General features: G+C 31.9%; 2 protein-coding genes and 1 long non-coding RNA gene across 8 annotated transcripts; all 3 read left to right on the forward strand.

Moving 5' to 3' along the window:
• The first annotated feature begins 26,932 nt into the window (after positions 1 to 26,932).
• On the forward strand, positions 26,933 to 90,353 carry LOC139527010 (VWFA and cache domain-containing protein 1-like). 6 transcript variants are annotated; one of them, XM_071322268.1, is made up of 25 exons: positions 26,933 to 27,068; positions 33,135 to 33,186; positions 41,579 to 41,706; positions 42,373 to 42,435; positions 43,580 to 43,744; positions 44,965 to 45,173; positions 48,382 to 48,550; positions 49,707 to 49,923; positions 51,441 to 51,566; positions 52,526 to 52,599; positions 54,208 to 54,349; positions 55,116 to 55,395; positions 56,836 to 56,947; positions 57,383 to 57,563; positions 62,942 to 63,075; positions 66,825 to 66,991; positions 73,229 to 73,339; positions 74,230 to 74,328; positions 75,994 to 76,096; positions 76,768 to 76,863; positions 81,891 to 82,031; positions 83,771 to 83,874; positions 85,008 to 85,127; positions 86,730 to 86,863; positions 88,780 to 90,353. In XM_071322268.1, exons 3-25 carry the CDS (start codon positions 41,584 to 41,586, stop codon positions 89,043 to 89,045), a joined length of 3,336 nt encoding a protein of 1,111 aa, XP_071178369.1. In that variant the 5' UTR covers positions 26,933 to 27,068; positions 33,135 to 33,186; positions 41,579 to 41,583; the 3' UTR covers positions 89,046 to 90,353. The 6 variants fall into 6 exon arrangements, with proteins under 6 accessions (XP_071178369.1, XP_071178352.1, XP_071178393.1 ...); XM_071322251.1 differs by having other exon boundaries at positions 41,582 to 41,706; XM_071322292.1 differs by lacking the exon at positions 88,780 to 90,353 and adding an exon at positions 87,084 to 87,152 and having other exon boundaries at positions 41,582 to 41,706.
• A 9,683-nt stretch (positions 90,354 to 100,036) lies between these two features.
• LOC139519778 (VWFA and cache domain-containing protein 1-like) lies at positions 100,037 to 137,303 on the forward strand. Its single transcript, XM_071312403.1, has 19 exons — positions 100,037 to 100,225; positions 102,190 to 102,252; positions 102,841 to 103,005; positions 114,838 to 115,046; positions 115,924 to 116,089; positions 116,841 to 117,069; positions 117,553 to 117,678; positions 121,688 to 121,761; positions 123,781 to 123,925; positions 125,324 to 125,603; positions 127,366 to 127,477; positions 128,005 to 128,185; positions 128,717 to 128,850; positions 129,879 to 130,045; positions 130,566 to 130,676; positions 133,773 to 133,871; positions 135,802 to 135,904; positions 136,236 to 136,331; positions 137,298 to 137,303. The coding sequence occupies exons 1-19, from the start codon at positions 100,085 to 100,087 to the stop codon at positions 137,301 to 137,303; spliced, it is 2,607 nt and encodes an 868-aa protein (XP_071168504.1). The 5' UTR covers positions 100,037 to 100,084.
• Positions 137,304 to 137,395: 92 nt separating this feature from the next.
• Positions 137,396 to 140,494, forward strand: LOC139527200 (uncharacterized). The gene is made up of 3 exons (XR_011665295.1): positions 137,396 to 137,531; positions 139,317 to 139,420; positions 140,375 to 140,494. It is a non-coding gene; the product is annotated as an uncharacterized lncRNA (long non-coding RNA).
• The last annotated feature ends 3,685 nt before the right edge of the window (positions 140,495 to 144,179 follow it).

Genomic DNA, 144,179 nt, shown 5'->3' on the forward strand with positions numbered 1-144,179 from the left:
TCTTTTTACTACTTATATTTTCAATGCTAAGTAAACCGTGATGTTTTAGTTTGAGTATTTTTGTAAATTTGTTACGAAATAACATGAGGAACTTATTTTGAAAACAAAATATCATTAGCATAACAAATAACAAAGGAAACGAATCAAAGTAAACTTCCTTTTAAAAATATTATTAAACAGACATCATAAATGTAATATTTCATGATTTATGATACATGCTTTTAAGTTACTGAAATTGATTTAGTAACTCATAGGAATTAATTGTTGTATCAATAGTCCAAATATCAAATTTGGAAAGTTATGGCAAAGATGACCTTATAGTGTCTTTTGTTTTGTCATATAGCAGTTCCAGCGTTTTGGATTTTCATTTTTTAGGTTTTAAGCATTTTTGATGAAGGCAGATGAATTTAATTAACTGTTATTTGTTTTTAAAGACATAATGTCTATTCAACTGCTGTAGAACTGCTAGTCAAAAAAGTACTGGCTATTTCAGTACTGAAATGATTAATAACAAGCTCTTCTTGAATTCTCTATTGTTTAATTAAAAAGTTTTCTAAGGTTCAAAATCCCTAAGCCAAAGTTGACCATAGAGGAATTTGGTTTTTGTTTTGTTCAGTAACTTAAAAATCTTTGGCTTTTTTTGTTGTAGTTATATCGCCCTTGATGAAGGCTGATTCACAAAAGTGCTTTACATGAGGATTGCTGAAATACATAGAGATAGAAATGAGAAAGCACTGTGTTTCGATGCATATTTTGTAAAAACTTATGTTGCAATCTAACTTAAATCATTCATTCAAGTGCCTAACATTTTTGTGAAGACTATTGCTTTACCACTTTTTCAATTCCCTAAAATAAGAATTTAAAAAGTTTTCCATTGCCTTTATTTTACCCGAGTTTTACATACGATCTACTTTTCTGTACCCATTATCAAAAACCTTGTAGTTATCTGTGACAGTAGATAATTATATTTGTACTTCCTCTGGTTGATATTTGTTGCATTGTCAATCATGCAATATGTGCATTTTCTGTAAAGAATAAAGCTTAAGACAAAAAAGAAAAACTAAATATTTCAAAATAATAGAATGCAATTATGCACGTACAACGCAAATACAAATAATGTATGCATAATTATCATGTTTAACTACTTAGTCTCTACGTCTTAAATGCAAAATACAATTTTTTGAAACAAAAACGTTTATTTGTCCTTTGTCCAAGGCCTTGAAGTTATTTCTTTTTATTCCTTTAGCACCAAATACGTTTACTCCTTATTTATGTATGTGTGTTATGAACTTAATTTTGAATAAAACTTTAAATAAAATCAGTTTAGGTGACCTTTGAAAATGTCAATCCTCTTTTGGATTTGTTTAATTTTATTTCTTGCACTGATTTTTACTTTTCTTTAGCATTCACTACATTCTCTGTTTACATTACAGGAAAAAGCTCCAAATGTGTAACAACATAAGTTCTAAAATTTTGCAGACGCGGATTTAGGGGGGGGGGGCCCAGGGGGCCCGGGCCCCCCCTTTTTGGGAAAAAATTTGGTTGCTTATATAGGGAATCACTGAAGCGTGACTGGAGCGGGCCCCCTCTTAGGTCAGTCAGTGGGCCCCCACTTATGAAAATTTCTGGATCCGCCACTTTTTTTGTTTTGCACTTCATAGAACCATATGTTTTTGTTGATCACTTCTTTAGAAGCTGTACAAGTAAATTTATAGCTATCACTAAGCCATTAATTATATAAAAGCGTGCAAAAAACTCGTAAAACACGAAGCTAGACTGAGAACGGGTGCACTTTCCTTGACCTTTTTCTAATTTACATGATCAAATATCAATTATGGATATCATACTTATACAATATGTTGTAAATTTGAATTGAATACACACGCATTAATAGCTTGGTCAATAATTAAATGATGTTTGGATGTTGCTGTTTACCTTAATAGATATGCAAGTTATTATGAGCATACTGCAGTAAATCTGAAGCACCAAACACCTGTTTCTCAATTTGACAGACTAACATTACTAGTACAATGTCGTTGTTTTGTAGACGTCCTATTTTCTGCCACAAACAAGACGATCAGTCATTCTGTTGACATATTCGATCACATTTGAAGGGTGAGAGTTTTTGTCTAGTTCAATGATCTATATGTTATGATTCTATTTTAAATTTGTATCAAAAATAACCAACTTATGATACTATAATTATATACATTTTGTAAAGTTATCGGCACATAGGAAGCCCAGTTTAAAAAACAACATTGGTGTTGTTAGACATATGATTCAATAATAAACTAGTTTCATTGATACTTAAGGCATCCATTGTATTGAATTGTAGATAGTTCTCTGACAGTTCGGACCAAGCAGATGATCATGTACAGAATGAGAGTAGCAATTGAAATTATTTTTAGTACATTTTTCAAGAACATTGTTAAATCGGAAGTTATCTTAATAGCAAGTTGTCTACGTAATAAAAGACAACTGTTCATGAATATTTTCCCCTTTGAAGGTGAATATTTTAAATTTTATTACAATTTATGACAGTCATGCATGTCCTTGGTGCAAAAAATTATGAAGACATATTTTTAAATGTAAAATTGCTCATTTATTTCATACGTTGTTTTCTGTCATCGCTATGCTTATTTCAATGCATTTAAAATTGAAAATAGAATGAAGTTACTAAACTCACAAAATAAGAATGACCAAACGAAAGTAGAAAAAAATCGTTAGCTCACAGAACACATTACGATCTGAAACCAAAAGGCTTAGCATTTCTTATATTATGGATACACTGAAGCACACATTATGTTGAAACATATACTAGTAAGCAGAAATTTCTATCCAGTAATAGGTACTAGTAGATTCGATTATGTCATAAGCACGAAAATAGTAACATATATTTTATCAAGAATGACCTGTGTTCAGATATTTTATAACGGCAAATGAAACATAACATCATTTGTAAATGTTTTCCAGAAAAATTTCAATTTTATTTTTGGACTGTTTTAGTTTTCTTTTTGAGTAATAACTCTCAATAAAAAGATCAACAATAGAAACGGATGGTATCAGCCGGGGAATAAATAATAGACCGTAGTTTAGTGCTGCACACATGTTGTTACATTATAACTGAATGTTAAATACTTTAAAATTGAACAGACTAAACCTATGACCAAACGAAAGTAGAAAAAAATCGTTAGCTCACAGAACACATTACGATCTGAAACCAAAAGGCTTAGCATTTCTTATATTATGGATACACTGAAGCACACATTATGTTGAAACATATACTAGTAAGCAGAAATTTCTATCCAGTAATAGGTACTAGTAGATTCGATTATGTCATAAGCACGAAAATAGTAACAGATATTTTATCAAGAATGACCTGTGTTCAGATATTTTATAACGGCAAATGAAACATAACATTATTTGTAAATGTTTTCCAGAAAAATTTCAATTTTATTCTTGGACTGTTTATGTTTTCTTTTTGAGTAATAACTCTCAATAAAAAGATCAACAATAGAAACGGATCGTATCAGCCGGGGAATAAATAATAGACCGTAGTTTAGTGCTGCACACATGTTGTTACAAAATAATTGAACAGACTAAACCGACTATCTCTCACATTTTTATATGTTGACTAAGATGTGTAGCTAATCAAACTGTTTCTGGTCGAATATTATGCTATTTACCAAGTCACCAAACTTTGATTTATCCAATAAAAGGATGGTATCTGAATGATGAAAGCTGAAGTTTAATGCTTACTATAACTCCGTTCAAATCTTCTTATTCAGACTAATAGTTACAAAGTTCTCATTGCTTGTAATTACCGAGTATGTACTAACATGAGCATCACGACCAGTGTCACATGCGGATAAGGATATGCTTACCCTTTCGGAGCACCAGGGATCATCACCATTTTTGGTTGGGTTCGTGTTAAGTTTTTATTTTTCAATGTTGTGTTTGGTGTACTATTGGTTGTCTGTTATTCTGTTTCTTATTTAAGCCATGGCATTGTCAGTCTATTTTCGATTTATGAGTTTGAATGTCCCTTTGGTATCTTTTACCCCTCTTTTTTTTAAAAGGTAAAAGATCAAAACCAGATATTCAAACTCACAAGTCGAAAGCAACTAACAGTGCCATGGCAACCGGAAACAGGGAGAAACAATAACATTATAAAAATGGCTACATAGAGAATTAAAGATTAATCAACACGGACCACACCAAATACCGCAGTTGATTTTACATGTTCTAGAGGTCTAGCAGATCTTGCGCCACAAATGGTACTCGTTGCGTTGCTCGTGTCAATCATGACAATACTGACACAAAATATACTTCAATATAAATCGGTATATCGATACATTATATTACATACATGTGTTATACATACCCTTTGTACCATTGTAAATTTAGTATACGTAAAATAGAATTAAAGCGGTGACTAAGCAAAAAAACTTTTTGGATTGTACATGTTGTTTATGAATATTTGAAGACAATAAACCCAATGAATAGGTCCGGTAAGGTCCGATTTTGGCCACAAATTTCAGGTTCATCTGATGAAATATTTTGAACACTTTAAACATTTAAATGTGTACTTTAGTCGATTCGGTTAGTTCATGTGGAAGATTTGAACTGATTTAGTGATTAAATTCTACTTTCAAATGAATAGCTAAAAGTTTACATTTTAACAATTTTGTAAAACTGCTCTATTTCGGGGCCAAACAAGGGCCTACTCCTTTATTTGCCACTAAATCCTTATTTTCTTTCAAATACTATAACATATTTAACAGTTTTCTTTAAACAACCGGTCCTTTTGGTATATGTACAAAATGGCAAGTCACTTTTATCCTGTAGCTTAACTGTTTTAATATTAAAACATATGAAAATTTTGCAATAAAGAGGCCGACAGAAATGGTCGTTGATCTTAAACATTAGGAAGTTCACGTACACGGTGTTTGTCTTAAACTGCAGGCGTTAATTTATTATATTTTAATTGCTATTTTGTCGCCATAAGAATGCAATAAATGTTAAGGGTAATGTATTATCTGTTTATGTATGCATTTCTGGTATATATTATCATACAAGTGCAGCCATGACCTGATAACCTGAAGCAGGCATGATTACAATGCAATTGCATTTGTCCTGATAGATGACACGTCGAAGGTACCTACAGAACTTCATATAAACGGGAAATTCATAACCTCTGAAATCAGAACTAGAGACATTTGCTTTTATTTTTTTTATAGAAAAATCACAACTTAGATACAACAAGACTTTATTTCATTTCAAAGTGCACCTTTGTGAGAAAATGTTCAGAAGTAACTTTTGCGAATTGTCTTCCTAAACGGCGAAGGAATATTCTGCGTATTTCTTTTTTAAACACACTTCTGAAATTCATACCTTGTGTGTGTATGTTTGTTGTTTAGGCAAAAGTTGACAGATCATGAAATAACATATTAAGTTGAGAAAGAAAAAAAATGACATTAAATACTACTCTGAAGATATATTGTTTTATTACAATTTAGTGGACAGGTAACAACAACAAACTATTTCTGTAATTTCTTTAAAAGCATTGCAAGATGTAAAGGGACAATTGGATGCAACGACAAGAGCTCCATGGAATAAACAAAATCAAGATTGTTAGTTTGTTGGACCACTAAACACATGTTGAGAAGGAAAATGCAATGAACAGAAAAATATTCATCAACTCAAGTGCATTATATCATAATGAAACCGGTTATTTATTTTGAAACTAGCGTTAACACATCTTAGTCCTTGTTTCTATGATGAGTTTATGTTTTACCATTTGGTCCATGCCACTTCTGTTAGAGATTTCATCCCAGAGGGTAATACCAGTAGTTAGTACTTATTTTTGTTATCATATATTAACCGATTATAAAAAAATGATTTTTTCGAAAAACAATGAATTTTCTACCACCTAAAATAGATAACCTGTAATTGGCAAAACCTTTCAAATTTTTGGGTCACAAATGCTCTTTTACTTCGTACTTTATTAGACATTTTAACTTTGTTGATTCGTGTTTCACTGATGAGTATTTTGCAAAAGAAACGCGAGTCAAGCAAACAGAAATTTTGATTCTGGTATTTATGATGTCTTACAAGCAATGATCGATACCACTGCTAATAGAGATTTCTCCCCGAGGGCATCACAAGCACAGTTGGCATCACTTCTGTGTTCACATGAATTGTCATTGATATGGTCATAATAATAAATAAACTGTATACAAAACTTTGAATTTTTCGAAATTGTAAGAATTTTCTATGTCAAGGAAAGAAACCAGAGGGACATTCAAACTCTGAAATCAAAAATAAGCTGACAACGTCATGCCTAGAAAAGAAAAATGACAAATAGACAATAAGTACACAAAACACAACAATGAAAACAAACTAAGGCTAAGCATAACGGACTCCATAAAAACTCGGGGTGCTCTCATGTGCTCTGGAAGGGTAAGCAGATTATGTTCCACACGTTGCACCCGTCGTTTTGCTCATGTAAGTAGACATTTATTTTTACTCGACAAAACATTTTTTCTGTCAAAGAAACAGCTTCACACGCTTTCCACTTGTGAAATTATAGGAGAAATAGATGTGTGACCTTGGTATTATTTTTTTCTTCAAATGACTAATATGAACTTATTTATTTTCAAGTATATACATGTATTATATTGTATATTTAAGTAATATATCTACTTGTTACTGTCTGGGAGATTTTTTTTATCAGTCTTAATATAACTGTCGTACTAATGTGATTCAAAGTACATTGACTCTATCGTCTGTCCTAGCAAATTTAATTAGCACATTGAGAGAGTGGCTGGGGTGAAGTTCTAAATTGCAAATACTATTTATACTCTCTATCCCTTATGTCATATTTCTGAGATCTTATTACTATAATTTTTGTCTTGATTAACAAATTTAAATGTTGATATCCTTGTAAACCTAAATGATTACGTATCGTATTAATAGGTCAAGTCTGATCAATCTACAGAAATCATTGTAAGGTACTCTTTACTGTCTCGCAGGAGTATAAGCTGACCTAAATATTAAAACAAGGGAGATAAAATATGACTGATTATGTGACAGATGTCTACAAGAGTTTTTCTGACGTCCTATGAACTTACTTTATTTTTCCCTGACCAACTTTGAGGTTTTGTGCTCACGTTGATTTCTGAATCAAAGTTTTAAATTTGCAAATTGGTGTATCAAGCTCATCAATTATATAAAATATCACTACAATGTAAAAGTCTTAATTCGAATTATATTTTGAATAACTGCACCACAGAGTACAAAGCAAAAGTATTTCGCGTAAAATGGGGAATATGATTAAATCTCATTTATGAACATTTAAAAAAATCATAAAGACCAGATAGCATAAATATGTAATTCACGTTATATTATTTATATGATGACGTAAAACACGTCTCCAAAGATGTTGTTTTGTTAATTGAGGACACAAGATCATTTATAATTTGCATAGGTAGCATAATGAACGTCATTCAATTAAAACGTATCAGTGTTAACTAATTAAATTATTCTAAATGTTATAAAATAAAACTGATTACATCAATCACAATCATTTTAACGCTGTTATGGTCATATTTGAGAAGCGCTGTCATTATAGGTGTTTATCTTAGTTTGTCTTTGTTTTTCGTGTCTATCGCAAAAAAGGAAATGACACGCTTAAAAAATATACAAAACACATCAACAGTTTATGATCTATATTACTTAAGTACTCTTTCACATGTAAAGCGCCAAAAAAACAAAACTTTCCGAACTCCAAGAAAAATTCAAAACGGAAAGTATTTGATCAAATTGTAAAATGAACTGGTAATAATGCACTGTGCTAATAATACAAAAAAAAACATCCAGTATGCAAAGGTTCTAAAGCCTGACCTTGATATAGTATAAATGTAGTTCAGCGTTTCTGTTATTCCTGTTTTCCTCTTATAGTTGGTGTGTTTCCTTCGGTTTTAGTTTTGAAATGGGATTTGTTTTTGCCTAATCGAGTTATGACTTTTGAACAGCGGTATACTACTTTAATTATTACCTGATCTGTTACTATATAATTATACCTTAACAACAATCGCACAATAACTTTGACCCCTTACAAATCACAAAATTCGTTATTTATTCAAAACGAGATCTACGTTTCAGTGTTGTATTTTCGAACTACTTTCATATATATCTTTTTGTTAGTCCTCATAATATTGATACATTTCCATATTTTCCCGATGTGAGACTCACGAAAATTAAAGTAAATTACATACATACACATACACCCTCGGCCTTGCGCGTTACTAATGATGGTAAATACTAAATGCGCTTCGGACGTATGAGATTTATATCGTATTGTTTTTGTTTATAAATGCTCTTTGACAAATACCAGATAAATCGCCTTATTCGCTCTGATGCCATTTCTTTGCCATGATTTGTAGAAATTCATACAAACTCAATTCCAAAGCATTCGCATACATTATATAATACAAAGTTGCTCTATGAGCGCATTACACATCTTATCGCTTAGTCAATGAATAAATGTCCATACCAACTCAAAGTCATAACAGAAATTTATAAAAAAAAAAACCAACAAATTTTTATGAAAACTGCTCAAACATTTTTCTTTTTTTCCCTTGAAAACTAGAAAACTCCCACTTTTTTATAAATAAAAATCCATGTCTAATAAAAAGTAAAATCCAAAAAAAATGTAAAAAATGTCAAGGACAATTGGTGAAGGTGCTTATGAGTTATTGTCAAACATTTTGACGACCGATGAATGGACACTCGGTATACCAGAAAACGTCTCGTAAAGGGAAGTATTAAAAATCAATTGGTCCCAAGTCTCATATGCAATAAAGGCTGCATTGATATATATATACAATATATGTGACTGTATATTACATTAATTTGTAGGATCCTTTACTATAGATAATTTAGCTGATCTGTAACAATAACATCTTCATGCCTTATATTTCATGTACTGTAGTACGCCACTAGATTAAAACTGACGAGAAAAGGTAACACACGGCCAGCGAAAGCTCTTTTTTTTGAGAGCCCAGGTGGTCGTGTGGTCTAGCGGGACGGCTGCATTGCATGCGATTTGGTGTCACGATATCACAGTAGCATGGGTTCGAATCCCGGCGAAGGAAGAACCAAAAATTTGCGAAAGCAAATTTACAGATCTAACATTGTTGGGTTGATGTTTAGACGAGTTGCATATACATTATGTACACAGCCATGTATCACCATCATTGATGGCGATCCGATGGATACATCTGTTGTAGAGTTGTCACTGACTCAGACGTACTTATAAATATAATTATTTTCTGTGACTGTATATTACATTAATTTGTAGGATCCTTTACTACAAATTAATGTAATATACAGCCCAGTAGCCAGTACTTCGGTACTGGCATGAAAATACGGATTTATTGTGTTATTAAAATTTGCTGTTACAAAATATTAGAAATTATTATAAATTAAGGAATGTATCTCCCTCATGCAAAGCTCTGATTCCTTTCACGGATTTGGTTATATTTTTTTTTAGATCTTTTGGATTATAGCTCTTCATCTTTTATATATACTTTGGATTGCAAATATTTTGGCCACGAGCATCACTGAAGAGATATGTATTGTCGAAATGCGCATCTGGTGCAAGAAAAATTGGTACCGTTAATTTTATTACTTCCACTGGGTCGATGCCTCTGCTGGTGGACTATTAGTCCCCGAGGGTATCACCAGCCCAGTAGCCAGAACTTCGGTACTGGCATTAAAATACGGATTTATTGTGTTATTAAAATTTGCTGTTACAAAATATTAGAAATTATTATAAATTAAGGAATGTATCTCCCTCATGCAAAGCTCTGATTCCTTTCACGGATTTGGCTATACTTTTTAGATCTTTTGGATTATAGCTCTTCATCTTTTATATATACTTTGGATTGCAAATATTTTGGCCACGAGCATCACTGAAGAGACATGTATTGTCGAAATGCGCATCTGGTGCAAGAAAAATTGGTACCGTTAATTTTATTACTATAGATAATTTGGCTGATCTGTAACAATAACATCTTCATGCCTTATATATCATGAACTGTAGTACGCTTCTAGATTAAAACTGACGAGGAAAGGTAACACACGGCCAGCGAAAGCTTTTTTTTTGAGAGCCCAGGTGGTCGTGTGGTCTAGCGGGACGGCTGCAGTGCAGGCGATTTGGTGTCACGATATCACAGTAGCATGGGTTCGAATCCCGACGAGGGAAGAACCAAAAATTTGCGAAAACAAATTTACAGATCTAACATTGTTGGGTTGATGTTTAGACGAGTTGTATATATATATATATATATAACATCTCAATGCCTTATATATCATGTACTGTAGTACGCCGCTAGATTAAAACTGACAAGGAAAGGTAACACACGGCCGCTGAAAGCTTTACTTTTGTAGAGCCCAGGTGGTCGTGTGGTCTAGCGGGACGGGCGATTTGGTGTCACGATATCACAGTAGCATGGGTTCGAATCCCGGCGAGGGAAGAACAAAAAATTTGCGAAAGCAAATTTACAGATCTAACATTGTTGGGTTGATGTTTAGACGAGTTGTATATATATATATATAGAGTGGGGTGCTCATTTTCGCCACATCTTTCCATGTTTTCTACAGTTTATGTTCAGGTCTAAATGTTTTTGAAGTATACTGATATTTCTATATGAAGATTACTTCAAATGCAAAATATACTTAAGCTTGAAAACCGGTTTGTTTTAAGAAAATCATCTGAAAAGTTAGATTAAGGGGTGTTTGGAATTTCCGGATGTTTTGTCAATGGGGGACACATATTCGCCGTTTTTACACATCTATTTAAAACCAAATAACCGCAGCTTTTAACAATTTTTATCAAATCAATTGCATTATAGATGAATAGCAGACATTTCAAAGGTATAAGGAATTCAAAATTAGGGCATTCAGTCAAATATTTACTTAGAAATACTTCTTTGAAATCGTGTTTTTTATTCAGGAAATTGTCCGAAAATCGTTGTCCGTTTTTCGGTCATTTTCGGTAGGAGCCGCAATTTTGTCTCAGTTTAAAAAAATATTATATTTGTTATAAAAATATAAAAGAGGGACGAAAGATACCAAAGGGACAGTCAAACTCATAAATCTAAAACAAACTGACAACGCCATGGCTAAAAATGAAAAAGACAAACAGAAAAACAATAGTACACATGACACAACATAGAAAACTAAAGAATAAACAACACGAACCCCACCAAAAACTAGGGGTGATCTCAGGTGCTCCGGAAGGGTAAGCAGATCCTGCTCCACATGCGGCACCCGTCGTGTTGCTTATGTGATTACAAATCCGGTAAATAGTCTTAATTCGGTAGGTCAAATTCATGAAAGGGAAGGGGATTGTAGTTACGACGTGAGGAACATATCCGATATCATTTGTGAAATGGTTATTCCATAACGGTCAACCAACTCGTGATGGCGTCCGTAAAATTTACGAAGGGATGATTTCAACTTCACCATTTGGAACTCTTGATTTAATAGCTTCCTTGTGAGCAGTAACCCTCTATCAAGAAAATCATGATAGGAAATGAAAGCACGGGAATATCGTATCAATTGAGAGATATATACCCCGTATGCAGGTGCTGTTTTATAATTTACGGGTACATTTCTTCCATTTCAGCCATCCTTTGTAGTTTTTACACCTCAAAATCCTTAAACGGCGAAATTGTGTCCCCGGCGAAAATGAGCACCCCACTCTATATATATATATATATATATATATATATATATATTTATGTAGAAACTGGTATATGTCTGAAATTATGATGAGAAAAAAAAAGCAAAAGCAAGAAATAGCGATTTGATTTTTCTCTTTTGAAGTATCTTTTCAGCATTGCTCTCTATGTTACCGTGTAAACATTTTACTTATCTTCATAATTTACTGTTGGTGTATTCAGATACGCGTTAACCAATGGACACAAAGGTTCAGAGAACATCACATTAGTTGATATTGACGTTGATTATACTACCATCGGGAGTTTCGTCAGACTTATTGATAATTTTAATTGTCAGATGTAAGTGCACAAAAAAATCCAACATAACATTGTGTTTATTGAATAATCATATAGAAATTACAAAGACTCTGCTGTAAATCGCAGCCGACTTTGGACATATATAATAATAGCTATGTGCAACATGGAATAAAACAAATTATATTTATGTTTATTTGTCAATGTTTTTTTGGTAAGATGTATATGTATCCTGATTCCCCAAAAAAGGACAGTTTATTATACTATTAACCGGATTTGTTATAAAAAAGGAACACGACGGGTGCCACATGTGGAGCAGGATCTGCTTACCCTTCCAGAGCACCTCAGATCACTCCTAGCTATTGGTGGGGTTCGTGTTGCTTATTCTTTGGTTTTCTATGTTGTGTCATGTTTTCTATTGTTTGTCTGTTTGTCTTCTTTCATTTATAGCCAGGCGTTGTCAGTTTATTTTCGATTTAAATGAGTTTGACTGTCCCTCTGGTATCTTTCGTCCCTCTTTTATTCATTTTAACATTTTGCATACTCGGATTTATGGAACCCTCGATGTAATGATCCAATTGAAGTAATCCAGAATAAATGTTCTTAGACACGAGTGAAAATTTAACATTTTGATTTATACTGTTACATGTAATGCACTAACCCCAATTTTTTTAAAAAGAATATGCCCTACTTTTTAACAATACATGGAACATAAAATATAACTATTTTAGTAATATAAACATGAGAAAATACGAAAAGTTTATGTTTACTTGTCATTTTGAAATTAAACATTTGATGGATTTGAGTTACCGATTAAACATGTAATACTGACAGCCAGAATTAGGTATGCTCATCCATATTTTACCTCACTTACGTCATACATCTATCATATGCAATGTGTGTTTTGAAAATTATAGTTTTGAACTAGTTATTTAATTCATTTTTGTTTAATTCACTCTTGTTTAAATTTTTGATTATTTATCATCTTGATATTTTTTTGTTAGTTGTATTTTTAACCAGTGTATATCACGTAATTTACTGAAGTAGTTGCTACTTGTGAGGCTAGATGTCAACAGACAACCCTCAACCTGTTTAAGTTACTAGTGGACAGATCAGAATAGTCAAGCATACAGTCTGTTCGTTTATTTTGACTTAGGCTACTTTGTGAACAGCTGATCGGATGATGGGGAAAAATAAAAAAATAAAAAAAATAAACAGATAATGAATCGTGTTACTTGTAAAGATTTGATTACACTGATTATCATTTGTTGGACTGTTTTGATTTTCTTTGACTAATTCGATGTCAGTGAACTCAATAAATACCACATACACATAAATTACAATATATCTAAAGTCAATATTAGAAAAATAGATACTTATTTACAAACGAATATACATTTTGAACGAAAACGGTCATTTTGATCAAATCTCGATCTGATAATTCTGAATATTTTTTTGGATATTAAGAACACTGCTTTCAAGACATTTGCAATGCATCATTACTGCATTATTGTTGGTGTTGATTCAGTAATGATCGCTATGCTTGGACTCAACCTTCGCAATTGTTTAAAAAGAAAGTGGGGTTTACGTCTATCAAAAAGTGAATGGGCATACACGTTAATTTTTAAGATCGAGCCGGTAGAGTTGGAAAGTGGATTAAATAGTTATAAAAGGTATCAGGATTATAATTTAGTACGCCAGACGCGCGTTTCGTCTACATAAGACTCATCAGTGACGCTCATATCAAAATATTTATAAAGCCAAACAAGTACAAAGTTGAAGAGCATTGAGGATCCAAAATTCCAAAAAGTTGTGCCAAATACGACTAAGGTAATCTTTGCCTGGGATAAGAAAATCCTTAGTTTTTCGAAAAATTCAAAGTTTTGTAAACAGGAAATTTATAAAAATGACCACATTGTTGATATTCAGTCAGCACCGAAGTGTTGACTACTGGGCTGGTGATACCCTCGGGGACGAAACGTCCACCAGCAGTGGCATCGACCCAGTGGTGTAAATAGTTATCAAAGGTACCAGGATTATAATTTAGTACGCCAGACGCGCGTTTCGTCTACATAAGACTCATCAGTGACGCTCATATCAAAATATTTATAAAGCCAAACAAGTACAAAGTTGAAGAGCATTGAGGATCCAATATTCCAAAAAATTGTGCCAAATACGACTAAGGTAATCTATGCCTGGGATAAGAAAATCCTTAGTTTTTCGAAAAATTCAAAGTTTTGTAAACAGGAAATTTATAAAAATGACCACATTGTTGATATTCATGTCAGCACCGAAGTGTTGACTACTGGGCTGGTGATACCCTCGGGGACGAAACGTCCACCAGCAGTGGCATCGACCCAGTGGTGTTAATAGTTATCAAAGGTACCAGGATTATAATTTAGTACGCCAGACGCGCGTTTCGTCTACATAAGACTCATCAGTGACGCTCATATCAAAATATTTATAAAGCCAAACAAGTACAAAGTTGAAGAGCATTGAAGATCCAAAATTCAAAAAAGTTGTGCCAAATACGGCTAAGGTAATCTATGCCTGGGATAAGAAAATCCTTAGTTTTTCAAAAAATTCAAAGTTTTGTAAACAGGAAATTTATAAATATGACCACATTGTTGATATTCATGTCAGCACCGAAGTGTTGACTACTGGGCTGGTGATACCCTCGGGGACGAAACGTCCACCAGCAGTGGCATTAAACCTAGTTTTACAGCTATCCACAGTGATGATATTATTGATATCTGCTTGATATGATACATAGAAAAACTAAAACTTAAGGAACACTCAAATCAGGAATAATCAAGGAACAGAATTTCCTTCTATTTAATAGTACTAGAGACATCTTTCAGTGATTCTGTGCTTTTGAAATAAACCATCCCTGATATTAATATCTTCAACTTATATTGTTTCTTGAATTATTAACATATGAGTTTAAATTTTATTAAACTGTTAAATGCATATTACTGTTCTCACCTGCCGCAAAGGAAAGTGACGGGATGTATACAAAAAAACCTGATCAGATTCCTGATCTATATCTGATTTTCGGTAGGACTTATAAAAGCGCATTAACAAAAGAATTTTCCCCCGCTTTTAGTGTGTAACCCAGATTTGTTTTCTCTCAATCGATGACTATAAACTATTATTACATTTATTGAGGAAGGTTATGTGTGCAAGCGGAACACATACATGTTTTGTATGTTATGTAGGGATATAGCCAACCTTGGACATTTATAATGAAAACTTTGTGAAACATGAAATAACACCAAGTATATTCATATTTATTTGTCAATGCATTTTTTGTAAGATGTAACCAGGTTCAGCAAAAAAAAAATGTTCTTCATGTAAACATTTGGCATATTTATGGGACCCTCGATGTGACGCCTTAATTAAATTTTTCACGAAATTCGCAATCATCGAATACATTTTGAGGTAAATGAGTGAAATCCTTACTTGAATCACTTGATATTGGTTGAAAATAGAATAGGTTAAACCCTAACCTATTTTTCCTTTAAAACCACATGAAATATTTTATTGTAAACATGAGGAAATACGAAAAGTTAATGTTAACGTGTCATTAAGAAAATAAACATTTGTCGAATTTGAGTTACTAACTGTATATGTCATTTTGATAGCCAGAATTAATTATGCTCGTCCACATTTCACCTCTTATTTACGTCAAATATTTATTGCATGCAATATGTGCTCAATTCATTATTTTAAACCAGTATTTTACTTCAATTTCATTATAACTTTTAGGTTAATTCTCAATTATTTACCATCTTGATAGTTTTTTGTTTGCTTGTTTTTAAAAAGTCTTTAAAACGTATTTACAGAATGATGTGGTTTGTGACTTTGTAAGCCTAGATAGATAGATAGATAGATAATTTTATTAACCAATCATGGTGCCCAAAATTTGATCTAATTACAAACAAGCGCAGAATAGAATGATTTAAGTATATTTAAACTATAAAAAAAAACATGAATACACATTCACACTAAGTAACCTCATTATAAACCATAGTATTGAAAAAACATAAAGTTATGTTGGGTGCCACTGTGACCTGGATAAATTACATATTTTTTTTATAGTCCTATGTCTATGGGAGACTGTGTCACTGATGATTCTAATGTAGACGAAACGCGCGTCTGGCGTATTAAATTATAATCCTGGTACCTTTGAAAACTATCTTAATGGTTCTGACGTGACGAAAAGGAGAAATTTTCTATACTTTGTAATTTGTGAATATGATTGTGTGCATTTTGTCAACATTATTAGATAAGCTATATATGAAAGTAATTCCAATCCTGTATATCATCCAATCAGAAGCCGTACATCATTTTATTCTGAGTACCATCTCAGAGGTAAAATACTTGCCGGCAAAACGTTAACATGCATATAATTGAGCTCTTGTAACCTACATGAGTATATATTGTCTAATCATCTTATTCATCTTCTTACCTGACTATTCTTCTAATACATTATGTCCCAGCCTGTGAAAAACTCAAAAAATTCGAAAAATTCAAAGTTTTGTAAACAGGAAATTTATAAAAATGAACACATTGTTGATATTCATATCAGCACCGAAGTGTTGACTACTGGGCTGGTGATACCCTCGGGGACGAAACGTCCACCAGCAGTGGCATCGACCCAGTGGTGTAAATAGTTATCAAAGGTACCAGGATTATAATTTAGTACGCCAGACGCGCGTTTCGTCTACATAAGACTCATCAGTGACGCTCATATCAAAATATTTATAAAGCCAAACAAGTACAAAGTTGAAGAGCATTGAGGATCCAATATTCCAAAAAGTTGTGCCAAATACGACTAAGGTAATCTATGCCTGGGATAAGAAAATCCTTAGTTTTTCGAAAAATTCAAAGTTTTGTAAACAGGAAATTTATAAAAATGACCACATTGTTGATATTCATGTCAGCACCGAAGTGTTGACTACTGGGCTGGTGATACCCTCGGGGACGAAACGTCCACCAGCAGTGGCATCGACCCAGTCGTGTTAATAGTTATCAAAGGTACCAGGATTATAATTTAGTACGCCAGACGCGTGTTTCGTCTACATAAGACTCATCAGTGACGCTCATATCAAAATATTTATAAAGCCAAACAAGTACAAAGTTGAAGAGCATTGAGGATCCAAAATTCAAAAAAGTTGTGCCAAATACGGCTAAGGTAATCTATGCCTGGGATAAGAAAATCCTTAGTTTTTCAAAAAATTCAAAGTTTTGTAAACAGGAAATTTATAAATATGACCACATTGTTGATATTCATGTCAGCACCGAAGTGTTGACTACTGGGCTGGTGATACCCTCGGGGACGAAACGTCCACCAGCAGTGGCATCGACCCAGTGGTGTAAATAGTTATCAAAGGTACCAGGATTATAATTTAGTACGCCAGACGCGCGTTTCGTCTACATAAGACTCATCAGTGACGCTCATATCAAAATATTTATAAAGCAAAACAAGTACAAAGTTGAAGAGCAATGAGGATTCAAAATTCAAAAATGTTGTGCCAAATACGGCTAAGGTAATCTATGCCTGGGATAACAAAATCCTTAGTTTTTCGAAAAATTCAAAGTTTTGTAAACAGGAAATTTATAAAAATGAACACATTGTTGATATTCATATCAGCACCGATGTGTTGACTACTGGGCTGGTGATACCCTCGGGGACGAAACGTCCACCAGCAGTGGCATTAAACCTAGTTTTACAGCTATCCACAGTGATGATATTATTGATATCTGCTTGATATGATACATAGAACAACTAAAACTTAAGGAACACTCAAATCAGGAATAATCAAGGAACAGAATTTCCTTCTATTTAATAGTACTAGAGACATCTTTCAGTGATTCTGTGCTTTTGAAAAAAAAAAAAAAACATTTACTAATTTTTTTCACCGGTATAAGGAAATAATTCGTAAATATAACTCAACATGCAGACATCTTATACGTTCATGTATTTCACATCCAAAATTTTATGGAAATATTCTTTATAAAGCACAAAAATGTCAGTATTCTCCTCAGAAACTAACAAAACCTTTAAATAGACTTATTAAAAGGGGATATAGTTACGATACTGTTGTCAGGTCATTAAAGATTGCATATTTTGGCTTTAACATTGATTCACTGATAGGGTCTTTGCATCGGAACTAAACACATTTATTTCTAAAAAAAACAGTTGTTGGCATGACACGGGTTATGTTCTTCTCATATATTTTATGATAGTATGATACTAAACCCCTAACGGGAGGGATTGTACCTGATATTCATATGATGAAGACATAATCTTTCAATCAGTTTAATTGAGGTCTGGAGCTGGCATGTCAGTTAACTGCTAGTAGTCTGTTGTTATTTATGTATTATTGTCATTTTATTTATTTTCTTTTGTTACATCTTTTGACATCAGACTCGGACTTCTCTTGAACTGAATTTTAATGTGCGTATTGTTATTCTTTTACTTTTCTACATTGGCTAGAGGTATAGGGGGAGGGTTGAGATCTCATAAACATGTTTAACCCCGCCGCAATTTTGCGCCTGTCCCAAGTCAGGAGCCTCTGGCCTTTGTTAGTCTTGTATGATTTTAAATTTTAGTTTCTTGTGTATAATTCGGAGTTTAGTATGACGTCCATTGTCACTGTACTATTATGCATATTTTAGGGGCCAGCTGAAGGACACCTACGGGTGCGGGAATTCTCGCTACATTGAAGACCCATTGGTTGCCTTCGGCTGTTGTTTGCTCTATGGTCGGGTGCTTGTCGCTTTTACATATTCACCATTTCCTTTCTCAATTTCATCCCTGATATTAATATCTTCAACTTATATTGTTTCTTGAATTATTAACATATGAGTTTAAATTTTATCAAACTGTTAAATGCATATTACTGTTCTCATCTGCCGCAAAGGAAAGTGACGGGATGTATACAAAAAAACCTGATCAGATTCCTGATCTATATCTAATTTTCGGTAGGACTTATAAAAGCGTATTAACAAAAGAATTTTCCCCCGCTTTTAGTGTGTAACCCAGATTTGTTTTCTCTCAATCGATGACTATAAACTATTATTACATTTATTGAGGAAGGTTATGTGTGCAAGCGGAACACATACATGTTTTGTATGTTATGTAGGGATATAGCCGACCTTGGACATTTATAATGAAAACTTTGTGAAACATGAAATAACACCAAGTATATTCATATTTATTTGTCAATGCTTTTTTTGTAAGATGTAACCAGGTTCAGCAAAAAAAAATGTTCTTCATGTAAACATTTGGCATATTTATGGGACCCTCGATGTGACGCCTTAATTAAATTTTTCATGAAATTCGCAATCATCGAATACATTTTGAGGTAAATGAGTGAAATCCTTACTTGAATCACTTGATATTGGTTGAAAATAGAATATGTTAAACCCTAACCTATTTTTCCTTTAAAACCACATGAAATATTTTATTGTAAACATGAGGAAATACGAAAAGTTTATGTTAACGTGTCATTAAGAAAATAAACATTTGTCGAATTTGAGTTACTAATTGTATATGTCATTTTGATAGCCAGAATTAATTATGCTCGTCCACATTTCACCTCTTATTTACGTCAAATATTTATTGCATGCAATATGTGCTCAATTCATTATTTTAAACCAGTATTTTACTTCAATTTCATTATAACTTTTAGGTTAATTCTCAATTATTTACCATCTTGATAGTTTTTTGTTTGCTTGTTTTTAAAAAGTCTTTAAAACGTATTTACAGAATGATGTGGTTTGTGACTTTGTGAGCCTAGATAGATAGATAGATAGATAATTTTATTAACCAATCATGGTGCCCAAAATTTGATCTAATTACAAACAAGCGAATAGAATGATTTAAGTACATTTAAACTATAAAAAAAAACATGAATACACATTCACACTAAGTAACCTCATTATAAACCATAGTATTGAAAATACATAAAGTTATTTTGGGTGCCACTGTGACCTGGATAAATTACATATTTTTTTATAGTCCTAGGTCTATGGGAGACTGTGTCACTGATGATTCTAATGTAGACGAAACGCGCGTCTGGCGTACTAAATTATAATCCTGGTACCTTTGAAAACTATCTTAATGGTTCTGACGTGACGAAAAGAAGAAATTTTCTATACTTTGTAATTTGTGAATATGATTGTGTGCATTTTGTCAACATTATTAGATAAGCTATATATTAAAGTAATTCCAATCCTGTATATCATCCAATCAGAAGCCGTACATCATTTTATTCTGAGTACCATCTCAGAGGTAAAATACTTGCCGGCAAAACGTTAACATGCATATAATTGAGCTCTTGTAACCTACATGAGTATATATTGTCTAATCATCTTATTCATCTTCTTACCTGACTATTCTTCTAATACATTATGTCCCAGCCTGTGATAAGAGCGACAACTCCGAGTAAATTTCGTGGATCGAGCCGGTTACATTTTCCAAGTTGTTGAAATTATTGGTTTTGATGTTAATCCAAACAAACTTCAAACCTTAGGGAATATTTTTACATGATAAGTAGGTTTCCAAAACAAAATTTAGAAAATGAGAAAATAGAGGGGCCACAGCAGTTTATTATCGTACATTGCCCTTTCTTTTCGTAATTTATTCAGAGTTTACAAAATCACAACGTGTACGATAAGAACATTAAAGAGTGTAAATATAAATCTGCTCATCTTATTTGTCGAATTTTTTAACATAACAAGCTAAGAAGATAATACGCATAAATTCTAATATGAACAAGAGCGGGTCCGTAAAAATTTATACAGGAATTTATTTAAGTACAAAGGGGAATTTGAAGAGTGATCAAGGACATGTTATCTTTAAACAATACTCGAGGGATATGTTTTTCATTCACAGTTCCTGTTTTCTTGACACCATGAGTAATTAAAGTAAAACAACAAAAACACCAAACTCAAAGAATAATTCAAAACGAAAAGCCCCTAATCAAATGACAAAATCAACACAATAAACAAATGGAAAACAACTATCATATGTCTGACATAGTACAGGCATTTCCTTATTTAGAAAATGAAAAATCAAACCTGGTTTTATAGATAGCTAAAACACTCACTATACCAGTTTGCAGAATACAACGTCCTTTTTTAATATATGGATCTATATGGTAGTAATTAAATATGCTTATATCAACATAGAAACCAAAATTTCACGCATAATAGTCTTTTGATTTAATCATGTTAATCAAATAGGAAAAAGCTGTATTTGAAAAAGTGCAATTTATATATAAAAAAAAAACATTGAGAGAAGTTGTGCTTTTTGGGGGGAAGGTGTGTGGCTGGAGGTCTAAATTGTAAATACTATAAGGAATCTATCCTTTTCTGTCATATTGAGGTTTTTTTTCCAAAAGACTAGTGCCTTATGAATCAAATTTAAAAAATACCTGTACAGAACAAAACATTGGTTTCTTTCCCCCTTACTTATATTCCCTATAAAAAAATGTTCGTTGTTAGAATTAAGTACAAAGAACTTCTGAAGGATTTGCCTTCAACTGCAATTATATTGTATGCTGGCGAAACAAAACTATCCATAGCCGCTGCATGTTTATGCACCTGTCCTGATTGATTCAGGGGCCTGTCGTTCAGCAGTTATAGTTTGTTGATATGGGTCATTGGTATTTTCCCGTTTGGATATATAAATTAGATAGTTGGTTTTCCTGTTCGAATTGTGTACACTAATAATTTTAGGGTCCCTTATAGCTTGCTGTTTGGTCTTGATCAAAGCCCTGTGTAAAAGGCCGTACTTTGACCTGTGTTTGATATTTTCAGGTTGGGAACAATCCTCCCTCAGACAAGGGGTCATTTTACTGTTGTAGAAAAGGAAATAGAAATACCAAGGATTTGTATAGTGCTACTATACAAAACCTTTGAAAACTTTGAATTTTTTACTCAAAAAGAGGAGAAATACATCAAACTTTAAACAACTTTTCTAAAAGAGGGGTCCACTTATTTTGAATAATATTAAACTGTTAAAGTAGATGTGTTAACATGGTTTAAGTCCAGGAATATTACAAAATTCTTGGACATGTTTTGACCATTTAATACAAGTTAGATATATAGTTCTTTGGGAAAATATGTGCCCTTTTGAACTAAAAGTAAAGTGTTTTTTACAAAGAAATATATTCTAACTTATATTGACCCCTCATAAAAGGGATATTTATAACATTAAGGAGTTGTTCCCAACCTGATTATGACTTAGATGGAAAATTGTCTCATTGTCAGTCACACATTCATAGACCAGATTTAATTATATAGTTATTTCTTGGTAAACAGGGAAAAATTACTTCATAAATTAAAGAAATGTTAAAGTACAAGTGATAAATCAAGTTTTAATATCGTCAAAACCTGCTATTTTATGTTTACAAAAAAAAATATAATCGCTCGCCTTTACTTTTCAAGCTTCGCCTCAAAAATAAAATTTGCAAATTAAATATTTTTTTATTAAAATTTTCAAATCGCTTGCTCGCCCCAATTTTAGGAGTTCAAAATTCCGTAGAACAAGAAATCAAATTGGTGTGGCCTAAAAAGAACCTGACAAAATCAGACGCTATCAAGAATTTTTTTGTCATATACTGACAGCTTTTTAAAGTTCCGCTGTATTACTAAATTTGCGCTAGTTACCCAAAACAATCTTAATAGATTAATGTGACAATAAGAAAGATCCACCAGTCAAAACTGGGCAAACATACATCACAGACATATAATTAATACAAATAGATCAAACAACGCAAATAAAAGGGTGTTGTAGTCAGTCCCTCAGTATGTCCGAAAATGAATTTTAAATATTTCTTGAGAATAAGGGGGACTTTATTATATATATTAAACCGTAACATATGGAAAAAAAACCTTTATGATTAACTTCATTAAACTGATACTGGTAAGTATTTTGAGATATGATATTGGCTTCATCTTTAGTTTCTTCTGCGAAATTCATCGCTTGACTCTAAATGTTGTATTTCTTATACCCGTCCATATTGACAACTGCATACATGTACAAGGAGCATGATGTATATTTTTGTAATAAGAATGCACGAAACGGTCAACATTGACTTGCCGATCAGCACATGGATTTAATGGGAATATGCAAAACAGCAACTTTGACATTTGTAAATTCTACTCACTTGTCAAAGTTTGAACAGAGATAGCAAAAATAAGGTTACTATTGGAGTTTCATGTAAAAAAATTCTTTCAAATCATGGTTTGATATTGTCAATAAATATGCTATCCGTTCTTTTTCATTTAATTATCAATTATAACAAACATAGAGTAAATAATTTTGCGTAAGTTAATTATACACCTCAGGCTACGGCGTGCCTGGATCAGGGTTGCTTATCCAGACACACCTATCCCTCGGTGAACTAACTATTACTGATAACATTTTTGGTGAACTGAAAACATATGATTTGATTTATTGATAACTTTCTACTTCACATTCAGCACTCTTTGACTATTTCGTGGCGGAAAGTCCCACAGACCTTCGATATGGAAACTGACAAATCCAGTCAATTAAGATTGGAGTCGAACTTGCCACATATGGGACTCAACTCACATTCTCACTGTTGACAGGCTAGTGATACAATAGCTTGGCTAGTTATACCACTCAACCGAGGCCCCTTTATATGCTATATATGGGATATGAATATTTATTTTTTCAAGATTTTCACAATTACTTATAATGAAATGAAGACTTGTGACATGTCCCTTTTATTCCAAACTTAAGGCATCTTTACGATTTTTTGCAATGCAATGTACTCTATTTATTGTATAGAAGATGGTGAACTGAAACATTTTCCAGATACTAGGCGTGGCATAACTCCCTAAGGGTAAAACCTCAGTTGCACATACAAGGTATTGACATGGCAAGCAAGGATATATATGGCTTAGAGTAGGACAAAAAAGACCAATTATATAACCTTACAGTTCAAATGTCAAGTTCAGAGGTACTTTTTCATTGTTCTGAGGTGCAGTAGAAAGATAACAGTGAATACAAAATTAAAGAGAATTAAAAACAAAAATTTCCAAATATGTTTGCAAAGACAAAAGGGTTTAAAAGTACAGTTATTATCTTTATTAATATAAGATCAAAACCAATGCAATTTTGGCGATTATTTCAACTAAAACTTTATCGATTTAAACAGCGTCACCTTTATATCAAATTTTGCCTTAGATGAAAAGTTTGTAATCAACACTATTCAGCACAAAATGGATCTTTTGTTGTCATCTTAAAACATAAGAATCAATCTCTTAATAATTTTAAACTTAGATATATTAAGTGACGGAAATATTAAGTGACGGAAGGCAAAATGTTTAAATGTTCCAACGAAATAAAGATATTTAGAATATTCACAAATATTCCAAAGTTTCAGCACTTGAGGGATTAGAAAAGAAGTATACGCTGTTCTCTCTCAATTTTACATATAGATTTTAAGTGTTTACTAATAGTATCAGTTTAAGTGAAATACCTGATGTAAACCAAAGATAAATACTATAGTTTCTAAGAGAGTTTTTGCTGTTGCAGTTTGCCATTAATCTAATGGATGTAATTTTTTGATATTTTCAAAGGAAAACCTAAGTTTCACCATTATCTACCTAGTGTTAAATTTTTCATACACGCATATTTTACTGTAAAAAGTAAATTCACAATTATACTGAACTCAGAGGAAAATTCAGAAAGGAAAGTCCCTAATCAAATGGCAAAATCAAAAGTTCAAACACATCAAACGCATAGATAACGACTGTCATATTCCTGACTTGGTATAATGTAATGTTTTCTTTAAGTGTGTATTAATATTCTAGAACCAGACATATGCCTTAGAAAATATGATGTTTTTGTAATGTTTATTAATCCCTAAACGGGTAAACCAATTGTATCTTAAAAGAACTGGTTGGAGTTCAATGATATCAGTTTGTAAGGTAACCTAACAGCATATGAACATGATGAATGTATGCCGAAAATAAGGTTGTGAAATACTGTGAAGAAAAAGTTTAGTATTGCTTGAATTGCAACCTTTAGAAATTATAACATTGCCTGTCAGTTATATCCACTCTGTACCTTGTGACCTTGTGAAGCTGAACAAATTGACATGAAACACTCCTGTTTTAACAATTCATGAAAGTCATATAAAAGGAGTTGATTTTCATTTGTAAGGCTGTGTTGAATTTTCAAGACACTCAAATGATGAATATTTGCATACGACCATGATGAGAACCTACGATATTTTGCCACGGCTAGTGGAGTTTTCATTCCCCGATGGTATCACCCTTTCGGTAGACTGTACTTTTGTGTGAACAGGAGCTATCATTGATATAGTCATAAATTCTATTTAGTAGCTGTTTACAAAATTTTGAATTTTTGAAATACTAAGTAAGCTCATAGATACCAGGATTAAATTTTGTATTTAAGCCGAAAACGCGGCTTTTCTACCCTAGGAATAGATTACGTTAGCTGTATTTTGCAATACTTTAAAAAAAATTGTTTCCAATGCTTTCAACTTCGTGCTTTATTTTTCTTTTACTTCTTTCGATTCGTGCGTCACTGAGGGGTCTTTTGAAGAAAAAACACGCGTCTGGCAAAAATACAAAATTTCAATCCTGGTATCTATGATATAAGTTTATTTTATCAATTGATAATTATTTAACGAATTTAAACATATTAAGCATATCCTTAACTATAAAATTACACTAAACGACAGTAGCTTTATTAATTGGTAGCGAAAGTGGCACAAACCTGCCTTCGGTGTCTTTTCTTAGTCTAGTGTGTCATATTTCTGTTATTAGTTTACATGTACTAGTTTATCAGTTGACACATGAAGTTTCTTAGTCTTCTCAATATAGGTCTAGAACCATTAACCGTTGCACTCTAAATTAAGAATATAAAATTGGTTTTGCTTCAAAGACATTTTTGTTCCGAAATCAAGGACACCATACAGCGATTACTTCATGTCCACTTACGTATAGATATCTTGTAACGAAATCCAGAATATTCGGTAACTGCTCCCCGATCTTCAGACTCAAATTATATACCAAGTTCCTTGCAAGGCCGATTTGCATTTACTAGGTAAAAAGCTTCATTAAAGGTTTTGTAACGTATTGAAAGTAAAATGATTGTTTGTATAACATTTATATTATATACATGTTTTTACACATAGTAACAAAGCGTGATAATATGAATTCACTCATGTAAAATATCCTCTGGTTTCTGAAAGATGTTCATATATATGAAAAATGAATTCGTATTCTGATAGTATATATTACTTTAAGATGCTCATCAACGTGAAATTCTTAAACAGATGTACATTTTTTACATCGGCATAATATTAACAAATGGGAACTTTGTAGAGAACAGGACAAGAACCATTCAAGTCATTTAGTATAACATATGAAGACTTAAGTGTATGCAGAAGTATAGAAACGAGGTAAAACATAGACAGAAAATACCATAAGCAGAACAAAACGACGAAAAAACAAACAACTATATATTATAAATTGTAAAGTGTTCATATAAATATATAACTATAAGCAAATGTATCCTACTCATTTTTTTTATGAAAAAATAAAGTTCGATTGAAATCAAGTTGTGTATATCCGTAATTCTTATTATTCAAATTACGTTCGTGATTTTTTTAAGACAGTTGAATATGTCGATCTAAAAGGAAAGCATCTTCAATGAAAGCAGACATCTTTATTGTTTGTCATAGAAATTTATTTTTTTCCTTTCCAGATTGAATTTAAATACATTCTTGTAATACTAGTCATTTTCTTACTAACCGGAAAAAATATCATATAACTATACTTGAATGGTGCAAAACATATTAAAATATAGATTTCTTAAAAATGTCCGTAATTTGCGTGTTATCTCGCTCCGATGAACATGAAAACATAGAAAGAAATGAACCAAATTAAGATTTGGAATCATTTTTGGATGAGTTTTGGTATGTGAACATTATAAAGCAGTCACAAAGGGTTAGTATTTACTCAATTTGTTTTCTTGTTTTGTTTAATTGTCATGAAATGCATTCCATTATTGACAAAATAAAAATCTATTATTGAGTTCAATTTAACTTTCATTAATAGTAATAAACGTTTTCATGCTAATTTAATCAATCATTTAACGTGTAATGAAATGATAATGATCCTTTACAGTGTATGTACTAGTTTTGTAACTTTTATATATATATATTATAATACATTTTGTTTGGCCCAGCAAAAATGTAGTCAGGGCTTTAGAGTTTACCCTTGTTCGTCATTCCGTCATTCTGTCATTCCGTCATTCCGTCTTTCCGTCTTTCTGTCATTCCGTCATTCCGTCATTCCGTCTTTCTGTAATTCCGTCATTCCGTCATTCCTCAACAAACCATTATACGGATTTTTTCTGAAAGCCTTCAGATATTGGGCTGAATTTTGGTATGTGAGTTAGCCATGATGAGTTACAGATCAAGTTTAAGTTTCGTTCTGCTCCGCTAATTTTTGCCGATATGACAGGCTTTGGACTTTGAAAAATTGTTGAAAATCACAGTTATACGGAATTTTTTTTCTAAACGCCTTCAGAAGTTTGGCTGACATCTAGTTACTTGAAGAGTATTACTCTATTTTCATTATCGATTCTTGCAGTTTACCTGACAAAATGTTGTGTGTGTCTCTCTGTGTGTACGTATGTGTGTGTAATATTATTCTTGTAATTCTAGTTATTGAATATTCCAAATATCAAACGTTTGTTAGTAAATAAATATCTTTAATGTCAGTAAACATACAACATATTGAAAGCTCAGTCGTTATCAATATGAAGAAGTTGGGTATCCGTTCCAATGAGACAACTATCCACCAGAGACAACATGATTTGACTGTAAAGAGTGATAGAGTAAAGTACGGCTAACAACATTTGGTAAGTATTAAAAGACCCCAACATAAATGTAATAGTTTGATAACAAATTTATTCATAGTATGACAAAAGATATACAAATATGACAGACAACAGACAACGATAACCACTGAATTGCAGACTCCTGAATAAGGACAGGAATATACAGTTTTTGCGAGCGCTTAACTCCCTAGTCACAGCTTTATGAAAGTACTTCATATGAACAAATGTAAAACAGAGTTGAACAAGAGCCGTCAGATCGGAACAAAAAGTACTACATATTTATTGAGGATAAGAGATAAAGTACACAAAGAACCGATCCAAAAATAAAATACTTCTTTCATTTAACAATTGGTCAATATTTAACCTGATAATCGATATAATATCAGTACACACACTTCCTTAGTTAAGTGTAGTTTAGTTTAGTTGAACATTGAAAAAATTAATACTAAAATTTGAACTTTCATTCATTTTCGTAAAACTGTTTTCATTATCCCATATTTCGCTTAAAGTAAAACACAAATATTTCATTTGGGAATGTTCCCCCAGAGGTACACTGTCTTTCTTTTAAATTATACACTCTACCACAAGATAAGTTCTATAAGAATCAGCTTTTAGGTACATGTATCATTTTCATAGAAAGTAAAAGCGTTTCGTGAAAGTTAACATCTTATCTAATGTGTAAGCTGCATTTTGTAAAATTTTAAATTTATTCAAATTAATGCAAAGATTCATATTACGAAAGAAGAGCTCTCAAATAATCATATATATAATATAGAATGCTCTTGTCTTCATTAGCATAAACCAAGTATTAATTTTGTTGTAAAATTGACTGATTTATTGGTCGTAATGATTTCAAGATATACAGCGTAGTTCTTGGTTTTTATGAGGTTTATATTACCCAACTTCCTTGTTATGATAGAAATTGCAAACACAATTTCTTCTTATTTAACGCTGCTTACAGGAAACAGAAATTTATAAAAAAAAAAAAAAGAGTCAAGTAAATGACGTTAATTTCGGTCAAGCACATTGTTCAACCTTTAAATAAATGTCCTGTATTTCCATTTTACGCATTTTAATATAATTGGTATACGTTTATGAGAGACCAATCGCACAGCACTGAAGCAAAACTATATCAAGCCGTCAGAAGCTTATATATCGATATATGTACTGTAGAGCATATTTTATACCAATGTTCCAATCAGTACATGAAGACTAGCATTTGACGGTATCCAAACAACAATTTATCATTCCGTTATCCTACAAAATCCAAAAATTGAACCAATGGCATGTATGGTATATCCTTAATGAACAATTTTAAATGACTACTCCTGCACTGCGACAACAACTTGATGATGAAAATACCAATGTTACATTTAAAAGTAAACATAAAGTCTTCTATTATAGGTTGCACTTTGTAAATACAGCTGTTTTTCAAACCACGCCTCTTTTGGGGAGATTTAGAATATTCATAGAAAATTAATTTTGTTTACATAATGGTTCCCAGTTATGCTCTCTGTGTTCCATCTCATAGAGACATAACTTGGGGATGTAACCAGTTAACATATATGTGCATATTGTTTACATTGAAATATGTGGTAACCCTTCATTCGAGGTAGGGGTAGTTAAGAAAATTAGTGGTAGTTTAAACTCTGAAATGTTCAGGGCAATTAAACGTTGAAAATATGCCGCAAAGCCCTATATTAGACCTTTGAAAAAAATTGTAGTGCATATGAACTTTCAATTCTAGGATAAGATTATTTTCAAAACTTCATAGTAAAAGTGGTACAGTTTTAGCCGTACAAGGAGTACCTATGGGAAATTGCATTGTCAATATTTAGAGAAATGCAATCTATAGGCAAGAGTATATACAATATGCCAATTTAATTTTAAAATACTTTATAAATGTGTTGTATCCGACGCGCTTTCCTTGATTCATCAAACCCTAAATCATCTTAATTGTTAGCTTTAAGATAAGATAACTGTTTAAAAGGAGACTGCACAATACTACTTTAGGTAATATTGTTCTAGTAATATATTCCCACAATACACACTATATATGAGTTAAAAAATAAGCATCCGTTTGACCAAGTTATTGAAATTTTATTACTGCTGTAAAAGTGCTTTTTAAAGTTAGGTAAATATTTCCTTTATTTAAACCAAATCCAATATAAACTGAAGTAAAGTTTAAGTCGCTGTAGTTGGAATGTTCACCTTTCTTATTATTCAGCATGTTGAATATCAACTTTCAAGAGAGATGTATTTAAAATGGTAAGATGATACCATTGAGGTAATCGAAACTAAAATGTTTTTTTTTGTATATCAGGTACGCTATATTTAAATAGTATCTCTTTTACAAACATTAATACTCATAATTAACATCCAAAAATAGAATACTTAGAAAAATCTTCAGAAGAATAAAGAGTTGACCCAGTTACAAATAAACTCATCATAGACAACAGGATTTAATTTTGTATTTACACCAGACGCGCGTTTCGTTTACCAACGACTCATCAGTGACGCTCGAATCCAAAAAAAAAAAAAAAAAAAAAGCCAAATCAAGTACGATGTAGTAGTACCAAAAGGCTCGAAAATAATATATAATCAAAGAAACAATTTGTTTAAAAGGCATAACGATGCCGACCTGAATGGTTATTGCCTGTCATAATTATGTTTTGTTTATTTGCGTCAGGCCGACAAATCTTGCACAAATTTTCCGAATTATCAGTTTTAATGCCTTTAACTTTATATTGGATTTGATTTTTACACTGTTAACACGGACGAGTCTTGCGTAGACGAAACCCGCATCTTTCATTCCTTATTGTCAGCCTGTAGGAGCTTTCAGATACTCAAAGATCGGTACTTTATCTATTTAGTTATTTTTAACTATTTTTGCTACGTACATGTGCCAATCTATTCGAGTTGAGTCATCTCCAACTAATTTTTATAATTCAATTTGTTCATCTGTTGTTTTACTTATCCTGGTAAGAGAGGGAATTGAAAACTTATAAACATGTTTATCCCTGACACTTCCATTATGTGTCTTTTCTTAAGTCAGGCGTCTATTATTATGTGATTCATATTTGTTTCCCGTTAATAGATTAATTATATGGATCACTTCGTTGATTTTCGTTGAATGTTTCCCTTTTATTCATTTGATACCTTTTTAAACTAATTACTGTGCATACATTATTAATTGTAGGAAATTAATGTTGGTTGATTTCCAAGAAAATAATTGATCATATATCTAAGTTTTCAACGAAAAACAAAATTCAGAAGGGCATTGACTGTATAATTATATTAATCCAAGAAATAAAATATCCACGAAGATATGCTTTCGTTCACGAAAATTGTTGCCAAGAAAATAAATGCAACCTAAGTAATCGGTATGAGTTTTTGTCTGCATATCGTGAATAAAATCTTTAGAAAAAAGATATTACCACCAAATATAGTGCAATGCAATATTTATCTTATCTTGAGAGTTAAATTTTCGCAGCCTCGAGAAATTTTAAACTGTCTCCAGTGGATAATCGACATAATCAGGTATCACACTTAATGCTGTGGTAGAATTTATATATATCACAACGCATTAACTATATTATATATGAAAAAGAGTAGTAAATAGTATCATCTCCCATTGACTTGTATTTATGAGCGTTATACATACATGTCAAGGAAATTGTTTGAATTTGATTTTTAAAACCAATTCCTAGCACTGTAAAGAAACTAAAATAGGAACATCAGTCGCATGTTCAGTTCAACCGTTTTTTCAATACGGAATGTTTCTGTTTTTGTGTAAAGGATGCTGTCTTCAATTTGTAGCAAGAATATGTTCTTATAATGCAGTGACTCGAATATGTAAACTAATTGGGTTCAAGCCGTTAACTTGTCTGTAGTTGTGTCTTTTGTCAGATATTCATCTTTTAACATACACAAAATTTGATGTCGATGAGCGATTTATGATTTCTTTTATTTAAATAAATGTTTCAATCCTTTAGACTCGGAACGATTAAACACATAATGTCAACGCACTTATTGTTAAAGAACATAAAACTATGTTAACTCACGATTATTTGGCTGTGTTGTTAGTATTTCTTCCTTACTTCTCCTTTATTTTATTTAGATATGTCGAACTGAATTTACTGAAAATTATACGTTGATTATTGGTTCATTATCTGTTTTTTTTCATAAACAGGAAAAAGTAAAATAACCAAAATGCCGAACTCAAAAAATTCAAAACGGAAATTTCGTAATCAAATGTCAAAATCAAAAGCTCAAACACATCTTACGAATGGATAACAACTATCATATTCCTTACTTGGTACAGGCATTTTCTTATGTAGAATATGGTAGATTAAGATGAATAAACTATACGTGATTTAAATACAGATATAAACTATATAAACCATTCCCTTTTCACGAATGTGACCTACCGAATTATACTATTTACAGGATTTGTAATAGAATAAGCAATACCTGGGGTACCACGTGTGGTGCAGGATTTCCTGACCCTTCCGGAGCACATGCGATCCTCCCCAAATTTTGGTAGGGTTTTTGTTGCTTAGTCTTAATTTTTCTAAGTTGTGTCTTGTGTACTGTTATTTGTTTGTTTGGGTTTTTTTTTTAATTTTAGGAATGGAGTTGTCAATTTATTTTCAATCTATGAGTTTGACTGTCCCTCTGGTATGTTTCGTCCCTCTTCTATATGGACATCTTAACATTTAATCACAACCAATACGTCTAGCCTTCAAGATTGTACAGTTAAAGTCGACAAACGCAAATAAAGGGTTATTCAAGTAATTTAATAGAGTACCGTTTGTGCACCTTGCTTGCAGTCAACCTAGTAATGATCAGTGCCTTTTCATAAAGTAATGCATACTATTGTTTTTTTTAATGTCAAATAACATCATCTGCTGAACAGTCTGAACATTTACTGAACAGATCTGTAATCACTGCAAGCAAATTTTGTGAGCAGATCTTAATTTGCCATAGTGGATAAGTCTGAGAATAAAATGAAAGACTAAAAATGACTTTATAAGTTAAAGTTCAGGCTTTTATTTAAAGCTGTTCAGATCAAATATTCGTTTCATCACTATTGTTTAACAATCTCAACAAATTGAGAAAACAAAGGTACCTGTACCTATTTAAACTGATATTTTCGTTTGTTTCAGAAGTACACAGCTATTTGATATATAATCTTCTCAAGAATTTCAAAAAAAGGAGGTAAAATATCTTACTTTGATATGTCAAACATTTGCTCTATTTTTAACTTCAGTTCCTTGAAAACAATTGAAAAAGAGAGAGACTTTGTTAAGAGGGCAATAAAAAGCCAAGAGTAGGAAAAAGATAGGTATCTGGATGATTCGTTCCAACTCTGATTCGTACCAACAAATTCGTCCCAAGTTGCTTGGTCAGTTCGTTCCAACTTTTCCAAAAACTGGTCATTTCGTTCCAACTTATTCAAGAACAGTATTAAACAATATTAACCATTTAAATAAAACTGACTCTGAATTAGTACATGAAATTGATGTAGAACCCATAAACTGAAAATGGTCAGAAATAAGAAGGTTTTTTGTTCGAGTCGGATATTTTTCACCAAGCCCTTCAGCGCTATCAATTTAAATTACTTAGTAAAAATTTAACACTAGGTATTTAGGTTCATCATAACAAATTTGCAAATATGACCGTATTTTCACCTAAAAAACTACTGTGTACAAACTTACCTGTGCGGTTTGGGAAGTTTTAAAGGTTTTTAGATATATATATTAGTTAAGTTTATTTTGCATATCTGAAAGATAAAATTGTTTTTGGTGAAAATCTGTATTCAAAATATATTTTTTTGTCCTCTGCTTGAACCTGGGAACAGTATATCTAATTTATATGTTCCTGCTTGAACAGATATTTTTTTCATCAATTTGGGAATTGAACTTTTTATTCAAAAGAAAAATACAATACCCCCTCCTGCCTTTTGAAGTTTAATGATCTATCCCTAAACATTTTCCAAAACTAAAATTGGGTTACACCAACTCTCTTAAAACCGGATTTGAATTCCGGTGCTCAGAAACGGTGAAGTAGAAGTTAAGACTTAAACATGAGATTAAGTTTATAAGGATCTTTTCGCAGATTGTAGCATTTCCCCCTCGTCATCAAAAGGCATATACATGTATGAGCGGTGAAGATTAAAAATCTTTAAAATCTATAAGAAGTTACTATCATGCAGGGTAATATCACTAAACTACAAACTATCGTAGTGATAAGAAGACATAGAGAGGCGAACGGCACCAACATATTAAATGTTGTAGATCAATTGATCAAAAACAGAACTGCTGAAACTATGAAACTGTTTCACACCTGGATAATTTTAGGAACTAGTGTTATAGATACTAGCAGTAGCTTTCATTCAAGGTGTTTATTGACTTATTGGTAAAATATTCTAGAGCTTGCATTTCCTTTCATGATTCCATTTTTGATCAAAGTATTGTATTCTAAATAATAACGTTGAAGTTAATATTTTACGGACGCCATCGCCATTGTTGATCGTTACGGAAATCACTTCACATATGACCAAATAAATGTTCCAGTTATAGTAGTCATATCATAGAATAAGATTTAATTCATAATGTGAACTAAACATAAACCATAAGTTGGACGCAACGAGTTGGGCAATATCTGAAAACCCTTCCAAAGCATCTACGATCATCTCCAGTGTTATGTTAGGTTTTTGTTGCTCAGTCTTTATTATTCTTATGAAGAGTTAACTTGATCGTAATTTTGTCTTTTGTTTTGCAATATCGTTGTCAGTTTCTCTCGTCTTATAAGTTTTCATTTCCCCTTTCGTAACTTCTGCCTCTCTTAACAGATAAAACATCATTATAGTCGAATACATTCCCATGCAATGTTTACTGTAGACTTTCTTTAAAATTTATGCTTTGAGTATTAAGTTTTGTTGTTAGTGACGTCATATAAACACGACGTACATTTACTGGTTTCAAAAGTGTTCTCTGTGTAGTTTATTCACTGGGACCTTCAAATTTCTTCTAAGAGAAATATATCACTGATTAATTTACCTGAGTAAAAAGTTTATCTGATGGAAATAACATGTTTAACATTTGAACAAATGAATTGCCAAAATTTGAGATAGACAGGTAACTATCGGGTGAATTTGTGGTAGGGTATAACTGGGTTCGCAATAAACATTATACAGATTTTATTTTATTAACGTAATTTGTTGACGTAATAAGAGTTTCCCACCTAAAAGGAGCTTTTATCCAACATTTCTCTATTTTATTCGCAAACTTCTTTGTACAAAAGGTTAATCTTTTGAAACGAAAATACTTTTACAGATTTCAACAAAAGGTAAGGTTTAATTAGCACTTTAGTCTAAAAGGATGAAAATAAACTTAAAGAAAAAAAATATGTGGATGATGCATCGTATTTCTAATATTTCCTGATTATTCACAGAAAATACAAAAGATATTCAATCGTAAATCTGTCGGTGCCTAAAATATACAGGGAAATAGTTCATAAGAATCACGGTTCGTGGTACGCGATTTTTACATTTTATTTACAAATTCTTCAAAGAAATTGAAATATTTAAAAAAAATTGTTTTATTAACTTTTCAACTAAACGATGAAAACTGTGTTTTAATATTTCAACGACTGTTGCTAATAAAAGCAGAACATGTTTTGTTTAATTGAAATTATTTCCAAATTTGCCAGTTAGGGGAGATAACTAAGATATTGTATCTGTTATGTAGGATTTTGTTATGAATTACTTTTTTCTTTAGTAGTATCAAAACGAGTCAGATAATTTTTGAAAATACAGTATAAGAGATATCTTCTCATATTTAACTTAAAAAAAATTATAAATCATTTTCTTTTTAAAGGTTGGATAAAAAATGTCTCATGTCATGTTTTACTTTCTATGAGAACTATTTTATTTTTGGAGACAATGTGTTGATAACGACTAAATAGTTATCAAAAGTACCAGGATTATAATTTTATACGCCAGTGCAATCAACTGCTTGTTTCGAGCTTTGTTGACATGGAATTTCTAAATCACAGGGGAAGTCTATACATGATGATTGATATAGTAGAATTATCTCTATCTCTCTCTTAGAATCAATAGAACAGCCATACACATGACATTTTATATGATTACAACGCTATCGGAGGCGAAACATTTCAATCTTAAACAAGATAGTTAGTTCTTGCATGAATTAAATCTCCTCTTTCGTTGCATATTTTTGTCTCATTTTTTTTAATTATGTTTACACACAAACTTATATTAAAAGGATTATGTAGACTGTTTTGCTAAGCTCGATAAGTTCTTTTGAATATATTCATCATGTGTAATAAACAAAGGATTATCAATAGGAAAGACATCTTCAAAGTAACTACAGTTATTATTGAAAATGTCCATTGAGTTGTCACAATTAATCATTATTTCATCAGTTCAGATAATGATTGGCAAATAGATTGGCAAATAGATGTTCGGATCCTAAACAATAAACAAATATATTATTCCTAGGTTCGTCCAATGAGAGACAAATAGAAAGGATTTGCCTTAGAATGATAATGTATACCACATTTATGTTTTAAACCACATTTTATAGTGTTATGTGATACCAAATTATTGCATGAATACATATTATGTATCATTCATTACATATACATGGACATACGCATCTAACATAATTGCTTCGATTTTCAATTTTAAGTTAAGATTACGTTGAATTGATAAAAAAAAGTATTTCTAATGATGGATTCATCTAGCACGTCAACATTTACCTAATTATAAAAAGGCATATCTAGAAAGTCGCTATAAACGTACGACATTTATTAAGTGTTGTTTTCACCTTTTACAGCCTTATGGCCTTATGTTGATACCACTGCTGGTAAACTGTCAATTTCTAAGGGTATCATCATATCAGCAGTAAGTCCTTATCCCTGTATTGATTTAGAAATTAAACCTTTCAACACCATAAAGCAAAAGTTACCTTTAATGGATTGACTGTAGTAAGCACATAAAATAGTCAACGTTTTTGAATCTTATAGTATATTTAAATTATCAAATTTCTAATATGATATCCATTGATTTTGTTTTTGGTAAACAATTTCCGTTTTAGATTCAAAAATAATAAAAGGGTCACTGTTTTTGGTTTTACAGTATACATTATTGAATGTAATGTTCTAAATAAATTAACAACCAAAGTCGAAATCCTCATAATTTCATCACGTTGTTAGCCGTAAAACGTCATTTGTTTACGATGTTATGCCCGCTATATAACAGATTGGTATACCAAAACCGAAGTCGGTTACTGAATAACTATTTCATGTCATTTAAACCGCAATTTATGTATCAACAACGTACAGTGTTTTTTTAATAAAATTCGTAGCAAATTAAGAAAGTTTTTCGCCGATTTTATCTGCTTTATACACAAACATTTACCTATTTGGAACATTTGTATTCAGTAATAATTCATAAGATAGAAGAGATAATGCATTTTTGGCAAATACGTAAGACACATGTATAAAAACCATAATACTGAATCAGAAATATGTCTCTTTTCGGTTTAATGAACATCCGAACAATCTGTTTTGGTAGGTTTTTATTTTTATATTCGAATTCCCGATGGTGATAACATATTTTTTTCTAACATATGAAAGGATCAATTAAAGTTCATGTCAACACAAGTGCTAGACATTTTAACCTTCTGAGATAAAAACTCAACCAGTTGTGGTTGTAAAAATTCATTAAAGGTACAATTTTTTTTGGTACACCAGAAGTGAGTTGAGTAAAATTATGATTCGTTTATTTGGCTATTAAATGTTATCAATTACGAGACAGGAAATAGTACTCTGTGAATTAAATAGTAGGTGTATCCATAATATTTGTACAAACGAACGGTTACTTTTTCTTTAAATGAGTAAAAAAGATTGAATTCAATAATTATATTTAAAACGTTCAGTAAATGTTTTGCTCAAACATTGAGTCGATGACATTTGGAAGCCTGACTCTTGAATTTGCAAATCGTTATATCTCCTTGAGACAAAGGAATGAGTGTTTAACCAAAAAGAAACCTCAACATATACACCACGTTTAGTTGAACTCGTTTCTAATTTACCATTTATAACGTATGTTTTGCGTCATACAGTTCTGCTTCATTTGCATGTGTTCACGGGTGTCATTCGGTTTAACGAGAGAAATGATCGTGAAAGAATATCTAACAGCGGTCAAGTATTGAGAGACGATCGTGAAAGCTCTGGTAACGGATCGTGAAAGACATTTAATGGAAATTCTGGTTTAGAATCTTTGAAAAAATCGCTTAATTTTCAAAACGCAGAACAAATCCGAACAAAAAAATATGTCTGTCAAAATGGTTAAACTTCCTCAACATAACTGTGAAAAAAGAAAAAGAAGATATGCAGTACTTTATGAAAAAACACAAAAGGCGCAATGCATGTCTATGAAATTAATAAATAATAATACGCTTTTTGTACCTATAATGGTCATAATTCAGTTTATCATAATCTATTTGAAATTTCATCTTTGGTGTATCTGATAGTACAGTAAAATTAAAGTATGTTCTTCCCTTATAAAAGCATTAATTTGTATATGAAAACCTTGTCTTTGTTGAATATCCATCAAACTTATTCGTGTAAGATCAGGCAACGCATTATTTTGATCGTGAAAGATAATGTGTGATCAGACTTAATACTAGTAATCAGAAATTAGTATTTCTTTTACCATTTGATAAACCTGCAACTGGTTTAAGCCAGTAACTTTTTTGATAAGGATGAACATTATAGGTTGCACTTTGTAAATACAGCTGTTTCTCAAACCACGCCTCTTTTGGGGAGATCTAGAATATTCAGAGAAAATTAATTTTGTATACATACTGGTTCCCAGTTATGCTCTCTGTGTTCTATCTCATAGAGACATAACTTGTTACCAGTAAATATACATGTGTATATTGTTTACATTAAAATATGTGGTAACCCTTCATTCGAGGTAAGGGTAGTTAAGAAAATTTGTGTTAGTATAAACTCTGTAATGTTCAGAACATATAAACGTTGAAAATATGCCGCACAGCACTTTATTTTGACCTTTGAAAAAATTGTAGTACATATGAACTTTCAATTCTAGGATAAGATTTTTTTCAAAACTTCTTAGTAAAAGTGGTACAGTTTAAAAGGAGTTCCTATGGGAAACTGCATTGTCAATATTTTCAGAAATGCAACCTATAGTTATTATTTTTTTCTATTCCACAATTTACCTCGAAAGTTAAAAAAACGTGTCTAAATAAGTGTGAAAGATTCAGCTCTGAGAATCGGTCAAGTGCAATTCAGGCAGACCGACACTATTTAGCCAATAATATGGATATGCAACGTTTAAACCAAAATGATATCCATCAAACAAAAAATTACAGCAAAACTGCATCTTTCATGAATAATTTGAGATTGAACGATAACCAACATTTTGTGAAATAGTACTTTCTTAAGTTTTTCATATACAACGCAGATGTGGATTGATTTAACTATATACTGCAGAATATAGAATACCAGAGCGCAAATGCTGTAATGTCTGGTCTGCTTTACTTATGATAGTATCGTCTATAATATCAAGGGTTTTACTAGAAGTGTCAAATGCGCTTAAGATTGTCAATGGTTCGTAGAAAGAGTTCAGGGTCAGATGAACCATGCCATACAGATCTGTACAATTATCCCGTACACCAAATAAATGTGTTCCTTACAGTGCCTTAGAAACTGACAAATGTAAAAGTTATGCTTGGCCAATTAATTCGGAACATAAGGTGAAAAGTATATGAACCCTGACCGACAGCCAGACATATACATCTTACTATCATTCAATATATCAAATACAACTGACGTCACCATGGTCATATATGAAACATGCAGACAGACATGTACACCATACACGAAATACCTTGGCGGTATAGCATACAGGTATATATCCAAAAGGCTAAACAACATAAAACAAACATTGCCGAATGATGCATGATAATGAGTTCCATGATATTTGAAACCTTGCAGAAGTCGAAAATGTACACCTTACAATCATAACAACAGACAGTTATCCTAAAACTATACGAATCCGCGATACGGACTTCGACCACAAAAAAATGAATCTTCATCCATAAAATGAGGCAAACTCGGGGTCAGGTGAATCCTGTCTGACGGTCATGTAAATAGTTATCAAAGGTACCAGGATTATAATTTAGTACGCCAGACGCGCGTTTCGTCTACATAAGACTCATCAGTGACGCTCATATCAAAATATTTATAAAGCCAAACAATTACAAAGTTGAAGAGCATTGAGGATCCAAAATTCCAAAAAGTTGTGCCAAATACAGCTAAGGAAATCTATGCCTGGAATATATATATATATATAGGATCCAATATACAAAATATGAGTATTCTATAACTCGTGATAAGTGAGTACTTCACATGACAATAAAAAGCTTCATCCTATAATCATCCAACTATTTTACATTTCATTTTCTGAAAATATTAATACTTTGACATGCTTTAACCTATTGAAGATGTTGACCTATCTAGCTTTTTCTCAATACCAATAACAAATATTAATTATGATATAATTGAAGGATAATTTGAACGTCTTCGTAGCATCAGATCTTACACGATCCTCTTCACGATCTTCAAAAATGCGGTACGTCATCTTTCACGATCCGAAAAATCAATTTTTGTGTAAATAGTTCTTTATTTACCAAGTTTCCGATTATGTTTATACAAAAAAATATGAGAACCATTTGATTAATTCAAATAGAATGCCCTTATTCTGATAAAAGTAGTTTTTCTAGTCGAATTTGTGAAAAAAATCTTGTTTGTTTACATTTTTTATGTCATTAAAATGTCGAGAAACAATCTGAATTTTGTTGTTTTGTAATAATTATGTACTTTTAAAGCTGGATATTCTCACATACTGATCATAATATTGAACCATTTTGACAGGCAGTTTTATTTCGTCGTTAATTTTTCTGTGTAATTAATAAAATTAGAATATTTATTCACCTTTCATATGTCTTCTCGATTAAATGTCTTTCACGATCCGTTACCAGAGCTTTCACGATCGTCTTTCAATACTCATTTCTCTCGTTAAACCGAATGACACCCGTGGTGTTAATCACACGGAGCTTTCGTATGTCGAAACATGTTTTTAGTGTTACCCAGATCTAGCTATAGATTATATGAAAATTACATGATATTTTTCTGTATATAATAAAAACAAATCGTCCTAAATATTTGACCTTTGTGTAAATATTCCTTTATATCAACCAATTGAAAAGTAAAGTCACTAATCATCATAATCATGGATGTTTTTTTAAACATTGAGATTAATAAAGGAGAAGTTTTGACCATGCATTTGTAGTATTCAGATAAGGTTAAAATTACGTGCAATCAAGCTGATTTACTCATATTTGCTTCATGATTGCACAACAAGTTTTTAAACTAAGACGAGTTTTTGCACAAGCAACGCTAACTTTTCTTCCATCTTTTATTAATTTCTCACACAGCAAAACACATAGAACATTTTTATTAAGTGATTTGATATTTTCATTTCAATACAAAGTAGAGATGGACACTTTTCTCATACTGATGATGTTTTTTGGATCAAAGTCTAGTGTGGCAGTAGATGGAGATTTATTAGCATACCAGTTGAAAATTATCAAAGAAATAATTGGTGTTAATGCTTTGCAGGTAAAACATATAATAACACAGAAGACCGCCAAAATATATCTAGTGGCTGTCTGTTTAAAAAAAAATAGTAGTGTGTAATGTTTAGAATGGTGAATACATGACTGAATTAGAAGGAAAGTGTGTTATATCTAAATATATGAAAATAATATTGAGGCAGTGGGGCGAAAATAACAGATTTTATATACATTGTCAAAAACAATAAATACAAAATTCTAAAGACGCTAGTATAGCGTTTATATATCTCAATCAATACTTTTAACTCACGTGTAATATCAGACTAACAACTTCATTACCTTTTAAAAATGCCCCAACAACAGATATATAAAAAAGAATTGACAGAAATCTACACTGCGTAAGTTTTGGTCACCATAACGAATTGATTGGCCCATATGATGAGTTTTGTGTCACAGATAACGAATTGATTGTCCAATATGATGAGCTTTTGTCACAGATAACGGAGTGATTGGCCAATATGATGATTTTTGTGTCTCCAATCACATAGATGTTGTTTTCCCATGTATACGGTAATTCGATTCGCATAGCAGTTGATAGAATAGAGAATTGAAAAACATTAATGTGTCAAAGATACAAAAATATTATCAAACCCAATGCAACCTATGAAACTTCAACCCATTGAGAAAATTAATGATTGTTTTTTTCTATTAGAAGCAATTTGATCAGTTTCCTTATGTACCAAAAACAGACACAGGAAATGAAATATTGAAAAGAGTAAGTACAATGGTGAAATGGTACAATTCAAGTGTAAAAATAAAAATGAAAAACTATGGTTTAATATTTATTTCTAAATTAAAAACAATTTAAATAGGAAACGACTTTTTCTAGTAACAGAAAACAAGATGCTAGCATTTTTAGGGTGAGCATGCTTAAACTAGAATGTCAAGAAGAACCAAAATCTTAGGTCTCGTTTACAGTTTGGAAGCACTTTTCAGATATATAGCTCCTACACGTGTATTGTTATTAACGAAATGCTACCCAAAAGGCCAAGAAATGAAAAATATGACACAATTCAATTGAGAAATCTAACGTCATAACTTATAACAAAACAGTTAACGAAAAACAAATATGACAGACAAGAATCAACGACAACCAATGACCTACAGGCTACAGAACAGTGGTGTATGACGGAACAATGAACTGGCAAAATAACAAGTGGAATAACTTGAAATTTATATCAATTTAGAGCATTAATATGGTATTTACTATTTACATATCGCCATCTTTGGTTGTATAAAAACTGCATACAACTGGTTAAGCTCTTTGCTTAAATCTGTATTTTGACACGGATTGGCAATTAATGATAAAGACTGTTTACTAGTATTTGAATGAATAAGATTGTGTGATCATTGCATCATCTAGACTGCGTGGTAAATAAAGGCAACATTAGTATACCGCTGTTAATAAGAAATTATCGATTAGCGAAATAAAATATGGGTTACAACCTAAATCGAGGGTACGACATCAACTATAAGAGAATCACATAAACACTGAACTGCAACGTAAACAAACGTCAACATACATAAAAACGGAATATTTATTAACACCTGCCATATTCTTGACATGGAATGGTGGATTAAACCTGGTTTTATGACTATCAAACTTTCGTCAATAACGTAGTATAAAGTGCGCGTCTGAAATTGAATGAAATCTACATTTTTAAAAATATAAGAAAATTCTCTGAGAGGAAAAAATCTACAGATGATCTATCTAAATAGAACGCTGTTGGGTTTTTTTTTGCCTGATTAATTATGGACAACCTTCGACACTTCGTGTATCTACTCCTATGAAAAGGTTATGTATAAAACTGAAAATTGATTATATACTGAAAATACATTAACTTATATAACTGTTTCAGATTCAATCCAATCTTGATACTACACTAGAAAACCTAGACAGAGTGTTGAACAATGTGAAGAATAAACTTGTGGCAGTTAACAAGGACTCTGATACAACTGATCTTCCAAATTGCTGTGATTTATCAGACAATGGTCTTACTTACGCGCTTAAATTTCAGACAAAGGTCAGATCACTTTAATGGTTTTTTTTATAAAAAGATATTGGAAGATACTTTATCCGATAATTCGTATTTTAATTTGTTTTGCTTATCGAAATACGTACATAAAGTTATTGCATACATATTACCACAACATGTTTTGCTTAAAAACAGATATTGGATAACTTGTTTTGAAATTTCCATATCGCAATAGGAACTTTAAGTTTATGTACAAAAATGCAGAACATTCATTAAAAAAAAAATTATGGTGTATAAAAAAGTTATTATACCATTAAGAATAAATTGTAAGGCTCAAGGGTGCTTGAAGCTATTTATGCCAACAAAATACATCCTAATAAACTGAAGAATTCATGTTTTAGACAAATCGTTGGCCCCTTTGCACTTTCCTAGGTCAGTTTACTTTTCAAGGCTATTCGAATAATGTATAGTCAACGTTTATCGAAACACTCGTTTACTTGAATCTGGTATTCTTCTGTCAACCAGAACTAGTCTTATTCATAACTATGGATTAGTTAGATATAATGGAATGTGGTACCATTTGAAATGAGACTATAATCCACCAAAGGACAAGGATGTAACTCAGTAAATTTTAAGTCTATCAATTGTTGAATGATTTAAATTCTTAATCAAGAGTATGTCATACAAAGATTTGATTGCTGTAGAATTGGAACTGTTTTCTGAAAGATGTCCATAAATGTTGAAAATGTTGAGAGAAAACAATGAAATCCACTTGTGTATAATTTTATGCGTCCAAAGCACTATTCTAGATTGACCTTTTTTTTTTTTTTTTTAAAATCAGGAACGTTCAAAGCTAAATATTTGAAGAGCTTAAAGACCAAGGTCGATTTGAAGTGAGATCCTATGAAATGTCAAAATTATATACAATTTTAGAAAAGTTTGTTATAAATCATGTCAATACCAAAGTACTGTAAACTAAGCTGATGATTTCCTCGGAACTAAAATAGGAAGTTGGTTTAAGTATTTCATCCTCCGTATTCATTATCGAATACAATTTTACCAAATGGTCTAGATTTGAACAGAAAAAGCTGAAGTATAGGTAATTTCACAGTCTGCCTTTATATGTCTACGTTTTAATATTTTGCCTTTTTTAAAGATTTTTGAATTACATAAACACCATTAAACTACGATGTTATGCAAATACAAGTATAATATGTATATACAATTATTGCAAATCCTTAATGATTTGACATTTTCGATGTTTTCAGGTCGATTTTAAACAAGCATGTATAACTACTTCCTCGATAAAAACTGATAACTTAAAATATCCGACCGATGATATCAGTGATATAATGAAGAAGGATTACCAAGACAATAGAAATGTTTTGTGGCAGCATTACAGTACTACAGAAGGTGTATTTGTCTTATATCCTGCTACCAAGTGCAAAGACTGTCAGCATTTCGATCCAAGATTTACGTAGGATTAAATTTCTTTAGATTGCTTACAAAAATGTTTTCAATCTTTATGATCGTTCAGAAGTAAATAAACCAGCGGTCTTTAGATAAGGACAAAATAGTTGGTAATACCGGCAAAAAAAAAATATTACAACTTACATTTGTGAAGTAATAAGTGTAAAATCAAAAACATAACAATAAACATGGGAATGTAGGGAATATATCATATGTATGATTAGTTAAAATAGCTATTACATGTTGTAAAATTGAGATAGCTATGATCACCTTATCTTTAAAGGCGACCGCATGATTATCTAATTCAAAATTTCAGCCATTCTTACTAATAAATATATTAAACACCCCTATCTGTGATTATGTTTGATGCTTTTCTTTGTATCGATCTGATGAGTAAAGCCTTTTTGACTGATTTTCATAATTTGTTCTTATTTTGTGCTGCTACAACACCATCAAAAGTTGGAGAAGGGTAGTTCGCTGACAAACATGTTTAAAATCTCGTCTGTAGCGCAGTGGTTGTTGTTGGTTTATGTCTGTCATTTTCGTTTTTATTAAACTGTTTTGTTATAAATAAGCCCTATGATTTTTGTTTGAATTGTTTAAAATTTTTCATGTCGGAGTATTTTAAAGCCGACTAAACCGTATGTTATTTTCTCATTGCTGATGACCATATGGTCGCCTATATTGGCTTAAATCCACTTCATTTGAGCTTTTGTGAACAGTTGTCTCATTTGCAATCATATGACATCTTCTTATAGTTATGTTAATTATTCATTAAGTGAAAGTGACAAGTAAACACGGTTATATTGAAACATCATAGCCTTAAAAAAAAGTAAGTACTCAAGAATGGATTGCTGATGTTTAGAAAACTATTTAGTATTTACAGGATAGTCGTTAGCTTTCCATCAGCTACTATTTATTCATCAATTTTTACCAAGGTAGGACAAACAAATATTAAATGAATAAAAATCACTAGACTCTATTCTTTCGAAATTTATATTATTGTTGCGGCACAAACAGTTATACTGACTGTGACAGGTAATATATGATATTATTGTTCATGAAAACAGAATTAAAGTAAGGCATCAACATTCAATGGATTATTTTAATCTCATTTATCTTTTCATTTATGGTTATATATATCAATAAGAGTCAATTGAAATCAATCAACCAGAAAATATGAAATACCTGTAAGACAGTCTCATATTTAAACAGCACAGATAAAACAAAATTATAAAAAGTCTAAAATTGGCACTAATTACCAGATAAATGTAAACATAATGTAATTTTTGATTTATTCAATCATTAACGAAACTTGAATAAGCTAACAAAAATCTTTGATAAATTTTTCACTTCCAAGTGTATAATTCGACCTTATTTCATCCACATTTATGTGATCTTTTATTCAACCCTCTTAGATATAGATGTGTTACGCATGAATAATGCGTGTTCATTTAATAAAAGGAACATTGATGGAGAGTTGTCTCATTGGCACTCACACCACATCTTCCTATATCTATTGAGTCAAAATTGAAAGTGAAACAAGAGTTAACCAATTGATTGACTCATTCATATAGATGTTAAACGATGATAATCATAACTCTAAACCAAACTGTCCGATATCTTTTTATATCTAATTAGATGAGTATATCAGTTTTTATGAACGTTAGTAGTTTTCGGAGTTCAGTTCTGATATTAAAGGGGCACTAGCTGTCAAATTCATGGTCACCGATTTGACTCAAATACTCATATTTGATTTATAACAATGTAAAACATTTATTCAAACTATCAAAAGTCTAAAATAAACAGTTTACAGAGCATGGGGTAGATAATATATAGGTTCGTTTCGTGTGTATTTTAGTCCAGACGCCATCTAATTAACTATATATTTGACCTCAGATGACCATATAAGCGATGTAAACATAAATAAAGATATGAATAGTTTAAACCAACACTTGCAAATTTTTATAGGTCTGTTTGATTTTATTTTATAGATTAAAAATAGATGTTTCTTGTTGTTTTTAACCGTATAAGAATGATTTTATGTGCATCGAATTAGTAATCAAATGATTTACCGTAGTTTCACTTTCATTGTTGACATTCTTTTTCTTTAAATAACCAGTACACGTACAATGCATGCGTTGTCAATCTCTAGCTAGGGGTTAAATTGAAGTTCACATGAATACGGATTTAAAGAGGTCGACTCATTCACTTGCAAATGAATGACTTATTATCCATGTTTCTTAGCGTAATTTGTCAAAATTGAACCTTTTTGGCTGCAAAAAGCGAATTGTTATTTCACTATTTCACTTTCATTATTGATTGAAACAGAAAAAAATCAAACTTTAGATTTTTTATATATCTCGTAGCTAGTGCCCCTATAATACATTCTCATATTGAATGAAAAATTTTCATACATATTATCGAACACATGCATTGTAAATTGTTTATTCAAAACTTTTTTTATAATTTTGATATACGCTTTTATGTTCTATTAATCAAATATGAGAATTTAAGTCAAATCGATGAACATGAATATGACAACTATAATGCCCCTTTAAGGTTTGATCACCGATATTGAATATACGAATAAGATGAAAGGAAACCGCATTTATAGATATTTTGGCATAACAAACGGTCTTCATCAGTGTCAGTCTCTTTTCAGAAATCAATGAGTTCTTGTGTTTGTTAAGTGTTAACTAATTCATAAAGATAAAATATAACCTCATTCGTCATCGAACATTGAAAATGTCATCAAGGACAATGCGCATCAGTCAGACGAAAACTGCAAATCATTAGACACCGAATGCTAGATAAGAATTACTAAGATTATTTTCTTTTTAAATGATGAAACTTGAAACGAATAGTTAATGCCAACCGCCGGATAAACACCCTCCAATTTCTTGCATTATCGGTACTTGTAAATATAGAGAGTAAAAAAGTGTGAAATGCTTTATGAAAAATACATGAACAAATGTTTAGCTACAAAAATGTCACCTGACATCATAGTCGGTTTTTGGTGGTTTTAGTATTACTCAGTAACTTTTTTTTTTTTTTTTTTTATGTCTGTTTATGTTTTGGTTAGTTTTTTGCTTTTTTGTTTGTCATGTAAGTGTTCGTTTTTATTCGAGTTTGAACGTCAACAGCCTGATTAAATTGTCTGGTAAATGTGTGATATTGTTTAACCCCTTGATGTCTACGTTTTATGTTTTAAGGACTCCATATGCTTCAACAGCATCTCCAACGGATAAGGATGTCGTTATTGTAATTGATACAAGTGAATCGATGTTACAACAATCTGGAGTTGTTCCATCAAAACGAAAAATCTCCATTGCAAGAGAAGCAGCAAACAATGTGATTCAGACACTAAAGCCTAATGACAGAGTAAGAAAATTAACATGGTCCTAAAATAATAATTGTTACAATTAAAACAACATAAATAATTTATCAACGGAATTCATCAGTTTTTTTAAGTATTTTTCTATGAAATTTTAAAGTGACAAATGTAATATTTCTTTATTCCTATAAAAGTAAGATAATAGCAAGAGAACAAAAAGTATATGAAAGCATGGTTTAGAAATACGTTCGATACTTCAAATAAGAGTAACGAAATCTTATCACAAACAGTTTAAGAAAAAGCCAAACAAGATTGTATTTCGCAATATACATATCCGCAGATTTATAACATATATTATCTAACTGTAAGATATACCAAAATAAAGGGCATACATAGTTCTTCTGTGTATTGTACTGTTTAACAATAATACATTTACACGTGCTTATATTCTAACCGTTTTCACTTCATTGTATATGCTATGCATTCATAGATATTAGAAGATGTGGTATGGGTGCTAATGAGACAACTCTCCATCCAAGTCAAAATTTATAAAAGCAAACCAGTATAGGTCAAAGTACGGTCTTTACAACGATGCCTTGACTCACACCGAATAGCAAGCTATAAAGGGCCCCAATAGTTCCTAGTGTAAGACCATTAAAACGGGAAAACCAACGGTCTTATCTATATAAAAAAAAACGAACGAGAAAAGAGAAACCCCTATGAACCACATCATCAAACGACAACTACTGAACATCATATCCTGACTTAGGACATGTGCAAACGATTGCAGCTGGTTTAAACGTTTTAATAGAAACAAACCTTCACTCTCATCTAAAACCATAGTGTAACATCACAACATTGAAAGGTACACTATAAAATATCATTGAAAATGGCTAAACTCAATAAAAAGACATATTAACAAAGGAAACATACACTGAATGAATAAATTTGATCTATGATAGAATGTTAATACAAAATTATCAAAATAAGGGAGTAATAATTAAAGTAACAGGATTATATCGTTGTGAAATGTTAAACAATTACAGAAAAACAACAATAAGCTTGAAAATATATTCGCCATTTGCAATAATATTATACACAGGTAAATAAAAACAATTTGTTGTTAGGTATAAATGTACAGTTCAATTCAAGAAAGGACATATTTTTACAAAATAAATAATTTTGATTTAATTATGTTTTTAGGTTGGAGTTGTCACATTCAATCAAGATGCAATCTCTCCATCCGGATGTTATCACAGTGAGCTTGCATTTGCCACAAAAGAAAATACAGACACACTAATAGGTTTTGTCTTTTCTGTAAACGTTGGGCAGTCAGATTTGAAAAACTTTGAAAAGTCATTGGTTGCTGCTTTTAGATTTTTCAATTCTTCCAATCACAGTGTAAAAGTTGAAAACCGAGGTAACTTTTCATTGAATTAACAATCTTGGACATATATGTCAATGAGAATATTAAACATACAAAAAGTTTCGAATATTTATTTCATATTGAAATAAATTGTGGTATGATTGCAAATAAGACAACTCTCCACCAGAAACCAAATGCCGTAAAAGTTAAGTATATGTCATCATACAGCCTTCAATTAGACAAACACAAACCACATAGTAGGCTACGAAAAAGCTTTGTAATGACAAGCGTAAATTAATTTAAACAATAAAACTTACTGCCTGATCGTTGTACAAAACAATAATAGAAAACACTTATATGGTATACAGTAACAAACGTTAACTGATGCATTACAGGATCTTGACTCGGAATAGATACATTATTGCAGTAATAACAATATTGACTGTCAAACATTCTCATATTACAGCTGAAAAGTAATCTTTTGCTCATTCCGACAACAAGTTTTGAACTTTTAATTTCCATTTATAATTATATAAATAAACAACATCCTTTTTTTGTACTTAAATACGATTCAATTTCAAACAATTCATTTTAAAGATTCATGCAATTCTTTGTCGATTTTTAAATTCTCCATATTGTCTAAATATTTCTCGTATCGAAATAAGAAAATCTTCAGCACAAAGAAATAAAAACATGCACACATCCAATAAATATAAGTTCTGACTTACAGGCATACATAAGATTCAACAGGACTTTACAGTTTATTTTCGATCTATTTGACTGTCCCTCTGGTATCTTTCGTCCCTCTTTTATAGATAGTAAAAAAATAGTAGGTTACTGTAGTTAACCAATATTCAATATATGCATCTCATATATCCGTTATGAAGGTATTAATGAAGAAAAAAAATGTGAGGGAATCGCATATAATTCAAAGGAGTGACGAAAAAGAACACAATCGATAAATTAATAGATCAGACTACTTTTCTTCTATCTTACACCTAAGGCTGCTGAAGCATGACTCAAGTGAATTGAGAACAATACAAAGCCTATTATTCAATTATATTGTGTGGAAGACCGTAAACGTATGTAGTGTTGATTTCAGTTTTTCTTTTTCTTTATAACTCTGTTTAAGCGCTTTTAGTGTCAATTATGATGCATGCATTTAAAATTAAAAGATGTAGAATCATTGCCAATGAGACTAAATCTCGACAAGACAAATTTGATAGAAATTTCAACGAGAATTAGTCACGTGTTACAAAAAAATAAATAAAAAGGTCTTCAAACAGCAAGCGAATTGAAGCCTCAACTTTGTTACAACATTGTGTGAACCTTAATTTCAAATGTGCAACAAATAACACATTTCCTGGTGAATTATATACAGACATGAGCAAGGACACAAATTCAAATATCCACGAAAATGCAAGTTCCACGTAAAAAAGTGCTACCACAAGAATAAAGAATTGACAGTATAAAATTTCTTTTTTTAAAAGAAAAATTACGGTATATTTGGAACTATGTCTCAGTCAAGTAAAGTGTTGAATAATCAGTCGTTTTGTGTTGGGTTTTTTTAGATCGTGTAATTCTTTTCATCACCGACGGCAAATCGACATCCGGCATTGATCCTGTACAAGTTATCAGTACTGAAAATTCAAAACTTCAAAATAAAATTTCTATATTTACTTACCTGATTGGGCAAGGTATTGTTATACATTATCATATAGTTTATTTACTGAACTGGAACTAATACCATATATAATTATTTAATGGAAGAACATAATTCCAGAGTTGCATTAAACATATTACGAATAATACCAAGTTAAGATAGATAAATAAGATAAATAATAGTTTGTTTATTAGTGTCACATATTGATCTAAATTTAAAATACATAACAACATCATAAAAAAGGATCAATACCCAGCCTATAAAGACTTACGAGACACTGTAAAAGGTACATGAGCTATGTCACGGATTTTGGTAAAATTTACATACAACTTAGGATTGTTCGACTGAAAATCTAAAAATAATAATATTTTCCAGCGTATCAGTATAGTGGGAAAATGTTGTACTCTCTATATTATATTATTTCCTTAACAAAGCACAAATCCATGGCTGCACGTACTCACCATGATAACCAAAGGGACAAAAATTTCATCCAGTAGAGATCATCTTAATCTATAGATTTAAATAGAAATGGTACAACCTGATGTTTCGTTAATACTTCTTTGAAGTTCGCTTAACATAAATTGCAAAATAAAAGCAGCAAGTACATACTCAAGTTTAAAGATTAAATCAGTTTTCAAGAAAAAAAATGTAGTTTCATTAAGCAACAAATTCAATTACCAGGACTAATTTTAAGATTTTAAAGTACTGTAAACAAACTATTTTTTGTGAATTATTTAAGTTTCGTGAGTAGATAATAAAGCAAATGTGAATCGTTTTGATATATACTGAAACGCCAAAAGAAAGTATACACAAAAATAAGTTTGTGTAAAACAGAACAAATGAATGTTCAAACTCACAACAACAACTCGAAGACAAATTTAACACGCCATGACAAAATAAATCGACCAAAAACACAGCAAAACAAAAAGTGTGTTCATTAAGCATCCGTCATTATGTAGATCAAATTGTAATACTTGGTGTTTTTTCTTTCAGATGAACAGGCAAAAGTTCAGTTACATAATATGTCCAAACAGACCTTGTATGATCCGTCTTCTGGACCTACGGAAGTATGCACTAATGGTCAAAACGAATAAAAGATATACTGCGTGCATATTTATCAAACAGGCATTATTTCAACCCGACAATTAATTTTAACGAAAATGTGAATAATCTAGACGTACAAATCTCACGGCACAAGATGAGCATTTCAAGAATAAATATCTCTTCAGTGATGCTCGAGGTCCTAACATTTTTAACAACTTTTAAATTGTTATTCGACCGCTACATATTTACATCGGCAATAAATTTGATCGAATTGATAAATTTTCATCTTCAACGAATGCAGCATTTTTACCTTACGAGATAGGCCGGGACAACTTCAAATTCTCCTCTCGATTATAGTTTCTAACATTTACACCACAATATTTAACATTCTAACCAAATCCCTTTTAGATCAAATTGCACGAGGCAGTTGGAACCTTAGTTTCTTAATAATTTCAAAAATGAAAGGACAATAATCATTTCAGTATTTAATTTTGGTTTTGGTCTTTTGCACTACAACAAAATTATTTTTCTATGAAGTAGCCTAACGAAACTTTTCTGAAAATGATGCTTGGTGTATGCAATGCAAAATGTATCATACGTTCGTTTTAACGAGGTCAGTAAACATAATGTAAAGAGTAGAAAGTAAAATCACAAAAATACTGAACTCGGAGGAAAATTCAAAACGGAAAGTCCCTAATCAAATGGCAAAATCAAATGATAAATCACATTAAACGAACGGACAACAACTGTCATATTCCTGACTTGGTACAGGCATTTTCAAATGTAGGTTATACCTTAGTATAAGAAATGTTAATTTAGATTGTTTGGTAGTGTTGCTGAGAGTCTTTCGTTTCGCTTCCCCACGGTTTTTGCGTTTGGTCTTTTCAAATCTTTATTCTCGAAGTATTTCAACGTTAATTAATCTTGAAACACACGTGGCATATAAAGGAAACAGTAGTAAACCGCTGTTTGATATTCATAAATCGATTAAGAGCTAACAAATCTTGATTACCAACTTAAAACAAGGGAAACACTATAATAATAAAACAACGGAACAGGAAACATTGAACTTCAAAAACAAAACAAACAAACCATCATACATAAACACGGACTATTTGATAACAACTGCCATAAATCTGACTTGGTACAGGAAATTCAAAGAAAAAAAATAAGGATTTTATATGTCAACTTAGTGTTATATTTAACATTGCCATAAAAGTGCGAGATTTGGCTAGCTCAAAACCAGGTTCAACAAACAATTTTCTCTTAAAATGTCCTGTACCAAGTCAGGAAAATGGCAGTTGTTATTTTATAGTTCGTTTCTGTGTGTGTTGCATTGTCGTATGGTTGTTTTTGTTTCGTTGTTTTCCTCTTAAACTGTAGTTGATGTGTTTCTATCAGTTCTTGTTTGTTATCCGAATTTATTTTCTCTCATTCGATTTCTGACATTCGAACAACGGTATACTACTGTTGCCTTTATCTTTTGTTAGACAAAACCTCTCACTCATACGGCAAACTTAAAAATACTGATCAAATAACAACACTCTAGTACAAAATAAAACACAAACCTTAATTGCTTATTTATTGATTTAACATTTATCATGTTAATTGAGTCAACAATTTATTTTCAGAGAGGACATTTCGAACACTTTGATACATCCACACTGAAGCTATTTTCTGTAAAATTGGCAACATTTTACGATAATCTGATTGCACTCGACCAGTCTGACCAGACGTTTACGTCACCATATGTTGACCCATATTCTGAAATCGGTACGGGCGAGTACAACATTTTAAAAAGAATATTCTTTATAAGATACCTAATAATGATTAAACAAATGACCCATTGACAGGTAAAAGGTAATGATAGATTGTTTAACCGGTAAAGCAGAAAACAAATTTATTATACTTTTTCTCAAGAATTCATATGAAATCACGTCTAATTTGTTAATTTAGGAATAGCATTATATGATTTTTAGATTCAGATGTAAAATTACTTTGAGGTCTCAAACATGTCAAAGTTGACTTAAGATTTGTGTTTGCCATATAATTCGGAAAAATTGATACGAGCCAAATATAATATTCAAAGAAAGATAGTTTACTATCATTGACATTTTCTTTAGGAAAATTACCATTTCGGGTTAGCGGTGTGATTTATTTTGATGTGAAAAACAAGATATTGGCATCAGACTACTGTGGCAGATTTTTATTTTGTCATTGATTGCAAGGAGGTTGACATCCTTATCAAAATCATTATAGAAATTTAAGGCATCAAAACTTATAGCTGTCCGACATCTGAAGGGTTTATTCAATGCATTGAATTTATAGAAGCTACAAAGTCTTATTATACCTTCTACTTCAGATGGAAACGGATGTACATTTTCTAATGTCTGTTAGTGTAAGCCTAGAATCGTGATGACAACGAAATGTTTTAAAATAATAAGCGTGTTTTTATCAAATAGATTAAAATATGTATGGTGGAATTGAAACATGTAAAAATACTATCATTTTTTTTCAAATGTTATTAATACCAATGCAGGATTGATTACTTCACTCTGTCGAACTGTAAAATTAGCCGCAGGGTTTCACGGAGTTATGTGTACTGATGTGAAAATAAGTGATCTACTGTCTGAAATAGAGTACTTCTCTGAAGAAGAATATTCATATGGATTCATGATAGCTGGAACTGGCAGAGTCTTAATGCACCCCCTGTTACCTAATGCCGCCTTTGTAAAATCTAACGAAGATCCTGTATTTGTTGATATAAGTGTTCTTGAACGTGCATCAGAAGCAAAACTCGTTATTGAATCAATGAAAAGGTATAGAGTTTCTGTAATTATAAGAAAACACTTTCTGTTTTGGTCTTTAGAAATATTTGCTGTTTACTTTTTTTTGTCTACATGATTCTTGTAAAGGATGCATAGCTATTTCAAAATACGGGAAAAATAGAAGGGAGATACAGAAAATATATACAAAAAAAACGAAGAAATTAAACGCATCCACTAAAGGTGATCTCAGTTTCATCACATTTGTTCAAAATGACCAATTTATGGACAGAATAAGAATGACTTGGTAAATAAAACCTTACCAAAAAGAATAATCAGCAATGTATCCCATGTCAAAACCTTTTGTGTTAACAAAATAATTACCAATCTTAGGTCAAAGCTTATATTGGATCTTGTTCGACAGCGATATTTACTATTTTGTATGTTTGTGTTATTTAAGATCTGAAAGGGTAAAGTGGGTTTTTAACACATAGACTACTGGCCTTGCGGTCATAACACTTTTGTACTCAGACTCAAGAATCAACCAATCGAAATACTGGATTTTGTGTTTTGAGCACTTATTTTGTACTCGTACTGAGTAAAGTTTTATGACCGATAGCCCTGATGTTTAAATTATGTAAATCTATTAAAAAAGAGACGAATCAATGTAACAAACAATAATTAAAGAAATGGATGAATTCAAAAATAACCAAGACAAGGAACAGGGACTGATCGGCGGCTGGGTAAACATCTCTTGATATTCCTACATCATCTGTCATGCTACATCACACTAAGTCAAATGTCACTTTTGGAAACAGAACAAAATAGGTAATATACAAATCAGACGCCGATACTGGCAACTAACAAATAAAGAACCAGTACCACGAAAACATGAACCTTGTTAAATGAGACATCGACACCTTGTATTGGTTAACCAATTCATGATTCCGACTGGAAAACTTATGAAGTGTTAATTTCAGTCGTTTTTTCTCATAGCTGTGTTTGAGCAGCAATTTTTAAAGGAGCACGTCACTGTTAATAAAGTCAGTACAGTTAAATTGCGCGAGGGTTTTTAACAAAATGAGATGTGTATACGTTAAACGATAGAGCAGAGTAAGTTTCTGTTGGGAAGTTGACTTTTAGAAAACTAAAATCAGTACGTTTGTATTAGATTTCAGTTTAAAGTCAGTATCGTGGAAAAGTTCAAATTTGTAATTAAAACAAGTCGGTCAGCAGTGATGCAAAACAAGTACTCATTGGAAAACTAACTGCTGAAATAAAGATTAATCAAATTCAACATAGTAGGACATCATATCGGTTAACAGGGATTATAAAGGTAAGAAAATGACAAGAAGAAATCTTGAACATCAATTTTGCCAGTGTGTTTTGGCATGCTAATTATTTCATTTTAGCATATTAAAATATGAAACGGATAACTTTTTTTTCACAATGATCTACAAACTTTGTTGAGACATATACACTTCCATATTTCAGTGGAGGAAATGGAGTTGAAGAGTTCAATAAGATGTTCACAAAGCCACGTGGAAAACTTGTTAATGACGGCAGCAAGAATATCACCCTTAAAGCACATTTTCATTGGGGTCCTGTAAGTTCATATAAAACAAGTTATAAGTTTAAGATATTTTAACAAAACGAAACAAACAGTTAAATATAAGTGTTCAATACACAGAATGATGTAACGTAGACGCTTATGTGACAACTTGCTTTTGTAGTGTATTTCAGATAAAGCAAAATACGTTTTAATTTAAAATAACTTTAAGTTTAACAAAGTTAGACCTATGTCGCATTCATCACTTGGTCATCTTAACAAATACGTTTTGTAATTCAGTTGTTGGAAAACAATATAATTTTTAAATACAAAAATGTTGAAAAAATGTCTGGTTAATGTTATTCCTTTGATTAATTGATTTTTTTCTGTTGTTTTTTTTTTTTTGTTACATAACACGATATCATCATAAACATAAATAGAAATAGCCTAGCGACAAAATATACAAAAAAGATATGAAGTAATGTTTTACAGGTACCTCGGAGTAACTTTTCTCTGTGTATTGTTCTGGTGGACGAATCATACTCCGAAATCGATGAAAAACAGTTTCAACCCAGCAGCACAGATCTGCAAAATGTGTTTATGTTCCATAATCGGAGTCTTTCGAGGGACAACTTTGAAACTTGTAAATTTTACAGAAGACGAGCTACAATAGGTAGATAGCATTTGTGACTCTCGAATCAAATTCACAGTTAACATTTATTTATTTGTGCATGGATATAGTTGTCATTTTAATAAGAATTGAGAATGGAAATGGGGAATGTGTAAAAAAAAGACAATAATCCGACCAAAGAGCAGACAACCGTACGCCACCAATGGGTCTTATTAGAGATTTCCAATAAAATGACTTTACTCGACATAACCGACCTAACTCAACGTATTTCTTCCTATTGCATTGAAGCATGACGGAGGGGAGCATACACTGCATGCATTTTTTGCTCTTTAAACACGCAGTGTTTGCTGGAATATATTTTAAGTAAAAATCAACCCTAACTTTTTTTTTTATCTTTAAATATTTTGTCATTAAACTTTGAACGATTTTATTGACACACATATTATAATGTAATAAGTAAGTTAGAAACTTGTAATCAAATACACCCATCATTTCTTGTCATTTCACATGACCCATATTTTAATTCTTCTCCAATTATGAATTTTAAAAACTTCCAAGACAAAATTTAGCATGAAAATATTAAAATAATGAATTCCGAAGCGAGAAGGTTGCCTTTTAATTGTTTTTACAATTTTTAACATTTAAAGAAGATTCCAACACACCCGAATGTAAAAGGTGTACTCAACTATTTATAATTTACTTGAAAATAATTTGATGTGAACAGCAATTCATATCATTGATATATTTATCAAATAGTACTTTTTCGTCTTTACCTATACAAATGTTCTATGTCCATGTATACTTTAACGTGCATTCGAGATACAGGATAGGGGGCGTACCCCCCCCCCCCCCTTTTCGATCGCTGAAAATCTCATGTTTTCACAATATCTATACACATTGTTAGCGTATAATCGGCCACATTATTTTTCGCATCGCTCCGCTTGTCAGTATGAATTCAATTATCGACAACTACAACATCTTTCAAATATCTTGGATCCGGCCATAATCCCAAATTGTATTGAAAGAAAAAACTTTAACGATTGTTGTTCGACTTAAATACTTCTTAAAACAACAATGTCTGAACATTAAGCATCTCGCATAACTACAAATAATCTGCTATACAGGTATGACCACTAGTGGTCCTACAGAAACTGTGCTTTTGACATGACGAAAGATCTTGCTTTTCTAGACTGTCAATGAATTTTGTATACTTAATCTGTGATATGTACAAAAACCAAGGTGTAGTATGATTGCCAATGAGTCAACTCTTCACAAGAGTCCAAATGACACAGAAATTTTAACAACTATAGACCACTGTACGGCTTTCAACAATGATCAAAGCCCATACAACAAAGTCAGAGAAGCCTCAAAATGACAAATGTAAAACACCTAAAACGAGAAAACTAACAGCCAAATTAATGTTAAAAAAATGTTAACTAAAACACAGCAACAAACGATAAGCACTGAATTACAGGCTCCTGACTTGGGACAGACACATCCATACTAGGTCAATGGTGTAACAGTACGAAATAATTGATCAGTATTATAAACTTGATAATTATTCTTTATTTATAAGTTGTAGTTGTTTTTAAGATAGTGTTCAGCAGCTCTGGATACTATCAGATTGATACATAGTTTATTTGGAAATACTAGAAATTGCTGTTTTCATGCTTCGTTTCAGTCTCACGAGTCAGCCCTTTCTTACTGTTTATTTGTAACATGGCCATTTGCTAAACATACTTGTATGATCTCTATTGGCTTTAACTTTGAGATTTATAAATGCTATGTAGCATAGAGATGCATGCGTAAAATAACTTCGCGACATTAATTGGCTGAAATATCAGATCAGAATTAAGCCTCAAGTTATAATACTTACGACGAAGAAGCCTCAAGCTATATATATAATACATGTACTTACGACGGAGATTTAGCCTCAAGCTATAGTACTTATGAGGATGATCATACTTATGTATGTCTTTTATCCAGCGACAAATATTAAATACTAGCATATATTAAGGATGATGAAATGATAATGATAAATGCATATCCCTTTTTATACATGCCCAACACCTAGAGCCGCATTTTTATATGCTTAGGTATTAACAAGAGAGCGTAACCACTATAAACACACACTTGTCTTTCTATGAGTAAACCAGCCAGCCTGCTACCAGTCAATCCCATGTACAAGTATATAATTATGAATATAAAATGTTTTGTTCAGTCGTGTAACACCTTCACTGGTGATCCTGTCCATGGAACTGTGGCATAGTTGTCACTTTTTTTATATATATATACCCGCAAAGCGAAACAAAAATGGAAACTAAAAATTTCCGCAAAATCAATCAATATACGTAATACTTTGAAATCTACTTCTATTTGGACAAGTAAGAGTACAAAAAAGTCCCGTAAGACTGAAAAATGTAACAACTATGTAAATTGGCATTTTCATTCATTTTTTATCAGAGATACTTGGGGACAGGATATTTTTTAGCCAATTATTATGTACTATAAATTGATAGTTTACTATCCACAGTGGTCAATGTTTACTATCCACAGTGGTCAATGTTTATATGAGGATTATTAGTTATCACTTGCGAATCAAGTACACCTTCCAAATTACAATCTATATAACGAATTGATGTACATATGTATTTACATACATTATTTTCAATTACAATATTCTTTTTTTTAATGTTCGTTGACTTTCTTTGAAAGAAAAGTGTATGTCAACTATTAAAATTTAAAAAAGTACAAGACCTGTATAATTTTTTTTTAAATATACACTTCCCGTTGACGTATGTTTTCCCTATCGAAAAAAAAATCGGAGATGGTAAATTAAGGAGATTAACTGCAGAGGAAGCGAGCGTTTGAAATGATGCTTAATAAAGTATGATGCCATCCCAATTATCAACTTTAACAGAGACGCATTCCGATTAACACTTTGAGTTCATTTTTTTCTGAAATTGCTAAAAAAAAATCGATCTTATAATAAAAACCCACGGAAGTTAAATATTATAATACATTAAAAAACGAAAAGAAGAAGAGACATTAATCTGATAACGACAAACAAAAGCAATATAAATATCAAATAATGAAAGGTTCATTAAATTTTGCAAAAGTATAACGGAAAAACAAAGTCATGGTCAAAACCATGAAAGACAACTCAAATGAATCGTATGATAGGTAAAGATGCGTATATATACGTGGTCTTATGACAGTGAAGTTTAGGCGGGAAACTCAATAATCACGTGATACATAAAAATCATGATTTCTTTCGTTTTTCATCATCTTAGAAATATTTGATGTTGAGAAAATTTATTACGAATGGGTATCATAGTTTAGAAATACTTAATTAAAACCTGAATAACGCATTTAACAAAATTAATTGGTTAGCAATAACCGGTCCCGTTACGTGCGTACGTCGAGTTAGGTACGTATGTCAGTTTATTGGAAATCTCTATTATAGACCAATGGGCATATTAACGAACATAAAAACAGATTTTATAATATTTAATGCTCCTAAAAACAAATACGGATGACTATATATGGTGCTCAGGAAAATTTACAACATGCAAAAACAAAAGTGGAAGAAAAACATAATCACTATATATGCTGTGTTATGGTATCACTATTTGATAGTATATTTCAATAGTTAAAACTGAAAATTGAGTTGTTTCTTTCAGAACTTATCTGTTTCCATAAATAGTATCATTAACACTATGTATGGAATCATCCATTAAACATCCCTACAGTTAATAAGGATATGACACCAAATGAAACAAAGTAAACTCTTTTCAGTAAAACGTTAACAAAATCAATATAAAAACAATGCCGGTGACGGTACTAATCAAAATAAACAAGGGGAGAAAGATATCGAGTTGATATATTTAAACTCATAAGACGAAAAAAGACAGAAAACGCCATGGCAAAAAAAAATCCTCCAAAAAACAAAAAAAGTATACAAGATAAAACATACACAACAAAAGACTGGGTAAAACGATCCCCACGGTAAAACCGGTAATGATCTCTGGTGTTCCGGAATATCAATCAGATGATCAACATGTCACTCCCGTCGTATAACTTCTATAAAATGTGTTGATACGATATACCAAGAGATTAGGCATAACGCAAAAGAGTTTTGGTAACTGACTGTTACTTTATCCTTTTAACCTCCGAATTAATAAATCACGCTCATGATTGATATTTCAACCTTTAATTTACCCGAATATTAAATTTAAGATATAAACTTTTTTAATAAAAATTTCTCATTGACTTATGGGACTTAAGTAATTGATACAAAAAGTAGAGTTTGTCGAACACTTTGTTATCTGAGTAGAGGAGTTCGGTTTTGTGTGGTCAAAATGCACTTCTGGCGTATTAAAATTTTTAACTTGTTGCCTTTTGTTAACTATTATTCGTGTGTTTCTTTGTCAATTATGTTCTCCTATTCATTTATATTGTAGTCTTGTAATGTTGTGTTTTCATTTTAATGTTATATTTCACATGGCCATAAAAGAGGGAGGTTTGGCATGCCACAAAACCAGGTTCAACCCACCATTTTTTCTTTAAAAATGTCCCTTACCAAGTCAGGAATATGGCCATTGTTATATTATAGTTCATTTCTGTGTGTGTACATTTTAACGTTGTGTTTCCGTTGTGTCGTTTGTTTTCTCTTATTTTTGAGTGTGAATTCACATTACTATAAGACGTGTCACGGTACTTATCTATCCCAAATTCATGTATTTTGTTTTGATGTTATATTTGTTATTCTCATAGGATTTTGTTTAATGCTTAGTCCGTTTCTGTGTGTGCTACATTTTAATGTTGTGTCGTTTTTCTCCTCTTATATTTAATGCGTTTCCCTCAGTTTAAGTTTGTTACCCCGATTTTGTTTTTTGTCCATGGATTTATGAGTTTTGAACAGCGGTATACTACAGTTGCCTTTATTTGAACAATTCCTGGGATACCGAAGAGGAAAACTGGAAAACTATACTTTCTCATTGAAAAGAAAGAAAAGCTGATTTTTTTAACACCATAATTTTAAATCATATTGCTGATCCAATTTTACGACCACAGTTAAGTAAGATCAATACTGCTTCTACATTTTTGAACTATAGTTTGATTATATTGTTTTATAATGAATCTAACATTCTTTAAATAATGCGAGTTTGGCCTATTATCAAACGGAACGGTCACAAAACTAAATATTTCAATACCATCGGAGAGTAACAGTATACCAGTACAGTATCGCCGCATTGCTAGTGATTAGAAATTACTCTTATAAATTTGGTCCGTCGGAACGCTTTTTAAGACATCTTCATTAATCGCTCAAATGCAATAAGAATGTTTTCTGCAATTCTTATTACAAGTCTCAATAATTGCATAGAATACTTCGATTATCATTCAATTTGATCTTTCAGCTCACAGTTCTGTAAAATTTACACAGTCTGCTTTCAAGAACCCGTTTCAATTTATAGACAGTGACGAAACAGCCGAGAATGTCACGAAATACGAAAATTATATCAAGACAAAGGGCAGTAACCCAGGGTTTAAGGTAAGATAAACAAAGCAAATGAGTGATGTTTCAAAACTTTTGCGTTGTCATGATATTTTTGTCAGGTTTTTTCCCTTATGTGTTTTTGATGTTCCCATTGTACATATATCTTCCGCCTCTTTTTCTAATACTGTCATTTGAACATTAAATTTTCTTTTAAACAGAGACAACTATAATCATTCTCTGAAATCAAAATGATTAAACAATGTAAGCCAATTAAATATCAATTTTAGAATCACTGTAAGAAAAATATTCGTGTTACTGTCGTTTAACAAGTATGTATGAAAAAAGTCTCAAGTTAAAGAGATGTTCGAACAACATGTATCATCGTTGTTGTTTACTTCAAAAATTATAAAAAAATACATTGTATCTTCTGTTATTGCAGTGAATTGCGTTGCCCTATCTAAATTAGTTGTATATCTTTCTTGTATTATTCAGCTCATAAAAAAATGAATTGTTACTTTTTGACAAAAGGGCAACATTTCCCGTTTTTAAACAAATATATATGACATAATAAGTGCAAGAAACTGCATTTAACTTGCTTTGAGGTTGAAGGACTCATTGTTTCTTGTCACGAGATTAACATGCAGGTGCGTGTTGTAATTTTGTGTCATGCATTGATATACCATATATATAAGATACAATACAAAGGTAACAATGAAACATGCCGGCAACAACCGGAATAGTTTTTCTGCACGAGTAGTTAGGTCAAGGTCAGATCAAGGTCACAGGCGATAGCCAAGAAACTCGCCCTGACTACAAGTGCAGAAAAACTATACGGCAGGTTATTTCCGGTATTCTTTTTTTTTTCGTTACCTATGTTCTGTATCTGACTTGTACGACGCTTCAAAAAAGGAGTACTACATTTTCATCTAAAAGAGGTAGAAAAACTAAACATTTTAGAAAATTAAATGGTCATAAACCCGTCAATGTAAGTTACAGTTTAAACACATTTTTTTTCTTCCCCTGAGCCGAGAGTTTTTTTTTCTAAAAAAATTTAAGAATCTAATAGTTTTATAGAAAGAACAATTTCAAGTAAAAGATGATTGTTGTACACATTTGAGACTTTTAAAACTGCAAGTAATGTATACAAAAGATTTCAGAGGTAACCAAGCTACCATTTCGGGTATAAAGTTAATTTAAAATAACAGGCTTGATCCATTTTTCGTTGAAAAAATGCAAGTTGTGCCATTCAATCCCCATTTTTTCTTAAAAATTCGTAAAATTCGTACGTTTGCCGCCAAATAAATGAATTCAATATATATAAATTCAATATAATATAAATTCAATATAAATAAATTCAATATAATATAAATTCAATATATATGAATTCAATTTAATATAAATTCAATATAATATAAATTCAATATATATAAATTCAATATAATATAAATTCAATATAAATAAATTCAATATAATATAAATTCAATATATATAAATTCAATATAATATAAAATCAATATATATATGAATTCAATATCAATGAAAATGTATCAAAAGAATGAATTCACCATCTCATTAGTGAATACAATGTTATGGACAAAACGGATATTGTCTTGTTGATAGATACAATGTATATGTTAGCGGCAATAAGTGAAATTAGGAATTAAGCTTTAATTCTACGCAATAAGCTAACACCTAGGCAGTAAGTCTATTGCCTAAATGATGTTAGGCATTATCCTTAAATCCTGAAAAATGTGTGCAGGCATTAATTAAGCTTAATGCCTAAACTAAAAATGAGAGTAAATAACAGAAATTTATTCATATTTATAAATATGGATTTAAATAATTACACTATGAGAACTGGGTCCTGTTTATCGAAACGGTCGTAAAATCGGTCCTTTAATATAATATTAGGACAGAAATTATGATAAAGTTAGGTCCGACTTACAATATGTCTCAGCATGCACATCGAAGCTATCTGAGTATTATCTTAGCTAGGATGGCATAACCATTGTCCTAAGTTTTGGCGTTTAAGAAAATAGCAAATCAAAAATTGAAATATTGTATCAAATTTAACAAACAATAATATAAAAACTGATTAACTATTAGAAAATGATAATAAGATTTAAATGAAAGAGTAATAAATAATTTTGATATCATAATTGTACTTTTAAACTCCTTGAAACAAAACATAAGTCAAAAAATGTAATAGCGTTTTATATTAGAATTGAACAAACCAAGGAGGTTATATAAATAACCTCCTTGAACAAACTAACTATAAATAGTTAAAATTAAATATATAATCGGTAAAATCATTATATGCTTTGAGGGAGCTGAATTCGAAGTGTCACGGTTTCATACTAAAACGTTGAAAGGCAAATCTCGTGCATCTTTCATTTAAATACTGAGTATTTCAACTATTTTATTTTATTACTGCATTTAACATACGTTTAAAAAAAATCTATGTTTACCGATGCAAAACTACAGGACCCAATTTCATCATAAATATAAAAAGGGGATGTGGTATGATTGCCAATGAGACAAATGTCCACAAGAGACCGGAAATAAAATCACTTACAAAATATCCTATTTATATTAAAACGCATCAAATAATAATTTAGATATATGAAAACTTGATAGACATTTGTGTTAAAATCATTTTGTTAGTATCAGTTGTGGAACTGTTCACACAACGAAAATTTACTTATAAAAAAAAATGGAAAATGGTGTGAGCAAAAAATCATATTTTAATTTATATAGAATCTCTTCCCTTTTTAAAAGGATACAATAACTTTTATTGAAACTCTTTTTAATATTTTGTAATACAACAAAAACATGAAAAAAGTATGAGTTAGTTCTGTTTTTTAACTGCTAAAATTATTAAATAAACTTACTAAATTTGAAGATCTGTCAAATGAATGTATATTTATACATATAATATAAGAAATATAATTAAGAAACGACTTTATATCAAGAATAAATAATTAAATATGCATAAATTCTAGAGTTTACTTATTGCCTAATATCATGTTCGGCAATAGGATGAATAATCATCATCAGATTTCACGAAAGAAGCAGAATTCCTGAAAATTACTGGCAATAACTTAATGCCTAGGCGTTAGCTTATTGCCTAGAATTTAAGTTTAATGCCTAATTTCACTTATTGCCGCTAACATATATATCGGCATATGTTTTGGAGTTATTTTTTTATGTTTCGTTTTTTATATTTCTCTGATAGTGTTGATCAGGATTATACACGTGTCACTATATGATCCTGTCGAAAAAGTTGCTTATATTTTTGTATTCTATATCAGCTGATCGAAAACTTATAATACTTTAAAGTCGTCATACTAAGTCTTAATCATTTTAAAGATAATGAAAACATAGCTACATAGTAGATATCTCTTGTAAGTCAAAATTAAATATACTGTAACAGAGGGACAGTCAAACTCAAAAACCGAAAATAAACTGACAACATACATGTATATATCTTCAACATTGTTACATGTAACATTTATTTAGTCACACCGAGATAGAGAAACCAAAAAATCTATATAAACAAACAAAATCGGGTTGACAACTGCAGACGATTGAAATGATGATTCAAGGTGGCGGTGTTTTTTTTTTAAATACAATAGTGTCCTTTTTATTTAACTAATATCGTTCTGATATTGTCCTTAATATTTTACATTCTTAAAATGATATGTGTCTAAAACGTTTAATCAATCGATAATATTGTAAAAAAAAAATACACCACATTTTACAAGAATGAATAAATACTGCTACTACTATCAAACCTTTTACAGTCAACTGTGCGATCATCTGTTTGGGCTACTTATAAAGCTGAGCAGTTTTGGAAGCAAAACCCAGTCAGCTTTGTATCATGGCGGTACATTGGTACAAAATCAGGCATCATGAGGACTTATCCGGGAATTTTGATGCATAAAAACTTTGACCATGAAAAAAGACCTTGGTGAGTAACATATATCTATAGAAGTGTTATGTAAAGTGTTGCCCTGGTTTGTATTGTATCATTGCTAAAAGAAATAAGTAAGAACTCTTTTTGTCCAAAAATATAGCAGTGTTATTAAATTGTTTAAATGTAAACGTTTAGCTATTTATTGGAAAGTAGAATACTTCTGCTACATAAATATCGTCAGTTTTTGACTAGCATCAGTAAGTCATGCTAAATGACTGAAATCTTCACAATTTTAGTATTTTAGTTAAATTTGAGAGGGTTTCCGTCTTAAATGGAAGTGGCCGCATTTGTGTTCATTCTTAATATTAAAATGCAAGTTATATTTGAGGATACTTACAAAACATATATAAAGGTTGAGAGTGAACACGGATGCGGCCGCTTTCATTTTCGACAAAAAACATCTGAAAAGTGACATATCATGGCATATTTTAGAGATTTTTCATTATTAAGCTAGAATCTGCGCGTCTTTCATGATAAAATCAGATCAAATATGTCACATAAATTTATTAAATCGACTGAAGTAGACTTACAGTGGCGGATCCAGAAATTTTCATAAGTGGGGGCCCACTGACTGACCTAAGAGGGCTCCAGTCACGCTTCAGTGATTCTCTATATAAGCAACCAATTTTTTTCCCAAAAAGGGGGGGCCCGGGCCCCCCGCCCCCCCCCTAAATCCGCCTATGACTTAAGTGTTTAAAAAGTCACCAAAATCTTTCATCAGATGAACCTGAAATTTGAGGCCATAATCGGCTCTTACCGGACCTACTTCTTTATGTAAACTATTCAATTTGTAATTTTACTGCCGAAATATATCCAAAGAAACTTTCTCAAATATGATTGGTAATTTCTGTCGTGGATTTAGATCTTTTGATATTTTCAGGGAATCTCGACACTTATTAGTTATCAAAGGTACCAGATTATAATTTAATACGCCAGACGCGCGTTTCGTCTACATAAGACTCATCAGTGACGCTCAGATCAAAATAGTTATATAGCCAGACAAGTAGAGAGTTGAAGAGCACTACAATTTACGACAAACAGAATGGTTTTCCCCCAACTGCTAGTTTTCCTTGCTTGATGTGATTATTCTTTTGCAATATCTTAGAGTTTTTATATTTGATAACTGGTTTGCTATGCTCGTGTCTGTGGTGATAGTTTTAATTTCAATAAAGTCAACGTAATCTATGTATTACTGGTGAACTCTTTTAATTCAGGATGTTTGGTAACACACATTGCTTAAAACCTATGCTCAGTTCCTCCATATAAAAAGAAATTCGTTTTTTTAAGTTTGACTGTACGGATAGTAAATTCTTTTTTTCATAGAGGTGTTGTTTTCCTAGACCGGAAGGTTAGGTAAGATCTGGGAAATTAAACGATCCTTTGAATAAAGTTATTATAAAAGGCTACCAATTAAACACTGTAATTAGATTTTGCAATATTTGTTGTATTGATAGAGATATTGATTTTGTTCTCAGTATATTAAAACCAAACTAATATTATTGTTATATACATTTACATATGCACATTCACGTATTTACAATCTTTCGATTTCTGCATTTTGGCATTGCACAAAGTCACATTTTTCCTTGACTGTTGATGCTGTCTTTACATTTAATCAATTATATTGGATGGCTGCTGATCGATTATTTGTCTTATATAGAAGATTTTTTTGTTAGTTGCTATTGGCTAGCTGTCAGTTAAATGCGAGCATTCTCAGATCTGTACTTAATGTATGTTTGGTTGTAGGGATGTATCAAAACCCTGCCACATCCTGTCTGTGTATTTGTGATGAGTTTCAGCCCTTTACAACTTAATTCTACACTTTGTTCATGTTTTACAGTTGCACATCTGCTCTGTGTTATGAGGAGGGCGTCCGATAACATGTGTTAACCCTCCATATTCTGTATGTGCCTCTTTCATGTAAGAAACTTATAATTCAGATGTTATATATAAAAAAGAAGATGTGGTAGTCGGTTTTTTTTTCGTTTATTAGGTCTTTCCACTTTTCCGTGGAAAGACCTATTGTTTTTCTTCTGATTATTAGGTCTTTCCACTTTTCCGTGGAAAGACCTATTGCTTTTCTTCTGATTATTATTAGGTCTTTCCACTTTTCTGTGGAATGACCTATTGTTTTTCTTCTGATTATTTTTTTTTTCTTCCGCCTAATTTTGTTCTTGCGATAAATATTTTTTTCGCAATATGTCGCTTAGATATTTGGTATATGATATGGAACAGTTTATGCCCTTTTGAAATTTACCCTGCGTAACCAAATACTTTTCTTTGTAGGAGTTATCTCCCCAAACACTGTTTTCCTTGTGTCCACGACTCCTTCGCAACCGTAAAAGATTACGACAAATTTATTTTACAAAATTGCTCGTTATATCCTTCTTATGATTTGTCCTATTTCGATCGAAGCGATATGAGCGCTCCATATGAGAGTTATTTCCCCTTATGCATTTGATATAAGTGATATGCATTTCTATCTTGTAAACCAAAAGTGATAGAGACCTAGGATCTTTTGAATTGAGGTCCTTGGTCCAAAAAAATGAAAATTAGGTCAAGGTCAAAGGTCAAGGTCATATTCTAATTTTTGAATTTGGCTTATTTTCACTCATTTTCATTAACCTTATTAGATATCGACAAATTATTTTGACTAAATTGTTAGTTGCGACATGTCATAACTTAATAATTTTAGTTGAAAGGGTGCATAGACAATGAATGGGAGTTTTCGCCCCTATCATATCTGAAATTATATGTAAAGTGATATAACTTGTTGACCCTACATATTAGAGACCTAGGGTCTTTTGATTTGAGATCCTCAGTTTGTGACCTTGAAATTGAGGTCAAGGTCATAGGTTAATTTGACATTCGAGATTTTGACCTTTGCTTTAAATTCATATCTATACATCATAAAGCCATATGAACTGACATTTTAGACTGATTTTTAATATTTTAATATCAAAATAGATATTAACTGGGGGAAAGACCTTTTTTTTTCTTCCACCTAATTTTTTTCCTTCGCTGTTTTTTTGTTGTTTTTGTTTGACAAGTTGTAGCTTAGATATTTGGAATATGATATCGAACAGTTCATACGCTTTTGAAACTGACACCGTTTAACCGAAAACTTTCCCATATAAGAGTTATCTCCCCGAACACTGTTTTTCGTGTGATCCCTAAGGCTTCGCAACCTTATAAGAAACCGACAAATTTATTTTTCCAAATTGCTTGTTATATCCTCAGGATGTTCTGTTTAATTTTGACCGAAGCCGTATAGAGATTCCATATGAGAGTTATTTCCCCTTTTGTATTTGATATAAGTGAAATGTACTTTCAACTGGAAAACCATAAGTGATAGAGGTCTAGGGTCTTTTGATTTGAGGTCATTGGTTAAAAAGAAAAATGAGGTTAATAGTCAAAGGTCAAGGTCATGTTCAAAATTTTGATTTTGGCTTGTGATCTCTTATTTTTGGAAATCATATAAGATATCTACAAAATATTTTAACACAATTGTTAGTTTCGACATGTCGTAAGGCATAAATTTTAGTCGAAAGGGTACATAGACATTTGATGCGAGTTTTCACCCTTTTATATCCAATATCAGTTGTATGCTAATATAACTCACCAACAGTATAGAGTAAAGGCCTATTGTCGTTTGATTTAAGGTCCTTGGTCTATGACCTTGAAATTGAGCTCAAGGTCATATGTTAATTTGACATTCTAGATTTTGACCTTTGTTTTTACTTTATAATTAAACATGATAAAGCCATGGGACTTTTTGCATTAGGTTGCAGGCAATGTGACCTTGAAGGCCAACCGGAAGTGACCTTTTGTAAACCGGAAGTAGCTTTTTATTGTACTTATTTAATGTAAAAGTATATAAAACCATATATTTTTGGAATCAGTGTCAAGTAAACTATCAAAAATTACCGTAAGTAACATCTTTCAAATCGGAAGTAAAAAAATATCTCCCATATTTATATCTTTTTGTATAGAAATCATATATTTTTGGAATCAGTGTACAATGAGCTGTCATTTGACGATGAAATTGACATTTAAAACCAAATTTCAATATTTTCATATCAAAATAAATCCTAACTGGTGGAAAGACCTTCAATTGTTCTCTGAACAATTGGTTTTTAATTAGGTCTTTCCACTTTCCGTGGAAAGACCTTCAATTGTTCTCTGAACAATTGGTTTTTAATTAGGTCTTTCAACTTTTCCGTGGAAAGACCTATTGGTTTTCTTCTGATTATTTTTTTTTTCTTCTGCCTAATTTTTTTTCCTTTGCTGTTTTTTTGTTTCACAAGATGTTGCTTAGATATTTGGAATGTGATATCGAACAGTTAATACACTTTTGAAACTGACACCGCTTAACTGAATACTTTCCCATATAAGAGTTATCTCACCGAACATTGTTTTTCTTGTGATCTCTAAGGCTTCGCAACCGTATAAGAAACCGACAAATTTATTTTATCAAATTGCTCGTTATATCCTCAGAATGTTCTGTTTTATTTTGACCGAAGCCGTATATAGATTCCATATTAGAGTTTTCCCCCTTTCATGTTTGATATAAGTAATATGCATTTATAACTGCTAAACCATAAGTGATAGAGACCTAGGGTCTTGAAGATTTAAGGTCCTTAGTCCAAAAAAATGAAAATTAGGTCAAGGTCAAAGGTCAAGGTCATTCTCTAAATTTTGATTTTGGCTTATTTTTACTTATTTTCAATAACCGTAAAAGATATCGACAAATCATCTTTACTAAATTGTAAGTAGTGACATGTCGTCACTCTTCAATTTTATTTGCGTGGGTACATTGAATGTAAATCGGATTTTTCTCCCCTTTTATATTTAGAATAATGCGTTAAGTGATATAACTCATTATCCTTACATATTATGGACCTAGGGTCTCTTGACTTGGGTCCTTAGTTTATGACCTTGAAATTGAGGTCAAGGTCATAGGCAAAGTGGACGTTCTAGATTTTGACCTTTGCTTGAAATTCATATGTATACATCATAAAGCCATAGGAATTGACATTCAAACTGAATTTCAATGTTTTCATATCAAAATATATTGTTAGTGGTGGAAAGACCTTCAATTGTTCTTTGAACAATTGGTTTTTAATTGTTTTGTATATTTTTTTCTTGTGCTGTGCTGTAGCACTACTGTTCCAGATTAAGGAAGGGTTGGATGGCCCCCAAACATGTCTAGCACACTACATTATGTGTGCGACTGTTTCGAGTCAGGAGCCTGTAATTCAGTGGTTTCGTTTGTTGCAGTATTTCATATTCGTATTTCGTTTATTGATTTGTTTTTTTTTAACATAAATCAAACAGGTCATGAGAATTTTCGTTTGAATTGCTTCACATATTTCATTAAGGGACTTTTATAGCTGGCTATGTGTTATTGGTTTGGCTCATTGTTGGAGGCAGTATGTGGACTTATAGTTGTTAACTCATATGCCATTTAGTCTCTGGTGGAGAGACGGGCATTTATAGCACATCTTCTTGCTTTTATATAACCGGATAATTATTTACAAATTCGAACATGCAAGCATTATACGCAGGTTTACCTATAAAAGAACTATATATACCTTGGTTCTAACATGTACGAGTTAACATATTTAAACAAACGAATTCGAAGGATGAGTTTGTTTAAATATGTTAATTAGTAAGATCATGTAACCGTTTTTTTCAAATGAGATTGTATTTATATAGTTTTTTTCAGATCTGAAAGAAAAAACTTTAAGTTTTTTTTTCTAATTGTAAGGGAACTCAGGGAAAGAAATCCAACTTAAATTGAAAAAGTTTTTTTTGAGATGGGGTACAAATGATTTATTGCTTTTTGTTATAAAGCGAAAACAAATAAATGTTAATGACCTTTAACGTTTTTAGTTTCCTAAATAATTCAGAGGCAGACATCTCTTACAAAATGGGGTGGAGCTTCAGACATGGACTAACATGAAAATTAATATGTTGTACACCGGATAAGCTCCACCCTCTTTCCTTTAGATTCATATTTAGCTATTAAAGTATGGTACAGCATCACATTGCATACAATATAATATGGGTTTCCTTCAACATACTTTTCAAGAAAATAATTTCATAAACATATAAAAAGAAAAATTGCATTTTATATTATAATAAAGTTTCTTTGATGTAAACTATTGTGTAACTATAAAATAATTAAAAAAAATATCCATTATTGTTTCAAAAAGATGTAAATTTTAGGTGGCGCCAGGCTTTAGGACAACCAAAAACAATGTATATCACAACACCGTATGTTGATGGCTGGGGATCCGGTATAGTTCTGACATTTATACATACATTACATAAAAAAGGGTAAATAGCAAGTTATAATTCTGATACATAGATACTGTTTGCGTAGGGATTAAACAATCATTTTGAACCAAAGAAAGCAAACAACGATCCCATTAAAGTTTGTATTCACAGACCATGTCTTTCAATGCGCATAAAAACTTCATGCTAACAAAATACTTGTCCTTCATGATTATTGGAAAACTGATTCATTCAAAAACATTTCATTGTTTACCATAAACGAACATTGAAAGAGCCTTTCGTTGTGCTGATTTACCTTTTGTACATAAATTGCTGATATATACTATATTTTAACTGTCATTATTGACGGCATGACATGACTGCTGACTTGCAAAAAGGCATGGTTTGTCAATAAGCTTATCAGTGGTGCTTGAAACAAAACATTTGGTTCTATGCATTAACAAAGAAAACAACTTCGTTGTTTGAATAATCCCAAATCGTATTAACGGAAAAAATACAGCAATTTTTCAGATTTGTAATATTCCATGTCACCAGAAAGTGCTGACTACTGACCGGATGGTAATGTCTCAAATCGTGGAATGTATGCAGAGGAATACTTTTGCAATTTGATTTTATTTGCAGAATAAGCTGAAATAGTCTCCTCTAGAAAGTTTAAACTATACATTGACTTATAAACTAAAGCAAAATTTAGATATCAAAGCAGCATTAAACATAATTTCATCATTCTTAAGCAATCATAAAAGATTGTAAGATAACTTGTTTAGACGTCACATAATGAAAAAAAACCGAAACATTTTAAAAGCCCTATGTGTAGTGTACACTTAAATAAAACATGAACTAGTATTCCATTTTTTCTTTTTTTTTTTTTTTTGAAAAGTCAATATTATAGAATTACATTTCTGAACACTTATTTATGCTTTGAAATATTTCAGTTCCGATGCAGTCACTGCCACTATTGCTGCAGACTTCCCGTTACTGTATTGTTATTGGTTCTTAAATGAAATTTATCCTGACTGTAATGACGGAAACAGGTAATTAATCGCAATGCAGTCGAAAGAAATGTAAAACAAAACATTAACAGTATTTTGGGAGTAGTCTTTGAAAGCTGTTGAAAATTTTGAAATAACGCTATAATATTTTTGATGTTCAACTGATCACGCATACTTGCAGAAATGCTGGTAATTCCAGTGATTAAGCTCCAAGCTGTCATTTATGCCATTTTGTTATGCTATGTCAATTTTTTACAAGATGTATTCTGTGTATGGTTATTCTTTACTTGTCATATTTTCAACTGTTGATGTAGATTTGAAAATGAACACTTTGATACGAAGGGTTGATTTCAACTTCACCACTTGGAACTCTTAGGCTTCATTGTTAGCAGCAGTAAGTAAATCATGTAATGAAATGAAAGCCCTGGAATATTGTATCAACTGGGAGATAAGTCATCTGTATGCATGCAGGCTTCTCCTGGAATGTTGATACATAGAAATGGAAAGTTCACAACTTGGAAACTGAAATCATCTTTTTGGTTTTTGTTTTCAACCATCACTCATCGTCAGTTTCTAGATACAAGATATGAGGCATACTAAACTGTATCTGTGTATCATTTATCTCATTTTTTATAAGAAAGATGCGTTCAACATCATCACAAATTGTTGAATTATTTCGTAAGAGATATTCATATAAATAGTAAAAAGTAAAGTTAAAGAATATTGATAACTTTTGTTCATTCTACAGGAGAAGTACCTAAATGTTTCAAATCATTCAATACTTTGTTAACAATGAATTAACAGAAACATTACAATAGCAATGATTAAACATTAGTATATTATGATACATCATTCACGAAGTGGGAGCTATATTATATTGCTATCACATTTTAATAAAGTATGATATTTTTGTTCCTATATTTGCTCGTTTTACAAATATTGTCATTCATTTATGATTGGTAGTATGAAACAGAACTTTTTCATGTTCGACCAGCAGTTTGCCAGTGATATCATGTTACGCGAGAGTTCTGTATATAACTGTCAGACACGTTTTTCTCGTTTTTCATTTTTGTCAATACGTTGAATGAAATCAAATATTTTTGTCAATCATTTGTACGTAATGATCTCATCCACTTTATGTGAAGTTTAATTTGATCTTCATTTGTCTGTCTATGTGTTATGAATAAGAATATATTGTGTATTGATGTCACTGGGTCCCGTAAGGTGTTCTATTTGGAAAATAAAGAACTGTGAACTTTGTATGTAACTACAGAACAGGACTCATATGTATTGGTCATGAAGATTCTTGTCAATGATAAATTGTAAATTACAACCGCTTTTTTGTTTAAGCAGTAACCTACTTTTATTTAATTTTTCTATACATAGAGTAAAGATTATTCATGTTGATTCATCGAGGCTTCAAAGAGTTTTGTCTGTTTAGAAATTACGTATTTCCGATCCTTATTGAACTGTAAATATGTAAGTTTTCAACAAATTTATTTTCTTTAATAAATATAATAAAAAAGTAGGATCTTGAGTGCTTTAGAAGCTTATTTATATTTGCAAGACAACTATTCTGGTTATGTAGCTGTCAAAATCGGAAGCATATGATATCACTTGCCTCTTTTAATAAATATGCATTAATCGTTGCTGGTTATTTGATGTTTGTTTTTACTTTTGAAACATTTTTCTTTCGTATGTTTACAGTTGCATTATTTTAGACAATAGTGGATTTATTGTCATGCATCCTGACTTCAAACAATCTACAGTTGAATCCGACTTTCATGAACCTAAACATATTACGGTCAAGGTAAGCTTTACTTGAAAGACCTTTATTTAATAGTTATGTATGGATAAGTATAGATGAGAATTTGCATAAGCAGTTATTTGGGGAAAACATAATATATACAATATCAAGAGATGTAATCATAATTTTTTAGAAAGTAATGTGGAATCCCAATTACTTCAATTAGTTCTGAATATAGACATGTGTAATTTCTGTAAAAAAAATCACGTCACAAATTACCTTATTCTGTTAGTTCTAGATAACAAAGCCTATGCATGTCAATATTTGGCTCACATCACTTTTGAATAAGTATCATAATAGGTTTATACTTCCCATTCACTCATTCAAATACCAAAGGACCAACATGGCAGGAGTCTGGTTTTTGCAGAAATATTGAAGAAAAAACATTTTTTTTACCTTTTTGTTGTTAATTGTGCAATTTTTAATTCATATTTATTTTTCAATCTGGTAAATGAGATTGGTTGTGTTTTTTAACAACCTCTAGTCAGGCATTCCTCACGATTATGATATATCAGATATTCTAAAACGAAGTGTGTTAATAGTTTTATCTGCCACCTTTGAAATTTAAAAATTTTAAATTTAATACTTTTCAATCATCATTCATATCTGCTATCAATTGTTTAGCAATCAAAATAATACTTACTTAATAAAATTATTATTGTAATTATCTTTAGGAACATGGTATAGCAGAACTGTTGAAAGCTAGAGGAGTGCTGAATCCCGTACAATGCCAAGATTTCTCTGTTAACACCAATCTTCAGTCTTATAGGGTAAATCCTATACTATCTTATAAAAATAGCGAAATGAATATTTGCCAAATTTGTTTAGTAATTGTGCATACAAAACCATTATTGTTTCCTCAGTTTAGTTTTAAAGAAATATATTGTGTGTCTCATATTGTTCACAAAATAATATCTTTAAAACAAATTAAAACTATCCTTTTTTTTAAATTTGTATAGCAACTAATAAAGCTGAATGTTTGAATAACAGAAAATAGAAAACATGTTAATATTTGGTAATGCATAATCCATTTTAGACAAGTTTCACAATTTTTAATTAAAATAACTAAAAGTAAAGTTTAAAGAGTATCGGTATTCTGGAAAACATACTGTTTCCATTCTCTATTGTATTTGTTGTTGTTTTTTGGAATTTAGAATTCAGTTTTGTTTAAAATTGATATGATAAGTGTTTTAAAAAAAAAAGCATTTCTCTAGCAGTAAGATACACTAGTAATGAGTTTAAGTCTCATTCGGTTATTTTGATCTTAACATCAATTGAACCGTTTAGTTTTATTCAGTGTTATTTTCAAACACATCCTTGTTGTAAATTAAATTGGGTTATTTTTATACATTTGGTTGCAGTCGATCTAGAACTATATATTTCCTTTCTGACTGTTCAGTTTGGTGTAGCATTGTACAGGTGAAATGCAGCTGCTAAACCGGCTGAACATACACTGAACATATCTTATTTGACAATACAATTGGGATATTGAAATTGACCAGTAGGTATTGTTAGAGTTGACAATAGATGATCACTCATGCATTTAGAGTCTACTACATTTTCAGCTGTTAAATTATTACTGTACTGATGTAGTATAACTGACATAGGTTTTTCAAAAGTTATTTTTTTTCTTCGTTAAATAGCAAAATATTCATTCAGTCTAAATGAGTATGTTATAAATAAAGATACACACAAGATGCAAACTTAATTAATGTTCTAATAATTGCTATATAATGCTGATTTGATTTTTAAAAAATCACTTTCCCATGTTTTTCATTAGAGAATCTTAAAAAAATAATAAAGGAAATAAACCTTGTAATAACAGTAGTTGTATCATTTAAATGAGTGTATTGCTATAAGCACTACAAAAGTCTAAAAGTCTGGAAAGACCAGTTTTTCGTCTTAACTTGCATGACCTTTTACTCGACATTCTCCAAAAGTATGACTTGTGTCTTAATTTTTCTTGACAAGTTCTCATTTATATTAAATTTGCATTAAATTTACTCGACACATTCTCGACATTCTGAATATTGTCTTAAAAATTTCTTGACAAATTCTTGATATTCGAATACTGTCTTGAAATTTCTCGACATATTCTTGACATTCTTATTTTTTATCAGTATGGCTTGACATATTCTGAACATTTTGAATTGTGTCTAAAATTTACTTGACAGTTCTGAGCTCTATAAATCATGACCAATATACATGATATAACTTTATCTTTATTTCTCTTCATATGATATACTGTTGTTTCACGTTACACTTTTTACAACAAAAATAAAAGTTGGGCATGTAAAATAATTGAAAATTTGGATATATAAATATTTTTACAAATGCAAATATGGCTATGAAATCTAAAGTATGAAATGATTTAAATGTGGGTTTTTAAGTAATTACAAATTTTGATTCCTAAATCTTATAAATTAAATGATTAAAACCAATCATACTGTAGACATATTTCATGAGACATTCATAATACTCAATGTTTATATGGTAAATAATTATTGTTCCAATATGTGGTTTATATAAATAGCAAATCATGATGATATACAAATCATTCATTTAATAAAAGAACAATTTGTGTAATGTCACCGGTTGGAATACACCTGGATTGGATGTTCCCCATAAAATTAAGGTATTCCACACCCCAGAGTACACGCAACTATCAAATAGAAATTACTGATTTACTGTAATCAGTCATACAACTTATATTTGACTGACCATGCCACAACAATTTAAGAAGTTTGTTGATAGATGAAAATGAAAATCATCATTTTGATGATGAAAAAAATGTATTAAAATGGATATTAAATTCTTCATCAAATTATGAAGTTAATTATTTTAACATAAAAACAAATTGAATAATTCCAAAAGATTAGAAATAAATTATTATCTACTCCAGGAATAATAAGTCTGTTCACATTTCAGGCGAAATTTATACTGTTGAGGTAGTGTCAAGACATATTTAAGACTGTCAAGAATGTGTCGAGACATATTCAGACATTATTTAGAATGTCAAGAATATGTCAAGACACATTCAGACATTATTAAGAATGTCAAGAATATGTTAAGACATATCGAGACAAATTTAAGACAGTCAAGAATTGGTCGAGACTAATCTAGACTCTTATCAGATGATACAGGAAGTGTCAAGAAATTTTAAGACAATGTTCATACTGTCAAGACACTTGTCAAGAAAAATCAAGAACCAAATTCATACTATGTCAAGACTTTTTTTACAATTATTCAAGCTAATTAAGAATGTCGAGTAAAAATTCATGCTAATTCATACAAAAACTGGTCTTTTCAGACTTTTTGACTTTTGTAGTGAAGTGATTGGTCAAACAATTGCAAAAGAAACACAACATTTAGAAGGAAAAAGAGATTTTTATTTTACAGACATTTGAAATTTTAGAAATATATACATGTTTTTTTCTTGCAGAGTATTTAGTTGCATGTTGTATAATGCACTACATTTCCTCTCTAATGTTTTCATTGCCAAATACTATGAGAGCTTGGATTTCTTTCATATTGTCGAAAATACCTATTTTTCTATCTTTATTTCTAATGGGAGATAACTCTTTATAATTTGTTTTTGCTCTTGTGGAAATCCGCATTACATTTTAATTTCCATACTTTGATTTATATGTATTGATACGTTCCACGTTCACATGTTATGCATATAGTAATATTAAAATCATAGTTAAATGAACAGTTTTGTTTAATTATTGACACTGATATTTGACAACTCATTCAATATTCCAGTTTCGCTATTTGAAATAATTAGGTCTTTCCACCTTTCCGTGGAAAGACCTATAGGTTTTGTTCTGATTATTATTTTTTTTTCTTCCGTCTAATTTTTTTCTTGCGTAGTATTGATGTTTCAAAAGATGTCGCTTAGATATTTGGAATATGATTTAAAAATTTACAACCCCTTTTCCATTGAATTAAGTGATATGCATTTCTAAATGGTAAACCATAAGTGATAGAGACCTATGGTCTTTAGATTTGAGGTCCTTGGTCCAAAAAACTAAAAAGTAGGTAAACGTCAAAGGTCAAGGTCATATTCTTAATTTTGAGTTTGGCTTATTTTCATTTATTTTCAAAAACCGTATAAGATAGCGACAAATTATTTAACTAAATTGTTAGTTGCAACATGTCTTAACACTTGAATTTTGATTGCGAAGATACCTAGGCAGTAAATGATTGTTTTCCCCCTTTTATATTTAGAATAATGAGTAAAGTGATATAACTCATTATCCATACATATTACAGACCTATGGTCTTTTGATTTGAGGTCTTTGGTATATGACCTTGAAATAGATGTCAAGGTCAAAAGCAAATTCGACGTTCTAGATTTTGACCTTTGCTCTAAATTCATATTTATACATCATAAAGCCATAGGAATTTAATTTCCTATTTTATTAACTTTTTGGAAATTTTCCACACATTTTTCACTCTTCGTAAGAGTTTTCTCTATTTCCACATTATATTCTGATTAATATCCCATGATATGCATCCCAATCAAACATGTGCAGAATCTTTATATAATGCAGAATTACTTATTTTTTTTTATTTTCCATCATTATTTTCTACATAATTATCCTCACTTAAATATCATGGAATAATTTTTTCATATTTTTCATTGGATCACTTGATTTTACTATATTCATAGTATTCCTTTTCATTTTATGTTTTATTTCCTATGATATATTTCCAAATTGAAAAATATAAGATCCAGAAATTTATAATGATTATTTCCAATTTCACATTCACATGAAAATTATCCTCACGTAAGGAATATATTTGAATATTATACCTTTTTTTTTACTTTATCACTAGATAAGCCTATATCCACTGCAGAAATTCAATATTTTATTTCATTTCCATAATATTTATCCAACAATATTGTATGTACATAGATTTCAAACATTGAAAAATATCATCCAAAAAGAAAATCTTTAACGGGAAATATGCAGAAAAGCACAACATATCCATCTGTAAATTGAAATTGAAAAGACCTAAATAGCTATTTCTTGTTTCACTGACTCCTGGACAATACTATGTAAAAGCGATAAAATTTGAAAGAATCATTAATTATGTAAAAACAGTTTTTCAATTTTCATACATATTAACATGCGGTTTATAAAGTGTTTTATTGATTGAGGATTTTTGATAAAATTTAGATAAATTATCAAATATTGGGATTTAAAAGGATAAAACCAAACATATTTTCTTCCCTATCAATTTCTTAGTCAAATAATCCTAGGTGAAGAAAACAGTCATGAAAAAAGCTGCTGTAAGGTTGGGGTAGGTGAATAAAGACTTTACAGGTAGCATCAAGGTAGACTCAACTCGAACAATACCAACTGGTAAATTTAAAGGTTCCAATTATGTTGTCAAATTTACAAACTGGTTGAACAATAGGTAAAGTTAGACAGTAACACCCATAGTCAAGTCATAGTATTTGAGTACGGCAAATTGTCTGAAATATAGAGAGCATGAGTCTTAATATTAACCGAAAGACTGGTAATGACTTAAAAAATAATTGTTCTGTCTTTTAAAAGTATGTACTCAGTCACGATATGAAGTATTTGCAAAAATGTAACTCATTCCTGTAAATAAGAATCCATTAAGACCTATTGTTAGTGTTTTATTTAACTGTATACAGGTATTCGTGCGGGAATTTCTCGCTACATTGAAGACCTGTTGGTGACCCTCTGCTGTTGTTGTTTTTTATTTGGTCGGGTTGTTGTCTCTTTGACACATTCCCCATTTCCATTCTCAATTTTATTAGGTATTCTTGCCAAGACAATTTTCTAGTGGATTAGATTTTGAAGATACTAATGATGAATTTGAGATGAGACCAGTTGCTGACAGTAATTTGTTTATAATCAGATTTCATTCGACATCGACACCATCAGGCACATGCTCTTGTGTAAGTTTAACTGCACCTTTATATTTTAACTTTCTATGTGTGCCCTCTTATATTTTAATGGGTTGATATCATTTAAAGAAAGTGGGGATGATTTTTTGATATATAGCTTTTCTGAAGTAGCTTATTTATAACGAATATAAAGAAAACAATTGATATATTTGAGATTAGAATTATTTCAAATGTCATTACCGTTCCATCGTTAGCAAACGACAAAAAAAAACAATCGACAAAACACAACAAGAAAAAAAAACTGTACAATACAAACCCATCTAGAAGAAAACATTCAAATCGAGACATATACATCGGCGATATTTGTTATCTATTTTCACAAGGTTTGAAAATGAAAAAAGGAAGGCTTATTGAACTTTTCTCCTTTTTCGTAAAAGTGCGTGTGAATTCTTCTTTTTTTTTTTACAAACTGTTTAAATTGGATTGCTTCACATTTTTCATGTCGGAGCCTTATATAAAAGATTATACGGCCTGGGTTTTTCTCACTGTTGAGAACCGTGTGGTACCTTATAAAAAACAATGCTTCTATGTTATTCTTTACCAAATGTTCTAATGAGAATTAGGAAGTTATGTTGGCAAATACGCAATCGATAAAACGATGTTGTAATTATTAAGAATCACTCCAGTTTGCATTGTCGTTTTTAAAAACCGTGAGACCATTTACTATAATTTTATTTGAAAAAAGGAAAATAACACTCCAGGGGCGATAAAAGGCGAATATATGGGAAAATGCCGGACTAACAAAATGGTTTATCATCAGAATCGGATACATATGTTGGCCTTTCTCTTCCTTAACCGATATCAGTTATCAATTTGGTGATATACGGCGGCCGTCACATAATTCACATGTAGGATCGGTTGGGGTGGATAATTTGGCGGAGTAAATACAGTGTCTTATAAAAAACTGAAAAATGCTTTGACAAATCTTTTTGAAAAAATTATATATTGTTTCCGGTGACTAAATGAAGTTCGAGATGGATTTTCACTATGTTAATTTTTATTGTTGTAAAGTTGTTTACCCTTTCGTAGTAAAAAGTGATATCAATGTTGAAACAAGAAGATGTCGTCTGATCTCGAATATGACAACTCTTCAAACTGAAAAATGTCAACTACGAAAGTATATGTCACCGTAACGACATTCAACAATCAGTTAAACCCATAATGCATAGTAAGCTACAAAGGGCACCTAAATAAAAAAAATGTAAAACACTAAATGACAGCCTAATGTATGTAGACACAAAAAATGAACGAAAAAACAACAGGGACAGGTACATACAAAATGGGATCAGGTTATACCTGTTTGCGGGCTCCATGTTTTCCCCTAACCAACTTGGATAGTGGTGAACTATACATCATATGGACAAATTACAAAATCAGTTGAAAAGGATTTAACTCATCAGATCCATACATAGCACAAACACAAGTAATAAAAACACAGAGTGGACGTGGCAAGATACTCAACAACAACAAAACTTCACTTAATACAAAATAAAGAGTACTTACAGTTACTGGCAAGAAGTTCAAAGACAAAAACAACTAATAAAAAATATGAGGCTCAGATTGACTTTGGGCATTCCATTTCTGAACCCTACAAACATTTTTTTTTCTTTTGGCTCATCCTGTTTTGGGGTTTTAATTTGCAACGATCAATTTCATGCAGGAAAGTCCAATTTGCAAACCATCTGACAGCCTCTTTTTTGTAATCATTTCGTTTTCTTTTATGGATTTAGGATGGATCAAAGTCCCCGGATGTAGTAAAATGCAAGGAATCCTGTCAATGTTTGTGTCATAAACCTATAATATATGATATTTGCTCAAACAGTTATAAAACTGAGTAAGTTCAAACTACATTTATTAATATAATTTACAACGATACATACATTCAATGAAATAAATCACAATCGCCGATTTACACACTGCCCTTCTTTTAACCATATATATTATAAATTATGCAACATAAAAAATAATTCGTGCGTACTTTTATCACTTTAGTAAACAACATTTAGGCCTATTAATGCTTAGGAAAATATTTGTATGTATAGTATTTGTATCAATGCAAGCTTTACTTTATCATTTGTGTACTCGTATAAAACAAAGTATGTGAGTAAATCACGGGTAATATCTGAAAATTGTTCCTATTTTTTTAATTATTGCCGTGACATAATAAAAAAAAAACAATAACAAGTAACACATGTTTTCTCAATGTCAAACAGTGATACATGTAGCATAACTAGAAGGAAAGGGGCATTTTAAATGCACTAGTCAAGGATAAATCAACAAATTGGTCAATAAAACACTACAGTCAAAGATAAATCAACAAATTGGTCAATGAAGCACTACACAAAAAATAAAAAAAAAACAGATTTACAGTCTTAACAATGCAGGAATTGAGGTAGATGCTATAATGCCACTATTATTTCTGATGTCAGCAGTTCAGTTGACAACAATCAAAGGGTGTGCATTGTAATGATTGGAAAGAAATTGAAATTGTCAGTTCGATCAAGTAATATATATATGTTTGCATTGACTAAATAGTTATCAAAGTACCAGGATTATAATTTTGTACGCCAGACGCGCGTTTCGGCTACATAAGACTCATCAGTGACGCTCATATCAAACGTATTTGGATTATAGCTCTTCATCTTTTATATAAGCTTTGGATTTCAAATATTTTGGCCACGAGCATCACTGAAGAGACATATTTTGTCGAAATGCGCATCTGGTGCAACAAAATTGGTACCGTTGATTTTATTAATGAACATGCACTGGAAAAAGTTAAGTTAGTTTAAGCACAAGTATATATGGCTTATCACACTTATTTATCGTACGATCTTTCGCTACCTCTGATAAAAGATTTATATTAGTTAAAATGATACACTTTAAGGTCATAGTCATCTTTTTTTCAAAAGACTTCTTTTCGTAAGTTGCAATAACTTTTGTCCCTAACTTCTAAATTTTTATTTTCAGATCAGCCAGTTCACCATGCAGTGCTAGAATTCCAGATACATCTGGTACAAATGAGCCTGATGATACCGATGGACTAAAAGCATGCTATGTACCAACTTGTTATAAGAAGACGAACAAACAGTAAGATTTGGATTTATGAAACTCCCCAGTTGTCTTTTGTGAAACTCACAAATTACGTAATAGTTCTTTGTTCTATTGTGTCTTTCATTCTGACAATAGAAACAAATCAATAAGAAGGTCAGATAGATTACAGGTAAGGCCAAATTGAATCGAAATTAAACAGAATGAAAAACCAAAAATTCCGATTTAGATATATATATATATATATATATTTAACGCCTTAATTGTGTTTTGTCAAGATCCCACATTACATTATGCAGTTCTATTATCAATCAACACTGAATGTCATTTTATATTTCAGTCTAGTAGTCGAAGAAAACAATGAGACTACCATTTGAATACGAAGTTAATGAGCATACAAAAAAGGGTCTAGTTATGGTTTATACAAGGTTTAGTGTTTAAAATAATTCTATATCTTATGAATATGATGTTTACCGAAGAAAAAAATCATATTTAATGTCAGCTAGAAAGTGCTGACGTATGGGCTGGATGTAACCTCGTCGATTTTCCTTCTTAAAAAAGGATGCATTATTCAAATACTTTAAATGGAAATGTTTTCAGATGCCTTCACAACCTATTATAAGTGGAAAACGGTACAAATAAACTCATCATATATAGCAGGATTGCAAGATTTAAATGCTATTGCAATATTCAACTGTAAGCACTCGGCAGAATGAAATGCAAGAAAAGTCCACTTGCAATAGTTATAACATACTAAGTTGGACTACTTAATTAATTTTGATAACAAAATATCAGTATGTTCATGCCATTACTGCAGTACTGACTGCTGAGTTGTTGATACTTTTCGGAAGAAGGAGTCCGCTGGCAAAAGAATCGACCCAGTGGTAGTGATAAAATTAATGGCACCTAACTTACTGCATCAGATAGGCATTTCGACAAATAATGTCTCTATAGTTGTTCAAGAACCAAAACTCCTTTGAAAATCTAGACATTATAGTATTGTTGAAGAGCTTATAAGATTGAAAAGGGACTCAGAAAAAAAATCAGAGCTTTACTTGAGAAAGAAACATTCTGAAGTTTTCAGAGATTTATAAAATTTTGTATAAACCAAGTTTAATAAAATGCTATCAGGTATGTTTTAATTCTAGTACCATAGTCCCAGTGAAACAGTTTTCGTTCTTACCTTTAATATGGGAAATGATACTTTGAATGTAATTGTTGCTTAATTACTCGACTAGCCTAAAATCTTGACATATTGTATAGTAATTTTCTCTGTTGATAATTGAAGAATATATATTAACGTGTGTGGAGGGGGAGATGAGTGCATGTGCTGTTAACTGTGTCCTTTTCAACATCAGCTCAATGACTTTCACCATTTCTGTTCAGTGATATTGTCTACAGATGGACCATAATTAGAACGAAAAAAATCGCAAACTATTCTTATAGCGTATTCCTAATATGTTCATATCGTACAATGATAACATATGTATTTTGTAAATTGTTGAGGTAGCCCACAGTTGTTCACCTCTTAGTCATGCGGTCTCTGGTTTACAGTTTTCTCATCCCGCAATTTTTCCATACCTCTTTTTTATATGTATATTTGAAGGAGAATCTCGTAAAAATATCGACGTTTAATTTTAGAGACTGTTATAGCGAAGCTGAGTGCACTTGGTGCGAGTATACAGATATAGGACAACAAATTGCTACGCCCTGTTGTAGGCTGAAAGAAGATTGTTATTTTGGTAAAACAAAACCTGACAAAAGGGATACGTGTGGTAAGTGTTATATCTGACTTTGAAGACAACTATGTCTTTAATGTGTTCCCAATATTTAAACGATACAAAAACAGTTACTGTATTAGGTGATACATATGTCAAACATAACGGAGACAATCATTTGAATGATTTCAATACATTTTTTGTGTTACATTTGGCGTTTTCAAAAGAAAAATTTCAAATATCGATTAATGAACTATTTGCGATTATGATATTTCAGTCAATCTAGCCTTGAAGCAATAGGCTCTGAACTATCGTGAGACAAAAAGTTTTAACTCTAGAACGGGGCTTTCATAGAAGGTATTTAATCAATATGATAATTAAGGATGTATTAAAAATACCTTGGCCGGTCTCACAATGTTTAATAATTATCACCGATTCTTCAAAACTGTCAAAAGCGCACTACATAGGAAAAAAACGTAACAGTTCTTTGCTATCACTGTGTTTCTCGGCAATATTACATTAGATGCAATGATAAAACCGATCGCTTACATGTCCCTAAATAGAGTAAATAAAGGCAACAGTTGTATACCGCTGTTCAAAACTCATAAAATCTATGGACAAAAAAACAAAATCGGGGTAACAAACTAAAACTGAGGGAACCGCATTAAATATTAGAGGAGAACAACGACACAACATTAAAATGTAACACACACAGCAACGGACTAAGCATTAGACAACATCCGATAAAAATAACCAATATAACATCAAAACTAAATACATGAATTTGGGATAGAAAAGTACCGTGACACGTCTTATAGTAATGTGAATTCACAATCAAAAACCAAAGCCATGTTAACGACGGGGTGGTTACAAAAGGAAACAAAAACCAATAGGTCAACTATATTTGGTAAATTAATTGATTGTTATTTGGATTATGAATTGATTGTCATGTGTATATAAAATTGAGAATGGAAATGGAGAATGTGTCAAAAAGACAATAACCCGACCAAAGAGCATGAACCAGATGAAGGCAACCATTGGGTCTTCTATACACCAAAAAAATATCATTTGACAATAATCTCATTTTCATGGTTCATTGGTCCTATTTTAGTTTTTATTAGTTTTTAGTTTCTCTAATTAAGTTTGTTTCTCAAATACTGTAAACCATATGTCAACTATATTGTAAATAGATGTAGGAAGATGTGGTATGAGTGTAAATGAGACAACTCTCCGTCCAAATCACAATTTACAAAACTAAACCATTATAGGTTAAGGTACCGTCTTCAGCATATTTAGTCCTTAGTTAATTCATGTATCATTGTCATTTTGCTTGGTTTCTTTTGTAACCTATTCTGACATCTGACTCGGATTTGACTTTGTTTTTACTACATTGCCTAGAGGTATGGGGGAGGGTTGAAATCTATAAAAAAAACATGTTTAACCACGCCACATGTTTAATTAACAACGCCACATGTTTGCGCCTGTCCCAAGTCAGGAGTCTCTGGCCTTTTTTAGGCTTGCATGATTTTCAGTTTTAGTTTCTTTTATATATTATTGGAGTTTAGTATGACGTCTATTATTCTGAACTAGTAAATTTTTTTGTTTAGGGGCCAGGTGAGGCACGCCTCCGGGTGCCGGATTTTCTAGCTACATTGCATTTCCATTCTCGATTTTATTAGTGTATGGAATTATTCCAAGGTTAAAATGCATTTTCAGTGTGATGTTTCTATCCTTTACCTCATTTTTTGGATCTCATTAAGGTTATGCTATAGTTTATATTCAGCACTATCAACATCAAATCAATGATAAGAAAGGACGGCGAGACATTGCAGCGTATGCACTCTTGTTATTATTAGTTGTATGTTTTGTTATAACTGCAAAAAGAAGATTTCTTTTTATTGCATATTTTGCAGAATATCTTTATTTGTAAGAAAAATTATTTTGCTGAAAACCTAAATTTGTTAATTTTTCAGAGGCGACACCAAACCAATCAAAGGGCATTGATTCAAATGAAATAATAGGGATAGTAATTGGATCAGTGGTTGCTGTAATAATACTAGGTCTTGTTGTGTTTGGTGCGGTAAAGTATTTCAAAATGTTTGATAGAACAAATGAGATTGATCCATATATAGATGCTATTGGTGATTATGAACTTCCTCAGAAAACAGAGAAACAAGAAAGTTCTGGTTCCGAACTCAAGGGCAAGGATAATCAAAACTTTTACGATAGTTCACATTAAAGAAATTGGTCATTGAAGTTTGCAATTATTATATCCGATAGGATGTGTATCTCCTAATCTGAAACCTATTGATACTGTTATGTATAGACCTATATTGTTAAATTTAAATGTGCTATTATTTCAAATGATTGATGTCAGGTATTTTTATTACTAAATAGTTTATATGAATGGAAACAGAATTACTACAATTAATTATCTTGAATCGCAATATCTTCGCACTGATATTATAAGCTACAAAGTGTGTAATAATACAATACAAATGGGGTCTTTAAATTTAATAAGGGTAAAAGCGACGCTCAAACCCCATATGGAATTTACTCCCCCATATATAATTCGTATTGGGACACTAGTACACTTGGTAACGAATTTATCTTACCGGCTACTTTAACATGTGCTATCTAGACTAATGGACTATCGAAGTGAAAAAGTCTCCAATATAAAGAGCGAACTTCCATTGATCTATACAAAAAATAGTGCTCATAACAATAAATGTTTACTTTAAATTTGTTTTCTGTATTTATTTCATCAATTACTTCACCTGTTTAACGGGCATAACATTTCCATTTTTTTTATTTAAAGGGACTTAACTTCACTAATACCTCTATATTGAAATAAACCAATCATACTAACCACATATTAAATATACACGGTCTCCAGGCAATCGTATTCAATCAATCATATTTCTAGAAATGTATAATCGGCAAAAAAAAAATTGAACAAGATAAAGATATGAAAACTAAATCTACAATAACTGAATAAGTAAATAACCTTTTGTACTCGAATTTATTCTATTCTGAGTTAGAGATTATAGATGAAGGAAGATGTGGAATGAGTGTCAATGAGAAAACCCTTCACCCAAGTAAAAGTAAACCATTATGCTCAATGTCCTCAATGCTCTTCAAGTTCGTACTTTATTTGGCCTTTTAACCATTTTTTTATTCGAACGTCACTGATGAGTTTTTTGTAGACGAAGCGCACGTCTGGCGGCGTAAATCTTAGTATCTATGATGATAAAATTGAGAAAAGAAATGGGGAATGTGTCAGAACGACAACAACCCGACAATAGAACAAATAAACAGCCGAAGGCCACCAATGGGTCTTCAATGTAGCGAGAAACTCGGTCTTCAGCTGGCCCATTAACTGTATGTATACTAGTTTATTTATATAGGTCATAGAACGGTCTTCAACACAGAGCCTTGGCTAACAAAGAACAGCAAGTTATAAAGGGCCTCACAAATGACTAGTGTAAAGCAATTCAAACAGGAAAACCAACGGTGTAACCTTTATAAAAAGAAAAAGAAAAAGAAATATTTAAGAACCACATCAACAAACGATTACCGTTGAACACCAGGTTCCTGATTTAGGACAGGTGCAAAATGCAACGGTTTTATTCGTTTAAATTGGTACCAACCGTCACCCTTTCAGGATTTTTAAATGTGATGTTTATTTCAAGATTATTAAAAAAATACTTTGGATCACATTCTAATCAATGAATACTTCCAATTTTGACACCAGTAATTGACAAAAGATACAATTGCACATATTCAGGGTGAATATGATTGCTACTTTGTAAATTCATTTTCAGAATATATGTATATAACATGCATGTAATATATACTTTTTTTTTATATTGTTCATCCATTTATTGTTTAGATTCAGTTCAATCTATGTGGTGTTGTTTTTTTAGAGTTTAATTTCATTTCTTTTTTTCTCTCTTTAAATCGCATTATGCAACCACAACATTCATATTGTTGAAGACAATACTATTATTTACACATTGTGTCATTGCCTTTATACCGTAATATATCGGGGCAATAAAATTCATATCGGGTTAAGACTATTGGACACTGTGTCATTATCCTTTTTTTCTTATCACACCACTTATTTGTCCTTTTTACCATGATAAATATCCGTAGGACAGTTGCACGCAGTTTACCGAATTTATCCTGATTTTTTTAAGACATACCTTTATCAATAAACATAGGGAAGCAACCCCAAAACAATGTTTTTTTTATTAAGTCAATGGTATAAGGGAGATAGTTAGAAGTGATTGTTAAAAACTGCGCTGAAATTTATTAGAACACTATCAGCCAATCGAATTTCAAGAAATTATTCTAAATCAGGTTTTAGATATATTACTCAGGATTCAGCCTTTGACAACTTCAATGAATTGCGAGTATTTGAAACACAAAACCTAAAAAAAATTGAATAGAAGAGGTAGGATACTTGCAACAGGTCACATACGAATTCATGATATTTTTAGAAATCAAGCTTTATCTTGCGAAATTATCAGTGCTGCAAGATAAAGATGCTCTTATATGCACAAAAAATAATAAACAAGCGAAGTAATCTCAATATAAATAACTGGCGATTATTCAAAAAACAAAATAAATATCAATACCCAATTTTCAAAAACTTGTACTATTGTTTTATATGACTCACTATACCAAGGATTAGAGCTAAAAATAAAGAATAAGTTGTCAAAATTAACTGTTTTAAAAAATTGATTGTTGAAAGCACCTATTTACTGACAATGTAATATGCCCGGTTTTTATGGCTAATTTTGCAAAACTAAATTTTTCAGCCTAAAAAAAAGAACAAAGAATTCAAAAGATGTCTACTCATGAGATGAACAGCATATGAGTAGATATGATCCATGTTTGACATTTCACAGTTTACATTCCCATTATTTTGATTTATTTTCAAGAAAATGAATTATGCGAGTAGATAATTAAATGAATTGCTGTAGCTTGTATTTCTAATGTTATGAGTTTTAATAATATATATGATGTTTTAAATGATTTTGAATTTCGAGTTTCGATTTGCTTAGATGTTTAAAACATTTATTCAAGGACATTTTCAAATTGCAATTTAGAAAGTCCTATGGCATTACAACCTTCAAAGTTGATTTATTGATCATACGAACGTATTGGTATATATGAAAATCGTTGTTTTTCTTTAAGGTCATGTTAATACTGAAGAAAAGAAAATCAATATTTGAATTTTGTACTTTGTGTCGGTATGTTTTCATAATCCTTTATTCGTACTACAGAAAATATAACAAACATATTAATTTACTTACTGAGTATCAGGTTGTCCGCAAGTTGATAGTGTAGATATCAAGCTTTGTGTCGATTGAGCACAAGAAACAATCAGAAAACGTTTTATATTTGGTCGAACAACTACTGTTTTACAATATTATTAATATGCAGACAATCAGATAATCAAATTGATGGGGTTGTATTTGCGTATTTGTGCATGATAGAAACAATTAGGACTATAAATAAAAGCCGCGTTCTATTCTACATAAGAAAATGCCTGTACAAAGATAGTAATATGACCCTTATGGTCCATTTGGTTGCAATGTTCCAGCTTTTAATTCCGTCATTGTAGTCTGTTTGCTTTATTCACATAGTGTTGTCATTAAAAAAATGGAATTTCATGCAACTGTCATACAAGCGAGATATTTACATTAATTGGCTATGAAACCTGGTTTATTCCATCACTTTCTACATAAGAAAATGTCTGTACCAAGACATGATTATGACAGTTATTATCAACTCGATTGATGTGTTTGAGTTTTTTATTTTGCCGTATATGTCTGGGGTTTTTTTTTGTTCATACATCGTGTCAACATAATTGAATTTAATGCAATTGTAATACAATTGAGAGGTTAGCTAACTATTTAACTATTTAACTAGGTTTTATTCACCATTTTTTACATTAAAAAAGGTCTGTACCAAGTCTGGAAAATTGACAGGTGTTATGCTTTCGTTTGCTGTCTTTTAGTTTTTATATTGCCATGTTTGTTAGTTTTATTCACACATCTCTTGTAATATATTGGAATTTTATGTTCACTGTCATATAATTAACTAATCATAGATACCAGGATTTAAACTTTGTATTTGCGCAAGACACGCGTTTCGTCTACAAATGACTCATCAGTGACGCTCAAATAAACAAAAGTTAAAAAGGACAAATAAAGTTCGAAGTGGAAGAGCATTGAGGACCAAAAACTATTAACGTACAGCTAAGGTAATCTATTCCTGAGGTGTACAAGCCTAATAAGTATATTCAAAATTTCAAATCTTGCCAATTAAGTCTGTTTCTTTTTTTTAACCTATTGTTGTCAATATAATGGAAGTTTATGCGACTGGCATACAAGTAAAAGGATAAGCTAGCTACAAATCAGTTCTGATACACCAACTTTTACATTCAAAATGCCTATACCAAGTCCGGAGTATGACAGTTGTTATCCATTCGTTTGGTGTGTGTTTTGTGAGATTTAAATTTGACATTTGGTCCGAGACCACAATTATCTCGTAGTGCATTTCTTTTAGAAGATAAATGAAAATTAAAAAAATCCCACTTTCGCTTTCTCAATGAAATTTTTACAGTGTGTTGTACTACTTTTGGGATAAATTATATCAAAATTATAGAAAACTTCATCGACTCTAACTCAAAATATGGACAATTTTATGTTTAGGGCGTCTTGAAATCTTTTGACAGCTTCCGAAGTGCTAATTTTCAACCTTTTTCAGCTGGCCCAAATCACTACTTTCCTTTAAAATTCTGAACCCAAATTTTTTTACTGTGTAATTTCACCCCCCCCTCCTTCTTGCAATTTGAGGCATTAAACATGGAGAAATAAATTTGAAAGGGGTAAAAACATTAATGGCAAGAAACCCACTGTCAACACTAGGGACTATATTTGTGAACAATGAAAATCGGACAATTGTGGTCTCGGACCTAATTTTGATAAAGGATTTTTTTGTTTTGAATTTTCCTCGTCGTTTGGTATTTTTCTTTTTATATGCAGACTAATGTGATTTATTGTTCGAGAAACTATAAAATTATATACATAAAGAATATAACATGCACTTGTCTGCATTAGCATACGCCATACATGATTTATTGATCGTTATAATCTAAATATACTGAAGGTTTTCGGTATGATGAGGTTTATATTACCTTACTTCCTTATTTTGTACGGAACACATTAACGTAGATTCTTCTTTTATATCCTTCCATAAAGGAAATAATAATGGTAAAATAAATAGAATAAAAAAGTAAGTACCGTTCATTTAGGTCAAGCATATTGCTTGACCTTGAATAAGTGTTTTGTCATTTGCTTCTACGCATTTCATTATGAATTAAAGGACATGCGGGTTTATACAAATATGAAAGAAATTGATTAGCACAAAGTCAAAAGGTGTTGAATACCATATCACATAAAAGTTACAGTTACACAAAGCAAGTTTACATCGTTTAATCTGAAGATAATCCATCATACTATCTGAAACTCGGAAATCGGTGAGTGTCCTTTACAGTATATTTCCTGCATAATGTATAAGCATTACAAGAATTCTCCGTCTTGTACATTAACTCCCTACACTGACTTTCTGTTTGATAGATACAATAGGATTTAGATCTCCAACCGCTATTCAAACAATTGTTTTTCTATCATGTTTTCGTGCTTATACAATCGAAGTTGCAATTGTGTACAACATAATACAATGTGTGTTACCTAAACATAAGCTGTTTGATGACCGGTCATTGGATGTGTACAAACTTCATAACAAACTGATACATACTTAGAATTTTTGAAATACTAAGGCTTTTCTATCTCAGGAATGGATCACATTAGCTGTATTTGGCAACACTTTTAGGAATATTTGGTCCTAAATGCTCTTCAATTTTGTACTTTATTTGAACTTTTAAACCTTTTTTGATTCGAGCTTCACTGATGAGTTTTTTGTAGACGAAACGCGCATCTGACTTAAATATAAAATTTTTAATCCTGGTATCTATGATGAGTTTATATACAAAGTTTAAATGCGGTAAAAGAAACCTCTAAGTTCTGCTTCCTGTATTTAAAAAAAAACAATTTCAAACCATAAATTGACGAATAAAAAATCATTCTAAAAATACCATTGAATTTCTAAATTTACCCTACTTGTCACCAAACTACTTTGTAAACAACTCTAATTAACCACTTGAATACGATATCAAATCACTGAAACAAATAACCAAATGATATCAATAAGGCAACGTAGATTTTTCAAAAATTAACAAGTTTCAAAACAGTATGCCACATAAATTAATGTGTTTATCTAGTTGCGTCGAAGCTTTTTCTGGATCTTTCAAGCTCTTAATCACATTTATTGTTCTCTTGTTAGACAGCATTACCATGAATAGATGGGTTAAAAGGCAAGTTTATATTTATTTCTTGTACGTGGAATTTTAAACTTTTTATTTGTAATAAAATATTGTTCACGTTTTGACGTATTTATGATAGCTTTATAAATGGTCCTGGTATCTTTTATGAGTTTATTTATAGTGCAGTACAACTTTTTTGTGTTTGTAAATATTTGGATTATTTAAACAAAATCCAGTATAAACCCATAGTAGCATTTAGTAGTTGTATTATTATGTTCACCTCCTTCCAAGTTTTTCGGTATGTTGAATATTAACTTTCAAGAATCATTAACGTAAAAAATTAGGATGCTACCAAGGCGGCAACTAAAACCAATGGGACAGGTTAGAATATAAGGTATACTATAACTAAAACTACAAATTACGCGACACCTTTTTTTCAACAATCGGCAATGAACATTAATGCTCAGAAAATGTTATCAGATTCTGCCTCACGAGTACAACTAACGATATACGAATTCGCATATGGTATCAAATATTTTATCCTACAAAACCAGTCACGAGTTATACCCTGCAAAGAGTCAAAATCAGTGACAAATGAAAATAAATTGATAGCACAATTCCAAAATTTTGTGCACAGTTATCTTTAATTAGTCAAGAAATTAGTTTCTAAATATCTATATAGAAAGGGCATTCTTCATATGTCAATTTGGAAAAAAAAGCCTTCGAATTATTATGAAAATTAAATCGTGAAATACATCGCTGTTAAGCCATTTGACATTTCTTTTATTATCGATTAATGTTTCTGTTTTTGAGTGAAGCCTTCCATCTTCATATAAGGCAGGATTATGTATCTACGATGCAGTTTATTTGTGAACTTATGCGTAAGTCGGAAGCTTTGTTAGTGGTTTTGACTTTTGTAATATTTTGTAAGATTGTTTTATCATATGTGTCAATTCAAATTTCATGCGACTGTCATACAAGCAAGCTATACACCATAATTTAATCCACCGTTTTCTACATTTCAAAAAATGCCTGTACCAAATAAGGAAAATGAAGTTGTTGTCCATTCTTTCTGATGTGTTTGAGCTTTTAATTATGGATTTTCCGTTTTGAATTTTTCTAGGAGTTCAGTATTTTTGTGATTTTACTTTTTTTTGTACCTAAAACAAATGGTGTTGACTCTCGATCTACGATATGTATTGATGAAATGAAGCTGCCAATGGTTTACATTCTGGACGATTTACATCTAAACATATTGTATAAATAAATATTTACCTATTGTTGAAAAGAATATGTAAACTCTTTTTTTTTTATTTGCTGTGTTGCTAAATGTACTTGCTGGCTCATTGACATATACATTGAACCCCTTTTTATTAATTTAAAGATGTTGCATTCACTGTATCGAAAATGTAATGTCAATGTCAATAATTGAGACTATCTTTTTTTCCATTTTCGACATTATTGATCGACTTTAAGAGTGTTTGTTTTTAAAAGTAAACAAAAATAACTCAACAAAGTGTTACTGACAACAATATCAACACACTAAGCAATTAAAAATCAAAAGGGCATAAACAAAACCATCAAAAATGTAACCAAGTCAGTATCCCAATTGCATTTTGTTAAGAACAAGTGCACGAAATTACAACAGGGAAACTATTTAACCAAGTATTCATCGTACTAAAGTTGTAGTCGTCTTTTCAATTTTTTTACAGATGCCTACGCCATGGGTGATCGTTATGGATAATTTATGCACAATAACATGGATAAGTTTAAATTATCATTAACACATTACCAAATACGACTTATTACTGAATTTTCACTTACAATGAGTAACACGACAAATGTCACTCATTGGTCAAAATTTTTTAAAGATTTTGTAACGCCTGAGATCATCCCATTTTTTCCGGTGTTTTGTGGTTTTTATTTGTTGGGTTTTTTTTGGGGGGGGGGGTGTGCTTAGTCTCTACTTTTCTTTGAGGATTTTTGTGAATTTTTCTTTGATAAGTCATATTTGTTTGCAATGGCGTTGTCAGATCCTCTCATCCTACTAATTTTGGATGTCCCCTTAGTATTTTTGACCTCTATTTAAAATCAAACTGTATTATGAGCCGGATGCAAATACTGACGCATAATATAAAAAAGAAGATGCGGTATGATTGCCAATGAGACAACTATCCACAAGAGACCAAAATGAGACGTTATTTAGTAGCTAGTTGTGATGTTACAGACATCATAAAAGCAAACAATGTATAAACTACTTGACAAAAGTGCAGGGCTAAGTGGTTTTAGCGGAAAATGTGTTGCGGGTTCCGATCTTGGATAATTAGAAATAGAAAAAGAATGATGTTACAAGGTTGATTTACTGTTAATTAATCTAATTTGACGCCTTTAATACATTTCGCGTGTTACTGTCTGTTTAAATTGTTTGAAACATATAAAAAATTAATATTTGCTAACATGATAAACATTCCAATTCCAAAGGATGCAATAAAGGCAACAGTAGTATACCGCTGTTCAAAACTAATAAATCCATGGACAAAAAACAAAATCGGGGTAACAAACTAAAACCGAGGGAAACGCATGAAATGTAAGAAGAGAACAACGACATAACACCGAAACGTAACACACACAGAAACGGACCAAGCATCAGACAAAACACCATGAGAATAACAAATATAACATGAAACCAAATACATGAATTTGGGATAGACAAGTACCGTGCCACGTCTTATCTCAATTTCTCAAAAATAATTATTCATTTGGTAATAAAAATCCTTATAATACAATAATATTTACAGTGCCTCTGAAAAGTCGCCTTAAACATGCATGAAGTTTTTGCTGTTGAACGTAAATTATCAACAAATCATGTAAATAAATTGAGGATTGCACCTGAGAAGCCAAAAATTTCTAGAATTAAACTTTTTTTCTAAACCTGATTTTTGGGTTTATATGACTGTAAAAAAATAATTGGTGTAGAATAAATTATATGGTGGTACACCTCTCCTTTTGCTACGGCCTTTTGAAAGTACCCAATTTTGATGATTTTCCCATTTTTCATCAATTTTTACTTATTTTGGGGCTATTATTATGAAAAAAATCACAATTCAACAATTAAACTCTTTGTCATACTTTCAATAAAGTTGAATGGGACCAATCTGAATAAATTTGAATTAACAAAAAAAATAAAGGTAGGTGTTAATATAAGAAAGTTTTATCATATTTTGATGTTTTTTTGTGTAAAATTTACAATGTTGTCAATTTTGTAAATTTGTGATTTTTCTCCGTTTTAGGTACAAATTGCATATTTTTTCTATAAATGAGTGAAAAAATACATATCTAAGAAATTTGAAAAGAAAAAAGGAATGTGGGGTGTACATGTTTCTGGTCACCCATTTTCTCGAAATTTTCGCTAAAAAGACTGACTTGATTAGTAATAAAATTTGAAAAATTGGTTTTTAAAAACTACTCATTGGAAATATCAATTTTTTTCACAGAGTTTGATTTTAACAGTTTTTAAATTCATTGATATTTTCCACTTGTATCACATATTTAAGAGATAATTCTAGAACGAGATTTCAACGAGACTGAAACGTCAGAAGAATACATCCTTAAAAGAACCAGGAACTTTAACAGACTCTTATTTGTTCTACAGTTCTATTTCTTTATCAATAATAACGTACACATGACAGGAAGTGCTTACCAAAGACGAATTTAGTCGCGCTCATTTGGAGTTTATCAGATTCCTTCATTTTTCAAATTGATTTGTAGAATTTTTTTACATCGGTTAACAATTGTTGCTTCTCAATAAAACGAGGTGACACGTTGGGATTACCAATGAGAAAATAATTGTCCAAATCAGGTTCTTAAAGCAACTATAGTGCACCGTACTTGACAATCGATCGCCATTTGTTTAAGACTAAAAAATAATGAGTTTCAAGGTGTACTTGTGTTATAACATTAAAATATTTCAAATTTAGTAAACAAAAAAGACCTAAGGAAAAAAATATGGTTAACTTTTTTTCTATAGCTTAAATTATCATGATAAAACAGTGATTTTTTTCATATGCTATGTCTAATCTATAGTAAATCTTCCGGTGATAAAAGATACAGGGAAATATTTCATCAATATTTTAAACAAAAACAATTAAAGATAATAGTTCAAAGCCGGCAATTCGCGTCTTTTACGTTATAAAGTCCAGAATTTCATCTTACGTTTGCTAAATAGTAGAATTGTTACAAAGCAAAATTCATACAGATTTTTGTAAAAATAACTTCCCTTCCCTACCGTCGAATGAAAATATATATCATTGAATTGTAATCAGGCGTGTTATATTTTCATGTGCAATAGATTTTTTTTTAAATCTTCTTAAAATGCACTTTTTTGTCCGTTTAATGTATTTTCATAAGGCGTCTACAAATGAACTAATCTATAGATTTAATGAATGCAATTCAGTTGTATTGTGCATTCATATTTGTATATTAAAGCCCTTCTTCTATAACTGAAATGAAGTTAAAGATTAAATCAACTGTTATAACTCAAAACAATGTACTGTTACAAGAAATTAAAACTTCATATTACAAATACTAACGTACCATATATAAATCCTTCAAGCATATCTATTTTTATGACATGATGTGTGTTTATTTTAGATTTAACACATATTCACGCGAACATATTTGGTAATTCTCGTAGAAAAATACAAACAATTCACTCGAGAAAATGAAATCCCAACTAGATATTTTTAAGTTTCTGATGTATAAAAAACACTAGAGATTTATTTAATATTGTATTGAGTATAGATCGCCTTTTTGTTTTATCAAATACAGAAAACACATGGACCATATTTGTTTAAGTTTTGAAATCGACATTGCAATATAATATGGAAATCGAAAATTTGTTCATACTGACCATACTAGTTGGAGCACAGATTTGTGTGGCAGCTGTGGATAACATAGATGGAAAATTGTTAGCGGACGAATTGCGAATTATCAAAAGAGAAATTGGTGTAAATGTTTTGCAGGTATTGATACATACTATTTCATATAAGAACGCATATATAAGTTCTGTGATTGGTCCGTTTGGTAATTGTCATTTTTACAACACTGTTTTACGTGTTTTATTTGAGAGTTTAATGAGTGATCGTTAATTGCATGACTAAAATATTATGTAGGTATATTATTCAATATAAGAATAAAACCAAAATATTCTATAAATAAAGTTTTAATCTTTTATTAAGAGTAAACAGTAAATAAAAAAGAGTTATTCAAATTCATTCAAAGAAGGGTCCTATTTCGCTGTCCTGTCCTTGTCCGTCAATTGCTAGTTCGTAAATATTTACAGATCATTGTGTATGGTCAAATTAACTTGTCCTGCTCAAAACAACTTCAGTCTATTCTGCATTTCATAAAACAAGTGGCATGATTTGATGTTTTTTACTGATAGAAAATCCTATAAGAATTTTTTTTTTGAATATTCCTTTGATTTGATATACAATAATAGACAAAGTACGTGGTTCATTTCAAATTTTCAAAAGAAAAATGTCCATGAATTTTTTGCTCGTTTCAAAATAGAACGAGTCAATCCAAGCAGTTCACGTCAATGACCAGTTTCATTTGTCCTGACTGTGTATCTGTTTTATTTATATAAAAGAATCTTTTGCAATCTTAATACATATAATATCGGAAAAAAGCAAATGCAGAAAATAGCCTTTTCAGATTGTGTTGATCTGTCGCCTTTTAAAGATGAAATAAGGATTCACAAACAGGTCCCATATGTTGAATTTAAAATAAAATGCGAGGAAGTGTATTGGATGTACTGGCAAGACCTGTATGAATATTGGGTGTACTTGCTCTTCAACTTCGTCCTTTATTTGGCCTTTTTACTCTTTTTGATTCGAGCGGCATTGATGAGTCTTTTGTAGATTAAACACCCGACTGGCTTATAAAACTGCAATCCTGATTTCAAGATGAGTTTTTTGTGTAAATTACCAAAGCATACCCTACAAAAAATTACTGTGTACCAAACGACAACACTAGTTATTGTACCAAAAATGTAGATTGACATTGCGAACTACGATACCTTTTTTTTCATATTAAGCCATATCCATGCCTATTTTCATAAAAAGAATAATTAGTATCCTTTATTTAATACTTATTGTACACACACTAAGGTTAATTAAAGAGGATTATAGTCATCAAACCTGTTTCATTGGGAAGAGGTTTTATTTTGTTTTTATTATTTTTTCAAAATGAATTTTGAAATAAATTGTGAGAAAACAGTTGAAAGTCTAAACCAATTACAAAGTTGAAGAGCAGTTAAAACTGAAAATAAAAATAAATTAGGCTTAGTGTCTCTAAGGTAAGCTCTCCTTTGGGGTTAAAAACCCTGTTTGTATTGAATAATTTAACATTTTATGAACAGTTAATGTTCAGAAATTGAACATTTGTAATGATAAAATAAAATAACATAATGCTTCTCATTCAGATGATGAGTCTCACAAATGAATTGCGTTTTTGTCACAAGGTTTGCTTATCTCATTTATTATCTAAGATTATTTTCTGGTCTTTGATGTCAAAAGACTTACCTTAAAATTAATGTCTAAATATCCAGCGGTCAACACAAGAACGAGACAAATTAAAATCATCAAGATAGATGTATGAAAAAAAAACATAAAACAATGTAAAAATATATGACACCTAATTTTAATTTTGATTGATGAACAATGCGATGTGTTTGTGTCTCATCTCCCTTAGATCATTGAGTTTTTATATACTATCGATTATGCTTTTAACTGAGAGTGACATTTTCACTGAGGTTAGATTCACATGGCTGGTAATGCGTTCAAATTACGTGACACTTATATTTTTAGGTCTAAGCGTAAATGATGATAGTAAATTTAGAAAAATACTTGGGTCGAACGAAATGTATTCAAAGTGATATTTTATTTACTCATTATTCAATTTATGATTTATTTTTCTTGATTAGGAGCAGTTTAATAAATTTCCTTACATACGAATATCAGACACTGGAAATGAAATACTAAAGAGGGTAAGTATAATTGTACATTCAAAATGTTTTAAGTAAAATGTAAAAAGAATGATTCACTTACAGTTTTTTTTGTTCATGATTCTGAAATTTCTAGATAAGATAAAAATGTTTTCCAGTAACAGTTAATGAATTGATGACAATGATTTTAAGTGAGTATACCTTTTATTTGAACGTCGTGCCAACTAGAATTATAAGTCTCGTTTTCTATTGAAAAGACGTTACTTCTATATAGGGCTGCTACAAAAGTATAGACACTAAAGATACAAAAACATCTTTTGGGAATACTTTTCAGTTGATGAGTAATTATACCTTTTTAATCTTAATGTTGCAACTTCATGACTTTACTGAACTAAAATAATATATACAATATATGAACTCGTTAAAAAGATACCTGATTTTATTTTCAATCTAGTGCATTTACATATCTTTCTTTTTTTTATCTATACTCTTATGTATTAAAATGCTTTTTCACATATCTAGTTAATGACAATATTTGATACTTTGTGTATCCTTTGAATATGACTGTTATGATTCTAAAAAGTGATACATTTGTAAGAAATCATAAATAATCGAATTTAACTGTTTTAGATACAATCCAATCTTGATACTGCACTAGAAAGTTTAGACACAGTGTTGAAAAATGTAAAAGATAAACTTGTGTCAGTTAACCAGGACTTTGATTCAATTGATCTACCAAATTGTTGCGATTTATCAGACGACCAACTAACGTTTGCACTTAAGTTTCAAACAAAGGTAAGAAAATGAATTCTGAATACTGTTGATTCCTCAATGTGCGTTGGTACCAATTTTCGTGGATAGATAAAAATTGTATTTTCGTTTCCAGTTTACATTTATAGACTCAAGGAAAAAAGTCTTGCTTGACAAAACACTATTTACCTTAACCAAACAATGGTCTGAAAAGATATTGGGTAACTTTTTGGAAATGTTTTCATACCCAAGCTTGAACATAAATATAATTTACAAGAATGTAAAACGCTTAATAGAAATGCATTTGTGATGTATAAAAAATAAGCTATAGTGCTGCCGGATGTCTACTTGTCCTGAGCACCTGTGATCATCCCCAAGTATATTAAGTCTATTTAAGGAATGACTTTAATATTTTTTCTGTGTTTGAAGAAATAACCTACCAAATGATGATTTAAGTCTTCGCGGTTTATTCAGGTTATTTCGAACAAACAGAAAAAGATATTACAGTCATTCCTTATGTCTTAATTCTAAATTCCATTTGTAAGGAGTATATTTTGAGAATTGAATGTACAAAAAGATGAACGAAAAACAAATATGTGACACGACAACAAACGATAACCACTGAAACACAGGCTCCTGACAGCACATGCATACAGGTGGGGCTAAACATGTTAACGGGATCCAAACCCTCCCCTAACGTGTGACAGTGGTGTAAACTTACAACATAAGGACGAACTATGGAAATCAGTTTGATGGTTTAACTCCTCAGATGGATAAAAATGAAATACATGAAAAGAAAACACAAAGTGAACGTGGCCGAGAACTTGTATATCACAACAACAAATAAACACTATAGCTAGTTCAAGGCTTAATTGGTTATCAAAGGTATCAGGATTATAATTTATTACATCAAATCATGAATTTAAGACTGAATTACAAATCAATACACATCCAATTGCCAATGGATATAGTGTAAAGACGTCTTTAACAGTCCGAAAAAAATATGACTTTGTGCAATGCAAAAGAGACAGGATTCTAAAAATTTTAGATCGATGAAAATGCATATGTATATAAGAATAGTATTTTGTTGTAAGACTATTTTTATCAAAGCTTTACAATCTGTTTACTCTTTGGATTCTATAAACTGTTTAAAACTACAATGCGGTATATATATAAGATAAATTTTTGAATACAAACAGTGTGAAACCATAGCGATTAGCATTTTTCTATATATTGTAGCGGGTCGAGGGTTGGTAGCGTTTCTTTACTGCCTGTTGCCTGGTTTATCGGATACTGTGACTGCTATGCGGAGGTCAATATATACTGCTAGACTTCTGGTAGATAGTTGTATCACTTATCAATCAATATTCAGCTCAACTGCCGCCGTAGTCTTGTTTGTATAGGTTACGATAGCAAAAAGGGGGTGGGGTAGGTAGCCTAACTAGTTGTATAAATGGCGGTTTGGCGTTTTAATAAATACAAAGTCGTATCTCGAACTTAAATGTGTAATTTAATAAGTTAGACTGACGAGTTATTCAGCATTACATATTTATACGATTTATATAACAATAGTTTAACAAATAACTGCTATAACAATACTATGTTTTACCTACAACTTTATACAAGAACGAAATATATAGTCAGTAACAACTGGTTACTTCTCTGGTACCTGTGATAGTTAAAAAGGGGGAGGGGCTGGGGTAGCTCTGGTTCAATACGGGCAAGTGAACTGGACTGGTAATAACTAACAGTACTTAATAAATAATCAAAGCATATACTCCTTACAGATCCTTACACGAATTCAGCATAAATGGAAGATTTAAGTTAATATATTTAAAGAATATATGTATAGAAGAAATTAACAGTTTATAGTTAAAACTACGGTTTCTGCGGTGTTCCGCAATCGGCGGTACCGTATAAATATTCACAATGAACTTTCCTATTTAGCAAGCGTGATTCTAATAAGCTTTTGTAATAAAAAAGATCTAGAATAAATATAAATAATAATCCTCAAAATCCTAAAATATTAGAACCTAACCTTAATAAAATAACTGGATATCTAAATTCTATATTTCTGCTAGTTTGTTTATAAATTAACAATATGGCTGCCCAGGAGGAACAAGACTGAATAAGAGAGAATGTCGCGCATGAATTTATAGTACACGACACACTTTGGACACGATATTGGACACACTTTTGACGTTTCTAACGTCAAATGACGTAACGACACAAACTGCACTTTAAACATACGGGGACTTTTATAAGAAACTGTAAATAAACAATGGCGGCCCCCAGGGTTGAAGTGACCCGTTAATAAAAAGGGATAAAAGCTACATGTCTGGGAGACTTGTACCGGTATAACTACAACAAGGAACCAGAGAATCACGTTAGTTTTACTTGACTGTAAGTTAAATGTACAACTCGTACATTAAAATAGTAAATTCTACACATGTCACATACATCATACAATTATAAAAATATATAGTCTTTGGATTTGTCCCCATTTCCCGTATCATTTGCCTTTCCATCTATAATAGTATTTACATTTCATTACACAATATAAAGAACGTGACCCACAAAAGACATGATCAAACATGAATAAGTTAGAATTACAAATCCGTAACATTACCCCCACCTTTGAAAAACTGTTCGTCCTCGAACATGAATACTTTGTCTTTACCTAAGAAATTTCATCTATATGTTTCATGTCTTTTAGAATACCCTATATATTAACAATAAAATTACATTACAAACTGAAAATAATTTCCTTAATACAATTATTATAAACTGAAAAGAAGTTCCTGCAATATGTTGCACTGTGTGCTGGTGTCTTCTGTGGTTACTGTCGCCTGGACCCCATTGTCTCTTATTTCTCTATTCTCTATTATTGCTTCGACTTGGTTGTTACATGTATCTTCTTCTGTTTGAGTTGCTGTATTTCGTCTTCTTCTTACTGACGGGTCGGGTATCCATGTACTCTTCAGTACGTATACGGTACCATCTGGAAGAACAGCCTTCTCTTCCTTCAATAACCCGAGGTACCCATCGGGTACGACACGGGCATCAATGTCTGCTGTTCTTGCCCTAGACCGGAGCCTCCTTATCAGTTCGGCATCTTCACCCGACAGGTAGCTTGATGGGGGGAGCATAACTGGAACCTTGGGTCATTTAATGTCTCTTGAGTGGGGACTCCCAGGTGGCTCCAGTCATACAGCCTCCCTCTACCTGTGGCTGTCATCTGAATTCTCCTAGGGGGGTAGAATTCAATTTCTTCTCGAAATTCCACCCGTCTCTTGTCTCCATCTATCCATGGCATCTCTGGATCATACCCCTCGACCATAGGAGGTGGACTGGATGGTGCTTCTGATATTTTAGAGTGGTCCGAAGTTGTTTTGTCGTTCCTTTCCATGGTACTTGGGTTTGTTGGCACTGGGACTTGCTGAGCTAACTGGGGTGTTGACTGTGGCGCAACCGTCTCTGCTAAGTATGGCTGCCAAAGAGAGCTTGTACTGATGGTAACCGGCAATGGCTGAGTTGTCTGTGAACTGGTTTGTACTGCAGCTGGTTGCGGAGTAGCTGTGAAATATGGTTGTATTTGAGGAATTGTGGTGCTGGTAACCGGCAATGGCTGAGTTGTCTGTGCACTGGTTTGTACTGCAGCTGGTTGCGGAGTAGCTGTGAAATATGGTTGTATTTGAGGAATTGTGGTGCTGGTAACCGGCAATGGCTGAGTTGTCTGTGCACTGGTTTGTACTGCAGCTGGTTGCGGAGTAGCTGTGAAATATGGTTGTATTTGAGGAATTGTGGTGCTGGTAACCGGCAATGGCTGAGTTGTCTGTGCACTAGTTTGTACTGCAGCTGGTTGCGGAGTAGCTGTGAAATACGGTTGTATTTGAGGCATTGTGGTGCTGGTAACCGGCAATGGCTGAGTTGTCTGTGAACTGGTTTGTACTGCAGCTGGTTGCGGAGTAGCTGTGAAATATGGTTGTATTTGAGGAATTGTGGTGCTGGTAACCGGCAATGGCTGATGTGAATGTGATGTGGCCTGTACTGCAGCTGGTAACGGAGTTGCTGTGAAATATGCCTGCATAAAAGAATTTGGGTTGATGGTCACTGGCAGTGGAGTTGTTTGTGGAATGGTCTGTACTGCCGCTGGTTGTACTGAAACGTCTGGAACTCGAACAGGAGCGGTTGTTGTGTTGGGAGCCGTTAGTTGACTCGGAACTGTATGGTTCGGTCTAGGTCTATCTAGCAAACTCAATAATTCTACAGGACTTCCTGTCTGTAATGGTCTTCCCAGGAACAGCATCTCTTCATCTGGGGTTAGATTAAATGTTGGCATGTCCACATAAACTGGTGTTGGGCTTCTGACAGGCGTCATCTGGAAGTGGCTGACAGTTGAAGTCTTTGGCTCTACTGGTGTTACTTTATTGGCAACTGACTTAATTTTCTTCTTGGTTACCTTTTGACTTGTCTTCTTAATACCATGCCGTCTCTCTTCATGGAATTTCAAACGGTGCTTCACATTGGCTGGAACCTCGTATTCACAGTACTGGCACTGGACAAATTCCGAGCCATGCGCATACCTTGTATGCCTCCTCAAACTGGGTTGGTCCTTGTAGGTTTTGTAACATATCTGGCAAGTCTCCATCTGCAGAAAAGAAGATAACTATCGTTAATACTTATAACCAACAACTAGTTTTGGACCATCGGGGTATTGAACCAGAGCCATGGGTATTATCAGTATAACAGGGTAAGTATTTTACAGGAAAATCATAAATTAACATAACTTAGTAAATCAGTCACATCTGGCATACTCTAGATAAACAGCTATCTGCTCTTCACCTAAAACTGTAAAATGATTTGTTCGATTTCAATATTTAACACATAAAACCATCTTGTGTCTTATATACAGCAGGACTATATGTTACAATTTAGTTATAGGGGCTGTAACGTTCCGGGGGCTTAGTATCTCTGGTACTCTTTCTAGTAATATTTGTTTTGTCTGTTTCAGGTTCAACAGCTGGATCTTTTGAGTCTCCTTCGTCAAGATCATCTTTGCTCTTTTGAAGCCAGTTGTTGAAGTTGCCAATAAATGGCTTCAGTCTATCATGATGAAGGACCCTGTCTCTTGAATTCGGTGAACTCTTCACCTTGTATATTAAGTCTGTATATGCCTCAATAATGAGGAAAGGTCCAGTCCACTGGCACTGCAGTTTTGGACTCTTACCTTTTGTTTTTGTGGGGTTAAAAACCCACACTACATCACCTACGCTATATTTTCGCGCATTTATTTTATGGTCATATTGTCGTTTTTGTCGGTCGCTGGAGGCAATCATTTTATCTCTAGCTAAGTTATGTACCCTGAAAATATTGGACTGGAGTTTTTCTAAATACTCATTACTACAGTCAGTTATGTTTTCAGTTTGAGGATGTGGACCGTATATCAAATCTATCGGAAGTTCAATTTCTCGTCCAAACATTAACATGCTTGGAGAAAATCCTGTGCTTTCATGTACAGAGGTACGGTAAGCCATCATCGCCACAGATAAATGTGTATCCCAGTCTTTCTGGTCTTGCCTATAAATTTGCTCAAAATATCCTCTATTGTTCTATTGAGTCGCTCCACCATCCCATCACTTTGTGGATGTAGGGGACTGGTTCTCGTTTTATCAATGTTAAACCTTTTACAAATGCCTGTGAACAGTTTTGATTCAAACTGTCGACCTTGGTCTGTGTGAACCTGTCTTGGCACACCAAAACGACAAATGAACTCGTTTACAAAAATTTTTGAGATCGTTTCTGCTTCTTGGTTTGGTATTGGATATGCCTCCGCCCATCTGCTGAAATAATCTGTGAGAACAAGGATAAATTTATTTCCAGAAGTTGTAATAGGCAGAGGACCAAGAATGTCCAATGCAACCCGTTCTAATGGTGCTCCTACCAAATACTGTTTCATTGCCCCTCTTGCTCGTTTTTGTGGACCCTTACGCGAATTGCATGTTTCACACCTTTTGCACCATTGCTCTATATTTTCCTTATACCCCGCCCAATAAAATCTGCTTGAAACCCTTGAAAGTGTTCTGTGAACCCCAAAATGGCCTCCTACTGGGTCGTCATGCAACATTTTCAAAATTTCTTCCCTCCAACATGAAGGAAGAATCAGCTGCTTCATCTCTGAGTTTATATTAGAAATCCATTCCCTATATAAAACATTGTCGATCAATTTCAGTTGATCCCATTGCGACCAGTAAGTTTTTAGCTCTTTACTCTGTACTGAAATTTCTTCCCACTTCGGCTTCTCATTACTTTCAGATTTCATTTTTAATATGAGCTTAATCACTTCATCATTTTGTTGTGCTTCTGTTATTTCATCCATGTTCTTACTTTGTATCCATTGGTTGCTCTGTTCGGAATTTTCAAATTCTATTTCTTCGCCTTGTAACTTTGATATGTCTGCCTTCTTAGTTACCCGCAAGTGACAATCGACCATATCTAATTCATTATTCGTGCTTTCTTTTGATTCCTGGCGGTTGCAATGAGTGCAGTGGATACATGGTCTTCGTGAAAGTCCATCGGCATTCAAATGCTGTCTGCCTGGTCTGTGTTGTATTTTGAAATCGTAAGAGGAGAGAACCTCCAGCCATCTGGCCATTTGACCTTCTGGATTTTTGAAGTTCATGAGCCAGTGCAGTGCTCCATGGTCAGTTCTTACTAAAAAATTCTTACCATACAAGTAATGATGATAGTGTTTAACCGACTCTACAATTGCGAGCAATTCTCGTCTAGTGACGCAATATTGACGTTCTGCTTTGCTGAAACTTTTACTAAAGTAAGCAATGACGTGTTCTCCGTCGTTTTGTTCCTGCGAAAGTACTGCTCCAAGACCAAACCCGCTAGCATCTGTATCTAGTATAAACTTCTTTTCCATGTCTGGGTAACTTAAAATCGGAGCTGAAATCATGAATTGTTTTAATTTATCAAAAGAATCTTGACATATCTCACACCATTTAAACTCTTTGCCCTTCTCAGTCAACTTATGTAGGGGTCTTGCTATATCCGAAAAATTCTTAATAAATCTCCTGTAATAGCTACAAGTTCCCAAGAAACTACGTACGTCATGAATAGATAAAGGTATGGGCCAATCTTTGACAGCGCTAATTTTCTGAGGATCTGTGGATATACCATCGCCTGATACAACATGACCAAGGAAAGTTACTTTTTCTTGTAATAATTCACATTTCTTTGGAGAAATTTTCAAACCTGCCTGTTCAATCTTAGATATTACTTACTCTAATCGTTCGATGTGCTGCTCAAAAGACTCCGAGAAGATAATGATGTCGTCTAAGTACAGTAGACATATATGCCAATTCAAACCCGCTAAGATGCATTCCATCAACCGTTCAAAACAAGCGCCTGCATTACAAAGACCAAATGGCATTTGTCGAAACTGGAAGAGCCCTTGCTTTGTGACAAACGCCGTTTTTTCTCTATCAACTGGGTCGACCGGGACCTGCCAATAACCACTTTGAAGGTCGATAGTTGAGTACCAAGATCCATGGAGGGCCTCTAGACAGTCCTGCGTGCGTGGAAGTGGGTACGAGTCACGTTTTGTAAGACTGTTAATTTTTCTGAAGTCAATACAGTAGCGGACGGACCCGTCTTTCTTCCGGACCAACACAATAGGGGCTGCCCAAGGACTCATTGATGGTTCTATTACCCCAGCATCAAGCATTCGACTCAACTCGCGATCTGCTTCCTCTTGCATTGCAACAGGTAAACGTCTCGGGTTTTGTTTGACTGGAGCTGCGTTTCCAGTGTTTATCTTGTGTTGTATCATATCAGTACAACCCAAGTCGTTTTTAGACTTTGCAAACGCATTACTGTGTTTCTGGAGCAATCTTTGAAATTGCAATGTTTGCGTCTCCGATAATAATTTGCTACCTGATTTAAATAAGTCTACCAGATGATCTGGTAAGCTGTCGCTATTGCTGTTGTTTGTAATCTTATCAGTAAGCTTGAATATATTTTGACTAGCAGCCGCAGTTTCGCATGCTGGTTCCGTGACATCTGCATATGCTTGACATTCAGCTAGACATGTATTCTTTTGAACCGTTTTTTCAAAGTTACTTGTATTAGCAATCCTTAAAATTATTCGTCCTTGACTTGGATCGACTAAAGATCTGGCGACTAATAATTTATCTTTTGTGTCAACAGGCTCTACTGTAGCCTGTACTAAATGAGTAGAATCACCTACCACTTTACTAAACACTAAAACCTCTGATCTTGGGGGTATTACTGTAGTTTCCTCTGTTGCAAGCTTAAAAATGTTTACCATATTGCTCTCTTTTTGACATATAATTTCCATATTTTTACTGCCAATGGTTAGTTTACTCTCCCTTATGTCAAGTTTACAATCTTTGTTATACAAAAAATTGTAACCAACAATAGCAGGCGCGTCGATATCTGCAATCACAAATCGTTGTTGAAATTTCTGACCATTAATTTCAATATCAAAATCGGCCTGCCCGAAAGTTGTTATTATCTCTCCATTCGCTAGTTTCAACTGTACCCCCTTATAAATTCTGTCTGGTCTCTGTGACTCCGGAATAGACAAAAATTTCCTGACATGAATAACTGTCAAGGTCGAACCGGTGTCTATCAAACAATTTACAAAAATACCATTAATTTTTATCTTAAAGTATAAACTATCATTTATGTCATTATTTAATTCACACTTTTTGTGTGGCCCCTCATTATAAAAAACATCGGCTAAAGGAGGGCCCGACTCTTTAGCCACTAACAGTTTCCCGACTTAAAGTTCTCCGTCTGTGTACCCTGGGACCATTTTGAAGTTTCAAACCTGTTGTTTGGCAAGTATTTGCCATTTTTCTGCATGTCTAGAAACTTTCTGCAATCTCTCTTAAAATGACCCGCTTTTCCGCAAAAGTAACACAAAAAGTCTGTCTTTTGTGATTGATTAGGACCTCGATTACTTTCTATCTTGGCTATTCTATCCATTATGCTGTTCATCTGTTGATAATCATCTTGTTCATCTATATCTATCATTCCCGTTTGCATTCGTAAACCAGCGCGATTATTAAATTTACGTCTGTGTCCGTTGGCAAACGCCTCAAATTCAAGTCCTATCCTAACACTGTCATCTATTGAAATAGGCTTTCCCTGAAATATGGCCCACTCTAAATCTGCGTCATTTAGAGAATCTATGAAACAATCACGGGCAAGCTGCTCACGAACTTCCATAGGGGCAGTCGGATATGCTAACCGTGTTAACTTTTTGATGTCCTGGGCGAGTTCCGGAAGTGATTGGTTTTTTTCTCGAGTTGTACTCTTCATCTGCGCTCTATATAGTTCTGCCTGATTGCTCGGTTGAAATCTTGAGGCAAGGGCAGTGACTAAATGAGTGAAGCTTCTCCTGAGATCTGGTCTTAGGTCACTAAGAATAGCCTGTGCTGAACCCCGTAAACATGTTGCCAATTCTAGCGCTTTCGATATATTGTCCCAGCCATTAATTTCTGCTACCATCTCAAAATGTACAAGATAATCTTGCCAACTACTGGTTCCGTCGAAAGTTGCTGGTTTCTTATTGCTACTGTATGATTTATTATGAGAATTATTTCCTCTCATAACCCTGTTATCGCCCCTATAATTATCTCCATAATCATTTGTCATACCATATGAACCCTGGCTAAACCCTTGATTATCGCGATAACCAAGTATATCCCCACCCGTAGGTACTGTCCTGAAAGACTCCCGTGCATGGCCAGTGCACTCCCTGGGATCTTCTGTACCTGTGTGAATCTTCCATGGGTTCCCCCGCATGCCTTCTGAAGGCACCGTGTGTGTCCATTTTGGACCCTGAGAGACTTCCTGTAAAACTTCTACCCCTGTGAAGTCCTTTGGAGCTCGCTCCTCTGAACGACTTGGGCTATAAAATCTAGGAAAAGACGCCCGTTGCCGGGTTAAACGCTGGTTCTCAACATCGCCTATTCCAGTATTTATGTGTATGTCTCCCCTTCCATGGGATACCTGCTGATTGATAGTTCGCTCGCGAGCAGCTAAACCAGCTGCGGTTTTATCTCCATAAACCGCCCTGCCAGTAGGTTCATTGATCTGTATTAAATCTTCATTATAATGGTCAGTTCTGGTATTTTCATAACTGGTTCCCGGTTGGTCATATATACATCGTTGTTCTTGTCTTTCGTAGCAACCTTCTCCGGCTTTCTTTACCCGTATCTGTACCTCTCCTGTTGGTGTAGCATTGATGTATGGTTCGGAGGCAGATGCGGGGAGTCTTGGTCCCTGGGCATGACCTTGGGCTGACGGCTGCTCTAAGTCCAGCTGCAAATATTGAGGTTTCTCTGAAAAAGTCCGTGCATATGATTCTTCACAGTCCGACATTTTTAACGGCAATCTTTATGTTTATGTAGATTGGATCCCACCGCTGCCACCAATTGTAGCGGGTCGAGGGTTGGTAGCGTTTCTTTACTGCCTGTTGCCTGGTTTATCGGATACTGTGACTGCTATGCGGAGGTCAATATATACTGCTAGACTTCTGGTAGATAGTTGTATCACTTATCAATCAATATTCAGCTCAACTGCCGCCGTAGTCTTGTTTGTATAGGTTACGATAGCAAAAAGGGGGTGGGGTAGGTAGCCTAACTAGTTGTATAAATGGCGGTTTGGCGTTTTAATAAATACAAAGTCGTATCTCGAACTTAAATGTGTAATTTAATAAGTTAGACTGACGAGTTATTCAGCATTACATATTTATACGATTTATATAACAATAGTTTAACAAATAACTGCTATAACAATACTATGTTTTACCTACAACTTTATACAAGAACGAAATATATAGTCAGTAACAACTGGTTACTTCTCTGGTACCTGTGATAGTTAAAAAGGGGGAGGGGCTGGGGTAGCTCTGGTTCAATACGGGCAAGTGAACTGGACTGGTAATAACTAACAGTACTTAATAAATAATCAAAGCATATACTCCTTACAGATCCTTACACGAATTCAGCATAAATGGAAGATTTAAGTTAATATATTTAAAGAATATATGTATAGAAGAAATTAACAGTTTATAGTTAAAACTACGGTTTCTGCGGTGTTCCGCAATCGGCGGTACCGTATAAATATTCACAATGAACTTTCCTATTTAGCAAGCGTGATTCTAATAAGCTTTTGTAATAAAAAAGATCTAGAATAAATATAAATAATAATCCTCAAAATCCTAAAATATTAGAACCTAACCTTAATAAAATAACTGGATATCTAAATTCTATATTTCTGCTAGTTTGTTTATAAATTAACAATATGGCTGCCCAGGAGGAACAAGACTGAATAAGAGAGAATGTCGCGCATGAATTTATAGTACACGACACACTTTGGACACGATATTGGACACACTTTTGACGTTTCTAACGTCAAATGACGTAACGACACAAACTGCACTTTAAACATACGGGGACTTTTATAAGAAACTGTAAATAAACAATGGCGGCCCCCAGGGTTGAAGTGACCCGTTAATAAAAAGGGATAAAAGCTACATGTCTGGGAGACTTGTACCGGTATAACTACAACAAGGAACCAGAGAATCACGTTAGTTTTACTTGACTGTAAGTTAAATGTACAACTCGTACATTAAAATAGTAAATTCTACACATGTCACATACATCATACAATTATAAAAATATATAGTCTTTGGATTTGTCCCCATTTCCCGTATCATTTGCCTTTCCATCTATAATAGTATTTACATTTCATTACACAATATAAAGAACGTGACCCACAAAAGACATGATCAAACATGAATAAGTTAGAATTACAAATCCGTAACAATATGTTCAGGTCGATTTTAATCAAGCATGTGTAACTACTTCCCCGATAAAAACTGATAACTTAAAATATCCAACCAAGGATATCAGTGCTATAATGAAGAAAGATTACCAAGACAACAAAAATATTTTGTGGCAGCATTATAGTACTACAGAAGGTGTGTTTGTTCTATACCCTGCTACGAAGTTGACAAACTGTGACAACTTTGATCCAAGATTTACGTAAGATTGTTTTTTGAAACACCTTGCAATATGATATTATTTTACAGTTTAGATATAGATTTATGATATGAACAGAAAGGGAAGCATAAGAGTTTCGTATGACTTACATGAATATGTAGCGTACTTGTAATTGTTCAGTTGTTGCTAAATCATTGAATCGTAAGCATTAAAAAATTATTCGGAAAAACCCCTGACTAGTAATTAATAAATATACATCGTAGTTGTATTTTCCTAGTAGAAGGTCATTCTGCAAATGTCAAATTAAGACTGTGATAGAAAAAAGGGGCCAGAAGGAATAAATTAGATTTATGATAAGTTAAATAAGCACTACCCAATTGAGAAATCATGATAAAGTGATAAATTAATTAGTGATGTCAATACTATAAATAAGACAAATTTCGACTTTTACAATCGAAAAAAAGGTAGTCAAATATGAACAGACCGACATAAAAATAAGAAACAATTAAAAAGAGAAAACACACGACATTAAATTCATTTGAACAAAACAAAAGAAAAATCCATCAACTCGTACAAAATCCAACGAGGAAAATAATTGGCTCAACCTGGTTATTAAGCTAGCTTAACCACCGATTCCTATGACAGTTTGTATAGTTCTGGTATATTGACAAATTGGTTGAGCATTCAAAATAGAACTAGACTTAATCGGTTAACGTGAACAATATTTGATACTCAGGATGTTTATGCTTTGCATTTGTCAACACTTTTCAAAGAAAGGGCAACAATATAGAATACAAAAAACTAATTGATGGCTACAAAAAAAAATAAAACCAAGTGTTACCATACTTTTAGTTGTTGTCTTATACTCATATGTAATATTTTTAATTCCCTAATGTCTGTTTTGTGTATCGTTTTTTAGGACTCCATATGCTTCAACAGCCTCTCCTACGGATAAAGATGTCGTTGTTGTAATAGATACAAGTTCATCAATGAAACAATCATCCGGAGTGCCACTCAAAGCAAAATTCGTCATTGCTAAAGAAGCAGCAAACAATGTGATTCAAACACTTAAACCTAATGACAGAGTGAGTAAATTGTTTCTTCCTCAACATTTAAAATTATATTTTATTGTAAATATTATCAATCCAAATTAATAAAATATCCTGTTTATAATCTTTGCCGACCGAGGTCATTTATTACATTGCTGATACTTGATCTATGATAACACTAATTGACCTATCATAAACCCGTCTGAAAACTTCATCTATTTTATTTATGAGGTTTTGCTAGTTTAAAAGGTCTAATATTGTCGTGGCGTATAACATAAGCAAGTTCTTGAATGAATTGTTAGACGATATTGAAGTGTCAATGTAAGATACCTATGCTGCGGCTGGCTTTACTTGTGATGTTGTTAATGTGATCTTCTCGATCATGATCATTTGCAATAATGTAGCTCGGATATAAAAGTTAACGCTTTATTCCCCTGATCAAGTTCGTGAAGCTTAATGTCCAATTCGATTTTATTTTTTGGATGACCCTCCTTTTTTTGCAATGTTTTTTTTTCCCAATTTTGCCATTTTATCTATGTTTTCTGGAACTTATAACTTCGTTGTCTGAACAAATTGTTAAATAGACAACAGAATGCAGTGTAATAAACATCAGTGTTAGTTATGGAGATAGTTAGTATGGAAAATATAACCCTCTGAACTGAAAGATTATATAAATATGTGGCTCCCAGTATTATAAATATAATATTGTATTCGACATTTACAAATGTGTATAATTCATCAGATTTCCCTACATTTTTAATTCATGTCATTTTATACATGGTTTTAGGTTGGAGTTGTTACATATAACCAAGATGCATCTTCTCCTTCTGGAAATTCTTATCACCCATGTTATCAAAGAGAGCTGTCATTTGCCACAAAAGAAAATACAGACAAACTGAAAAATTACATATTTTCTTTAGACACTGGAAGTCCTGATTCTAACTTTGAAAAGGCTCTAGTTGCTGCCTTTGAATTTTACAATTCCTCGGTCGACACTTTAAATGTTCAAAATAGAGGTAATCTTCAGCATAATAGACATTTATAAAAATATAAGTCACCAAACTGATCTAGAATGCCGTATAATTATTATAATACATAACAGGATTTTAGACTGACTAATAGGCCTGCTATTAGTCTTTTATTTCTAGATGTTTGTATCTGTTGTTGATGAGTGTTATTTCTCTTTAAGTTTCGAAGAAACGACCCCCTGATTCATATTGTAAGTAGAACACGAAATTATCAGTAGACAAATAGACAAACAAGATACGACACAAACAAAAGTTCTTCTCCTTTTTCGAAGTTATATTATACTTGTTGTTATTTTTTTCTGTAGGAAAGCAATTTTGAATCCATCAAATCGTTCTTTATAATATAATATAATGTACTGATAAATGTTATATAAACAACATTGAACCCAAACGTGATATAGTACTAGGAATCGAAAATATTATGAGTACTAGAAAGTGTCAAATTCTAGTTAAAGTTATTATTTATTTTAGATCAGGTAATTCTTTTCATCAGCGATGGAAAGTCGACATCCGTCAGTGATCCTGTACAAGTTATCAGCACTGAAAATTCCAAACTTCAAAATAGAATTGCAATATTCACTTACCTGATTGGAGAAGGTATATCATATTTATTCACATACGATGAAGATATGAAATTTCATTGATACTGTCAGTTTTTTTAAACGTTCGTTTCGTGAAATATCAACAAAAGGTTTTCAATAATATAACACTCAAATATATATTCGACCTTCAAGCTGTTGTGTCCTTTTTACAAGGGAACGCGTGTTGGTTTTTTTTTGAATTTTGCAATTGCCTTGTCAATGAAGAAATTATCATTCAGACACCAAATTGGCGTGTTAAGGATGTAAACTTCTGACGTTTTAGTATCGTTGAAATCTCGTTCTGTAATTATTTCCAAAATATGTGATACAAGTGAAAAATATCAATGAATTTTAAAAACATTATAATCAAACATAACTCTGTGAAAAAATGGTGTATTTACTGTGAATAGTTATTAAGTAATTAAATTTTCAAATTTTATGACTATCCAACTCAGTCTTTTTAGTAAAAATTTTAAGAAAATGTGTAAAGGACACAAAAAATGATGTTAAAAGAATCATGTATATCCCATATCATTTTTGTCGTTTCAAATTTCTTAGATATGTATTTTTTCAATCGATTAAGTTTAAGTAATATGCATTTTGTTCTTAAAATTGCGAAAAATCACAAATTTACAAATATGGCAGCATGGTAAATTTGACACAAAAAGCATCAAAATATGACAAAACTTTCTTATATTAACACCTACCTATATTTTTTTTTTAAGTAAAATGTTTTCAGGTTGGTCTACTACATCTTTATTGAAAGTATGAACAAAAAAGTTTCATTGTGGAACTGTGATATTTTTCGCGATAATAGCCCAAAAATACGTAAAAATTGATGAAAAATGGGAAAATCATCAAAATGGGGTATTTTCAAAGGGCCGTAGCAAAAAAAGAAGTGCACCACCATATGATTTTTTCTTCATCAATTATTTTTTTACAGTCATATAAACCCAAAAATCAGCTTAAGAAATTCTAGAAATTTTGGCTCCTCAGAGGTGTACATCCTTAAGCTATATCAGGAATCAAAATATCAAACGAAAATCAAACGAGAAAACGTAGGGCTTGTGTCATAAACAAAACAATTAACTAAGAACAGATATGATCAACAAACGACATACCTTGAATAACAGGCTGCGAATTTAAACCGAACATTGGTATAACAGCACAGCTTTAGAACAAGTTATAAAATTGTAGATAAGGACTAAACGCATCAGATCGATGTATCTTTAACCTATTATTCAATTGGATTTTAGTTAAATTTCAAATCACTATTTCTAAGGAATATGATTTTAAAATATCTGCCGTGAATTTAGTAATGACAAAACATTGCTGGCACATATAATGTTCATCAAAACTTATACATATCAACAAGGTCAATTTTTGTTCAATATATAAAGATGTGTTATATAAATAAATATTCAAAAATAACTTTACAAATATGTTTCTTCATTTGACCAACATATAATAATCACATGGTTCATTTAATTTGTATGTTTATACAAAAACAAAATTTTACAATCAAAAGGGCCTATGTTATACTTAAACTATTGTAATAAACATTCATAATATCTAATAAAATTTGTAGATTTAGCTAACAAAGTCCTTATATTTGTACAAAGTAACATTTGTTTATAGTGGAAATTGTTTTATCGTTAAATAAGCTACAATAAAAAAATAAAAAGAATGCTATTCCTTCTCTGTGATTAATGTTAGATAACTCTGGTTAATTTCCCACTCATTCTATCATTATGGGGAGATAAATAATTTGGTTTTCATTAATAGTGTTTTTCAAAAAGGTAAAAAATTGATTTAAGTAGGTTCAAATACAATTCTTCACTACAGCATTTGGCATAAGTTTGAATAAAGTGGTGGCTATGGTTTTCTGTTTGTGTTAAGGGTGTTACACTTCTTTCGTGTAATTGTCTTTAGGGATCTAGTATAAAGATTGATTAAGTTTTTAGAACTTCTGAAAAAATGGAATACAACATAATAAAGCAACAAATGCTATAACAAGTAGCAGGGTGAATGCTATTGCAGGTTAGATGATGTGGACATAGTTTATTTAAACATTGTATCCATGACTGCTGAATGACTACATCTGTCTATAACATGTGCTTTGATCACCTGAATGTTTTGCTTCATATTATATTTAGACAGCATTCTGTTCTGTCTAATGCATTGCACTGACTAAGTATATTTCAGTATAATGTCTCACTCTACACACGGTTATGTGAGAAAGTCTTGCATGCCAGAGAAGTGAAAAATTATGAGTAGCTTAAAAATATTTATAAATGATGAACGGTTCTTTATATTGGTCTGTTATCATGTCAAACGTTTCAAATTTATGAAATTATATTTGAACATCAATGTGTTTGATACACCAATACATGTAACAAAAACTAAAATCTATTGGTCCGAGACCACCATTGTCGTCCCTTGATTTTCGTTGTTCACAAATATAGTCCCTAGTGTTGACAGTGGGTTACTTGCCATTAATTGTTATACCCCTTCCAAATTTATTTCTCCATGTATAATGCCTCAAATTGCAAGTAAACCTTTTTCAGCTGGACCAGAATTTTAAAGGAAAGTAGTGATTTGGTCCAGCTGAAAAAGGTTTAAAATTAGCACTTCGGAAGCTGTCAAAAGATTTCAAGACGCCCTAAACATAAAATTGTCCATATTTTGAGTCAGAGGCAATGAAGTTGTCTATAATTTTGATATAATTTGTCCCAAAAGTAGTACAACACACTGTAAAAGTTTCTTTGAGAAAGCGCAGGTGGGATTTTTTTATTTTCATTTATGTTCTAAAAGAAATGCACTACGAAATAATGGTGGTCTCGGACCTATTGAATTGATACATTTTGTAATTATTCAAAATTAAGTCGGAAACATATACTTAATTATAAAATAATGAGCCTGTTCAAGGGAAACAATACTTGCATAACTTAGATTGACTTTCTCAAATCGGAACATTATACAAAGGATTGTCACTCTTGCATACAAATGACATATCAATATAATTAATTAACTGCCTATTCGTGCTCCACTTTCAATGAAGATTCTAAATTATAAAAACAACCAAAAGTTGTTCATCTATAGGATAGTCAAAACTAATGAAAGATAACCCAGTGTAAAAAATATTTCTTTGAAAATTTTTAAAACTTACTCAGAAAAATGCCCGAGTCACTTGACTTTCAAACCTCGTAATTAACGTTTTCACAGATATTTTAATAAAGTAGTTAAAGATTATTTGCTTCTCAAAGTGTAAGACGCAATACAGATCGTATGCTTGCATCAACTTACCAAAATACGGATTTTATTAAGTCCTGAACATTTCGACATTGTTGGTTTATTTTTATCAATACCGGTTTGTCCTTTGTTAGTCTTGTATTATTTTAATTTTAGTTTCTTGTGTACAATTTGGCAATTAGTATGGCGTTCATTATCACTGGACTAGTATATATTTGTTTAGGGGCCAGCTGAAGGACGCCTCCGGGTGCGGGAATTTCTCGCTACATTGAAGACCTGTTGGTGACCCTCTGCTATTGTTGGGTCGGGTTGTTGTCTCTTTGAGACATTCCCCATTTCCATTCTCAATTTTATTGTAAACAAATCACAATTACATGTTAAGATCCGACTAAATACCTATATCCCGATATCGTCCGGTAAATACGCTATATACTAACAAAAGATCATTCTTATCGGTGAATAGACAAAGATAATATACTGATGTTCCGTTATTACTTCTACTCTGTCAGCTTCAACCGTCACTTGCTTTAATCATTACCACAACTATCAGGTGTTTTAATCTTTAACATAACTAATATAAGATTTGATTGACAGCGGTAATTTGCAAGTACGAAAAAAAAATTAGAGCGATAAACAGTTTTCAGGAAATTAATTTCTGTAGGCAACAATACGAAATGACCAAAACTCATTATAACAAATAAAATGGTACAAAATTGTTTATTCATTTCATGATGTTAATGTTTAAATGCTACATTTGAATATTTCTATTTCAGATGAACAAGCAAAAAGTCAGTTACAAAATATGGCAAATCAGACCTTACATGATCCGTCCTATGGACCTAAACAAGTATGTTTTAATAACATTTGAATTTGCGAATAAGGTCCTGAGGAAACAATGATAGTCCGTCGGAAGGGGACGATAAATGGCTGACCCGTGTTAAGAGAGAGCCATATCTCTTGCACGTTAAAGACACCCTTGTAGATTCGAAAAAGAGCATGCTAATGCCGCTACAAGGCAACACTCGCACCCGTAAAGTGGAAAGGGATTAATATAAGTTGCAAAACTTGTTTCCCAATCCACTATAAATAAATATGTTTAAACTAAACATTTGAATGAATAACGGAATAAGAGCGATATTATATAGCATCAATTCGAACAAAATAAATAAATCGAAAACAAAATTATGTTATCTTATAGTTCGTTTTTCTGTTTGTTGCATTTTAGTGATTCTGTTATGTCGTTGTTCTCCTCTTATATTTGATGTGTTTCCCTCAGTTTTAGTTTTAGTTTGTAACCCTGATTTGTTTTTCTCAATCGATTTATGAATTTCGAACGTTGGTATACTACTGTTGACTTTATTTATACTAATTGATACTTAACATTGATGTGATATGGGAAAACAAGATATATCAATTAGGTGCTTGTAATTAGCTTGTAGTAGCTGTGGGTACTCTGAGTCATTCGTTTTTATGTTAGATATTTTGTGCTTGGTGCAAATGTGATGAAAAAGCCCATCTCCAACTGAGTTTACAGTTTGGTGGTATGTTGGTGCTAGGACACCACTTTAAAGTTAAGGGAGAGTTGAAAGGTCGCAAGCAAGATAAAAGTACAACATGTATTACGCCACGAGCCTACAATGCTGTTATTGTCATTTGCTGTTGTCTGTTACATTTGTTTTTTGTTAACTGTTTTGTCTTAAACCTCACCGGTGATTTTGTCAGTTTCGTTATTTTGTCGTGCTGGAACCTTTTTTAGTTATATTCATACATTCGGTGTTGGGTTTTTTTTCAAACTCCGTAAAGTATCTTAAAGTTACTTATATACAAGTCATTTGTGTTTGTATTATCTTTCGTTTTTTGCTGGTGTGTTTTGTATGTGCGATTTTTTTTGTGTTTCTTTGGTACTTATAATGTTACTCTGTACTTTGTAAGATCCCGTCAGTATGTTATTGTTCTATAATATTTCATTATGATATATTTCTATTATGAATTAGAAAATACGTTGAACCACAAACGTCAAAATTATTCAATCGCGTAGCTATATAAAGTGGAATGAACTATTTGTTGATTCTTATAAATTCTATAGAACTTTTGGACTATTTTGAATCTCGGTCTATTTCTGACATTAATTCTTACATCCTTTTGATTTTTTAACCCTGTATGCTAACATTGTCCATGTGAAAATTTGAAATTGTTTGTATAATTATTGAACAATAAAAATATGTGACATATACAATTCTGACATCAGACACGCGACTCAATGAATGTGTTTGTAGATAGATGTTTTTGTGTTCTGTTAAGTTGTTACTTTTAAAATTGTTAAACGATGACTGCTGTACCAATATTTTGACTATTTTATTTATTATGTCTGTTTAGTTCACGCATCATTGTAAATATAACGAAATTTGATTAGACTGTCAAAAAAGTGAGATGTTAAGCGCTATAAAACCAGGTTTAATCCACCATTTTCTACACTTGAAAATGCCTGTACCAAGTCAGGAATATGACAGTTCTTGTCCATTCGTTTTTGATGTATTTTGTCATTTGATTTTGCCATGTGATTATGGACTTTCCGATTTGATTTTGCTCTGAGTTCAGTATTTTTGTGATTTTACTTTTTGGACCCTCGGAGATGGTACGAGAAGAGTGGCAAGAATACCACATCCCTTAATTTTGTACATACATGTATGTTGGTTGCAGATTCTTTTTTTAAACATTTTTGTAGTTTTTGCATCCTGTATCCGTTTTCTGAAACCTTCAGTCTAGGAACTGCTAAATGTAAGTTGATAGCAAACGTATGTTGTATGAACTATTACACAAATAAAATTTATATTTCGTGCACATTCAATCAAACATTTATTTTCAGATAGGACATTTCGAGCACTTTTCTCTATCCACACAGAAGTTACTCTCTGTCAAGTTAGCCACATTTTATGAACATCTGTCTGCCGATAGTCAATCCGACCAGTCAACCTTTACATCATCATACGTTGATCCATATTCTGGAATAGGTACGGAAGAGTATAAAGTTACTAACATTATATTCTTTTTGAATTTTAACATGCTCTTTTATAAGTGACTAATGGAAAGAAGACAGAAAGAACAACTTTTCTATGACAGCTGAATCAAGTTTATAAGTCAAGGCTTTATTGCTTCAAAATAATGATTTAGTAGATAACTTTGGTATAAAAGAAACGGCAATGAAAGTCTCTTTTACCCCGAAATATTGCAAAAAGTAGTAAAATTCCGCCATCCTTTCAAATTTGTAAAGAAATGTCAAGTGTGATATACGTTAGATGTCTTAAAGGACATTAAACGGACACCTTCATATAGTTTTGACAACGATGTAAAGAGCCAAAATCTTTCTCACAAATATAGTATACTAGAGAATCACGGAAGCGACATGTATGGTTTGAACGCACATCATCTGGTGTAATTAAATTGTTATCGCTAATGCTAGTACTCCCATTCATATTCTTATAAGACATCTGGTAGCACAATCATTTTTTGGTAAGACTGTGGCCTTTATTTTTATAGCAATAACAATGATAACTAAAGTTGAAAAAAATGCCTTTTTAGAATTCAATGTAAATGAAGGCAACAGTAGTATACCGGTGCTCAATAGTCATACATCGACTGATAGAAAAACAAATATCCGGGTTACAAACTAAAACCGCTGGAAACACATCATTTATAATAGGAAAAGAAAGGAACAATAGTAACACTTAATTACAACAAAAACAAACGCCAATTTACATAGAAACGAACTATTTTATATTCCTGAATTGGAACAGGACATGTTATTATCATGCCATGGTTTTGTGGCTATCAAAAACCTTTGCTTATATGACAAGTTTTTAAATATCGCTTAAATGACGTAAACTACAAAAAAAAACAAAGAATAATGAAGTCGACACAACATGCAAACTGCAGAACAACAACGAACATCTTCCACAGACACCATTGGACATCACGAAAAGATTGCAGACATAGTCAAATAAGGAAACCAAAATCTCATTACTCATACACTAATAAATAATAACTAGAAGACATCTGAATTGTGTAATGTAATAGATTTATTTATATCTTACTATGGTATCGATATTGGTAAAACTTGGTCAAGCATACCTACTTCTCTTAAGTATAAGCTCTTATAGAATCACGAAAAGGAATACATTCGTAGAGTTTTAAACTATACGAAATAAAGGCAACAGTACAGGACATTTTAAGAAAAAATGGTTGGTTTAAAATGATTTTGTGGCATGTCAAACCTTTTGCTTTAGTTGCAATGTTAAATATAGCATTAAAATGACAACATGTTGTTCCCAAATAGGTTAAATTTTATATAATGAAAACATGTTAAAAGAACATGCTAATATAATCGTTATTCTATTTTATAATAATTACAGGATTGATTACATCTCTCTGTCGCACAGTTAAAGTTGCCGCAGGGTTTCACGGAGTTATGTGTACTGATGTGAAAATTAGTGAACTTCTGTCTGAAATAGAGTACTTCTCTGAAGAAGAATATTCCTACGGATTTATGATAGATGGAACTGGGAGAGTCGTAATGCATCCACTGTTGCCAAATGCCGCGTTTGTCAATTATAACGAAGATCCTGTATTAGTTGATATAAAAGTTCTTGAACGTGCACCGGCAGCGCATAACGTTATTGAATCAATGAAGAGGTATGAAAAGTGAAATAACAAAAATAACGAACTCCGAGGAGAACTTTAAAACGGAAATTCCGTAATCAAACGACAAAATCAAAAGCTCAAACACACCAAACAAATGGATAACAACTGTCATATTCCTGACTTGGTACAGGCATTTTCTTATGTAGACAAATGCAACGGTGGATTAAACCTGGTTATATAGTTGAATACAGATCGATATATTTAACATCTCGAATTAATGTAAGGAGTTCCGACGTAAATAAAATGAAAACTTAATGTTTTAACTATTCTAAAAAATATCACGGTAATTTAATATGTTGATCTCCTGTATATGGCATATCACTCATACATGAAATATAATTGTACTTACTGAAATTGAATTTTTGGAAAATGTATTCATAATTAAGGATGAACATGTTTTAGAATAACAATGAACTTTATTACAAAAACTGTCAAAGATGCTGGACAGAAATTGAAAAAATAATCTGCTGAAATCACAATGAGAAAATATAATACAAATGTGTCGAAAACAAATGCAAAGATTAAAAAGGTAGGCTTGATATGATCTTCCCCGATTAGTATGTAGGGTTAATGATACAATTAGGTAAGATGAAAATGTGTACAAACTGACATGTGAACTTAGCATATTAAATTCTTGATATGATATGGATGATATAGAACTTTTAACGCGCAAAATTGAAACTGCACATTGGAAAACAGAAGGGTGTTCATTGCATCGACTGCTGCAAGGTTTTTCCTTACTGACAAGAAATTCAAATACAAAGGAACATAGATAAAGGAAAGTGTGGTATGAGTGCTAATGAGATAACTTTCCATCCAAATAACAATTTATAAAATTTAACCATTATAGGTCAAGGTACGGCCTTCGCCGAACAACAAGCTATAAAGAGCCCCAAAATTACTAGTGTAAAACCCTTCAAACGGGATAACCAACGGTCTTATATATATATATTAAAAAAAAAAGCGAAAAACGAGAAACACGCATAAACTGTATAAACAAACGACAACTACTGTACATGAGATTCCTGACTTAGGACAGGTGCAAACATTTGCTGCGGAATTTAACGTTTTAATAGTATCAAACCTTCTCCCTTTTTCTAAAACAATAGTATAACAAAAAATGCATGAACTAAACATATAAATGTAAAAAATCTGACGTTCCTTATGACAGCAAGTTTCAACATGGGCAAGAGTGCTAAAATAGGACTCAGATTAATAATAACATAAATATTAAATTACAATTTATTGAATGTTTATTAATATTATTAATATGTGCAACTGAATGAAAGATTTTCATGTGGTTTTTTTCCGAATTAATCCATATGATCCAAATATTTATATGGTCTAACCCGTACTAGACCGTATGAGCGTACTGATACGGTCCGACTGTACGAGTATACGTGTACGGTCCAAAAACAACAAATCAAATAAACAGCTAAAATAGTTTGATACAATGCAGAACATGATTGCAAGACAAAGGCAACTTGGATAGATAATACACATTTAAGAATTAAAATAGTTTACTGGCGAATAAAGATCAAAAATTTTACAGGTTTTGTCGTTTACAAATCTATGTTTTTGAATTCTTACCAAAGAAAGGACCAGGTAAAACTATCAATCCACTAGAAAAAGTAAGAGAATTGCAATGGGTAACTTTGAATATGTATACTGTTTTGTTTTATTCTATCAAACTGTTGAACGGATAACCTTTAATTATTTAGTATATAATCATGGAATAGTTCTATCATTTCAGTGGTGGTTCTGGATTTAAAAACTTTACCAAGGTGTTCACAAAGCCGCGTGGAAAGCTTATTAATGACGGCAGCAAGGATGTTATTCTAAATGCCAATTTTTTCTGGGGTCCAGTAAGTAAAGATATATTTTCTATATCAAAATGTAAGATACTGTAAAAATCCGAAAAAGAACGCTAAATTATTTGAATTTAATAAATAATTGGTATTGGTGTAGACATTCATGCAACATCATGACACGTGTAATAATAAATAACACGTGTAACCAACTGCTTTACTTTCATTTAAAGATAGTAAATTTAAATAAGTATGACTCATTCTGTATACATTGTTCAACCGTCCTTAATAAACAATGAAAATATAACTTTATTGTATACGAAGCTTGGTTTATTCAAATCTTATGTTTTTTCTGTCGCAAATTGAGTGTACTTAGACAAACTTCTCGTTGAAATCGAAATAAGATTGAAGTCATAGATTCCTCATTTTCTGTTCTTTCTTCTCGCCACATTTTTTTTCGAGAAATTTGAAGAAAAATGTTTTAGAAAATCTTGTCGTGAAAATAAACATCATATCATATGTTAGCTTGGCATATATAAATTATCATAGAAAAGAGGTGAGAAAGTTGAAGTAATGTTTTACAGGTACCTCGGAGTAACTTTTCTTTGTGTATTGTTCTTGTGGACGAATCGTACTCCGAAATCGACGAATCACAGTTTCAGCCCAGCGGCACAGATTTAAATCATCTGTTCATGTTTCATGATCGGAGTCTTTTGAGGGATGACTTTAAAAATTGTAAATTCTACAGAAGACGTGCTACATTAGGTAGGTAACATAGTACGTCAAAACGTCAAAGCTTCATTCTAACCTTAAAAGGATAGTCGATATTAATGAAGTCATTGTGTCATTTAATATATATGTAGTGATGGGTGTAGCAAATTACATTCTCAGACAAGTAAAATCTGTCAAGCGATGGAAAACTAATTTTACAGTATTCTCCCGTTGGTTAATAGAGGGGGCATCTTTGGTAAAATAAATATGAGTTGGACCTTAGTTACTTTTTATATTATTTATTTGACACGGATGTTTGGAAAGTATGTTATAAATTATAAAGTATCGATTACTGGCTGATGAAACCCTAGGGACTAACAGTCCACCATCAGTGATATCGACCTGGTGTTATTGGATGTATGTAAGACTATAAATCTCGCAAATTCGCAGCGCTTTTCTCATCTTCTGTAAGCTTTATATAACAATGTTACAGTTTTTGTACGTTCCTGCAAAATATCATTAAGTTATTTAGAGTTTCAATTATTCAATAGAATGCTTCGATTATCTCTCAATTTTACCTTTCAGATCACAGTTCTGTCAAGTTCACTCAGTCTGCATTCCAGAATCCATTTCAATTCATAGACAGCGACGAAACAGCCGAGGATGTCACCAAATATACAAACTATATCACGTCAACGGGAAGTAATCCAGGTTTTAAGGTCAGATATATACAGAAAAAATGTGATTGATAATTTTTACAGTAAGAAAACACTATATCATATATTACAATGGTATTGGTCATTTTTCTTTAAATAAATATACATAATGTCAGACAAAAAAACCAAAAATTGTAACAAATAGTCCGATAATCTCAAATAAATTATAAAACAGAACAGACATTTAGACAACTACGAGGCACATCAATGTATTCATAAATATATGTTATAGCAGGTAATATATCGTGAATTGATCCCCCCAAGTTTTTGGCGGGGCCGTGTTGCTTAATTCTTAGGGTTTTTTTTTATGTTGTGTAGTGTGTAATATTATTTGTCTGTTTATCTTTTTCTTTTTTAGCCATCACGTTTTCAGTTTATTTTCGATCTGTGAATTTGAATGTCCCTCTAATATCTTTCGTCCCTCTTTTGACGTTTGAAAGTAATCAGAGATGAGTTTGATTTTGAATAAACAAACTGGAAAACAGAGAGAAAAGTAGCACATATTAGAACGTTATCTCAAAACATCATACGTCACAAATATAAAAATATCTGAACATTGGCATATCAAGCATCAACACATATTTTGAACTTGCATATCGATTTATGACACAAATCAGTATCAGATTTAATTTTTGTTACTACATCAAAACAAACTTTATAAACTCTAAATAGCAAAATAACAGATATACTGAGAATTGTCAGACTTTTTTCAAAATGATTAATATTAGAATAAAACTACGAACAATGCTCGTATGGTTAACAGTTTATAGTTATTTCCTACAGCTCACAATATAGTACTACTTTAAAATGGGAAGCATCTGAAAATAACCGACACTTTGAATTCATAATGTATAAAAATAATGCATTTTAGGGTTGCAACCGTCTTTTTATCTAAGTCTCGTATTATATTTTGCGTTTGAGGAAAGCACTCTGTTTAAAAAGTTCATTTCAACAATAATACTATACGATTACTTTTTTATACTTTATATAAAAAATGAATTAATTGTACTTTTCTAAAAACATTTACATAGTCAACTGTGCGTTCATCTGTCTGGGCTACTTATAAAGCTGAGCAGTTTTGGAAGCAAAACCCAGTCAGTTATGTGTCATGGCGGTACATTGGTACAAAATCAGGAATCATGAGGACATATCCGGGAATTCTGATGCATAAGAACTTTGACCATGAAAAGAGACCTTGGTAAGAAATATCTATGAATTACCTATCCTTTGTTTGTAAAACGGAAATTCGAAAATAATCGGATTACGCTTTAATCTAAGGTCACGAATAAAAAGAAAAAAACAGTTATTCAACGGAAAACCTATCAACTATTTGATTCATCAGTAAGTTTCTATAGTATCCTTACAAACCTTAAAATTGAAAAAAAAAACAACGCACATATACCAAATAAACAAAAGAAACAGTATTATGTTGCTGTTTAAAAGTCATAACGTGAATGAGAAAAAACAAATCCGAGTTAGAATCTAAAACCGAAGATAACACATCAACTTAAGAGGAAAAACAACAGAACATCAAATACACTGAAACCATTTACAAGCACAGATATTGGTTTGTTTAATCGGACATTCAAGCATTAAAAGTGTAGTTTATTTTTGTTTTCATTGGGAATATAATTCATTTCATTTTATATTTCTGTTGCGTAAAATACATTGTTTTTCAGTATATTTACCCATGGATATAAAAGAAATTTTAATTTTAGGTGGCGCCAGGCTTTAGGTCATCCGAACGTTATGTATGTCACAACACCATATGTTGATGGCTGGGGATCCGGAATAGTTCTGACATTTATACATACCCTTCAGAAAGCCAAGTAAATAGTTTTATTTAGATTTTTGGTTAAAGTATTATAACAAAACAATTATATAAAAGAAGGAAACAACTCATTCGCAAGAATAGAAACTGAACATTGCAATATGAATTCATCATTTGATAATTTTTCTATCTATAAAAGGGAGTCAAAAGATTTCACAAAATTATTCGAACTAATAAGTCGAAAATAAACTGACAACGCCATGGCAAAAAACGAGAAAGACCAACAGACAAATAACAGTTTACAAAACACAATAAAGAAAACTAAAGACAGAGCGACGCGGACTCAAACGAAAACCAGGGTTGATCTCAGATGTTCATGAAGAGTAAGTTCATTCTGCACATAAGTGATAGCCGTCTTGCTGCTCATGTACATAAAAAACCGATGATAGGTCTAATCAGTTAGGTAACATTCGAGGAAACAGGGCAGGATTGTGGTGTTGACGATAGGACATATTAGTCGTGCAACAGAAATCCGAAACCGTCGTCTGACTCGTGGTGACGTACTTTTTTCGAAGTGATGATTTTGGTTTTAGAGCTTTCATGTGAACAGAAAACTTCTATTAAGGAAATCGTGATAAGAAACGAAGCCTAGGAATATCGTATCAACTTGGAGATACATTATCAATTTGCGGGCGCTGCTGGAATTATGCTACAAAGACATGAAAGGTTCACAATTTGGAGGCTTATATTATCTTCTTTGAAGTGTTTATTATTAGCCTTTTAAATGTTATTTTTAAACAATGTGTGTATGTTCCGGACCATATGAGTATTTGGACCATACGCGTATGGTCATGACCATATGCGTATACTCATATGGTGGACCATACGCGTATGGTCCGACCGTTCGCGTATGGTCGGACCATATGAGTATAATACTCGTTTGGTTATTAACGGGCAGGACCATATGAGTATTTGGACCATATAGGTATGGGTTTTTTTTTAATTACATTATAAAAGTTTCAATAATACAAAAACTTAATCTAAAAAAACAATGATGGTTACATGACAATGTATTATTTTTATAATTCAAATACTACGTAAAAATTAGTTAGTTTACATCGCTAATTACATTCTTGCATGTAGACTTGGGGTGATATTTACTTCCAACCGGTATCAAAGATGTTTTGCATTTGCAAGTCTTGGTTGTGCTCGATCCTTTTCATTTACACCTTGTGTTTGCGAGTGAAACGTTAGCCTTTTTGTAGCTACGTACAGTGATGCCGAGGTCTTGGGCCAATCCGATATGTCGACGGTGTTTTTAAGAAGCTCTAGATCTCAAAAATCGTAGCATGACTGCAATACACCATACTCACAAGATAACTTTAATAAACTATGTTACTTTCCAGTGACTTTTTGTGTAACAGTTCATTACGAAATTTTTGGAATTTATTTTTATAAGTCGACATATTGCCATTCACTCGTAATAACAAATCGGTAATGACCATTGGTATAAAATGTGTTTATTATAGTTTTGACAAGTAAGTAAAATTAACTTTGTGAAACTTCTTATTTTTATTTAGCTAATCGTTTTATTATTATATAATAATAAAATAACCTATATGATAGCGTCTTTTTAATGATTGGTCATACCATATGAAGAGTTTAGTAGTATTACAAGTAAACTGTAACAGAGTGTTAATTACCCCGACCATACGCATACGGTCGGACCATACGCGTATGGTCAGACCATATGAGTATATACCCATATGGTCATGACCATACGCGTATGGTCCAAATACTCATATGGTCCGGAACAGAAAAAGAAATAGGTATGAACAAAATTAAATAATAACAATAGTCTCAAACAGCCGTTAAAAACATCAAGGCGAAGTTGTATAGTATTGAAAGCAAAACAATCCTCTTAATTGTGTCAAATATGGCTTGAGCCACTTACGCCTTGAGTAGAAACATTAGTCTTTTATAACCGTTATTTCATGAGAAAGATAAAAAGGCAACGGTCTTGCGAATGATAGTTCATGTCGACAAATAGTTTTCTTAAAACAAAGTTAACAGAGACATGAGATAAACTGATGCCGAAATGCGAATCGGATTTTTAATGATGTTTCTCAAAGCATTGCATTGAAATTGAAACCAGGCTGTTACTTTTTCGCATATGATGCAGATTTGAAACATCTTGAACAATATACCTTTTGAGGAAAGAACCCGAACGGTACCAAATTTCAATGAAGTGTTGTCATGGCATTAAATAATAACCCATGAAAGGTCATTTTTCAACCTACAGATATGTCAATTGGAGTATTACTGTACATTCTTCCATCTTTGAAAGTCTTTTAAGGTTTACATATGTGTAGTCAGAAAAGACCATCAGTTTAGTAGATGTATTAGGCTAAAACACCAGAAAACGGCGTTAACGCATAGTTTCGAAACGAAAAATGGGAAGTTCTGTTAATTTATCGCAACAATATATAAGCATAACGTGAGATCATCACTTTACATGTATATAGGTGGTCCATGTTTGTAGCCAATGGAATTAAGTTTGACAAAACAACTATAAAGTTTAGCCGACAAATCAGTCAAAGTAGTGAATTTCAATAATCTGCAACATTTTCAGTTTTTTATTGTGATCTTGAAAAGTTTTAAACTTTAAATTGTTGGACTGATAATTTTAATTCGGTGCTCGTGAAAATATATTTTCCCAATTCATTATCAATGAATGTGTTCGTAGATAGTAGATGTTTTTGTGTTCTGTTAAATGTTCCTTTTAAAATTGTTAAACGATGATGACTGATGTACCCATATTTTGACTATTTTATTTATTGTGTCTGTTTATTTAACGCATCAATGTAAATATAACGGAATTTGATGAGACTGTCATTAAAGTGAGAGGGTTAGCGCTATAGAACCAGGTTTAATTCACCATTTTCTACATTTGAAAATGCCTGTACGAAGTCAGGAATATGACAGTTCTTGTCCATTCGTTTTTGATACGTTTTGTTATTTGATTTTGCCATGTGTTTATGGACTTTCCGAATTGATTTTCCTCTCAGTTCAGTATTTTTTGTGATTTTACTTTTTAAAAGTAAATATTCTGTAAATTACATTTGCTAACTCTTATTGCATTGACATATTTCAGTTCCAGTGCAGTAACTGCAACTGTCGCTGCGGATTTTCCATTACAGTATTTCAATTGGTTCATTAGTAAGATATATCCTTCGTGCGAAGACGGGAACAGGTAATCTATTATAATGCATTTGAAAGAAATTTGAAAAACATTGATATACACTAATCTCTGTGTACCGAAAGAAATATTGTCTTGCTATCAACATAAACAATATGGATTTTTTTTATAACTTATAGCAGTTCATCTAACTCTCTTTCATCTTGTAACAGTATTAAAACATTTGACTTTTCTACTCCTTATACAAGTATTCCACATTCCAAACTAAAAGACAAATTGAAAGAGTTGGTATTACTTTGCTTCATAAAAAAGAATGGCCAACGTAGATACAAGTATCTTGTCTTAGGGAGGGATAAATCATACTTTGTAAAGAATCACTCTGATTCAAACAAAAAATTCTCTGAAACCGATATTATCAAGATGCTTGATTTCTTGATTGACAACATATTTGTAACGTTCGGAGGACGTGTTTTTCAACAGACTGTCGGCATCCCAATGGGAACAAACTGTGCCCCCCCCCCCCCCCACTTGCCGATTTGTTTCTTTATTATTATGAGGCTGACTTCATGCAGGAACTTCTTAGGAAGAAAGATAAGAAGTTAGCAATATCCTTTAACTCTACTTTCCGCTATATAGATGACGTTCTTTCACTAAACAATTCAAAATTTGGTGACTATGTGGAACGCATCTATCCCATCGAATTGGAGATAAAGGATACTACAGATACAGTTAAGTCGGCTTCATATCTTGACTTACATCTATAAATTGACAATGAGGGTCGATTGAAAACTAAACTTTACGACAAAAGAGATGATTTCAGCTTTCCAATTATGAACTTTCCATTTCTAAGTAGCAACATTCCAGCAGCACCTGCATACGGGGTATATATCTCCCAATTGATACGATATTCCCGTGCTTGCATTTCCTATCATGATTTTCTTGATAGAGGGTTATTGCTCACAAGGAAGCTATTAAACCAAGAGTTCCAAATGGTGAAGTTGAAATCATCCCTTCGTAAATTTTACGGACGCCATCACGAGTTGGTTGACCGTTATGGAATAACCGTTTCACAAATGATATCGGATATGTTCCTTACGTCGTAACTACAATCCCCTTTCCTTTCATGAATGTGACCTACCGAATTAGACTATTTACCGGATTTGTAATCACATGAGCAACACAACGGGTGCCACATGTGGAGCAGGATCTGCTTACCCTTCCGGAGCACCTGAGATCACCCCTAGTTTTTGGTGTGGTTCGTTTTGTTTATTCTTTAGTTTTCTATGTTGTGTCATGTGTACTATTGTTTTTCTGTTTGTCTTTTTCATTTTTAGCCATGGCGTTGTCAGTTTGTTTTAGATTTATGAGTTTGACTGTCCCTTTGATATCTTTCGTCCCTCTTTTATAATGATAATTGGGACTACATCAATGATAAATTATGTTAACACAGTCAGAAAGTATGGTTTCATTTCAATAATAAAACATACTATCTTGCCTTCCTTAATGGTAAGCTTTTAGTACACCCATAATCAGAATAAGAGCTATGTGTCGATGAATTTTTAATGTGATTAATTTCATTTTCATCCGTTCAGTTGTTTAAAAAAATATGTGCATTCCCTTTTTACAGGTACTCCAAAACAGAATTTCTCATATTGTGCGAGTAGCGTTCCAGTGATATGGTGTTGTGTAAGAGCCTTTGACTTTCTACGAAACACAGAACAGGACGACTTAACTTTTGGTTATCACCTTAACTGTTTGATGAGCTGTAACGTAAAAGCGCTTTTCTTATATATCAATCAGATATCTTGAGTAAAATGTAGGGGATGCAAAGCACAAAATTTGTAGTGCTTGTGTGGCTATTCAATTTGGAAAGAAAGCCGGGATTATCAGTAAATCTTATTTTAGCCTTGTCGTATTGTCGATCGATGATTTCACGAATGATTGTTGACTCTTATTTTAAGATTCATACTATGTTTCATTTCAGATGCATTATTTTGGACAATAGTGGGTTTATTGTGATGCACCCTAGACTTAAAGACACTACAGATGAATCTGACTTTCATGAACCGAAACATATTACTGTCGAGGTATTTTTAAAATAAACATATGTGTTAGGTACATAGGCAACTTAATGTTATTATTTAGGGAAATTTAGTATGTAAATTATCCAGATAAATACTTTGATATTTTCTTATTTGTGAAACTATAAGGAAATCATAAATATTTCAATCTTCTAAAACGTACTTTACAATTTCAACATCATTTCGGATATCTCAATATCATTTTATCTCTAGTTATAAAAATATGATGTAGATCTCTTGCTCCCTTTACTTCTTTACTTGAATTTCTAATCATCTAAAATGGCTTCATCGAAGCATTAGTATAACAAAACCCCTAAACGGACGCATTCTTTTGTAGGAGCCTGGTTTCGCAGAAATATTGAAGAATAAATTAGTGCTGAATTTCAAAGAATGCCAAGATTTCTCTGAGAACACAAATCTTCGGTCATTTAGGGTAATAACATTAACAGTACCAATTTGCATGCACCAGATGAGCATTTCGACAACATCACATTATCTAATACCAACACCGAAATATACATGTGCCAATTTTTTTTCAGTATTAGTCTATAGTTTTGTAATGAAAATTACGAGTAACAAACACAGATACATGCACCTCGTTTTAAAAAGTAGAAAATGCAAAATTTGGTAGATTTACATCGATAATAATTATTGTTTCATATCTTTAGTTTCGAGTAACGCTAACGTGTTTCTCAAATTATAAAAATTATTATTAAAAAATTATTTGTCAATCATTATCTATTACAAAATTTCCTTTTTTGGTTCTTGAAGTATTAACATCAGGTTTTTTTTTATAATTAAATACATTTTTGTTATTTGGTTATGCATTGACAGGTTAAAAATGTTGTTTGAATATTACCCTAGGCAAAACACTGAAAGCATCATTGGAAAACTTGAAAAAGGCGTTTTGATTTTTTGAGAATAAAACTAGCCGAGAGTTTCCCTAAGAAAAGTGTGTCTTATAAGTAGATGTACACTCCGTCTTTTAAGTATTGCTTATCAAAAGTAGATATGATTAGTATCCTCACGAATCAAGCTAAATTAACATTGGTTGTATCAGCTGAAATGAATAATAAAGTTTGAAACAAATAAAGGAGTGAAAAAGAAACCATTTATGAGCATTCAAGATGTATGGATGTATGTATCGGATAATGGCAGAAATTAATCTTAGCATAAACTACAAAAATGCATCAAATATTCTGTGTCAAATAAGGGCTAACAATAAATAAAAAAAGATTTCCTTCCATTATTATGCCCTTTATTGTTCAATTCGTATAACACTAGAATTGTTTTATTCATATTAATCAATTTTTAATTGTTTTATTCATATTAATCAATTTTTAATTGTTTTATTCATTTTAATCAATTTTTATATCACTGTTGTTTAATATATTTCCAGTCATAATTATTTTAACATAATTTTTACAATCGGAAGATTTTACAGAAAGGTTTCTCTTTTCTGTTTTCTTCTGAAAACGCTTTACTTGATCATTCAAAGGTGACCCTGCCATCAGGATTTTCAAATGGATTGGATTTTAAGGATACGGATGACAAATTTGAGATAAGACCAATTGCTGAGAGTAACTTGTTTATTATAAGATTCAAAGCGAAACCATCAAGCACATGTTCTTGTGTAAGTTCAGATAAAAAAAGACTTGATGATATTAATTTTACTGCTCCAGATGCGCATTATTAAATATATATCTCATCAGTGATGATCGAGGACAAAATAAATTTATGTGAAATTTTAAAACTTGTGATAAAATTGAAGAGCAGGTAAAACAAACTAGGACAAAAGGTAAAGCCAAATCCGGGCAAGGAAATAAATATATGCGAAAAGGAGATATATTCTTTATTTCTTGTGTAAGTTACGGCTGCATATTGCATAATATTTGTACCTTTAAATTGTTCGTAAACTTGTTGCAATGCTACGATTTAATTTGTGTAAAGTTATTGAAAATTGTTTAATCTATATTTTAAAATATAACTATTCAGAAGAACTAATTAATTCATTATGAAAAAAAAAATTGTACTTGCTTAACGATGCAATTTTATTACATTGTACAATCAGTACCGTTCCGTTGTTAGTAAACAATTGTATCCAATAACCTCCGTGATGACACACTGAGCAAGACCAGTATGCTTGATATCAAAAGTATACAAAAAAAACGTCGTTGAAAACTCTAGATATGCATAAAAGTAAAACTTGATATTTATTTTTAGAAATAAAAGCGAAACTGTTTAAAATTTCTGCCTCTAGTTTCAGTGGTTGCATATCTATTTTAAATTGTATATATTAGGAATGTTTATGGACTTTTATCATGCATTTCGATAAAGACTTTAAAACATTCCCAATTTAATTGCTATCGTATCTTTGGTTTTTTAATGTACATCTCAAACACTTCACATTGTTTGAAATGAAATCGCATACATACCCCAAAAATTGTCTGTGTTTAGATATTAATTTTCCTTCAAAAGAGAAACGAAAGATACCAGAGGGACAGTCAAACTCATATATCGAAAATAAAATGACAACGCCATGGCTAAAAATGAAAAGGACAAACGGACAAACAATAGTACACACGGCACAACATAGAAAACTAAAGAATAAACTAAACGAACCCCACCAAAAACTAGGGGTACTTATGTTTCTCAAAATAAAAACAGAATACAAATACGCGATATTTGATAAAAGTTCAAATATAGCATACAAATTTAGCACACCTGTTGTTAATGATAGTTGGATGATTGCAGAATAACAAAGATTATTCATTAGTTCCGAATCAGTAACGATATAAAAGATAGTTAACATTTACATGTTTGACCATGCCACATAAGCAACCATGCTTGCATCTAATATTTGAATATCGAAATCGGTGACATATTGTAGCTAATGAGAAAACAGAATTAACAATAAATTTATTTTTTTTCATTACCATATAACTTATAGGAATCAAATAGCTATGTTGTTAAAGAAACTGCATATACACGTGGTAAATAGTAAGCTTCCACTTATTACAGCACCTTGAATTATCGCTTAATTCCCGAACATGGAATTTTTTGAGACTCTTATACAAGTGTGAGGTTTAGCTAGCTATAAAACCAGGTTTAGTCCACAATTTCTACATAAGAAAATGCCTGTGGTGGGTCAGGACTTGAACAGTTGTTATCTATTAGTTTGATGTGTTTTAGCTTTTGATTACAGACTTTCCATTTTTTATTTTTCTCAGAGTTCGGTATTTTTGTTATTTAACTTTTTACCCGCTTCTGGTTTAAACTATCTTTAAGATAAATGCTTATATTACCTTGAAAAAGGAAGCAGCTCTAATAATTCGAAGTTTGATAATAAGAATCGGATGAACATGTACACTTTTATTTTCAATTTGTTACATCTTTGTTTTTACTTTTATGAATTTAGGATGGATCAAAGTCACCAGATGTCGTTAAATGCCAAGGACCCTGTCAATGTTTGTGTCATATACCAATTATCTATGACGTTTGCGCAAACAGATACAACACTGAGTATGTTTAAACTTCATAGTTTGTGTTATATACTATGATGTAGAGATTCAAACAACAAATTCAAAATCCCAAAATTGTATTTCATACAGTATCGTTCTTTTACAACCCTTCTTTTCACCATATATATTCTATGAAACATAAAGAGATCTCTCTGCGTGCCTTAGCATTTTAAAGAAATATATTAGTTATAAATCATGCACTTTTATTTTATATTAAGCCTTTCTTTTAAACTCCGAGAAACAAAAAGGAAAGTCCCTAATCAAATGGCAAAAATCAAAAACTCAAACACATCAAACAAACGGATAATAATTGATATGTTCATGACAAAGTACAGACATTTCTCATGTAGAAAATGGTTGATTAAACCTGGTTTTGTAGCTAACTAAACTTCTCACTTGTATAACAGCCGCATAAAGTACATTTATATATTAAACGATGTGTGAACAAAACAAATAGACATAATCGGTATAAATATAAAAAATAGAGGTACAGCTGTCAACATTGTGTTATTATCTTTATAACTTTAAAAATAAACAGATATACAAACAAACATTTACCATTACACAATAACACAATGACAGGATGTATTAGTATAGAGCCACGTTATATGAAACAAAGAAACACAAAAAGGCATATAGACAAAAAATAAATCACAAAAATACTGAACTCCGAGGAAAATTCAAAACAGAAAGTCTCTAATCAACAGCAAAATCAAATGATAAAACACATCAAACAAATGGACAAAAAAACTGTCATATTCCTGACTTGGTACAGACATTTTCAAAGCAAATTAACAAAAGTAAAAAATAAGAATACAAAAATTATCATAGAAACATGACGGCATATGTAAGTACAGAGCCAGATAAAAGAGAAAAGAAAGAAGCATATATGACTACGATTTGTATTCGATAGTTGCATTAATTTTGGCCACAAACTTCTACATTTATGTTTCAGATCAGCCAGTTCACCATGCAGTGCTAGAATTCCAGATACATCTGGTAAAAACGAGCCTGATGATACCGATGGACTAAAAGCATGCTATGCACCAATTTGTTATAAGAAGACAACCAAGCAGTATGATGTAGAAATATTGAACGCCACAGTGTTATGCAGTTCTATTCTTACTTAAAACTTTTAAGAATTTTTGGTCCTAAATGCTCTTCAATTTCGTATTTTTTATTTAGCTTTTTAAACATTTTTGATTCGAGCGTCACTTAATAGTCTTATGTAGACGAAACGCGCGTCTGGCGTAAATATTAAATTTTAATCCTGGTTTCTATGATGAGTTTTTGAACAGCGGTATACTACTGTTGCCTTTATTTATTAATACTATTTTATTCTTGCAATCCGATTAAAACAGTTATATGGTCAAATTAACTACGTAGGAGGCAAAATTGAAAATGAAATTATTGAGCATGAAAAATGTCACAGAAATTGTGCCAAGCACTGTTCAGTCTTAGTGTTTCAAACAATTCAATATTTTAGAAACAGTTATTTACCGGAAATAAGACGACAGTACAAACGTTTGAGCTGGAAATAACCTCCAGCGATGAAAAACAAAAAAGATGCATTACTTATATATTTCCAATTAAAAGATTTTCAAGTGCCTACTATATATCAAAAACGGTTCGAGATATAAAAAAAATTAGAGATTCAACTGAAAGCACTCTGCAAAATGAAATCATGAAAATACCCCTTGCAATAATAAAGACGAAACACTTTCGATTATTGAAACCAATTTCAATAAAACAATATAAAAAAGAAGATGTGGTATGATTGTCAATGAGACAACACTCCACAATAGACTAAATGACACATACATTAATAACTATAGGTCACCGTACGGCTTTCAACAATGGGCAAAATTCATAGTTAGCTATAAAAGGCCTCGAAATGACAAATGTAAAATAATTGAAATGAGAAAACTAACGGTCTAATTTATGTACCAAAAAATGAACGAAAAACAAATATGTAACACCTCGAAAAAAGACAAATACTGAATTACAGACTCCTGACTTAGGACAGGCACATTAATACAGAATGTGTCGAGGTTAAACATGTTAGCGGAATCCTAACTCTCCTCCAAATCTGGGACAATGATTTGGTCGATGACAATCACAAACTCTTTTAATAAAGCATTCTTAATTATGTTCAAAGCGTATATTCATAAAGTATGGGGTTTCCGAATTGCCAAAGACCGTACATCGATATTATAGTTGTTAACTTCTGTATCATTTGTTCTCTACGTGAGAGTTGGCTCATTGGCAATTACAGCTTCTTTTTTATATGTTTATTTGAGGGAGAATGCTGTTAAATTATTGACATTTTATTTTAGAGACTGTTATAGCGAAGCTGAATGCACGTGGTGCGAGTATACAGACCTTGGACAACAAATTGCTACGCCTTGTTGTAGGCTTAAAGAAGATTGTTATTTTGGAAAAACAAAGCCTGATAAACGAGATACATGTGGTATGTGTTATATCTGATTTCTCAGACGACTATTCCGTTAAACGCTGACATCATAAAATGTGTAAGCCAGGAATGTAGGGACAAAAATATAGAAACGTTTGGAGCTATATATGACTTCAAAAATTCAACTTATCTATATATATATTTATCGGTAATTTGTACATTTTTCCTTTGATGTGTACTCGCTGATAATGTCAGTATCAGTGGACTGGCCGTGATATAAAAATTATTGGGTTAGTACGCAAATGACATGCGCGAATGAAACGCGTAAGGATCTACTTTCCCCTTTCATTCACAAAATTGCGCGTGATTTTTATCGCAGAAACGCACGAGATTTTTGGCGAATGAAACACTTGACATTGATTATAACTTTCACAAAGTCAGTTTAGCTTTTTTTGTTGTGAAAATGTGAACAGAAAATGCATGAAAAAGCCGACAGACTTAATAGAAAAAGCGTTATCTATAATTGATATATGAAGTACAACTAACACATCGTCCATGGTGTTCCAATCCGAGTTTTTATTCATACAATACCAATACATAGCCTGGTGCCGTTCCAAGTATAGTTTTCTTTTTCTGTTTCTTGAGAAGTATTTGTTTTACCTGTTCAGTCACTATAAAGTGTTACAATTCATATTTAAACGCAACACATAAATAGTGACCAAAAAGGTACCGCTATCGCATGAGAGAAGCTAGAAAAAAATGAAATTTACGCATTTTCGACATTTTTGTGGGCGTTTCAAATGACGTAATGCAGCCTGTGACGTCAAGTGTGATTCGCCGTTATTCGACGCGAAAAAGAAGTTCGTTTGTTATTTTCTCTATTATTGTAGTGATTTTAATTTTTTTTAAATTACCGATAAACAGAATAAAGGACTTTTTGTTTTTGATACTGACTTTATCACAGAAAATATCAGGCTTAAAATGATGATCGATGAAAAATCTGCTGACTCATATCGGATCATAGCTGCGGAACCGTAGCTCATAGGTCCTTATGATGGCTTATCACGGTCCGCAAATAGTCAAAAAATAACAAAAGGACCTAAAGAGCTACGATACCGCAGCTAATCGGATCATTACTATGCTCGAGGGGGGATGGGACCTTAATCGGGACTCCAGGTCTGAGGATCGGGTGTCTTTAAGCTCTTGATTTCGGAATATCGGGATATATGTTTAAATCACAGGAGTTTGAAATCCTATCAATAAGGGGTTAAAAATATACCAAAGTAGACTATCACAGTAGAGCTTCTCTCGAAGAGCTGTCTTCGAGATAAGCTCCTCTTCGACAGAAGCTATACATTTAAGGTATATTTTTAACCCCTTATTGATAGGATTTCAAACTCCTGTGATTTAAATTCGGGACCTCATGATTTCGTGTTTTTAAACACGGGATTTCGGGATCAGGACCCTCTATGACTTACCAGTATGCTACCATTAATAATATTTGCCATTGTTAGAGTCATGTCCAAAGTAGAATATAAATAAAACACACATGCAATAATTCCTTTTCAATACTTTGTGCAAGAGAACGCCATGTTTACTGCACTGTGACAAAGTTTCAAATGACGTAATGCAGCCTGTGACGTCAAGTGTGATTCGCCGTTATTCGACGCGAAAAAGAAGTTCGTTTGTTATTTTCTCTATTATTGTAGTGATTTTAATTTTTTTTAAATTACCGATAAACAGAATAAAGGACTTTTTGTTTTTGATACTGACTTTATCACAGAAAATATCAGGCTCGCCCTTCGGGCTCACCTGATATTTTAGTGTGATAAAGTCAGTATCAAAAACAAAAAGTCCTTTATTCTATATATATTACCAAGGCAGAAACGTAAACTTGGAAAAAATGACAAGGCTTACAGTTTCTTACACCAAACGGAATTTTCGTACACATAATTCCCATCAGTGACGCTTGTATATCAACAGTTGAACAGCGAAATGATTGTTATTGAGACACAAAGCACAATTGAAAAAAAACTCATGTACAGCCTTCAACCACGATCAAACATACATACAGTAGAATGATTAATACCCCTTTTTATATCTAGTAGATGAAAACTCAAGACAGGGACTATTATTCTAATGATTAAACCAACAGAACTTCTTCAAAAATCTAATTAATAAAATTATTTTGACGAGGTAGTTGCAATTGTGACTGAATCGATACATTGAATGAAATCGTAGTTGTAGGTGTTTCCCCTTTTCTTTGTTAAAATTTGATGAAAATTGATGATAATTAAATTTATAGAAAAATTGTGACGCTTGTATAAAAACATTTGGAATGCTAACT

This window comes from Mytilus edulis, chromosome 1 (genome assembly GCF_963676685.1).
Source record: "Mytilus edulis chromosome 1, xbMytEdul2.2, whole genome shotgun sequence".
Lineage (NCBI taxonomy): Eukaryota > Metazoa > Mollusca > Bivalvia > Mytilida > Mytilidae > Mytilus > Mytilus edulis.

Coding starts and splice junctions, on each gene's coding strand:
- LOC139519778 (XM_071312403.1), top strand. CDS start 100,085: ATGGAAATCGAAAATTTGTTCATACTGACCATACTAGTTGGAGCACAG. Junction 121,762..123,780: donor CGTCCTATGGACCTAAACAA/GTATGTTTTAAT, acceptor ATTTATTTTCAG/ATAGGACATTTCGAGCACTT. Junction 123,926..125,323: donor TGATCCATATTCTGGAATAG/GTACGGAAGAGT, acceptor TAATAATTACAG/GATTGATTACATCTCTCTGT.
- LOC139527010 (XM_071322268.1), top strand. CDS start 41,584: ATGGACACTTTTCTCATACTGATGATGTTTTTTGGATCAAAGTCTAGT. Junction 49,924..51,440: donor TGTAAAAGTTGAAAACCGAG/GTAACTTTTCAT, acceptor GGGTTTTTTTAG/ATCGTGTAATTCTTTTCATC. Junction 52,600..54,207: donor CGTCTTCTGGACCTACGGAA/GTATGCACTAAT, acceptor ATTTATTTTCAG/AGAGGACATTTCGAACACTT.